The 144,179-nt window shown below is 41.0% G+C and overlaps 2 protein-coding genes and 1 long non-coding RNA gene across 4 annotated transcripts; 1 reads left to right on the top strand and 2 right to left on the bottom strand.

Moving 5' to 3' along the window:
* The first annotated feature begins 47,575 nt into the window (after positions 1-47,575).
* Positions 47,576-93,444, top strand: LOC129700960 (uncharacterized). Of its 2 annotated transcripts, XR_008724130.1 has the most exons (5): positions 47,576-47,909; positions 48,014-48,056; positions 54,908-55,025; positions 65,873-66,067; positions 92,913-93,444. It is a non-coding gene; the product is annotated as an uncharacterized LOC129700960 (long non-coding RNA). The 2 variants fall into 2 exon arrangements; XR_008724129.1 differs by lacking the exon at positions 65,873-66,067.
* Positions 93,445-100,946: 7,502 nt separating this feature from the next.
* On the bottom strand, positions 100,947-102,956 carry foxd2 (forkhead box D2). The gene has a single exon (XM_055641818.1). It carries the CDS (start codon positions 102,536-102,538, stop codon positions 101,480-101,482), a length of 1,059 nt encoding a protein of 352 aa, XP_055497793.1. The 5' UTR covers positions 102,539-102,956; the 3' UTR covers positions 100,947-101,479.
* A 31,053-nt stretch (positions 102,957-134,009) lies between these two features.
* On the bottom strand, positions 134,010-138,019 carry foxe3 (forkhead box E3). The gene has a single exon (XM_055641820.1). The coding sequence runs from the start codon at positions 137,761-137,763 to the stop codon at positions 136,528-136,530; it is 1,236 nt and encodes a 411-aa protein (XP_055497795.1). The 5' UTR covers positions 137,764-138,019; the 3' UTR covers positions 134,010-136,527.
* Between the last annotated feature and the right edge of the window lie 6,160 nt (positions 138,020-144,179).

Raw genomic sequence — 144,179 nt, forward strand, 5'->3', positions numbered from 1 at the left:
CATTAAGTACACCAGACAATATGGGATTCATGCAGGAATATGGAGAGCAGCCAGGAGAGGCTAAATATCTATGTTTGCTATGTTTCTAGAGCAGTTAAGGCTTGTTCAAGGTGGGCAAGTAGTACCTCATAAATGCTAGGTTCAACGATCCCTCCCAAGGATGTTATGTTGTGAGCTAATTTTCAACTAATTTAACAGAGGATTACATACCAGGGAAAATAAGATACACAGAAATGTAGAGGAAGTATACATTACCAGACTAAAGAACAGGTAGAATCAAATGAATGGCAAAAGTGAGGCAGTCTAAATGGGCCTGGAATGATGTGTAAAGTCAAATGAAATAAACAGATAAATGCCAAACAAAATTCAACACTAAAAGTGTAACATTAAGCATTTTATTATGAATAATGACGAGAAGCAAAATCATTTATATGCACTTTTAAAGGAACGCAATTTCAGAGAGTATAGGAAGGATACTTATGGGGTAAGAATGTGAGTGTGAAAGATACTTCTAGATACGCTGGGACGCATCCTCAGTGATGTGATCTGTGGTCATTGGGTGTTTCTGGTTTCACAACATCAGACACCCTCTCCCAGGCGACCCAGCCGGGGTTGATCAAGCCCCAACTTGCGTCCCAGCAGCAACTGCCCACGGATCAGCCCTCGTAATCCAAAGCCACCTTGTGGCTTTCTCTGCAGCTTCGCTTGCGGATTGAATGGCACTCTTCTTTGCCAGCCCCGTAATGCCCAACTGTTGAGGACTTTGCAGAGTGAGCGTCCTGCAAAGCTTCTACAGCCCACCTCTATGGGCTCCTAGTATGTTTTCCAGCCGCTGTCCTGGCACATCTCGACCAGTTCCTGGTACTTTGCGCGTTTCCTCTCATTAGCCTCTTCAATACACTGTTCCCAGGGCACTGTCAGCTCCAGAATGATCAGCTGTTTTGTCACTTCGGAGGTGGTGACCTTGTCTGGCCAGAGTGATGTTGCTGTGATGTGTTGTGGAAATTTCGGCTGTTTGCCCAGATCGACGTGCAGCTGCCAGTCAGTGGCTGTTTAGAGGAGGCCCGTCCGTGTTTTTGGTTGTGGTCGGGGCTTCTCTCTAGCTTTGACAAAAGTGATTGATTTCTTTGAGGCTTGGTGGTGTTTGTCCGAGTACCGAGTACCGACGAGCGGCCATTACCGTAAATCTCCGAGTTCGAATCAGGGCAAACTCGGGAGAGCTCTTGGAATTAACTTGTACCGTGGGACAGGGCCATAAGATATTGGTTAAGACACATTTGGAGTTTTGCATGCAGTTCCGGTCTTGCCATTACACAAATGTGTGGTGGCCTTGGAGATGGTGCAGAAGAGGTTTACCAAAATGCTGCCTGCATTAGATGGTGTTAGCTATGAGAAGAGATTGGACAAAATTAGCTATGAGAAGAGGTTGGACAAAGCTATCCTACAGGAACACTAATTTCTTTCAAATACAGTTTTTCAAAGTACTACTCGTACAATAACAAAACAAAATTGTTGCTGAATAACTTTTTTTAGGTCGATTGTACTTCAACCTCTGGTGCTTTGTCCCAGCCACTTTTCTTTCCTTTAACAATAGCACAGGAAGACAGTATAACAGTATCACTTTATTGCTCCTGAGAAAATGTGTCTGTGTAAATGTTTTGCTTCTTTTGGCTGCATAATAATGATTTTACTTCGGAGTCACGTGAGTGACTACGTGAAGACCCCGTCCAGCACGCATGCGCGACATAGCGTCTCATGCAGTGCACAGCGACGGACGGGCGTACGAGCTTTCCCGCAACAATTTGAAAATGGACCTTCAGGTAAGCAAATCTTACTCTGAGGACATGGTGTTTTCGAGACCCTGTTCTGCTTTAATTTTAAATAGGAATGGAACAGGGAAAACACCTAGGAAGGTCGTTCCCGTTGGGCTGCAATGGACCAGGAGGGTTCCAGCAGTGGGGGGGCGACTGGCGGCACCTGGACCGCACTACACTGCGGTCCACAGTCACCGACAGCATACCGAGCCGAGCCCAGCGACGCTAGCACAGCTCAAGGGAATGTTGGCGACCAACCCAAAGTGGGCTGGATGAAAGGCACTACGGAAGTCGGACCGGCCGGTTCACTCGGGAAAAGCCCGGCACTATAGACTCCCGCACGAGAGTGGCTAAAGGTGACCATTTACAGCCTTATGGAAAGGCTCATGGAGCAAAAGCTCCAGCGAGACTTGCTCCGGAAGATGGGGCAAGCTCGCCAAGAGAGCACAAACACTCCCGCTCCAGTGCACTAACAGCACTGGCCATCGCATCTCCCTCAACAGAGGGGAGCGTTGGCGACCAGGGCTGGGCTGGTCAAGAAGAGGGGTTCACTGGCTGAACAAAATCGGTAGTATGCTTGAGGTACAGGACCAGGAAGAGCTGCTAGGTGTGGTGAACCGCTACGTGGCCACATCACGAGCGGGACGGCTGTTACAGCCTAAACTGGCGGCCAACTTACTTACTGTCCTTTAAACCTCTCCAAGACAAGTAGTCATTGAGGCGTTGGACTTTATCACGCCTCCCCAAAATTGCATTTGCTCAATGTGCCTGCCATTACTGGGGGTACATTGAGCAGGGTATTTAAACCAAAAACTCAAATTGCAAAAAATGTTGATACCCCTGACGTCGGATATCACTTCATATGCTCATTCCATGGACAGGGTTGACATGCCAAATCACCCTGGCTCTACTGTGCAACACAGTATGTGATTAACAACCTCCGGAAGGAGGTCATAAGACCTGCCCTCAACCTCAAAAATTCGCAGGACTGTGTAGAACGCCGACCTCAGAACCACAGATCCTGCTATTTGGCAAAGAATTACCAAATCAAGCCTAAAATCTGGACAAAGAATCCAAGCCATTTGAGGGCAGGACCTGAGGCTCATGAGGGCAGGACCTGGAATGAGCAAACCACGCAAACCCAGACGGCAGTACCTCTACGGATCGACCAGTAGGCGTCTACTTCATGGTACTGGTGTAAGCTCGGGGCCCGCATACCATCCCCGCAAATCTTTCGGGACAGGACCCAGAGCGGGCTCCATGGAAAATGTGCCACCCCCCAACAACACCACCTTGACAGACAAGGAACCAGAAACTGAAGAAATGAACACACCACCAAACAACAGTGGAGGTAGATGGGTCTGGTTCCTACCATCACATAAAAGGTGGGGATTATGCTAACAGGGGGAGAAACGATACCTGTTGTTGGAAGCATGAAGAACTATCACACTTGGTAGCTATATACCAAAAAGTATTCAAGGATAAAAATTGAATTCAAGAAAAACTTGCCACCAGTTCAGCATGCACCCCAAAGGGGTTTTACCCTCTCACTAAAAAGAAAACATGAGGGACAAGCTGAACTGGAGAAGTTACATACAAAGGGGTCATAGAGAAGTCTAAATATGAACCTTTGGAATTTGTATTAAATTTACTAAAACCAAAAAGGATGGTGAATGTCGCACCATCATTGACTTAACCACATTGAATACTTTCGTCAGGTATACACACTTTAATGGAAAACATTTGTAACTGCCAAACAATGGATTTCCTAAGGATACTTTATGGCAGGCATCGACTTAAAAGATGCATACTATTCAGTACCCATTCATAAAGATCATCGGAGATACCTAACAATTTACCTGGATGGGGTAACTATGGCAGTACAAATTATTGACTAATGGCCTAATATGAGCCAAAACTGTTTTCAAGATATTGAAACTAGCCCTGACACCATTAAGGAAACATATTGTCATGGCATATCTCGATGATATTTAATAATAGACAAAACCATGGAATTAGCTAATTCAGCAGCATTAGCTACTAAAAACTTATTTAACCTTGGGCTTGTCATACATCCAGATAAATCTACGTTGGCACCATCCACAACTATGGACTCTCTGGTATTCAATTAACTCAGTCCACATGTCTATAACATTGCCAAAGAATAGTCAGCAGAATTGGCACAAACCTGCAACAAATTAATGGTTAACAATCAACCAACCTTTTGACAAAGTGGCAGGAGTAATTGGGAAATTAGTAGCAGCATTACCAGCTACCTAGCTTGGACCTTTGCATTAAAACAAAGGTGCTAGCGTTTTAAACAACATGCAGCTCACTTTGACTGAACCATGAAATTGCCTATTTTCAGACTTATAATGATGGAAAGAGAACATTTGGCATAGTTCCAGTCCCATCATTTATCAATAACCCATATCCAGAACAGGTGGTAGATGGACTAATCTAGAGTCATCACTGCTACAGACACTGGACATAAAACCTAGTTGGAAATGTTGGGTGCGTTCTATGGGTAAAAAACATATTGTTCAAAAGTGCACCATTTTGCATGTTCGTTTACAATTTGACAATATCACAGTGGTGGCCTATACTAACCACATGGGCGGGATAAAATCGATATCATGTGATAATTTGATCAACACAATCTGGTAATGGTGTGTCGACAAACATATTTGACTATCAGCAACTTACCTACCAGGTAAGCTAAGTACTGTGGCAGACATGTTAAACCCCAAAGTATTGCTGAAATTACAAAGCAATATGGAACACCAGATATCGATTTCTTTGCATCCCGACTGAATCACCACGTACCAATGTATGTCGCTTGGGAACCAGACCTTGAGGCAGCGGCAATGGATACATTCTCGCTGAACTGCTGAACTGGGGGGAACTAATCTCTATGTTTCTCCCCCCCCCCTTTCTGCCTCATCAGTCAGGTACTACCCAAAATTCAGATAAACTCTACTTCGGACTTTTTGGTAGTACCCAACTGGCCTACACAGCCATGGTTCCCAGTGGTCCTCCACAGGGTCATTGAAACCCATGACCATTCCCAGCGGACCAGATCTACTGATCCACCCCGTATCAGGTGAAAGTCACCCATGCCATGACAGAATAAGCCTACTGGGTTGCAGATTCCAAAAAGACCTTTTGATGGACCTGGGATTGTCAAATAGGACCATGAACATGATGACAGCATCTCACCGACTTCCACCAAGAAACAATATCTCTCCAGTATAAGAAAATGGGAAACATCCTGCTCGAGAACAGAGACAACCTACCAATCAACCACCATATCTATGTACCGGGGTTCCTGGCCAGCCTTCACCACGATGAAGGTCTGAACTATAGCACTATCAAATGTGCTAGAAGTGCACTGTCAGCCTATCTAAGACAGGCACCAAGGGAAACAGGCCATAAGGTCTCATCCACTGGTGGCCAAATTAATGAGAGGTACCTTTTATTCAAAACCCCCTAGACCTAGATATACCAAGATCTGGGATGTCAGCGTTGTCCTGACATACCTAAGGGATGGCCACCAACCAGATCCCTTACTCTGAAAACAGCTACCCTGTATACGGCCATGCTGATGGCTTAGTCTCAGCATAAGGGTCCAGTCCTTTTACCTACTCAGACTGGACAATATGGTCGTAACATCAGACCAAATAACATTCACCATTCAGGAGCTGGCAAAACAGAGTGGACCAGGAACTTCAGGACTCATTATGGAATTCCGGGCGTACCCACCTGACCCCCGTTATATGTCATGACTCACCTTCTACAATATATCAACACAACCTAAAATTCCTGAGGGAGACAAAAAGCGATGGGTCAGCCACAAAAAAATGGGTCAGCCACCACTGGGTCAGGGTACCGAGTCAAACCATCTCTAGATGGCTCAAACAGGTATTGGGAGCTGCTGGAGTGGATACCGATATTTACACATCTCACTCCACCAGGGCAGCATCCACGTCTGCGGCTAACAGTATGGATGTGCCATTGGACCTACCCTGGTAACAGCGGGGTGGTCCATGGAAAGATCTTTTCAAACATTCTACAACAAGCCATTATAAAACCTGTTTCACTTGCAGAGAGAATTTTAGACGCTGCAAAAAATATATAATTTAAGCCCGGGGGAGCATTAATTTCTTTGTTATTATTTTCAAATAATACCATTATTGTTTTACAAACAGATTCATGTTTGATTACGATAACATACTTCCTCCCTTGGATGACTTCAGCAGCGAGTGAAGTATGGACTGTTACACGGTTTTAAATCACAGAGCTTTAAAATCTTCACGTAGTCACTCACGTGACTCCGAAGTAAAATAGTAAGATTAAACGAGAACTTACCAGTTTGAAGTTTGATCTGTATTTTATGAGGAGTTACGATGAGGGATTACGTGCCCTCCGCTCTCACCCTCAATTATAGAGATCAACTGGTATCTTAATTATCCTTATCTTTACTATGTTTATTTCAATTATTGTGTTTTTCTGTGATTCCACACCGCTGCTTTGAAGTATGTCGCGCATGCGTGCTGGACAGGGTCTTCACGTAATCCCTCATCGTAACTACTCATAAAATACAGATCAAACTTCAAACTGGTAAGTTCTCGTTTAATCTTACTATTATACTTTGCTTGTAATATATTTATTGCGAAATACATTAGATTCTACTGGCGCTGTGTGAATATATTTTGTTTCTTCCATCTGCTGAACTTTTGTGCGAGTTGGCATTAAAGTATTCCATCTGTACACTCCATTGCAAACCAGATAGTAATCACTAGTAACACAGCTGTATGAAGCATGCACTAAAATCTCATTTGCTTGCCTTTCATCAATATTTTTGTTTTAAAATACAAAACAACAATGTAATCTAAAGTACACTGTTATTTTTTGTTAAGTAAATTTACTATAAGATTATCCAAATTACAAATTTAGCCTATTTTAGGATGCCCTGGATGTCCTGGTATGTGAAAATGCAACACATATACAACAGTTAAAGAGGGCATTTAATGGAATGTAAAGCTAAGCAAAGCTAGTAGAATTGAACAGGATTCTATAGAGATAGGCTTTTGAATACTGAAGAGTGGTATCAGAATAATTACAAGTTCACCAGTTTTCAAGTAAAAGGAGAAAAATTAGGCCATTTGGCCGAATGAGCCTACTCCACCATTCAATCATGGCTGATCTGTCTCCTAATCCCATTTTCCTGCCTTATCCCCATAACACTTGACCCCCATTCTAATCAAGAATTTGTCTATCTCTGCCTTAAAAATATCTACTAGGGGCTATATCCACTATATTACTAGGGGCAAACACAGGGTTCACCATTGAAGACAGTGGCATTATTGTCAAATAGGAAGAATAGACAGGAAAATAGGGAAATAAAATCAATGTATTGTTGAGCAGGTAGAACATGTTAGTTTATTGCTTGGAGACATTTAAAAATGTTGTGTTGGGAGATAGAATTAGTGGAGACTAGGAAAAGGAGAAGTTGGAAATTGATAGGTGTGATGTTGTGGACATTACAGTGTCATGTCTGAAAGAGGCCCGGAGCTGAATATCCACAGATACACATCTTATTGAAACGAGAAGCAGTTGAGGGTAGGGTGCCTCTGTTGGTAAGGAATAAAAACCAATCCTTGTGAAGAAACAACATTGGTTCAGATGATGTTGAAACGTTGTGGGGAGAGTTAAGAAACTGCAAGAGTAAAAATACCCTGTGGGCGTTATATACAGGCTTCCGAATAGTAGTCAGAATGTAGGGCACAAATGACATCAATAAATATAAAGGAAATGTAAGAAAGACAATGTTTTCAGTGGTCATGGGGGATTTCAATATGCAAGAAGATTGAGACAATCAGGTTGGTACTGGGTCCCAAAGGATTTGTAGAGTGCCCATGAGATGGCTTCTTAGAGCAGCTCATGGTTGAGCCCACTAGGGAAAAGGCAATTCTGAAGCTGGTATCGTGCAATAAACCAGACTTGATTAGGGAAGTTAAGGTGAAGGATCCGCTAGGAGGCAGTGATCATAACATGATATAATTCAACCTGCAGTTTGAGCAGAAGAAGCTGAAATTGGATGTATCAGTATTACTGTTGAGTAAAGCTGAGAGGAGCTGCCACAGTTGATTGGAAGGGGAACCTAGCAGGAATGACGGTAGAGCGGCAATAGCAGGAGTTTCTGGGAATAATTGGGAAGGCGCTGGATCTTTTCATACTAAAGAGGAAGAAATATACTAAGGAGAGAATGAATACCCCAAAAATGTTTTAAATACCATAACAGTTTTCCTCCACAGCCATTTGTGGAAATTAATTCCATAGATTCACCACTCTCTGGCTAAAGATATTCTTCCTCATCTCCTTTCTAAAGGTATGTAGGTTTATGCCAAGGCATAAACCTACATACCTACCGTCTGGTCCTAGACTCTTCCACTAGTGGGAACATTCTCTCCACATCCGCTCCATCCAGGCCTTTCATTATTAAGATTGCTCATCCTAAACTCCAGTGAGTACAGGCCCAGAGTCGTCAATCGCTCATCATATGTTAACCCAATCATACAATACAATACAATATGGGTTTATTCGTCACATTGCACATAAAGTGCAAGTGAAATGAATATGTCAGCAGCGATACAATGAGAAAGAACACACAATCTATATTACTAAAACTCTGTTCTTGACCGGTTTCGGCTTTCTGTGCTGCGGTTTCCGAGAGTACGCCGCCACCTACAGCCGTCATTTTTGGCCACCCCGCTCAGAGCCCCCCTCCGCCGCATATGTGCCGAGGATTTTTCCCGTCGGTGAAAATTGACAGAGATATTAATGTTTTTACAACATTCCCCATTCTCTCTGCTGCCCCTGCTGGAGGGAGGGGGAGCGACTATAAAACCAGGAAGTGGTGTGCCTCAATCAGTCTCTGCAAGTGGAGTGCCTCAATCAGTCTCTGCAAGTGGTGTGCCTCAATCAGAACTTTGAATGACACTGACAAATGTCTACAGCACTGTGAGTACCCTTAATTTGGTTTGAAAATGAAAATATGGTTAGAGCACTGCCTGCAAATAGTTGTTTGGGCTTGGGTTGAAGTAAAAAGGCACTCTCTCCCTCTTTCCCCCCCATTCTCGTAAACCTGGGGGATCATTCTCGTAAACCTCCTCTGGAATCTCTTCAATGCCAGCACATCCTTCCTCAGATATGGGGCCCAAAACTGCTCATAATACTCCAAATGCGGTCTGATCAGTTCCCCATAAAGCCATGGCTTTACATCCCTGCTTTTTCAGTATAATCTAGTCCTCTCGAAATGAATGCGAGCATTGCATTCACCTTCCTTACTACCGATTCAACCTGCAAATTAATCTTTTGAGAATCCTGCAACAGCACTCCCAAATCCCTTTGTACCTCCAATTTCTGAATCTGCTTCCTATTTAGAAAATAGTCTACACCTTTATTCCTACCACCGAAGTACATGACTGAGCACTTTGCAACACTGTATATCATCTGCCACTTCTTTGCCTACTCTCCCAACGTGTCCAAGTCCTTCTGCAGGCTCCCTGCTTCCTCGACAATATCTGCCCCTTCACTTATCTTCATGTCATCCTCAAACTTAACCACAGAGCCAACAATTCCATCATCAAAATTATTAATGTACAATGTAAGTAATAGCGGACCCAGAACCAACCCCTGAGGAACACTACTAGTCACTGGTTTCCAACTGGAGAAAGCCCCACCTATTCCCATTCTTTGCCTTCTGCCATTCGGCCAATCTTCCATATTAGTATCTTCGCTTGAATACCATGGGCTTTCATCGTGTTTAGAAGCCTCAAGTGTGGCACTTTATCAAAGGTCTTCAAAAAATCCAAGGGCCTGAACTGTAGCGGGCTAGAGTATTCCTTGGAGCACCGGAGGATGAGGGGTCATATTGTAGAGGTGTACAAAATCATGAGAGGAATAGATTGAGTAAACACACAGTCTCTTGCCCAGTAGGAGAATCAAGAACCAGAGGCGATAGGTTTGAGGTGAGGGGGAAAAGATTTAATGGGAACCTGAGGGATAACTTGTTTACACAAAGAGTGGTGGGTATATGGAACGAGCTACCAGAGGAGGTAGTTGAGGCAGGTGCTATCACAATGCTCAAGAAACATTTAGATGGGTACATGGATAGGATAGGTTTAGAACGATATGGGCCAAAAGTAGGCAAATGGGACTAGTGTAGATGGGACATGGTGATCAGTGTGGGTAAGTTGGGCTGAAAGGCCTGTTTCCACGCTGTGTGTGACTCTATGACTCTAAGACTCTAAACAACATCCACTGAATCTCCTTTGTCTATCCTGCTATTTACTTCCTCAAAGAATTCCAACAGATTTGTCCCCTTCACAAAACTATGCTGACATTGGCCTATTTTATCATATGCTTCTAAGTACTTGGAAACCTCATCCTTAATAATGGACTTTAAAATCTCACCATCAACTGAAGTCAGACTAACCTTTTGATATCATGATGTATGAGATAAACTGCAGTTTGAGTATGATATAGATATATGTTGGACAGAGCTCGAGAGGCTAATGAAAAGGCAAGGTATGTTGGAGATGCTGAGAAAGATTCCACTGGATGATAGCAATTTTTGCCATGGTAAAACTGGGCAGGCTTGCAAATGGACAGGATTTGGAACTGAAGTTCAAAAACTGTGTCACACATTTTTCAGCAAAAACAACAAACTGTTGGAGGACCTCAGAAGGTCAAACAACATCTGTGGAGGTAAAAAGACTTAATATTTCAGGTCAAGATACTGCATCAGGACCTTTTGCCTCCACAGATGCTGAATTTCTCCAGCAGTTTGTTTATCTTTTGCTCCAAAATATATATTTTTCAGCAACTGCAGTCTCTTGTGTGTCCTGTGTAAACATGATTAGTTTTAGCTTGGATGAGCAGTTGGGGAGGAAGTGGTGGAATGAAACAAACGGGGCACAGTTTCGAGTGGGGCCTGAACAGTCCAGCCTCAACAAGTTGGAAAAAGTCAGCACATAACAGTCATAATGTGGGCGAGAGAATGGAGGCAGAAACGTTGTCTCAATGCATATGAAAGTGACATGAGTTCAAATATGATATGTTAACAGTCGTGAAAACTATGATTGGTGATTTTATTTGTACGGTTTTAGTGCTACACAGCAGATAAACCCTGACTAAAATATTTTAGTGGAGACAGATGGGAAAGATGACTTTAAAACTGTGTGACAATGTTGAAGTCAAGACCTTTAGGGAGATAAGATCAATTAGACATTAGGTGGCAAATGGAGAGAACAGAGAGTGTTTGGAAGGCCATTTGAGGATTGAGTAAGAATGCAGAATGAAGAAGAAATATCAACAGCTGTAAAACAGCTATTTGTGATGCTTGTGGGGCACCAAGGAATGTTAGTTGAGCAATGAATGTTGAAGAGCTTTAAATTAGAAACAATTCTGAAGGACCACAAATGACTAGGAAACATCAGGAGCTGAACAGGAGGTACATTAAGATGTTGGTGTATTTGGATTTTAAATGCCTGCAGAGGAACTATAGAAATTGAGTTTAGGAAAGGTCAGAGTTTCAGCATGTGTAGTGGATAAAACAAATTTGAAAATAAAATGAAAATTAAAATCTAACAGTTATATTAGGAAATTCCAATATCTCAACCTTTCTTTTCAAGATCTAGTCTATTTGTGCAAGAAGATCCTTCCTCATCATATGGAGTGATCTGGTGCTTATTCACTGAGGCACAGCACAAGATTCCAAACTAAATCCAGATGGTTGCTGTAAAATTGCATAAGGAATCATCAATTCCAGCCACTAGAAAACTTTTACACAGAAGCATCTGTTGTATATCCAACAAGTACAAGTAACTTAAGTACTTCCTTTGTTATTTCTTAGTTGCTTCTTTTGATTGGATTTAATTATTTTTGTTTATGCTGAGCTCATTAATATGAGATAATCGAGTGCTGGAGTTCCCTTTCGATGTCCATCAATCATTCTCAGCCTTGGGTGCTCTTCAATTTCCCAGAGCAATCATTCCATGGGTGTCTTAAACTGAAATTGCCAGTTGCCTGTCAAATTATGGATAGATCATGTTTTGCAGTTGACTAAAGCTGCCCAAATTCATATCACCGTTAGCAGAGAGGATAATTATTAACATCCTAACTAATACACACCTGGAAATGACCCTGGGATTAAGTTCTGCCCTTAATCTGGCACCAATATACATTGGTGAAGAGATGCTGCATTTACAGAGTCAATCTGAAATTGTAATTCTCCAAATGAAAGACATTGGATCTTTAGAAAGAGCCAAGAAAAGGTTTGTTTTGACATCTATCCAGTGAATTGGAGAAAGAACTGCTGCTGGAGTTGCTTTGGGGATATTTGCCTTCTCATGAGCATTCCTGTTGTGGTTAAGCAAGTTTTCTCTTCCAAAATAAATACCCAGACCCCTCCAAGTTCTAATGTACACAATTCAATCTCTTGTTTCCTGAGCAGAAAATTAATAGAATGGGAACAGTTTAGATTATTCATTCAGGCTGATGTTATTGATTCAATAATTACTGTGAAAACCAATGAATATTACACCGGTATGATAACTCTAGTACACAAACCACAGTTATGCACATTATTAAAACGGCCTAATATTTATACTCCTTTGGATGTCTTATCTATTTCTGATGTCAATTATTCATTATGTACTCAGAATTTTAATTATAAGCAAATTTCACTTCATAAGTTTGTAAATATATAAATATAATTTTATAAATATAAATGCAATATATTTCATTAAAATCAAAGTAAAGATTCATAATGTAGCATTCAGCTTTTAAATGACTACTGTACACAATTCATGATACAGTGAAAAGTACCTCACAGTAAAACACAGTAGCTCTGTTAGTGACAATCGTATTTGAATCTCCATGCTGAGGTTATTGATCAGTTAAGCATCAATGGGAAGGCTATAATTGTCACCAACAACCCTTGGGATCAAGGAGAAGAGTTCAGTGAAGTTAATTCTGGATTTTTATTTTCCGATGACTAGCCATACCTTCCCTTAACCAAGTTAAGCCACCTTCATGACTGTCTGATGCTCAAAGCATATTGTTTGGAATGCTGAGAATATTGATTGCAGTCATGTTTGGAATTTTGTTCATCAGAAACCAGTACAGCGGATCAGAAATTTTGACTTTATCGTAGCCAAACAAGTAACCCTGTCATTTGCGAAAGACTTATTGTTTAGAATTTTCTTGCAACGTTAATGATCCAATAACAATGGAAATCCATTGAACTATTTCTGTGAAAATCATGATAGGAAAAGGTAGTGTTTGTGTCCCATATGACTAAAATGGCCTTCAACTCACTCTATAGATTAATTCAGACACATAGACATTGTGACAAGAATTGAGAACATTAGAGCACAATAACGGGAAAATGAGACTTTGCTCTTGGCGACAAATATTAGCTCTGCATCCAATTGAGCAAAACTATTGGCAGCAGGCACTACAAATGCAACAGAATACAACATATCAAAGGGAATGAAGTGTATTATTATGCAAATGTAACACAATTACATTCATCCAGACTTGCATAAAAGAAAATGAGGTTATGTAACCTCATTTAAAGGTTGCACATTTAAAAATAAACACATGCAAATAGAAGAGTTTGAATCAGATTGCTCGTAGTCTTTGCCATGAAACCAGACTGATGTAAATGTTAACATGTTTTTTATGGAATTCTTTTGTCTCCTACTTTAACTGAGTTAGTCATAACTAATAATTGTTAGTTTCAATATATAGATTTTCTCAACAGATGGAAATTATTGTGGTTTTCCAAAGAGGCCATAAGAGTACAAGTGTAAAAAGTTATCATAGCTTTGATGGCAATGGTTATTCAAAAGTATCATCTGTAATTTAAGGTAGCTCTTTATAGAAAGGACATGAAAACCATTGAATACGAGTAGTATTAAATGAGCAGAGTGATATCTGGTTGAGGACAAATGTTGAGAAGAGTATAAAGCTGCTTACTTTCCATTAAATTAGAGGCGGTAAAGAGGAAATTTACGAATTTATTAATCATTTGTTTTACATAAAAGAGACATTCTAATAGTGTGAAAGGAGAAAAAAATGCTTCTGTCAGTTCCATTTCAACAATTTAAAAGAATAAGTAAGAGAATAAGGAGGGAGGCTGAAAGAAATTTAATGACGATACTTCATCAAAGAAACATCTGTGGCAATGGTCTTTACATCCCCTTAAGGGAAAGTGCTGGAACCAAAATATCTTTAAAATGTTGGTTTTGTATACATTATTTCCTACACCCCCAAAGACGTGAACAATGTTTGACTAAGGTTATACAAGCAATGATAGTTTTTTTTTTACTCAAACCACTATTTCACTCAAATGCATGAGTATAGGCAGTGAATGCTGACAAGCTTGGGCATTATAAAAGGCATGGTAACTGTCTGAGAGAGTCACAAAATGCTGCAGTAACTCAGTGAGTCAGGCAGCATCTCTTGAGGAAAGGAATATGTAACATTTTGGGTCACGGCCTTTCCTCCTGATGTATAGTTCCTGCAGAGGGGCGAGTGAAGTTCCCATAGCGCGTTCGGCCGAACGCACTACTCTCTGCAGAGCCTTCTTGTCCTGGGCAGAGCAATTCCCAAACCAGATTGTAATGTTCCCGGACAAGATGCTTTCCACAGCCGCTGACTAGAAGCACTGGAGGATCCTCGGAGACACTCTGAATTTCCACAATTGCCTGAGGTGGTAAAGGCGCTGCCTTGCCTTACTCACAAGTGCTGCGGCGTGTGATGTCCATGTCATATCCTCAGAGATGTGGACTCCCAGGTATTTAAAACAGCTCACCCTATCCACAGTGTCCCCATTTATCCTCAATGGTGTGTACATCCTCGGATGATGTGCCCTCCTAAAGATCACGATCAGCTCCTTAGTTTTTTTGATGTTCAAGAGGAGGCTGTTGTCCTGACAGCAGAGTGCCAGATCAGCCACCTCCTCCTGGTAGGCCTTCTCATCGTTGTCTGAGTCTCTGAGATCAGGCCCACCACCACAGTGCCATCAGCAAACTTGATTATTGAGTTGGAGCTGAACCTTGCCACACAGTCATGTGTGTTCAGGGAGTACAATAGGGGGCTGAGGACGCAACCCTGGGGGGATCCAACACACTACCGCCAATACCATGTGCTCTAATTATAGTCACCAGTCTCCCGTGCGGGACCTTATCAAAGGCTTTCTGAAAGTCTAGATACACTAGTGAGTACACTAGATCCACCTGTCCCCCCGGATCCTGACCAACTTTTACCGCTGTACCATAGAGAGTATCCTGACCACCTCCTTCACGGTATGGTACAGCAGTTGCACCGTAGCGGACAGGAAGGCACTACAACGGGTGGTGAAAACCGCGCAGCACATCATCGGTGCCCCGCTCCCTGCCATGGATGCCCTCCACCGAAAACGGTGTCTGAGATGGGCTGGGAGGATCATCAAAGACCCCTCACACCCCAACCATGGACTGTTTGCCCTCCTCCCATCAGGGAGGCGGTACAGGAGCCTCACGTCACGTACTAGTAGGATGAGGAACAGCTTCTACAATAATACAATTACACTACTGAACTCGGAGTCCCGCCGATAGATTTCTCTGGTCCCTCCATCCCCATTGGAGTTATTCTGTATCTTCTCCTTTCTATTTTTTTATTTCTTTATGCACAACTACTACGGACGGACTGACGCAAAACTGCATTTCGTTGTACTCATACTTGTATTTGTGCGATGACATTAAAGTTGAATTGAATTGAATTGAATTGAATTGAACTACATCCACTGGCTCCCCTTCATCCATTTTACTTGTCACATCCTCAAAAAATTCCAAAAGATTAGTCAAGCATGATTTTCTTTTCATAGATTCATTCATGGAAGAAGGGGGCGCTGCAGTGGCATTTTTTTATTATTCTGTATCTTCTTTTTAAATCTTTCTATTTTTTTTTGGGGGGTGGTTTATGCACAACTACTACGGACTGACGCAAAAGACTGCATTTCGTTGTCGGCGCGGAGCGGGTGAGCCCTACTGGGGCTGTATTTGTGCGATGGCACATTAAAGTTCTACAGCCCGCGATCCCTCGTGGGGGACCCGGGGGAATTGAATTGAATGGACCATCACCCCTGGAGGGGAGCTTCGACCATCGCTCCCCTTCTGCGGATCCATTTTACTTGTCACCTGATCCTCAGAAAATTCCCTTAAACGAGCAACGGCTGCGGAGGTGGAGTCCCGACCACGGGGGAAAATGATTTCTCTTTGCCTTCATATGTTTGAAAATGTTTATTGTGGTTGTGTGTGTTCTTTATTACTGTGCTGAACCCAATTACCACCACCGACCCTGGTTGTGTGGCAAATAAAATTCTATCTATCTATCTATCTATCTGACTTGGACTAATCCTTTTACTGCTATCCAAATTCCCCATTATTACCTCTTTAATAATTGACTCCAGCATCTTTCCCACCACTGAAGTCGGGCTAACTGGTCTGTAATTCCCCATTTTCTCTCTCGCTCCTTTCTTGAAAAGTGGGATAACATTAGCTATCCTCCAATCCATAGGAACTGATCCTGAATATGTTGAACATTGGAGATGATCACCAATGCGTCCACTATTTCTAGAGCCACCTCGCTGAGGACCCTGGGATGCAGACCATCAGGCCCAAGGGATTTATCATTCTTCAGTCCCATTAGCCTACCCAATACTATTTCTCGCCATGAAAATTTATTTCATTTCTTCTACCCCCTTAGATCCCCTGTCCTCCAGTACTTCTGGGAGATGTTTGTGTCTTCCTTAGTGAAGACAGATCCGAAGTACTTGTTGAACTCTTCTGCCATTTCCTTGTTCCCCATAATAATTTCACCCGTGTCTGCCTTCAAAGCACCCACATTTGACTTTGCTATTCTTTTTCCCTTAACATATCTAAAGGCGCTTTTACTGTCCTTTATATTCCTGGCCAGCTTCCCCACGTACTTCATCTTTTCAGCTCATATTGCCCATTTTGTTTCCTTCTATTGTCCTATGAACATTTCCCAATCATCTGGCTTCTGGCTACTCTTTGCTGTGTTATACATCTTTACTTTTAGTTTTATTCTCTCCCTAACTTCTCTTGTCAGCCACAGCTGCCTCCTACTCCCTTTAGACATCACCTATTCCTTTTCTCCAGAGATGCTGCCTGCCCGCTGAGTTAATCCAGCTTTTTGTATCTATCTTTAGTATAAACCAGCATCTGCAGTTCCTTCCACACATAACCAAAATAGTTATTGTTCTCATCCAAATTCTTTTTGTCTACTCTCCAGTATGGATCCGTGCATACCAGTCCCAAACAGAGCTGAAATTAACTTTTGCATAGAATTGCTTGCAACATAGCCAATTGAAATAACACATCCCTTGATTGAGACTGAGGGTTGGATTTTCCAGGTCTCTATAGTTCTGCATCAAAGTTAGCAGTGCAAGAACATGGTATATAAAGGGGCCTGGGCTTTAACAAGAACTGCGAACTACAATCAGTTATATGGTGCAATAATGTTAAATATTTTATATCTGCTGGAAGTAGTTATTTGGTAGAAATCTCAAACTTCATATCTTACCTACATGTACAACACTGCTGGTGAGTAATGTTTGCAAGTGGAGATTTTACACCAGAGAAAACAGAGAAAGTAAAATTTCTTCTCAAACTTCCTTACTGGGACAGTTTAGAGTTCCTGGGAAGACTGTGTTTCTTTGTTTAACTTGGATCTTCCATCCAAGACAAATATTATAGTTACAGGCAAGGGCACTTTCATTTTTGCATGTATGGAATTCAATAAAAATGTTAACTTACAGTACTCACCATAATATAACTGAATGACATTGACTGTTCTATTTATATTATTGAATATTAGCAAACTTAACTTCAGATTCAAATTTAATTTATGATATTTCAACTATGATCATTGACAAAATCAAGTTTCCATGAAATCCCTTTCAAGTTTCCATGACATTTTGCTGCATTAATTGCACCAACTGAATTGAATTGAATAAGGAGATGTTTAGTTCACTATTGAAATAAATATTGTTATTGCACTTTATTTTTGCTGTACTTTGACATGATTTATATAGTGGAAGAGTGATAAATCTTTTTGCCTGTGTCCGATGATTTGAGTTTAATCCAGAAAGCTTTCAAAATCCAGAGTACCATCCATAAATTTCTATTGTTATTGTAATATGTTTTTTTTCTTCAAGTAAAGCACCAGAAAGCCTGTCTCGAATTGAACCTAAATTCCCATTGGTTGGGAAAGAAGGATATTATCCCTTAAAGTGCTATAACGCTGTGTTTACACCATATTTCTCTTGGGTTTCAATTTCATTTGGATCATCATGCTCTGAACTAAAAGAACTCTCTGTGGGGATATACTGAAGGCAGGCCTGGTTTTGTTCTTGGGGAGGATAATATTAAGTTATCAGTCAAATGCATGCACCAAATGCTTCTTCCCCACTGGAAAATGAATTAAAAATTTGTAACAGGTTAAGTTGCTCTAAGTTTCCTACTACATTTTCTGAGCCAATTTTGCTGTCAAGAGGAAGGAAACTGTCGTTACCTGAGCTCCCATCATAGTAAATAACACAGCACCACTTATGCATCAGATTCACAATCACTGTGAATTGGCAGCTGCAGGATAAAGCAAGTGTAATCTTATACTGATGGATGTGTTGGTTCAAATCCAGCCTAAGAAAGGAATGGGCACACTCTTCCTATCATTATAAGTTAACAGAACAAAATTGATCTCATTTAAAACTTCATTCAGCGATATCGTTCACAGAGATTTCATGGTCCAGGACTTTTAATTGCATGTTAGAGATTATTAGCTACAGTTCACAACATCTCTGAGGTCCAAGAACAGATGCAGATAAAGAGAGGGATTAAAAACAATGATTGCGAAAGAATATTGTAAAAATTAAAATTCAACAGATTATAAAAAGCCTGAAGACACATGGTAGTTTTTTTTTATGGTTTCTTCATTTATCAGTTTATATACTTTCCTTTTTTATTCCTTTCCAAACATATGTTGGGCTCCTTGCCATAAAATGTCAAGACATTTTTCCTGGAGTTTATTAACACTGGCACTACAATACTCAAAGAATTTTTAAAATATTCTTTTAAAATTGCTAAATTTGGCAATGAAGGTACAAATGGCTCAGATGAAACCTGAAATAAAAATAAATGGTTTATGATCTGGCTAAAGCATGGTTTGAAAATCACTTGGTAGTAGAAACTACCTGGTGTACTCAGTACTTAATGCTAGAACTGAGGCAAATAAATATATGCACACGTTTCAGAATGCAGCGAATGCCTAAATATTCCCAAAATTCAATTTGTGAGTAAATAAAATGAATTTGTTAAGGAAAATAACATAAGGTCTATAAAATTATGAGAGGTATAGGGAGGGTAGAGTCAGAACCTTCTACTCAGGGTAGAAGTCACAGCTTTAAGATGAGAGGGGTAAAGTTTAAAGGCGATGTACAGGGCAAGTTTTTACACAGAGTGGTGAGTGGCTAGAACACACTGCCTGTGATGATGGTGGAGGCAGACAAAATAGGGGCATTTAAGAAACTTTTGGATCGACACATAGAAATGCAGGGAATGGGGGGGGGGGGGGGGGGGGGATATGATTCGCATGCAGACAGAGGAGATAAGTTTAATTTAGCAGAGACAAGGAACTGCAAATGCTGGATTACAAAAAAAAGACACAAAATGTTTTAGTCAGCAGGCAGGCAGCATCTCCGGAAGACATGGATTGGCAATGTTTCAGGTTGGAACCCTTCTTCAAACTACTATGGGGGAAGGGGAAAGGGGGGCAGGTCAGTGAAAAAAAGTGGCGAGCATCTGGTTTAGGCACAGAGAACAGAGGGGGGAAAAGGGGTGGAAGGTTTGTAATTGGGGAATTGTTACCTAGAATTGGAGAATTCAATGTTTACATTGTTGGTTTGTTTTATTCTCCCTCTCTTCTCTGTGACCCACCCAGATATCAGAAACAGAATCAGAATCAGAATTGCACTTTATTTGCCAAGTATGTTTTGCAACATATGAGGAATTTCATTTGCCAGGTCAGTTATACAATTAAAAGCAACAGATCACCCCAAAACACATTTTAACATGAACATCCACCACAGTGACTCCTACACATTCCTCACTGTGATGGAAGGCGAAATAAAGTTCAAGTCCCTTCCCTTAGTTCTTCCTCGATCCTGGGCCTCGAGCCCCATTGACGGGACGATCTTGACTCCCATAGCCGACAGCGATTTGGCCCTCCGCGTCGAGGCGATCAGCTCCTTTCTCCCACTATCCCACTTTCCTCCTTACCTCCTCGACTTCCACCTACATCAGTTCCTCTGACCTCACAATTTACTCCTCTTCTGTCCTTATCAGCCTTTTCTCTTTCTTTTCATATCTGGCCTTGTCCACTCATCTGCCAATAATCTAACACGCATCTACGTATCACTTCCAGGGCCTTGTCCCACCTCGACCTCTTTTCTCAGCTTTCTCACCGCTATTACTATTAGTATAAAGAAGGATCCTGACTGGGAACATCACCTATCCATGTCTTCCAGAAATACTACCTGACCTGCTGAGTTCCCCAGCATTTCATGACTTCTTTAGTTTAACTTATGTTAAGCATTGACATGTGTAGGAAGGAACTGCAGGTGCTGGTTTAAACCAAAGATAGACACAAAAAGCTGGAGTAACTCAGTGGGACAGGCTCTATCTCTGGAGAAAAGGAATGGGCGACATTTTGGGTTGAGACCCTTCAGCTGAAGAAGGGTCTTGACCCAAAACATCACCCATTCCTTCTCTCCAGAGATGCTGCCTGTCCCACTGAGTTACTCCAGCATTTTGTGTCTATCTTAAGCATTGCCATTGTGGGGCAAGGGACCAGTTCCTGTGCTCTACTGTTCCATGTTTTGAAATGGACCGGACCTATCTGCCCATAAAGGATTGGACAGGCTAGATGCAATTTTAAGGGATTGGACAGGCTCGATGCATGAACAATTTTCCCAATGTGGAGGGTGTCCAGAACCAGGGGTCAGTTTAAGAAAAAGGGGTAGGCTATTTAGGACTGAGATGATGAAAAACATTTTCACCCAGAGAGTTGTGAATCTGTGGAATTCTCAGTCACAGGAGGCCAATTGACTGGATGTTTTCAAGAGACAGTTAGATATAGCTCTTAGGGCTAAAGGAATCAAGGGATATTGGGAGAAAACAGAAACAGGATACTGATTTTGGATGATTAGCCATGATCATATTGAATGGCGGTGCTGGCTCGAAGGGCCGAATGGCCTACTCCTGCACTTATTGTCCATGTTTCCATGTAATGTACCACCAGCTGGAATCATGACCGTGGGTACCAGGCCAGGGCTGGAGATCCATTTCACCTTTTCAAGGTGTTCAGGTGCAATCGGGGCACAGCCATCACAATCCCAATGGATTATTAATGGTTTTCAAATGTCTCTGATATTCAAGGGCATGTAAAAACAATAAATCTTGACATTAATGTTTTAATATATGTATAAAAATACTAAAAACACCTGAAACCATTTATAGGTGATGAAAAGCATTACATTAAAATAACTTTGAAACAGGACGTTCATTTCCCTCTGCCTCCCAAACCACAGAACAACTATAATCCCTACTAAAATCATTGGGATCTCAAGTCCCGCACCAGGCCTAAACCTGCACATTGTCAAGCGGCAGCTTTGGTGGGGAACTCTGCCAGCCTGAGCCGACAGATTCAGCAGTCCACATCTATCCAGAGGTCCGGAATGCATGCCTGACTCCCGGATTTACTGTTGTTTTAATTGTTAAATCCTGCTGATTCGGAACAAGTGGCATCAGTTTGCGACATTTGGCCCTAACACACGTCAGTCCACATGAAGAACATACATAAATTGCAGGAACAGAGTAAAGTAGGATGGGCAAAACAAATCCATAAAAGGAGTTGAAAAGGTTGTAAAATGTTTTTAATATGCATGAGTAAGTAAATGGGGAACAGAAACCAAGAAATAAAGCTGAATGTTTCTAAATCTCTAGTTACCCCCATGTGGAGTTTTGCTGTTCTCCCTGGATTTGTGAAGGATGCTAAGACCATTGTAAAGGACATGGAGATGGTTTCCTAGGCTATGTGGAGGTAATGGATGAACCTGGTGATTCCCCATGGAACAGAAATATTTCAGGGGTACTTAACAGAGATGTTTAAAATCAATGTGTAGAAAGGAACGCAGATGCTGGTATATACTGAAGATAGGCACAAAGTGATGGAGTAACTCAGTGGGTAAGGCAGCATCTCTGGAGAAAAAGAATGAGTGACGTTTTGGATTGGGACCCTTCTGCAGACTCATATGACTGAGTCTGAAGAATGGTCCCGATCTGAAACATCACCCATCCTTTATCTCCAGAGATGCTGCCTGGCCCGCTGAGTTACTCCAGCACTTGGTGTCTATGTTTAAAATCAAACCGGTTCTGAGAGAGCAACCAGGGGTAAGTATATCCATGGCAGGGAGATCAGTGATTAGCTGACACTAATTTAGGTGATCAGCAAAATAAGCAGAAGGAGCTTAAGATAATGTTTCTTTTTCACCGGGTTGTTTGTTATGACATGGTAAACATGGCCTGAGAAGATACTGGAAGCAAATTCTGTAATAACCAATAATGAATTGGACCAATACTGAAGGGGCACTTTCAGGGTCTTTGGAAGGAGACTGGGTTAGTGAAATTTACTGAAACTAATTAGCCAGCTCTCAAAACCCATTTACAGTACAGGTAGCCTGTGTCAGGCAAATGCTCTATCATTAGACCATTTTCTGAAGCTTCTCAGTAATTTAACTTTGATTCCCAACCTCTCCCTATGTTCTTATAGACTAGTATATTGAAGATAGAAATACAATTATTTTAACATGAACTGTTTGTCACCAAGGACCCAAGAACCTGGCTTCATCGATGGGCTGGCAAAGGAGGGAGACAACAACTTTAAGGTCCTGCAAAGCATAAGTATGCTAGGCCCAGCACTCTGATGCAATCCTAAAGATTGAGGAGATTCAATATGTTGACACATACTCTCTTGAACTTCTATAGTTGTGGTGTAGAGAGCATATTGACTGGTTGCATCATGGCCTGGTTCCGCAACTTGAATAACCAGGAATGAAGGATATGATAAAATGCACACTGCCCGGTCCATCAAGATCTCACGACTGAAGGGAATTATAGGAACCGCTGCCTCAAAAAGGCAGCCAGTACCATCAAAGACCCACACCACCCTGGCCACAGTCTCATTTCACACCTACCATTAAGAAGAAGACATAGGAGTCTAAGAACCATGACCATCAGGTTCAAGAATAATTTCTTCTCAATGGCCATCAGACAACATCACACCAAGCTCAACTATGAACAATAGACGGCCTTTTGTTGCACTAAGGACTTAGGTATTTATGGACTAGTATTGGGATTATTAATTTATTGATTTTTTGGTTTTTTATATTATTTACAGTATGTGTACTTTGTTTATAAGCCTGTTATGCTGCTGTATGTAAGCATTTAATTGTTCCGAATTATATTTAAACACTCTTGACTAAGGTATCCAAATATTAGTCAGAAATTGCAATTGGCAAAGCACTTTTATGTTCTTTATTGTGCCATAGAATATTGCCATCTATAATGCTGGCAAATCTTGAATATCTTCACCACTTGCAAAGGGTATAGACACTAGGACCCCTTTATTGCTAGAGTGAAGCCACAGAAACTGGAGGGAGAGCACCTCATATTCCACTCGGGTAGCTTATAACCCAATGGTATGAACATTGAATACTCTGACTTTAAGTAATACCCCCTCTCTCTTTCCTCTGCCCCCTCCCACAGTGCATGCCTATTTCTCTCATTATTCTCTCCCTCTTAACCCTCAGATGCCCTTCCACCTACAATCCTCTCTCTGGCTTTACATTTCACTTCTCACCTTATGTGACACGATTTTGTCTCCTTTTCACCTCCAGCCTTTGTACTTTGAGAAATTGAATGAAACAGGCCCTACAACCTAAAGTGCCCATGCCGACCAAGGTGCCCCTTCTACACTAGTTTCACCTGCCCATGTTTGGCCCATGTCTGGTAGATCATTCCATATCCCCACCACCCTCTGTGGAAAAAGTTACCCCTCAGATTACTCCTATTATATCTATCCCCTCTCAACATTTACCTCTGTTCCCTGGTTCTTGATTCACCCACTCTGGGTAAAGGACTCGGTGCATTCACCCTATCTATTCCCCTCTTAAACTTATACAATTCCATTAGATCATCCCACAGCCTCCTGCATTCTATGGAATAAAATCTGAGCCTGCAATGCCCCTCCCCATAGCTCAGGCCCTCAAGTCCTGGCAACTTCCTTGTTTAACTTCTCTGCAGTCTGTCCAGCTTAACAACATCCTTCCTATAGCAGGGTGATGAAAACTGAATACAATACTCCACATGTGGCTTCAGCAAAGCTTGGCTAACTGTAAAATAACATCCTGACTTCTATGCTCAAAACCCTGACTGATGAAGGCCAATGTACCAATAGAGTTCTTGAAACCCCTATCTACCAGTGATGCCACTTTCAATGAACTATTTAACTATACTCCTCTGGTCTTCAGCATTCCCAAGGGCCCTGCCATCACTGTGAAGGGGCTGGTGTAGTTTGACCGCCCAAAATGCACTTATCTGCATTAAACTCCATTAACCATTCCTCAGCCCACATGCCCAACTGACCAAAATCCTGCTATAAATGTTGATAACCAAATGCTGTTAACAATTTCACCCACTTTATTGTCATCTGCAAACTTACTAATCTTGCATACTCTATTCTCATTCAAATCATCAATATAAATCACAAACGGAAATGGGCCCAGCACTGATCCCTGCCACTCATCACAGGCCTTCAATCTGAAAAACAACCTTCCACCATCATCCTCTGCTTCCTTCCTTGAAGGCAATTCTCTATCCAATCAGCAAGGCCACCCTAGATCCCATGCGATCTAACATTCCAAATCAGCCTACCATATGGAACTTTATCAAATGCCTTTCTAAAGTCCATATAGACAATGTTTACAGTTTTGCCTTCATCAACATTTTTGGTTACTTTTTTAAAAAACTCATTTGGATTCATAAGACACAATCTCCCATGTACAAAACCATGCTGAATGTCCCTAAGCTCCCCTATCTATCCAAATCCATCTATATCTAATCCCTCAGAATCCACTCCAGTAACTTGTCTACCACATATGTTAGGCTCCCTGGTCTATATTTCTCTTCTTTTCTATTCAGCCCTTCTTAAATAGAGACACAACATTAGCCACCTCCACTCTTCCGGTGCCTCATGCATATTGAATAATGATTCATATATCTCAGCCAGGTCTCCTGTAATTTCTTCTCTCGCATCTCACAGTGTCCTTTGATATATCAGATTAATCTACCTTCACATACCTTAGGTCATCCAGTACCTTCTTGACTGTAATAGTGACTGTCCTCAAGACTTCTCCATTGACTGTCCCAAATTCCCCAGTCTTCATCCTCTCAATATTAATTGAGGAACTTGCCCATATTCTATGACTCTGCACAACGATAACCACTTTGGTTTATCGGGGCCCTACATTCTCTAGTTGTACTCTTTCCCTTAACATACGTAAAATGTTTTTGGATTTTCCTTAATATTACCTGCCAGAGTTATCTCCTGCCCCCTTTTGCCATCCCTTTTTCCTTATAAGTATGCTCTTTAATTCCACAAACTCCTCTGCTGCCTATACTTTTCCCATGCCTCCTTCTTATGCCTGACCAGAGTCTCAATTCCTCTCGTTATCCAAGCTTCCTTATTCCCACCTGCCTTGCCCTTCAGTCGAACAGGAACATCCATGCCCTGAACTCTTGTCATTATACTTTTAAAAGCATTCTACTTTCTGGACCTTTCTTTGCACGCAAGCAACCTACTACAATAAACTTTTGTAAGGTTCTGTCTAATATCATCAAAGTTGGCCTTGCCCCTTTTCAGAATTTTAATATTCGAGTCCGTCCTCTCTTTAACCATAACTATTTTAAAGCTAATAGAACTGTGGTTGCTTGTCCCAAAAGGCTTGCCCATGAACACTTAGTCACTTGCCCTTTCCAATTTTCTAAGAGTAGATCAAGCTTTCCCTTTCCTCTTGTGGGGCCTTTACATATTGCCTGAGGAAACTTTCCTGAACACATTTAACAAATTCAATACCGACTTTACACCCTTGGCACTATGACAACCCTAGTATTTATTGGGAAAGGTAAAATCCCCTGCAATGACAATTTAATTAGTCTAATAGCTATCCTAATCCAAATTCCTGGCATACTTTTTCTTCTAATTCCTGTTGACTATTTGGGGGCCTATAATTCACTAGCAACAAGGTGATCACCACCCTTTTGTTTCACAGGTTCACCCATACTGCCGTGCCATTCTACTTCATCATAATGCCATTCCCCCTCCCCCCCATTCTCTTTTATCCCCACATCCATCACATCCAGTTACATGTACCTATCCACTCACTGGATTCATCTGCTTTACCCACCAGTCCTCTCGCATTAAAATAAAAATAATTCAATCCTCAGTCCTTCCTCACTCCCTGCTGTAGTCCTGCCTGTTCTGTCTACTAAACTTGTTTTCGTCATCTTCTAAACGAGCATCCAACCGCTCACCAGTCTCATTCCTCCATTGGATCCCACCCCTCCCTGCTAATCTACTTTAACCCCCCCCCCCCGTGTTGCACAAGCACTACCTGCCAGGATATTGTTGCACCTGAACTGGAGGTTCCACCTTCTACAGGTCATCTCTGCCCCAGAAGAGATACTAATGATCCAGCAATCTAAATCCCTGCCCCCTGCACCAGCTCCTCAGCCACACATTTACCTGCCCTATCTTCCTGTTCCTACACTGCACATGGCAATGGCAATGCAGAGATCACTACCCTGGAGCTCCTGCTTTTTAACCTTTTGCCAAACTCTCTTTATTCATTTTGCAGGACATTACCTTTCCTACCTATGTCACTTGTGCCAACATACGCAATGATTTCTGGCTGCTACCCCTCCCCTTGCGAATTTCACACCCATGGACGGTAGACGGTGGAACCAGGGAGGCAACACACCATCCTGGAGTCTCTATTGCTGCCACAGAATCTCCAGTCTGCTCACTATGGCTCTGCTTAACATTACCCTTGCGGCCATACCTCAGAGCCAGTATCTGTAGCTCCTGTCTACATTTTACTGTTTTTATCTCCCTATTCGCACCCATTGAAAAGAAAACCGAACAGATTAAATTTAAATATTGTCTGTAGATCTGGTTTTGTACGGTAAAAAGTGATATTGACATAAATGAAGGCAGATTCTGGAATCTTGAGCAATAAACAGGCCGTTGGAAGAACCCAGTGAGTCAGCCAGAGTTTGTGGAATGAAATAGATAGATGAAATTTCAGGCCTGGACCTTGCTCTGCTCTACAGAGTGAATGGTCATCAGATTGATTCTTGGAGTGAGTTTCTCACCTGAATGGAGATTAAGCAACCTGGGTCTACATTTGTTTGAGTTTAGAAGAATGTGAAGTAAACTTCTAATTAGAAGCACAGATGATGTTTCTCTTGCTGGGCTGTCTAAGAGCAGGGATTGCAATCACAAAAGTAAAATTCAGCCATTCAGGTCTCTTGGTTCAGTCCCCAATGGGCAGAAGGTCGCTTCCCGACAGGTGGCGGCAGTGTCCATGCCTAACAATAGGCCTGGCTCACTGCCTGGCAAAGAGAATCAGCCCGGAGAGGTTGCCACTGAGCCCGGCCTCTGATCGCCCCGTGGACTGGAGAGGAGCAAGTCGGACTGAGGGCCAGTAAGAGGAGTGGTGGCGGGAAGCAGTGCCGGGCCTTGACGGCGGAGAGGACCGGTGGAGGCCCTGCAGCAGCCATAGACTCAGCCCAGGAGCCCTGCAACCCACGACTGCATCCCAACTGCAGGCTCGGCTCGCTCAGGAAGTGAAGGCCGCTGAGCCCGGCCCTTACTCACACCATAGATCGGACATTAGAGAGGAGGTAGAGGGAGAGGGAGATGGCGACAGAGGCAGGTGCTGGACAAAGGACCCAGTAAGAGGAACCAGGGGGGTCTTACCTTCCACCCACTCGTGGTCGGCTGCGGGAAACAAAGGCTGTAGAGGGCCAGGTGTGGAGAGGAACATCGGATCGCAGGACGACCGGAATTGAGGTGACAGTAAAACAGTGCCAAAATGGTACCTCTTGCATATGGACTCAGTGTCTGTTCTGTACATACTGTACTGACCAAGGAGATTGTGCTTATATACTGGGATAGTCTAGCTGAGCTGTATGCAAAAAATGTTTTTTGCTGTACCTGGTACATGTGACAATAAAGAAATCATTGAAACATTGAACCATTGAGATGTGCAGAGGTGTCAACGCCCAGAGGGTTGAGAGCCATTAGAGTACATTCTCCCCGCATACACATGGAATTCCTTCACTTGCTCTCGTTTCCTCACACATCACAAAGGTGTGCAGGTTGGTTGGTTAATTGGCTGCTGTACATTGCTCCTTGTGTGTAAGTTTATGATATACCTAGAGGAACATGGGGAGAATAAAATGGGATTCATGTACGATTAATGTCAATGGGTGTTTGATAGTCAGCACAGACTAAATAGGCAGTTGGGTCTGTTTTTATACTGTATTGTTCTATGTTTCTTAAAGGTTTCAAGGTCAGTTTATTGTCATATCTACCAATTAAGGTACAGTGAAATTCGATTTTCCATACAGCCTTACTAAAAAATTAAAAAAAAAAACCAAGACACACAACTACATAAAAATTAACATAAACATCCACCACAGCGGATTCCCCATGTTCCTCACTGTGATGGAAGGCAATAAAGTCCAATCTAGTTCCTCTTTTTATTCTCCCATGGGTCAGGGCAGTTGAACCATCTGCAGTCCGGGTGATCGGAGCTCCCGCGTCGGGGAAATCTAAGCTCCGATTCAGGGCAGTCGAGGCTCCTGCAGTTTGGAGTTTCCGAAGTCGGTCTCTAACCAGAGACCGCGAACTCCACGATGTTAAAGTCTGCAGACACCTGCAGTTGGAGATCCAAAGCCGACCCCCGACAGGGATCTCTGTGATGTTAAAGTTCGCAGGCACCCGTGGTGGAGCTCCCGAAGTCGATCTCCAGCAAAGGCCACCAACTCCTCGATGTTAGGCAGCAGTGCGGACGGAGATACGATGCGGAAAAATATTGCATCTCCGTCGAGGTAAGGGATTAGGAAAAGTTTCCCCCAACTCCCCTCCCCACCACCCATATAAAACAAGCTAAAGAACGTTAAAAACATACATTTAACACATACAAACAAACAACAAAAGAAGGAAGGGGCAGACAGACTGTTGGCAGGGCAGCCATTGCTGGCACCACCTGTGGGTCTTGTTCCTTACACAAGAAGATTGTGAAGGTTCACTCACCGATTATATTGCAGAAAATAACTTTTTAGAAATGAAGGGGATCAAGGAATATTGAGTTAGTGCTGGAAAGTGACGCTACAATAGAAGGTCAGCATTGAGCTATTTAAATGGCAGTGCAGAATTGATCAGCTGAAGCTCTGATAATAATTGATTATATATTGTACATATTCAACATATTGTAATGCTTTCAAATCTAAGGTGCGAGGAAATATCTACAGTGTGATCGTTAACTACCAAATCTATTCTATCCTCAACAATTTCTAATGAAGTTCTCGGAGCTTGTCCTGAAAATCATTAGCTTAGGTTAGTTTTGAATTATTGCTTTTCTTTCGTTAAGTACTCTGACATTCCTTCTCCAAGAATAAACACCTATATTTAATGTTTTATAAATGTCAGTCTATGAGACTGATATTTTGTCAGGATTATATTCCTAATATTGTGTTTAAATGGAAAGCTATTTTTCACCCTTCTGGTGTGAATAATGAGTTCTAAAACAATTGACCAGGTTCCCAGAACTTCTCCCTGTGTTATCTTAAAAAAATTATATGCACAAACCTTATCATTCTCATTGCTGAAAAAGGCATTTCCAGAAGTTATTAAAAGCAAGTTTTGAACTTCCATCATATTCTTTCCTTCCATCATTCTGTTTCATGATTCAGCTTTGCAAATGACAATAAGCCTGAATGAACTTCCAATCAACTATTCTATTCAGCTATTATTAAGGTTAAACTGATTACACTTAAAATATTCTATTCAGCATATCAATGGAATAAAATTTTCAGCTAATACTAAATGGATGCTATAAGGTAGAAGACCACACAACGACCGCCGCACCACATGTGCCCTTGTCCTTGACGCCTCAGTCTGAAGAAGGGGCTCGATCCGAAATGTTACCTATTCCCTTTCTCCAGAGATGCTGCCTAGCCCGCTGAGTTACTCCAGCATTTTGTTTCTATCTTTTTTACTGGAAAATAATACTGATACATCTGATTTCAGCTGCTTCCTCTCATACTGCAGGATGAATTCTATCGTATTAGGATCACTGCCTCCCAGTGGTTCCTTCACTTTAAGCTTCTAATCAAGTCTGGTTCATTGCATAACGCCAAATCCACAATTGCCTTTTTCCTAGTGGGCTCAACCATGAAGCTCGAAGAATCCATCTTGTAGGTGTACCAACCTGGTGGTGTATCCAGTACCAACCTGATTTTCCCAGTCTACTTGAAATCCCCCATGACTACTCAAACTTTTGTATTTTTCACATGCTTTTTCTATTTCCTGATGTAATTTGTGCCTTACATCCTGACTGCTATTTGGAGGCTTGTATATCCTGTAATTCCCATTATGGTCATTTAACCCTTGAAGTTTTTTAACTCTACCTACAAGAATTCTCCATCCCCTGATCCTATGTTGTTTCTTGCTAAGGATTGGATTACATTCCTTACCAACAGAGCCAACTCACCGTCTCCGGCCACCTGCCTGCCTTTTCATGAGACCATGTCTGCGATCTGCACATTTGGGACCAAGCACAGAATAGTCCGACTCCAGTGCACTGGCAATGAATTCAGTGGTAGTCTGGAGCAGAAAAAAAGTTCAAGAAGGAAATGCAGATGCTGGAAAATTGAAGGTAGATAAAGATGCTGGAGAAACTCAGCGGGTGCGGCAGCATCTATGGAGCGAAGGAAGTAGGCAACGTTTCGGGCCGAAACCCTTCTTCAGACTGCAGAAAAAAAGTTGCAGGATGAACTCAATGGGTCAGGCAGCATCAATGGAGGGAAATGGATAGTAGACATTTTGGATCAAGACCCTACATCTGGACTGGATTTGACATTTGGGACTCAGTTAGGGATAGCGTAAATCTGAGTGCAGGTACTTGGGATTACTGGGAATGCCTGGGTCTGAGTTTATGACCCTTAACACTACATCTGTAATAGATTAGGTCTGTGCCCAGGTATGGTTGACTAAGCATTGTACAGCCGGCTTCTAAGACCAGTTACCCGGGACAAAACTAGGGTAACTGTGGTCACTCAGAATTAGACCCAAATTAGACCCATATTAGCCCAGGTTTGATCCCAGAACAGCAGGAAGAACTTGGACCTAGTGAACATTGCTTATCTCACGGGCTTTCCGTTCCCAAAAGTCAAGAGATTCCACTGAGCTGCTGAGTTCCATGACAAGCTCAATATCATAACAATGACCCCAAGAGAATGAAAACTGGAGAAACTCCAGGAGTGCCATCATAAAATATGCCCAGTGAAAGATTGTGGAGATATTAAAAACAATGCATTCTTTGAATGTGTCAGAAGATTGGGGTGGGAGATTGCAACCTTCACGTGGTCCGCCCTGCTTCAACGAATGCAATCAACCTGGCGTGGTCAATCAAATAAGATCAAACCAGAACTAGGTGTCACAGTTTAAGGATAAGAGGGAAGTATTTTAGGACCGAGATGAGAAAATCATTTTTTACACAGAGAGTGGTGAATCTGTGGAATTCTCTTAGATGTGGCCCTTGTAGCTATAGGGATCAGGGGGTATGGAGAGAAGGCAGGGTTGGGATACTGAGTTGGATGATCAGCCATGATCATATCGAATGGCGGTGCCGGCTCGAAGGGCCGAATGGCATACTCCTGCACCTATTTTCTATGTTTCTATGTTTCAAAGAGAACAAGTTGTCCTACAATTTTAGGAGGAGGAGGAGAAGAAGAAGAAAGAAGAAGAAGAAGAAGAAGAAGAAGAAGAAGAAGAAGAAGAAGAAGAAGAAGAAGAAGAAGAAGAAGAAGAAGAAGAAGAAGAAAGAAGAAGAAGAAGAAGAAGAAGAAGAAAAAGAAGAAGATGAAGAAGGTAAGCTAAATTGACAGGGCTCAAGATGGCTAGCAGTTTCTCAATGTGCTAGGAAAGTATGTCTGTGAGAGAGTCAGCATTAATTTGTGATATAAACTCATCTATGAAAATGTACATAATTTACATCTATTTCCAAAAGTTATATAGGTTTACAAACAAAAAAAGATTAAGAAAGATAAAGCCCCACAGAATTTGAGATTAGCATGTGATATAGATTGTTGACAACTTGGATTGTTCCACTCACATATTAATCAATTGGATCAATGAGTGAATAGAGAGTTGACAATCCAAGGTTGCAGATGAGATTAAGTTATAAACCCCAATAAATATGTGTTAGGAACAGAAATTTTTGGATCTATGAAACATGAATTGAAATATTTTCTGACTGGAGAGGGCCTTCATGAAAACAAATAATTAAAACCCTATGCAAGGAATCCAAAGGCTGATCGAGAATCAGCCATAGGCCAAGTGCCGACCATTCTCCCTCTGAGGAAGATTTCCATCGTGATCCTGACCACAGTAAACATCCTTCTTCAAGTAGACGTCAAGCTAGCACTTGAGGATTTGGACACTGTTTAACACAACGTATACCAATGCCTTTTACATCACCACTGGGTACTCCATCTATGTGCCTATGTGCCTGTGTGCTGCTGCAAGCAAGATTTTCCATTGTACCTGTACGTCATCATACTCAGGCATATGATAATAAATTTGAATGAACTCAAACTATTTTATGAGAGCTGACATACCAAAGGTAGGAAGCAGAGTTTCAATTTTTGCCTGATGCCCTCAGAATTTTGCCTTCAGTTTGGTCATTGCAGAGGTCCTTCAGCCAGTTCAGTACAAACTCTATTATAAAAGCTGGACCTAAATTAAATTATGAAGACAAATTGCATAAACTTGTCTTCATTTCCCTTAAAATGTAGGAGATGTAGGAGTGATTTAATTTAATTGTTTGCAGTTTAACTGAAAAGCGTTTCCGCAGGATAAATGTAGAAAACCTGTTTCCGATGGTTAAAATATCCAAAACAAAGAGGCAATGGTCTAGAAATCAAACCACACAGTGCAAGGTTTTCATGCACGAGGCAATGGAATTTTATCTCAAGCCCAATCGTCACTGTGCATGAAATTGTAGTAGACAAATCAGCCCTCAAGCTTAAGTAATCAATCACATCATAAATGATCTGTACCACAACTCCACTCACCAACCTTTCTTCCATGTCCTTTGATATTTGCATCTAACAGAAGTCCATTGATCTCCACTATGGATTCATACTACCAGAAATTGCATGTAATACATTTATGTAGGGTAAATGTTGGCATACAATATATTTATCTCAATTTTCTAATGTGAATGTTCGCTTTATGAAAGGATCTGGCTTTGATCCAGGAGGAATTATCTTGCAATCATTGAAGGCCCATTTCTACCTGGCCATTGTTGAGGAAACCGACAATTTTACATTTAAACTTTATTCAAAGGCAGTCCTTAAGTTGCTTTTCTTCAAGGTAAGTTCATTTTTCTGTGGTGGCGCTCTGTGATGGGTGCCCATGTGTTCATGCCCAATTGACATTTACTCCCAAAAGTATATTCTCTTCAACATGTAGGCTTTTAAGCCCATGTATCTGCCATCTCTCAGAGAAATCCCATTGTTGTGAGGCGAATGAAAAATTCTAATTTACTTAAACTTTATTTAAGCTTTAAGCAACTAATTTCTATAATACACAATTTCAAAGCGCCTGGAAATTATCGCTGATTCCGTATGCCTCGCTGGCCTGAGCCCCGCACATGCGCACACTTTATTCTCCCCTCCAATTTATAAGTTGAGGGGGTCAGGAGGTTTAGTATGTCTTGATGACCGTTGCAGCACTGGAGCATCAGGAGATAATGGTGTTTCAATAGCTGGTGGTACATATATTGCTTGGTCATCAACTTCACTCATGTTGTTATTTATATTTTCAATTTTAAAATTACTTATAGATGTTTTCATACGGGATGATGGGAGTGTTGAAGGAAGTTCTCGATTAATATTAGCAAGGATTGATGGAGCTGATGGAGACGACGGACATGGTGCAAGGTCACGAAGTGAGACAGTTGACGGACGCCCATCCTGATACTTGATAGTTGCATAAGAAGGGTTGACATCAGTCAGTTCAACTTCATCAACAAAGGGCTCATTCTTATTTGATCGGACATACCGACGAAGCAACACAGACCCAGGGTTAGTCAACCATGATGGCAGAGAAGTACCACTTGAAGAACGCCATTTGAAGTTAAAGAACCGTTCATGTGGAGTAGTATTGGTAGCAGTTGACAGTAGAGATCTGATGGAGTGTAATGCATCTGGTAGCACACATTCCCACTGATGATCTGATATGTCATTTGACTTTAAAGCCAGTTTCACTGCTTTCCAAATGATTCTGTTATACTTCTCAACCTGACCATTTCCAATAGGATGATATGGTGTTGCTTTACTTGTTACAATTCCTCTATTAGAAAGGTAGTCTTTTAAATCTTTTGACATGAATGAGGTGCCCCTATCAGAATGTATGTAACTTGGAAATCCACAGAATGAAAACAGTTGATCTAAACATTTGATAACCGTAGCAGCTGACATACTTGGACAAGGAAAGGCAAATGGAAACCTTGAATATTCATCAACTATGGTAAGTATATAAACATTTTGAGAGGAGGATGGTAAAGGCCCTTTGAATTCAATACTCAAATGTTCCATAGGTTGTGTGGCTTTGATCAATTTTCAGGATGGATGAACCTTGGTTTTAATTCAGCACAGATTCTACATGAAGCACACGTCATCTTCACATCATCTGTAAAGAAAGGTAAGTTTTTGGAATGTACATAGTGTAACATACGAGTGACTCCAGGATGACACAGCCCATTGTGAAGATCAGTGAGTGCAGAAGAATGAACAGAGGCACAAAATGCTTGAGTTAATGTATCCGGAGCAACATTATCCTTACCTTTTAAGCAACTCAATCTCAGAAGTTAAGCAGTGTGACATTGAGATGGAGTAACTATTGAAACCACAATGCTTGGATCTGAATCCCAACTCACCTACTGCTGCAAAGGAATAGAAGCACTGGCTTCGTACACTAAATAACTTATTTGATGAGTGTGGCAACAATGCACTAGACAAATTCAGGACTATTCGTCAAGACACCCAATGTAATATTTGCTCGACAACTCCTTGCTACTCGTAAACAAAAACCTGGTGAGTCACTTGATTAATTTTTACAAGAACTTCAAAGACTTAGTAAAGACTGTGCCTTCAAAGCAGTTACAGCTGGTCAATATCAACAGGAACTTATTCAAGACTCTTTTATCAGCGGTTTGGCATGGCCTTTAATACGACAGAGACTATTAGAAAACAAAACCTTGGATCTACAGTCAGCTTACAATCAACCTTACTCATTAGACTTGACTCAGAAAAATTCAGATGCTTATGGCTCATCTAATGTGTATTCTGCTGCAACTACTACAAAAGAATCTTACCCCTACTAATATGGAGCAAACTGAAATAATTTCTACTGATAAATGTGCCCTTACTGCAGCATATACTTATTCAAAAAGGAAGTGTTACTTTTGCGGGGGGTAATATTCATAATAGAGATATGTCCTGCTCAAGAGGCAACTTGTAATAGTTGTGGCAAGAAGGGTCATTATTCAAGAGTATGCAAGTCCAAAGCAACTATTAAAAGTGTGACTGCTGCCATGTATATGCCTTCTTTATGTGCAATTACAGCTGCATTTCCTCAGAGCTTGTCTCATGCAGTTACAACGGTATCAATTAATGGCCATACACTTAATGTACTGCTTGATTCTGACAGTTCAGAAAGTTTTATGTGAACAAGTTGTGTCTCGACTAAATCTAACTATAATTCTTTCAAATAGAGAAATCTCGATGGCTCTGACAACTCTCAATACTCAAATTATTGGATCTTGTGTTGTAGACTTTATTTTGTACAAAACGAGCTAACCATGACGGTGACCGGTAAATTCCACCACGGTAAATTCCACCATAGGTAAATTCCACCATCACGTGACTCGATTGTTGAATTTTGATTTTAACTGTTTAATACACACTTTAACTGAATACACGGACCATGGCTGCAACATTTATCACATCCGACAAGAACAAACGTAAGCTTTGCGATGAAAAGAATCATATATACGAAAAGCATGGAGATAACAGTAGCAAAATCAAGACATATTGGCGTTGCGAGCGTTTTTATAATGGTTGCCGAGCTAGACTACATACAACTTACAACTGCAGTGAACCAGAAGTAATTTTTTCATCGGGCTCCCATAATCACTCAGCAAGCAGTGCACACGTTAATGCCTAAAAGGCAGTTTATTCAATGAAGAATGAAGTAATGAAAACGGGCACAGTATCTTCATGGGAAGTAATAGCTACTGCTGTACAAAATCTCGATGAGGAAGCACAATTATTGATGCACGACTGAAGAAGCTAGTTCAAGATTATCAAAATGAAAATCCTCTGCAATTTTTAAGAAGTGTTGCATGCAAGTTGTCTTAAGAGAATTTTCTTTAAATAAATTGAACTTTTTTTTTCATAACTGCTTTTTTACTTGGTGGAATTTACCGTGGTGGAATTTTTATCCTAATGTCAGAATAAAATGTGAGCTAAAATGTATTATTTTTCCTTATTTAGCCCAAATTATATTATATTAAAAATTTTGCGGTGAGAGTTCCTTTTTTTAATTTACTCTGGTGGAATTTACCGTGGTGGAATATACCGTGGTGGAATTTACCTATGGTGGAATTTACCTGGTGGGATTTACCGTGGTGGAATTTACCTAGAATTTACCTAGAACCCATCTTTGCTACGGTGTACTTCTTTGCTTTAATTTTTATACTGTCCCTGACGTCCCTTGTCAGCCATGGTCGTCCCTTTCTCCCCTTGGAATCTTTCTTCTAGGAATAAACTGATCCTGCACCTTCTGTATTATTCCTAGAAATACCTGCCATTTTTGTTCCACTGTCATTTATGGTTCTAGGTAAATTAATTAAATTAAAGCAAAGAAGTACACCGTAGCAAAGATGAGCAGGAAGCAAGAGGATTGGGTAATGTTTAAAGAACAACAGAAGATAACCAAAAAGACAATACATGGAGAAAAGATGAGGTATGAAGGTAAGCTAGCCAAGAATATAAAGCAGGATAGTAAAAGTTTATTTAGGTATGTGAAGAGGAAAAAATTAGTTAAGACCAAAGTTGGACCCTTGAAGACCGAAAAAGGTGAATTTATTATGGGGAACAAGGAAAGGCAGTTGAACAGGTACTTTGGGTCTGTCTTCACAAAGGAGGACACAAACAATCTTCCTGATATAGTAGTGGCCAGAAGATCTGGGGTGACAGAGGAACTGAAAGAAATCCACATTAGGCAGGAAATGGTGTTGGATAGACTGATGGGACTGAAGGCTGATAAATCCCCAGGGCCTGATGGTCTGCATCCCAGGGTACTTAAGGAAGTGGCTCTGGAAATTGTGGATGCATTGGTAATAATTTTCCTATGTTCTATAGACTCAGGATCAGTTCCTGTGGATTGGAGGCTACCTAATGTTATCCCACTTTTTAAGAAAGGCGGGAGAGAGAAAACAGGGAATTATAGACCAGTTAGCCTGACATCGGTGGTAGGGAAGATGCTGGAGTCAATTATAAAAGATGAGATAGCTGAACATTTGGATAGCAGTAACAGGATCGGTCCGAGTCAGCATGGATTTACGAAGGGGAAATCATGCTTGACTAATCTTCTGGAATTTTTTGAAGATGTAACTAGGAAAATGAACAAGGGGGAGCCAGTGGATGTAGTGTACCTGGACTTTCAGAAGGCATTTGATAAGGTCCCACATAGGAGATTAATGGGCAAAGTTAGGGAACATGGTATTGGGGGTAGAGTGCTGATATGGATAAAGAAGTGGTTGGCAGACAGGAAACAAAGAGTGGGGGTTAATGGGTCCCTTTCAGAATGGCAGGCAGTGACTAATGGGGTATCGCAAGGCTCGGTGCTGGGACCACAGCTATTTACAATATACATCAATGATTTGGATGAAGGGATTCAAAGTAACATTAGCAAATTTGCAGATGACACAAAGCTGGGTGGCAGTGTGAACTGTGAGGAGGATGCTATGTGGGTGCAGGGTGGCTTGGACAAGTTGGGGGAGTGAGCAGATGCATGGCAGATGCAGTTTAATGCGGATAAATGTGAGGTTATCCACTTTGGTAGCAAAAACAGGAAGGGAAATTACTATCTAAATGACGTCAAGCTGGGAAAAGGGGAAGTATAACGGGATCTGGGAGTCCTTGTACATCAGTCTATGAAAGTAAGCATGCAGGTACAGCAGGCAGTGAAGAAAGCGAATGGCATGTTGGCCTTTATAACAGGAGGAGTCGAATGTAGCAGCAAAGAGGTCCTTCTGCAGTTGTACAGAGACCACACCTGGAGTATTGTGTGCAAATTTGGTCCCCCAATTTGACGAAGGACATTCTTGCTATTGAGGGAGTGCAGCGTAGGTCTACAAAGTTAATTCCTGGGATGGCAGGACTGTCATATGCTGAGAAAATGGAGCAGCTGGGCTTGTATACTCTGGAGTTTAGAAGGATGAGAGTGAATCTCATTGAAACATATAAGATTGTTAAGGGCTTGGTTCTTCTTGGTTCTTGGTTTCTTGGTCCTCTAAAATATTCCAAATGGAATTTAAACTGGAGGTGGTGAAGGGACGGCTTAAGCCAGAAAGGGATATTGGGAAGAAAGAGCTCCTTTAAATTTAGTTGCATCTGGTTGGGTAACTATAGAAGGGTGGAGATTATTCCATGCTTTAATTATGCGGGGGAAGAACGAATTGCTGTACACATCTGTCTTTGTAGCTGGGATCACAAATTGGATCGAACGCCCTCGTCTGCTCCTAATTGGTTTGGGTTTGGTGTAGGTCTTGTAGTCTATGTCGAGCTGACCATTTAACATTTTGTAAAAATAGGTCAAACGGTGAGCTTCACGTCTGTCTTGGAGAGGGTTCCACCCCAGTGAATTCAGAAGTTTGGTGACACTCGCTTCTCTCTCATAGGCGTTAGTAACAAATCGAGCTGCCTGTCCTTGGACACGTTTGATGGAAGAAATGTTTTTATTTGTGTAGGGGTCCCATGCTGCAACTGGACACACCAGATTCAGGAAACATGTTCCCGATGTTGGGGGAGTCCAGAAACAGGGGCCACAGTTTAAGAATAAGGAGTAAGCCATTTAGAACGGACACGAGGAAACACTTTTTCTCACAGAGAGTGATGAGTCTGTGGAATTCTCTGCCTCAGTGGGCAGTGGAGGCAGGTTCTCCGGATGCTTTCAAGAGAGAGCTAGATAGGGCTCTTAAAAATAGCGGAGTCAGGGGATATGGGGAGGAGGCAGGAACGGGGTACTGATTGGGGATGATCAGCCATGATCAAATTGAATGGCGGTGCTGGCTCGAAGGGCCGAATGGCCTACTCCTGCATCTATTGTCTATTGTCTATTGTCTATTGTCTATTGTCTATTGTCTAAATCTGTATGTCGTGGTATTTTGAAAATTTTGTGTAGTCATATAATTCTAGGTCAGGATTTTCAGAAACAGCGCAGGTCACTTCAAATAATGTATGAAGGAACTATCCCTGATCTTGTACTGATCTTGTATTGTCAAAGCCACCAGTATTGTGTTTTTTTACTGCTGCATCTGTTGAATGCCCTTCATTATTCACTAATTTATCCTCTAAGTGCAAGCCAATTGCTACAAAATCAAGCCATTTTAGTAAAAATGACAAAACTTTATCAACACAGAAGTAGCTAATCTTTTGCGAGAAGGTATCATAGAACCCAGCTCTTCCCCTTGGAGGGCACAAGTTGTCGTGGTTAAGGACCCCTTGGAGAGACATAGAAAGAGACTCTGCATTGATTACTCTCAAACCATAAACCAGTTCACGGAACTTGATGCATATCCATTACCTCGTATAGAAGAGATTTTCAATACATTAGCTAAGTAAAAGATATTCTGTCATTTTGATTTAAAAATTGCTTACTACCAAATTCCTTTGAAAGAATCAGAAAAGAAATACACTGCGTTTGAAGCAAATGGGAAATTATACCACTACTGCAGAGTTCCTTTTGGGGTAACTAATGGTGTGGCTTTTCAGAGAGAGATGGACAAACTTGTTGAACAGGAAAACCTTAAAGATGCTTTCCCTTATCTTGATAATATAACTATTGCTGGAAAAGACCAAGCTGAACATGACGGAAATGTACAATGGTTTTTAGAAGTTGCACATTCTAAAAATCTAACATTAAATGAGGCTAAGTCAATAGCATCAGTGTCATCAATTAATATTCTTGGTTATTGCGTTTGAAATGATATAATCAAGCCTGATCCAGAAAGACTCCGCTCACTCCAAGAGATACCTGTTCCAGCTACATTAAACTCTCTATGAAGGGTTCTTGGTATGTTTGCATATTATGCTAAATGGATACCAAATTTTTCTGACAAAATTCAACCTTTGATTAGAGCAAAATCTTTCCCCCTTGACTCTACAACAATTGGTGACTTTACTTCTTTAAAGAAACAATTGGAATCTGCGACATTACACGCCATCGATGAGGATCTCCCCTTTGTTGAATGTGATGCCTCTGATTTAGCAGTATCAGCAACATTAAATCAAGGAGGACGACCAATGGCTTTCATGTCTCGTACTCTCCAAGGTAGTGTATTGCACTATCCACCCGTCGAAAAGGAAGCTACGACAATTATTGAAGCAGTGAGAAAATGGAGTCATTTCTTTGCTTGCCAGCACTTCACTTTGATAACAGATCAGTGTTCAGTAGCTTTTATGGTAGATAATCAGAAACGAACAAAGATTAAAAACAGTAAAATTCATGAATGGAGGATTGAATTATCTGCATATAGTTATTCAATTGAGTTGCTTAAATTGTTGTGAGGCAAACAAACAACTCTAATTTACTTAAATTTTATTTAAGCTTTAAGCAACTAATTTATGTAATACACAACTTCAAAGCGCCTGGAAATTATCGCTGATTCCGCAGGCCTCACGGCCATTGCCCGCACATGCGCACACTTCACCCATCAACCTCAGTTCCCCTATTTATTTTCTGTAACCTATTTCCTCTCACCAACTCAACAACTCCACCCAAATTCTCTCATCTTTCACTTACACTGGGGATCATTAACAATAACTGTTCCATTCACCATTGGCAGGGTTTGGTACAGATACAAAACATCTATTCATCGGTCAAATATACATGTCTCAAAAATCTTCAAATAAGACTTCCCATTTGGAACCTATCAAGGCCTCTAACTATGCAGTGATCACAAAGTTATGTTTGCTCTTCTCAATTGACTTATGACTTACCATCTATCTAATACAGAACCAAACACAAGACCGTGGGTTTGTGAATCTAAAACATATATGGCATTGCCAGTTAAACATATTGGAGAATCAATCACCTACATTCACAGTTAAAATTGGCATGGAACACCAGCTAACCAGGCCTGAGTGGCTGAGCTGCCAGCCTACCAGGCCTGAGTGACTGAGCTGCCAGCCTACCAGGCCTGAGTGATTGAGTTTGCCAGCTAACCAGGCCTGAGTGATTGAGATGCCAGCCCAAGAATCCATTCGGCCCACAATGTCCATACTAGCCCTCTGGAAACCAGTCCCTTCGGCCCACAACATCCATACTAGCGCTCCAGGAAGCCCCCCCCCCTCCCCCCCCCCCCCCCCCACTGGGAGGTGAGGAGGGATAGTGGGGGGGATAGGGGGAGGTGAGGAGTCAGGGACGTGGGGGATAGAGGGATAGGAGGAGGGTAGGGAGAGGAGTTATTGAGAGTGACTGAGGGTAGGGGAAAGGGACAGAGGAGAGGTGAGGGAGGGATTGGGGGAGGGGGTGGAGGAGAGGAGAAACATCCTGGGGAGCTGAGGAGGGAGAATGGGGAGATTGAGGGAGAGGAGGGGTTGGGAGGGAGGGGGGACAGTGGAGGAAGTGAGGAGGGAGAGTGGGGAGGAGGGGGTTTAGAGGGTGAGGAGGGGGAAGTGGGGGAGATAGGGGAAGGTGAGGAGTGGGGGATAGAGGGATAGGAGGTGGTAGGGAGGGGAGAGGAGTTATGGAGGGAGCAAGGGAGTGGCTGAGAGCAGGGGAAAGGAGAGGGCGAGATTGGGGGAGTGGGGGAGGAGAGGGGAAAGAAGAGGGAGGGTGTAGAAGAGGGAGAGGGGTACTGGGGGATGAGGGGAAATGAGCCGCACCTGCACAGTTGGGAGCTATGCATGAGTGGTGGAATATTGCGTTGGGGGAACGGGTTGAGAGGTGGAATATTGCGTTGGGGAGCAGACTTAGTCTAGTCTAGTAGAACGTGTTTCTAGCGTCAGGTTCCTGGGTGTTAACATCTCCGATGACCTCTCTTGGACCTACAATACCTCAACTCTGATCAAGAAGGCTCACCAGCGTCTCTTCTTCCTGAGGAGACTGAAGAAGGTCCATCTGTCTCCTCAGATCCTGGTGAACTTCTACCGCTGCACCATCGAGAGCATCCTTACCAACTGTATCACAATATGGTATGGCAATTGCTCTGTCTCCGACCGGAAGGCCTTGCAGAGGGTGGTGAAAATTGCCCAACGCATCACCGGTTCCTCGCTCCCCTCCATTGAGTCTGTCCAAAGCAAGCGTTGTCTGCGGAGGGCGCTCAGCATCGCCAAGGACTGCTCTCACCCCAACCATGGACTGCTTACCCTCCTACCATCCGGGAGGCGCTACAGGTCTCTCCGTTGCCGGACCAGCAGGTCCAGGAACAGCTTCTTCCCGGCGGCTGTCACTCTACTCAACAACGTACCTCGGTGACTGCCAATCACCACCCCCCCCCCCCCCCCCGGACACTCCTCCCACAGGAAAAACGCTATGTCTGTATATATGCTAATGTAAATATTTATTCAAATCATATGCTATGTCGCTCTTCCAGGGAGATGCTAAATGCATTTTGTTGTCTCTGTACTGTACACTGACAATGACAATTAAAGTTGAATCTGAATCTGAATCTGAATCTTAGTCTGCACTTAGTCTAGTTAGAATTAAGGGTGTAATAGACAGAAACTTGAAATGCATATTTAATGAAACTAATCCCACATTTCAAATAGAATGATGGATGGTTTACTCCTGTACTATTTCCATCTGAGATCCATTTATGATCACACAGCAACCAAATATTGTTTAGCTATTTCCATCAATCTCCAATGGCTACTTGTTATTTTATATGATCGTTATGTGCTTCAGTTGACCATCTGCAGAGTTGACTATGATAATATAGTACCACTTAAGTTACATGGATCACTATGAGGCGACAATTCTCTGCTGATGTGTCATTCTATATTAAGGCTGATACTGAAAAGCAGAAGTGATACAGCTTTCCAGACCATGTCAAAACTGCCTCACAGAATCACAGCATAGATAACTTTTGAAAGCAGAAAGAGTTATAATTATTTATTCACATTCAGAGCAACTCTATAAACTAACTAACATTACATATTGAGGATGTGAAATGTCTTTGTTGTAATATCTTGTTTGTTCTAATGAATTGTCCATTCTAGCACTCGTTGACACCTGGGCGCAGAGAACAGTGGGAAACCCAGCAGGGAGGGGGATGGGGACACCGAGAATGAAGGGGGACCCGGCGAGAGGCTTCTGCCACATGCAGCGGCAGGCAGTAGATAGGAATGTTCAATAAACTTTTGTAACTTTATCGGCGGCAAAACGTGGCGACACTTGCATTCTGCCTTGGTGAGCAGTGGCGGACTGGGTCTAAAAATATTGGTTGCCAGGAGACAAAGGGGACCCACTTCATCAGGGGCCCACTTGCCATCGAGCAAGCTGACACCCTAGCCATTGTGCCACTGTTGGTGAGGTCTGCTATACGATTTTACCAGGTTGTATGCAAAACAAGGCATTTCACTGCACCTCGGTACATGCGACAATAAAGCATCATTGAATCATTGAGTTCAGAGCTTGCAGCATGGTGATACAGTGGAAAATGGTGCTGCCTCATGTCTCTGGGTTATATCCTGACTTCCTGTGCTGTGTGCAGGATTTGTTCCTTCTCCCAGTGACTACATGAGTGCTCCAGTTACATCCAGCATCTCAATGAGAGCTTGTTATCAGGTTTATTAGCTATTGTAAACTACCCCTGATGCAGGTGGGTGGTAAAAGAAATAGAGGGGAGTTAATGGGCCTCTGAGAGGGAATAGATTCCAGAGAAATTAATGGGGAATGGGTTTGATCTGTTAATCTTTGCACTGTATATTCTATATTGGAAGGAAATATGAAATATTAATGAAATGTTATATATTTTCCAAGCAGACAATTTATTTGTTATTTCAACGAGTGTTGATCTTTAATTTTGCATATCATTCAATGATCTCATGCCTATTTGTTCCTTTGAGCGGCAAATTAAGTTTTGGAAACTATTATTGTTATCTTCCATAACCTCACTGGATGTGATGTTCAGAAGGGCACAGCACATATATATTACCATATTGAATATCAGCAGATGCTGCCATGGATGAACATCCCCCATTCTGTAATCACTGTCTGAGTTCAGGTCTTTATGAGCTGTTCTTAGTGTGAAATACCTGAAAATTCCAGATGAGACAAATTGAGTTAGATGGGAAGGTCTTCATAGAACCAGTTAAACCATTCAGTAAGGAAGTTACTGTGAGTTTAGATTTTTTGCTGAAAGACATTGAGTTGCAGAGGATCCCAGAGGAGCTCCATTCCGCTAATAGTCCACAGTTCAGGCAAATATTCTGGTAGCTTTGCATGGATACATGTTGTTAACTATTCCATTGATGCCCCATGTGTGTTAGACCATTAAATCAATCCTTGAAGGTGATGTGTTTCTTATTTATTTTGGATGTTGTTGGCATTCATCATCCATTTCTCCCATGCCTTGAAGTGACAAATCAAACACATTGGTGGGTCTGGTGTTACAACTGGACTAGTGGATGAAGCTTGGTAAATTTAATTCCCTGAAGGACATTGTTCAGCCAAATGATTTCTCGATAACCTGTTGTCACCATTATTGAGGCATGTTTTTATAAATTACAGATTTTTATTTTTTTTTATTTTTAATTCTTACAATGATTTAGCAAAGAAGATTCAAGGATAGATTTCTGAATGTGTGGACCCCGGTGAGCATCCTCCAGATGTTATTAGCATACGTGTGTAACTGTCTTTTAAATTTATTGATGAATGCAGCTTTGACAATCTTTTTGGATGGCAAAACCCAGGCTCTGAAAATTCTCTCTTTGATTAAAGGTTGGTAGTGAAATAAAGAGCAGAGTAAAGGAAACTGTTATGGAGAGGGGTATGATGATAGCAAAGGTGAATGCGTGATGGTCTTGTGGAAAATCAACTTTATCTTGTGGCTCAGAGAGCGAGAGAGTTGATAGAATTGGATTTGTGCTAAAGCTGAAATCCACCAAAAAGATGGTGGTGAGCCTTGTCACAATACTGACAGCAAAAACATATCAGCTTTGTTGTGCTTTCACTATGAAATTGATAACAACTTCTAGAGAACTTACATGCTTAGTTATATGTGGATATTCAGACACTGTTATCAATGATTATGTTCTCCTCATCACTTTGTGTTATTTTGAAGCCTTCTCCAATGAAATCCCCAGAAATCAGTAATTGATGAGTTATGAACTAATCTCAGTGTAAAGTGCCCGAAACGTGACTGACAATTTATTGCTAGCATGTGTGTTTTAATGCACACTAAACCATAGCTGCTCAATTACATTTAGGGCTGCAAAAACATTTTTGTGTATAAATTGTAACTCTTTTGCATAAATATTTCAAACCATAATGGGTTTTAAAGTAAAGGGCAATTAAGAAGTTTCTTTATGGTGCTTTAGCTTCTACCTTAATTTCATGTGCAAATTTTTATTTCTGAAAAAAAATTAAGTTAATTAAAAATTGCACTATTTTACTTCTTCACATGCTCTGGATGAAAAATATTCAATGTTATTGTTTGTTGAGCCAGGCTGATCACATCACTTTTGTTGAACTCCAAGGATCCTCTTGAACTACTGTTGGTGAGGAATGTTGCATGTCACTGAGGTCACTTGCTCTATGTGGCGGCACTTTTCATAATCAGTGGTGGACACCATCGTATTGCTGCTGATCATAACTGCAGCGTTGATGGAATGACAGAACATTCAGCATTGTTACTGTTACACAGTTGCATCTCATAATAATGTATTAATTAATTGATACAATAAGAAGGTAAACGAGAAAATATTATAGACACTCAATAGGCCCAGGCGACATCCAAGGAAAGAAAAACAAAGTCAATATTTCTGAACAAACTTCCAACAAAGGATCTGTGGCTTGAGGCATGGATTATATTTCCCATGGATGCTGCCTGACCTCCTAACTGTTTCCAGCATTTTACTGTTTTCCTTCAGATTTGCAGCATCAGGAATTGCATTCATGTAATAAATTGCATTTATCGATTTCTTATAAAACTTCAAATATATCTTTTAGAATTTTTGGCAAGACAGATAATATATAGAGATGTAATTGTGATGTGACTAAAAACTTAGCAGCGGCGTCATATGGTTTTATTTTTTTAAATTATATTATTTTACATTAGTACAATCAAATACAGTGTAATTATATAATTATAAAAATTTCAATATACTTTCAATACTCTTAGATTTTGTGCAAGAACTTTAATCCACTGCATATTTACTCTGTTATTTCTGCCAACACTTGCTAAGTGGTTAATGTCACTGACAGTATATATAAAATAACGCAGAATGCACAAAGACAACTGGATGAATTGCTTTCCATTTCTTGTTGGTCATCTCATATATATTTAAAGTTTGTCTTTCACTGTCTGACTGGTTGCATACCAATAATATTTGCTCTAAATCATCGAAACTGTTACGGCTCAATGAATTTCAGGAGCGATATATATGTTAGCTGATGACAAATTAATGTTAGTAGAGGACAAGCCACTTGTCCATGACAATATTTTCCCATGGCATTATGGCAGCATTTCCCCAAAGAGGGCAGAGGTCTGACACTTCTCAAACTAGCTGAGGGGATCAGACTATGGCTTAACGTGACTGATTGGGGTTCAGCTGGTCACTGTGGGGAGAAGGGAGGAACAAGCAGTGCCCTTGCACTCTAATTGGCTTTTTTGTTTGTTCACAGTTGCTTCTAATGTGGACAAATCTCCATGAGAAAACAAAAATTAGCACCTGTTAGGACAACTTAACCTTCAGGAAAGGGTAAATATACTTATGGTGCTGGGCTGTGAGCAAGGATAAAGTCTTATGTGGATTTTTGCATGCAGTGCATTTTACTGGAGGCCAGTAGCCACAGGATTCGGCATACACTGAATCTCTCATTAAGAAATGTGAGGAATGAATAGTACACATTGTCCCACAGCTTTGATACATCATTCAGTTCCCTCACTGACAGACTTGTTAATCTTTCAGTGTTGCCTTTCGAAAAGACAAACACAGCAGATAAATTTAGAGATTGGCCACATCCCCTCCCATAGGAAGTCTCACCACATGGGCAATTCTTTTGGTCAAAGAAAACAGCAAGCTAATTTATAGGGTAAATCATTTTGACTTATTTTAAAGGGTAGTATGATGTCTATTGACAGCCTCACCAAAGCACAAATAGAAATGGTTTTAAATGTTTTCTTTCTCACTTTGTAGAAACAACTAATCGGAAGGACATGTGTGGCTGAGTTTTAATTTTGTAAGTACATTTTAATGATCTCACAGCTGACAGTTTATGTTGGTGTTGAAACGTCTGAAGTGCAGCTTTAAGCAACTGCAGTCGGAGTTGCAGTCTATCTACGGATTTGCTAATTATGCTTACTCAGAAACACGTCGACAGTATGCAATGTGTGTTAAGCTTCTTGGCATTAAATGGTTCAAATGTTCCGAGGTGGAGAATTTGCCAGGCTATTGATGAGATTGAGCATGGATGAGTATAGGACTGGAATAAGGTAAAGAATAGTCAGAGATACAGACTAATAGAGTGAAATGAAGTAAATGCAAGATAGTATACACTGAAGGAAGCATTGAAGTAATTAAAGCCTGTATTTTGTCTATCTGAAAAAAATGATGAAAAAATTAAAATAGAGAAATAATCAGATCTGCCAATCGATGATGGCTTGATAAAAAAAACTGATGGCTTTGTCTAAATTTGACAGTTGCAAAATCATTAATACAGTTAAATGAGCGTTACAATTCCGCTAACATATCAAATGCAGAAAATCTTCATAAGTATTTTGATGTTGCATGAGTGAGAGGCACAGGCTAAGAAATCTGGGGATAACACTGCTTTCAAGTTATCATGCTTATTAATCGGTTGTTTTGTGCAGTTTTTTCTAACAGGGCAACAACGTAAGAATGTTTTTCATCTTTTAAAAACTTTGCTGTGTTGGCTTTCACCTGCACTCCATCTCCAACTATTGTTAGCAATGGAAAAGACAGAGAGTGGCAAAGGAAAATGAATATGAGAAGATGATACAGTAAAGGAAAGGGTTCTTTTTGGTGGTGTAAAAGAATGAATAAATATGGGAATAGTTAAAATAAAGGGAGTGGAACGGGGCAGTGAGCTTATCAATCAAACTCCAATTCTACTAAATAGATCATGCAAGCTTGATAGGGAGAAGGGGTTAGTAGAATGTCAGGGAAAAAGTGAAGATAATAAAATCACTCAGATTTATTTGTCTAAATTGGAAACTTCATGCTTACACCTGACTAAATCATCAAACTGAAACTTTAGATTGCCTCCCACAGCAAATGTATGAAATCTAATCCCATCTTTGTTTAACAGGGGGCAATCAAACAACTAATGCATTCTGCAGATGTTGTCAGGATCACTAATTTCTACACTGAAAAATCCTTACATATATATTTTTACAGCCCTGCCTCTCATTTAATCATTCTACTGTCTAGTTCTTTAATGACTCTTCACTGAATTTAAGAATTTGTTGAAAAATTGAAAGGATTATGTCTGACTCTAAGTGACCATATCTGAAATGGCCTCGAGCCAGGGTTGCTTAATCTGGAACACACATGTTATTATTCCACATTAGCTATGGTCTTCATAAATTTGACAAATATTAAACAAACATTGCAGGTGGTCAACAACTGGACTCAGCAGTTGGTTAAAACGTTCCGAAGCCTGTGTGGTCACAGTGAGCTCCACTTTCCCTTGGTTATGCTTGTAAGGATATGCTGTCATCTTACTGTGTGAGTGCATGCACACTCTCACATCAAAATGCAAGTGCGGGGGTGGGGGTTCTATCTTCGTCTGCCATAAGTATCTGATTAAAAGTTAATAAATCCTCTGTGAAATATTGTTAACAACATTATCAGTAAAATCAAATATGAGCTGTGTCTTTTAGGTAACCCAATGTCAAGCCAGCAGAGGCCTAGCTGCTAAATTCAGGTTTCACAGACCTCAGCAGTTCCTCTCCGGTGTCAGCTTAAAGCTGTTGAGTAGGAGAATCAATAAAGCAACAACCATTTTTTTCTCTCCTTGTGCTGTGACCTGGACATGACATCGAACGTTGGTCACAAACATCCTCAATTCAATATGTGCAAAAAATTGGTTTGGAACAATATTCCCTGACAGGTAAAATCAAATCAGGAGATGAATGGCTCATGAAGCATGTGGAGACTGGGGGAGTTGGGGTTACCGGGGGTATTGCACACCAGCAGGAAATGCCTGAAGGGAAACCATCTGGTGCATGAGGTGCTATGGATTAATTTATTAAATCACACTTTCTTTCATTATAAAAAATTTTTTAAGTAGTTCCAGTTTTTTTTCTTCTGCAATCACAATTCATTTTTTATTATTTAGTCAGTTCGCACTCAACGAGATGCAACAGGTCACCTCTGGTCTTCACCATGCCATTTTTAAATTAGGTGATTAAAATTTAGGAATTCCTCCAGACCCCTCAGGACTGTATTTAACATCTGTAAATCTGCCACTTCTCCTTGCCAAGGTAAACAGCTTCGCATAAAGTTCAGAGGTGAGAAGGCCTGCCTGTTTTCCCCCAGGTTGGAAGGAATCTGTCTGGGGACCCGACAGTTCAGGCTAAGGAGAGGCACTGAGTGCTTCAGACCCCAGCATGGTGGCCCACGCTGCATCTGTGTACACAATCTTCACATCTCCCACACAAATACAAAAAAAAATCTCATTAAAAATTATTGCTGTGTCAATATGTGGAGCTGCTGTCCCTGATCTGCAAAAAAAAAGCAATACTTTCAAGGGTGTTACTGAAAGGAAAGGCAATGCTGGTCTTGTTTCTTATTGTGAAGTTCTGATCTCCCTTTCACACACACATTCTCTCTTTCTCTCTCTCTCTCTCGCTTTCTCTTTCCCCCTCTTTCTTTCTCTTTCCCCTCTCCTTTTCTCCCCCTTATCTCTCCCTCCGCTATGCTCTCCTCTCCGTCTCCCCCCCCTCCCCCTCCTCCCTTTCCACTTCCTCCTCCCTCCCCCATCCCCCCTCTCCCCCTCCCTCCCTCCCCTCCCCCCCCCTCCCTCCCCTCCCCCTCCCTCCCCTCCCTCCCCTCCTTCCCCTCATCCCCCCCCTTCCCCCCTCCTCCTCCCCCTCCTTCTCCCTCTCCCCTCTCCTCCCACCCTCTCGTCCCTCTCCTTCTGCTCCCTCTCCCCCTCCTCCCCCTCTCCCTCTCCCTCTCCTCCCTCTCTTTCCTCTCTTCTCTCTTCTCCCCTCTCTCTCCCCTCTTCCCTCTCTCCCTTCTCTCCCCTCGCCTCCTTCCTCTCTATCCTCTCTCACCGCTCTCTGGTTTCTCCGCGCTCTCTGTTTTCTCCGCTCTCTCTCTTTCTCTCATTTCCCCCCTGTTAGGGTCAGGCTCTGATTTCCACACTGCCTGGCTTCCTCTACCCTAGTCACTCACATTACCATTCACTCATTTTCTCTGTTGCATACTGCTAGTCAGCACATACGCTGAGAGCTGGCAAGATTTAGCTCTGTGGACTGCTTGGATTTCTGCCACAGAAACAATTTAAAGCACTTGTCATTGCCTGATAAATGTTACCTAACTCCTTCGAAGCAAATTTCAAGTTTGTCCACGATGAAAAGTGGAACAAAAGTAGAAATTATTGATGACATCAGAAATGTAGATGCATCAATATTGAGTGGCATAAAGAATAAATAATAACTGTAGTAAAAAGCATAATTTCAGTAAATATGTTAAATTATCAGCTGTTTCTTTTCCTTCAGATTATAAATATTCAATATTCATACTATTACATCACTTATGTTTTTGGTTTCATGACTAAGTCATTTTACTTCAACTTTCAATGTATAATTAACTATTTGATAGCTAAAACTCAAACTATTTCACTTAGTATTTTTTAATATTTTCTTCACATCTTTGTTGCAATAACATGTAAATTGAGAGATAACTTGGAAATATACAATATGAGCTGCTGATTTCACCCAGGGTTTTAAGGAAGTGGAAAATATGTGCCCGAAGTACTTCAGAGTAGTTTCCCAAGGTTAATGTGGTGGGTAATTATATTAGAAATTGTGGCACTGAGTGATGCATATTGTGCAGACTGAAGGTTTAAGCCCTGATGTGTACTAACTTAGCATTAGTTAAGTTTCATAGAGAAGATGCAGCCTTCATTCGTATTCTGAGAGCTGATTCACAGCTATGGATGACAAGTTGCAGATTCCAGCAGTGATATGTATAGAGTGGAAAGGGCAATTGTTCAGAATGTGATGATTTTCTGAATTTCTTCTCTGTGTCGACCAGTTCTGTTTATGCCTCATCCTATTGTATTTGAAAGCAACCCATTGCCTTTGCTGGAGAGAGAAGCCTAGGAACCCAATCACTGGATCTCGCAGCAAAAAGCTGGAGTAATACAGCGGGACAGGCAGCATCTCTGGAGAGAAGGAATGGTTGATGTTTCAGGTCGAGGCCCTTCTTCAGACTCTCAGCAATTATGTGTTTGAGGTAAAGCTCTATGGCTATTGCCTCCTTTATTTCTGTTAAGCTATGAATACCAACTGGCAAATTTTGAGCTGATTTCAATCTGGGCCAGTAAGAGTGAAAAATAGTTATTTTGGTTTCATTTAGGACAAGTTATTCTTCCAATGAATTTTACCTACCTGTAATATTCTCAGTAAGATAAAGACAGAATCAAATTGATGATGGTTATTGCTCTTGGTCCAAATAAAGTATCCAGTCAGACACAAAAAACTGGAGTAACTCAGCAGGACAGGCAGCATCTCTGGAGAGAAGGAAGGAGTGACGTTTTGGGTCGAGACCCTTCTTCAGATTGATGTCAGGGAGATACATAGATAAGGAAGTGTAAGGTGTGAAAATAGGACCGAGGGAATGTAGTTTGAGGAAAATGTAGAATAGATCATTGTTAACTGAGGGAAGGTAACAACAAAGCAGAGATAAAATGTAGTCGGAGACAGTAAGACTGGTCAGAGAACTGGGAAGGGGGAAGGATGGATAGAGAGGGAAAGCAAGGGTTACTTGAAGTTAGAGAAGTCACCGCTGGGGTGTAAGCTGCCCAAGCAAAATATGAGGTGCTGTTCCTCCAATTTGCGCTGGGCCTCACACTGACAATGGAGGAGGTCCAGGACAGAAAGGTCAGTGTGGGAATGAGAGGGAGAGGAAGTATTTACTAATTCTCTCTTGTTGTTTGGTGGGTTAATTTGCTACTATAAATTACCCCGAGGTGTCTGTATGTGGCAGAATAATTAGGAGATAAAAGAAGGCAGCTGAGAATGGGACACATAATATAATATGTGCAGAAATGAGATTACTTGGATAACTTGTGTAGACTTCATGCAGGGAATCCTGTGTCGCAAAAACAATATGATAATCAATTGTGACAATGCATATAACCCATGTAACTGTTAGGGAATTAGCCTGAGTTACCTGCTTCTGATAATCATCCCTTGTTTCCGGGTCTGATTTTGAAGCTACAGCCCATATCTTGACCTGTTGTGACATCCCAGTATGTACATGTTCAATGTTCTCTTTCAAATTTCCTGCAACTGATGTGTTCTGCTGTTCCAGCATGTTGTTCCTTTGTCTCTCACTCACTATATCAACCTAATTCATCTTCCTCTATATATATTTCTCCATTCAGATCAGCAATGATTAACAAGTAGTAGATGATATCATAAGCAAAGTAGGTTTACTTTAGCAGGAGAGCTGCTGCCACAGACCTGAATACAATCCTGACTACGGGGTCCTGTCTGTGCAAAGTTTATGCATTCTCCCTGTGACCGCGTGGGTTTACTCTGGGTGCTCCGGTTTCTTCCCACATTCCAAAGACGTGCAGGCTTGTATGTTAATTGGCTTCTGAAAATTACCCCGAGACAGTGTGTAGGATGCAAAATTGTGATAACATAGGATTTTTGTTCAGGTGATCAATGGTCGGCATGGACTCGATGGGCCGAAGTGCATGTTTCCACCTTGTATCTTTAAACTAAACTAAACTAAACAATCCTTCACCGTTTATTGTAACTCCAAGGCCTCTTGTCATCGACCTCTTCACCAATGCAAATATGTCTTCACACAAACTGTTACAGGTCTCTTATAATTTAATACAACTCAATGTTCTCTCAAACCTCTAATGTTGTATCAAAAATAACCCCAATCTCCTCATAAATCAAATTCTCCTGATATGGAAACATCCTTGTGAAACAACACCTTCTCTAACGCCATCTCCCAAAAGTAAATTAGTGGAGAAAACTGTCAATATGATAGTCACCAAGAAATGGGAAATAAATAAGAGACATCTTTATTCAAGAGAATAGAGAGCGTTCGAGATGGATAGACATATGAATTTAATTTATTGTGTGAAGGAGAATGGATTAGAGGGTTATGCTGTAAGAAAATGGTGAAAATAGATGAGAGGAAGGTCATCAAAGATAAACACTTGAGTGGTCTTTTAGCTTTGTTTGAGCAATCTCTGCTGTATATGCCACACTGTTATGGGCCACCCCCTCCCTTCTCAAAATGTTTTTCAGAAATGACAACTCCTTGGGAGTCAAAGATCCGTGCAGCTCTTTTTGCCTTCTCCGTTACATTAGAGCACCGTGGAGCTATTTTGGTGTTCCAAATGCCACCTGTCTGCTGCCAATAATACTGATAAGCCCTCCCTTCCATTTTGGGATAAGCATAACATCCCAAGTGACAAGTGACTATTCTGAAGGTTGAGCAAGGATCTCATAGTACTCTCCCATAGTATAGATGAGCTTCTTATCAGCTTAATGCTATGGAATTACAAATTATTTTAACGTAAGCATTGTTTAGTTGCATCTTAGCTGCGTTTGAAAAATATTTTTAAAGAATGGGCCCATCGTATACTGATGTTTAAGAAGGAACTGCAGATGCTGAAAAATCGAAGGTAGACAAAAATGCTGGAGAAACTCAGCGGGTGAGGCAGCATCTATGGAGCGAAGGAGATAGGCGCCGTTTTGAGTCGAAACCGAACTTTAGGCCCGAAACGTTGCCTATTTCCTTTGCTCCATAGGAAAAGGAAAACATCAGGAACTCTGCTTTTACTACCAAACATCTGCACTCTATTTTCAGAAACCCGGGTTCGATCCTGATGACGGATGCTGTCTGTACAGTTTATACGTTCTTCCCATGATTTCTGTGGGTTTTCTCTGGGTGTTCCAGTTTCTTCCCATACCCCAATGACGTACAGGTATGTAGGCTGATGAGCTTGGTAAAAAGGGGTAAAATTGTCCCTAGTGCGTGTGGGATAGTGTTAGTGTGCGGGGATCGGTGGGTCGAAGGGCCTGTTTCCACGCTGTAGCTCTAAACTAAACTAAACTAATCACTCTCCAATCTGTACGAACACAAATACATGCTGAAGCATTACTTTTTATATATTGCAAATATCAAAAAATATATTTTTTAAATCATTTGAAAGTGATCAAACTGATAGACGATATCTGATAACTGTTGTAAGTTTGGCAGGTTCAAGATAGTTTCTACAATTAATTAAATCATTGAAGTATCTGATTTTCAAGAAGTGGTTTCATTGCCATCTATTGTCTGCCATAAGGCTCAATGTATAGAGGATTGACAAAGGAATATAGCAGTTTATCTTTCATGTAAGTATTACAGTTATCCATGGGACTAAAGCTTAAAATAAGAGGTTTGTTATTTATTTCCTCATTTGCTTTAACGCAGTTAAAATAATAAATCTAACAATAATTCCTGAACATATACCTTCTAACTTCTTTGTTAGGGTATAATTCTTCATTGCTTGTATTCATTTATTTTAATAAATGTAACATAATATAGGTTATGTTACATGTGGATTGTGCAATGTCACTTAAAGAATGTCTGCAGATGCCTAATTTGGGAGATTTTTAATTAAATGAGGTTCTCCATTTAGAGCATTTGAAACACACTAACTTCTCTACAACTTCCCTAAACAATTCAGAACAGTGGATTGGCACAGTTCAGAGGGGAACAAAGGATAGACAATAATCCATTGTATGTACTATAAATTATGCTCTATTATTTAAACTTTCTTTGGTTGACATTCAACTGCAAGAATTAGCAGATGATAATTTAAAGTTTCAAGATGAAAAGAATATAACAATTTTGATACATGAGGAATACATGACAAAAGTATGTGAACATGGGTAACAGTGGAGGAATTTACTTAATACTGATTTACATAGAGTAGGTTGCCCTCGTGCATCTGAATAGTGTATTTGCTGCCAAAGTTATGTTTTCTCAAACTTCTAAGGAGACTGAAATATAGACATCATACCTGTGCCCCTTCAGCTATTAAGTGAATATAAATGATTTGTTTCTCTTTAAATAGAACTTCAGCTATTCACAGACCTCCACCCCCCCCAAAAAAAACATTCTCACATTCTGATATCCTAAAATCATTTTTTTTGGAGAATGCACAAAACTATGAATACATTTAAATTTATTATTTACGGTGGCTGGTTTCCATTCTCTCAATAAAAGCGGAGTACATCTGGGCTGATGTGAAGAAGAACAGAGATAGAACTTCAATCTAAAAAGTTGCATGAAATGCGGTTTTGTTGAGACTAACACGACTCTAGGAAGAATTGGATGTTAAACTACTTTCCCAAACTGGACATTCCAGAAATGGATAACTGGATCTCAGATAATGGTTCGGCTTATGAGGGTTAAGATGCAGGAAAACCTCTTCATACAGATGGTAGCAAATCATTGCATTTAGGTGGGAATTCTTTACTCCAGATGCTGCAGATACCCAATCATTTGACATATTAAAGAGCTTGATCAATAGAGGTGTGGACCAAACGATTAATTCGGAAGATAGAATTGAAGTGATTTTTTTCTGCTACACAGTTGTAAATAGATAGCAATGTTTGTATTATTTCCTGCACACTATAATTTCATATTCATCTTAGATGTCACCAAAGGTCAGTAACAAAACATGTTTGCATTGAGGTATGTTGAATCCATTTACATCTATACTCAAGGGGACACATCAGAGCTCAATATCTATTGTTGTATAGTCAACCAGCCATCACTTTCACATAGCTGCGGATTCAGGCACAAATATACTTGTTTCCCATAAGGACTTCATATATTGAAGCAAGGATGTGCTTATTAATGGTTGGTAAAGATACTATTTTTGAAGTTGAGCTGGAGATATGAGATTGAGGACAGCATGTTCCCTCTTTCATCTCATGAATACGAACCATTGTGAATTCCTTGTGAAATCTCATATATCTGAAACTGTAAAACAGTCTTTGGCTGCCATACTTACAACTGAAGCACAGGGGGTGGACTAATGAACAATTATAATGGGATATTGAAAAGAAAATGAGAATAATCCATTAAATATTGTTATTTCAGGCGAATAAACAAGCTAATTCCTGCTTTACGAATGGAGACATTCTTCATTCGCCAAGAGCAGTTATTCCTCTTGGTCCAAACTTTGCATTCACTGCCCAATATCATTGTGACTGCTTATACCTGGTTAGAAGAAGATGGGATTTGAGTCTTCCTCGCTGCTTCTGCATTGTGCTCCATCTGGTGCTCCTCCTAAATTATTCTTACACAAATCATCTATAGTTTTTAATTTGGATTTGTGTAATTGCACAGGAGTTGAAATCATTGCCTTCTCACTCAGCAAGAGCAGATCCAGTCTGCTAGCTGTAACAAACTCTGGTCTGCACTCCTCCTCTAAACTCAAGTGTAATCTAAATGGAACAAAAGTTGAGGTAAATGTTGTTTCTGATCATTACACTTGGAAATACTTATCTACATTTGGTTCACTCAATTCCATTAAAATCCCAATTCCATTAATCTATGCTTCTTTCACAGCTGTTCCTTTCCATTGAAATGAAGAGAGTCGCTGAACTGAAGCAGGCTTGACCTGACACTAGCCGAGCCAGCAGATTTCCCAGTATACAGTAACTGCTGGGGAGCTGCAGGAAGTAGAACATTTTCCCAGGAAATCTTTAACCCATGTAGAACTTGTCTCGTTTTCAATACAACATTTAATGAGGTAGAGCAAATACAGTATAAGACAGAATGCCCATAATGGTGAACCCTAAAAATGTTATAGGATTAACAGGAACAATAATAACTGATGAAATAAGAAGTAACAATTAAGTAAGAGTGAGAAGGAAGAGCAGTGAAGTAGAGCTAAAGGAAACAGAGGGGCAAATATTGCATTATATTAGGATTAATGTTAACCTTTTCTAGAATGTTCAATGTAGTCACCAAGGAACAGTTGTAAGAATGACTTTTACTTTCCAAACAGAAACTAAAAGATTCAAAGCACATATTATAACTGACCTAGTTACAGAATGTTAAATTACTTTCAGCACAATTCAAAGGAAATTAAAGAAGAAAATGTTCACACTTTTGAAATGTTTACAATTGTGAGCAACCACAAACCAGTAGAGACTGACATCTGTACACTGGTTGGAACCAGAAAGTGACCAACCCTATCCTTACTGAGGCAGTGCAGATGTACAAACCACCATTCCCATAGTTGGAAGGAAGGCATTTCTTGCATCATTAGCAAATGAGCTGTGGTAGGAAGAGGCTGAGACAGTGGTTACTGCTTTCAAGACTAGTGTCCAGTAACAACAAATGTTATGGTAAAAACCAGCACCTTCATCATGTAGTCCATTAGGAAAAATGAATCTGACCTGCAGTATTCTCTCTGTGGTGGTAATACAGCTTTTATATTAAAAATAATACATGTGTTTGGGTTTCAGCATTGGGTCTATCAAAGGGCAGAGAAGAATTGCCTGAGACAGTTGTGGCTAAGAAGCAAATGGCACTCTAGTGAAACAGGCCCAAGCAGATTGTACATACTACTGGGGATTGAATATTTAGGGAGCAGAGGTCACATTTACAAAAGACTGATGTAAGAAAAAATTGTTCATTGCACAAATGTTTTAACTCAAGTGTTGGAGATGGGATTTGACAAGCTGGCTTTTAACATCTTCCTCTGCTCCTACTGGAGTGGAAGTATTACAATAAAAAAATTGAAAAATTGCTATTTCTGTGTACTGAAGACCTATTCATAATTCACTGGGTCAATATTTGTATATATTTCACAAATAGATTTCTAAAGGGCCTGTCACACGCGTCTTCATGCGTCAGCACCATCGACTGGAGCCCGTGACGTCATTTGAATACCCAGTTTATGATATTTACCCGGTTTATGATATTTATGGTGATTTTCTAAAATGTTCCAGTTTCTTGAATGGTGCTAACAATTGGAAAACTGCAGATGTAATGCCCCTATTCAAAAAAAGAGGTGAATGAAAAGTAGCAAGCTGCAGACCAAATTAATCTGTAAGAAGGAACTGCAGATGCTGGTTTAAATTGAAGATAGACACAAAATGCAGGAGTAACTTGGCGGGACAGGCAGCATCTCTGGAGAGAAGGAATGGATGATGTTTCGGGTTGTGACTCTTCTTCAGTGTGAAGAAGGGTATGGACCCAAAACGTCACCCATTTCTTCTCTCCAGAGATGCTGCCAGTCCCGCTGAATTACTACAGCATTTTGTATCACTTATCTGGTTTGCTCTTCCATTTCTACCAACTGTACCCATTCTCATGTCATTCGTTCATCCAGCTGTAGGAGATACTACATTTGCCTTTTTAACCTCTTCCTTACCCACAATCCAGGGACCCAAGTGGTCATTGCAAGTGAAGCATCAATTTACTTTTGCACTTTCCGGTTTAGTGTATTTTGGTGTTCACCACATAGTTTTTTCTATGAAACTGTGCACATTTTTAAATCGCGCGCGCTTATATCCATAACGCGTAAAAGGCGGACCGACTGCGTATGGGCGGCACATGGTTGCGCACGGTGACATAATCATGCGTCACCACGCGCTACACGTACGAGGTCAGGACGCCTGCGTATGACCACAATATGCCCGCGTGCGTACACGCTACGTCACGCCGGAGGCACGCGAAGATTTTGTGCCCTACAAAATCCTGGAGCGCCGCACGATATCGCGCACAACTCCATACCCCTCTGTGCTTCTCCAAGCGACCGTCCCGCGCAGCACACACGCTACCCGTGCATCTCAGCGCGACGACAAGGTCGCGTAAATGGCGCGCAAATGACGGCCAAGTGGGACAGGCCCTTAAGTGGTTGGACAGTTCAGACAGGGATAAAATATGTATTTTATAGATTGACATAAGATTGTTAGCTTAACATATTTTTTCTCTTCATGTCTGATTTAAAGAGTGATGGAATATATTTAGCTCCGTTTTTTTTACAATGCAGAATTCTACAAATGCAATTGGTTATATTTTTAGTTGTATCATCTCTGCACTCTGTGTGTGGTCATATGTTTATTGAATGGCATGGCTGCAATGCATACATTCATTTGTCTTAGCCATCACATTTTGATTTGGACACCTATTGATTATTTAGCTTTTCACTTTTCACACAATATCACAAGATGGTCTTTCACACAAGATGGCCTACATAAAAGACTACCACACTTCTCAGCATCCAACAAAACTGTCCAAAGATATGATATAAATATTGGAAAACAGGTTCTGTGACGATTGCACCAGCCATCACTGGTATATTCTGGTGCTTATGGATTTGGAATATAGTTATTTGCAGTCAAGACTGTTTAATTGTTATAGGTATCAACAACAGAACAATGAAATCTTTACTTGCAGCAGCACAACATGCCTGCAAACTCAATATACTCAGATAATGTATAATATATGAAAAAAATATTCATAACCATAATACCCGTGTAAAAAAAAACCATAGTCCTTAGTGCAGCCAAAGACAGTCTAGATATGTTAATTGTTGATGTTAGTGTTGTGTGGTGTTCAATAGTTTGATGGTTGTTAGGAAGAAGCTATTCTTGAACCTCGTGGTCACTTTATTATGTTGATAGTATTCCTTCCCTCCTGTGTACTTCCTGGTGCCTGAAATTCCTGGAGCACTTGAATTAACCAGTAAAGCACCAGGACCAGTGAGGGTTAAGTGTACGTGTGTATTTAAGGGGAGGTGCATGTGTGAGGGGCAGTGCAGTTTAAGCAATGCAAGCCAAGTAAAAGAAAGCATGGATATTGGAAGGGAAAGTAAGCACTAACTGTAATAAAAATGTGAAATGGTTGAAAGAGGTCTGAAAGGACAAGACATTAAAGGAAAGCAGGATGTGACATAGAAATAAAAGTGCCAAGCCATTGTCTGAATAATACACATATAATTACTGCTAGTTCACTGACCAACCCTCATTATTAATTTAAATCATTGCTAATTTGTTATACAATACTGTACTTATAAGCTGGTTATAGTCCAGTGAGAAAGGAAATCCCCCAGGCTCTTCCAATGTGCACATCCTGTTTCTGTCAGTGTGGCTTGGCAACATTGTGAGACTATTGTAGGCTATCATCTGCAGCTTGCTAGTCACATAGGCCGAAGCAAAATGAAAGGTGCCCCAGTGTGTGAAAGCATATCTGATCCAGCTGCTCTGCTGATGACTGTATTCTGTCATTTCAAGCCTATTTTACTCTGTCAAAATCGAATGAGATAGTCTCTGTCCTGGCAATAAACAGGCCCTGAAATGTCTGTTACGCTCTGCTTATTGGATATTTTATTTTATAAGTAACTTCTGCACAGCAGGTATTTTTGACATTTCATCTATTTTAAAAAAATTTTTAAAGATAGTTTGAAATACTGTTGCTGGTTGGCTGCTTAGAATAACATGGCTTTAAGAGTTGTAATATTACTTCAAAATTAGTCAGGACAAATATTGTTCACATTTTGATTTATAATTCCATGTTCTGCCAACTATTCTAATTTTGCTGGAATTTGCCTGCATGGATATATTTTTCTCACTCATGTGTGTCTAGACTCTAAATATTAAGATGCAACTAAATAAAGAAAAGCATCGAGGAGAATCCAATTCTGACCCAAAGTCCATGTAATTCTATATAAGTACAGGAGTCATTGCATAACAATCGCAGTCAGGAACCCTACCTGACTATTTCCTGCCTAGCCCCTGGGCGCTGAGGCTAACTGTGGAGATTTAATCAAAATCAGCTAACTCAACATAAGCTAAGAACTGAACTCAGGATCTTTTGATCTACTTGTGCCACCTCTGTTTATACTTTTAACTACAAAATCTTAAGGAGAGTCCTATTTAAACACGATGTGAACATGAGCTGATGGGTATGAAATCTAATTTTCAAGCTTTCTTTTTTTTTTTTGCCTGTTTTTAGTGAGAGCTCTATTCCCAGCCAGACATAACTGGTGTTTAACAATGTCAATCTAGACAGTGACTGGATTGTTGTAAGTGCCCGAGATTGATTTTATGCATATCATTTGCCCTTCTTCCACCCACTGCATTTTGAAATAACACTACTTTTATGGTTGGTGTAGTTTGTGTCACGAGCTCCGCTTGTGTCCGCTGTTCTTTAAATAGATGGTTTTCTACGTAAATTAACTTTGCTGTACATTGTTTGCAACAAACCCATATACGCACTATGATCTGCCTTGAAACTATGGGCCAGCAATCTCTTGGAAGAAATGTCATTGCTATCCTCTAATTTCCTGCAATCAATGTTGTGTAAGGTTAACAACTCTAGAAAGACACAGAACATTGTATAGTAATAAAATGCATAATTTATTGTGATAAGTTGTATTGGACTGTTATGTAGGAAAGAGTTCCTCCATTTTAAAATCTATTTGATTAAATTATAGGAGTATCAAAAGGGAGACATCTCACATACCTAACTCTAGTGATTGCTGAGAATAAAGAGAAAGCTGGCAAAATTGTATATGCCAGGTCACTGATTTCCCATAGACGCAGAGATACCCAGTAACTGATGGTTAGCTCCAGCTGCTTTTGCACAGATGCAGTCAGAATCTGGAGAGCAACTCCTGGGGTTTGCATCACTAAATCTGGCTTCTTTATTTCATCGCCAGAATTTTTGACTGACTACAAAGTGAAAGATTTATCACTGGTATTCAGTGCATCATTTTGTGAAATGGTACATAACAACATTGATAAGTGACTGTCAATGAGTTGCCAAAAACCAACAGCATTCTTCCTGCAATTATGGCAAATGAAACTGGAATGTTTCTCACTAAACTTTCTGATGGGTTTCTTGTTATAATCTTAAAGGCTCTGATCCCAGTTTTAGCTTTCAGAAAATATGTCATGGCAGGGCATAAGCCATCCAACCTTTCCATAGTAGCCTAATCTCAGACGCTGCATATTCCAAGAATAAGATAATTATTGTATCAATATCAAACAAGGCTACTTTTTTTTCATTTCTTGTCAGGTACATGCATTGTAATATAAGAAGATACTGGTGGTGACAGGGAATATGGATAGGCAAATAAACTACAGCATATTCTGACACAGAAAACAAATTGACCTGATGGGACCTTAAAATACAATACAAATGGTTGTATTTATGTTGTAAGAATTAGTGAAGGAACGGTGGAGATTGTAATTGACAAACTACAGTGAGGTGCTCTCAACTTTCCCCTCCTCCTCAGTGCATTGCAAGGGCATCAAGTCCTCTGTCTTGTGGGATGAGAGCATTCCTTCCAGCATCATGTCCACCTGCATTTGATTGTACCACTGGAATTTGGCTCTCTTGTTTTCAGCTGCTTCCAGCTGTTATTTTGAAATCATTTTGCATCAGCCACAGTTTCCACACTCATCAACAACACTATTGCACTAATCTTGTCAAACTGGAGACACCTTTACTTTCCTACCTGTTAATTGCCATCCAATTATGCCAAAAAAGCTAATTCTATTCCACAATTATAATCGTCTGAAGCAGGGTCTCGATCCGAAATTTCACCTATTCCTTTTCTCCAGAGATGCTGTCTGACTCGCTGAGTTGCTGCAGCTTTTTGTGTCTATCTTTTGTTTAAACCCGCATCTGCAGTTCCTTCCTACACATACTCGTTATTTGATACAGGGAAAGGATTTATAACTTAGCTTTTGGGTAGCAACAATTTTATGACCTTTATTTATTTTTATTTTTATTTATTTTATTTATTCCGAACAAGTAAAGACATTAAAGACATTAATAGTAACAAAATCGAAATTATCAAACAATTGGACATTGCAATCAATATTTACAAGCAATGAAAAGAACAAAAAGCAAATTTCCAATGTCCAACTCTGTGTCTGTACAAGCTCGAAAAGGAGTGAGAAGAAGAATAACTTATTAAATCTCACCCCTTTTCCCCAACACTTCTACCATATTTAAAAATCAATTAATTAATAATAATAATACTACCCCAGGCAATTTCCCATAATACCTACAGACATATATATACATACAACTATTATACACATACAAACTTCATATATGAAGTAACGAAACATAAGTAAACAATTGTAAAGCAATAGATAAACAACAAAATAACAATTGCCTTCTTGAAAGAACCTAAAGATGATTAAAGAGCAATATTCATCTATACAGCTTCTTTAACATACAGAGACATACCAAAAGATTGCACAAAGTTGTCAACAAATACATATCGAATGCTTGGGAGGTTAAGTGTGGCTAATTAAAATTAAGAAATTAACTGGTATCAGTAATGGTGTCCGTGGAACTTTCAATTATTGTAAAATCCATCTGGTTCAGAGAAGGAAATCTGCCACATTTTTAAAACTTTTCTTATGATTCCAGACGTACAACATTATAGCCAACTCCTAATTGTTTTCTCAATTACAATTTAGCAAGCCATTCAGTTCTATTAACTGCACTGCTTTGAAACATAGAATAAATTCACTTTGGATACCCAGCATTAATCCCTACACCAATTTCAAACACAATAAAGTTGCATCCAGCCCAGTCAAACTTCCAAATTATATATACTCATATATTTGTGAGTATATAACTCACAAATATTTGGAAATTGAAAAATCTGCAGATACTGAAAATCCAAAAATAAAGCCAAAAAATGCTGGAAAACTTAGCAGAGCAGGCAGCATTGGTGGGGAGAAAAGGAGAGTTAACATTTCAGGAATACGCTGAACTTCCTGTTGCCTGCAAATTTAATTCTGCATTTCACTCCCACTCTGACCTATCTGTGGTTTCCTCCACTGTTATAATGTGGGCCAAAGTATGCTTTGGAACAATGCCTCATCATCCATCTGGGCACATTGCAGCCATCTGCATGAATATTGAATTTGTCAACATCAGCTGCTTAGTTTCTCTATCTGTGAGATTAGTTTTTTTTTCTCTTTTCATTTCCATCTGACTTCTGGACACATAGAAAATAGGTGCAGGAGTAGGCCATTCGGCCCTTTGAGCCTGCACCGCCATTCAATATGATCATGGCTGATCATCCAACTCAGTATCCCGTACCTGCCTTCTCTCCATACCCCCTGATCCCCTTAGCCACAAGGGCCACATCTAACTCCCTCTTACATATAGCCAATGAACTGGCCTCAACTACCTTCTGTGGCAGAGAATTCCAGAGATTCACGACTCTCTGTGTGTTCCAGAGATTCACCACTCTCTGTGTGAAACCCAGGGCAGCATTGATCTCACCCTGTTAGAGATATCTACCTTGTCCAACGCATCCATCACCTGGCCACCCTGTAGATTGACACCAACATGTTTTTTCTCCCCAGTTCTGAAAAGGGGGTTTTGACCTGAAACCTTAACTTTGCTTCCTCACAGGCTGTACGACCTGCTGCGCTTTCCATTATTTTTTGTTTTTATTTTAGAAACATTATGGAACGTGTCCAAATTGTGACCCACCAGCTAGTCAGAAAACATCTCGGAGGGTACTTGAAAAAGTAGAGGCAAAAAGATATTCCCCTTCATGAGAAAATCTAAAATTCAGGGCATAATTTTGGAATGTAGGGTAATTCAGTGAAGATTGAGATGAGGATGAACTTCTTTCCTCAGAGGCTCATGTCATAGCAGAAGCGTCCATGTCACGGGGCTGGAAACTGGAAGTATCTTGAGCTAATTCTGCTACCACCATCATCTATTGCAATGTGATGGTTCCCACTGATTGTCGCCGGAACCTTGTGTCCTTTTCAGGAAGGACGATGATAGCGATGTCAACATTCGGGCGGCAAGTTGGCACAGCGGTGGAGTTGCTGCCTTACCGCGCTTGCAGCGCCAGAGACCCAGGTTTGATCCCGACTATGGGTGCTGTCTGTATGGAATTTGTACGTTCTCCTTGTGACCTCCTCCGAGATCTTCGGTTTCCTCCCACACTCCATAGACGTACAGGTATGTAGGTTAATTGGCATGGTATAAATGTAAAATTGTCCCCAGTGTATGTCGGGTAGGGTTAATGTGTGGGGATTGCTGGTTGACGTAGACTTGGTGGGCCGAAGGGCCTGTTTCCGCACTGTATCTCTAAACATTTGAAACATGGAAGATGGACGCAAAAGCAGAAGAGGCTCATGAAACTTTGGATTTCTCTGCCCCAGTTAATAAGTGTCGCTCTCACCTCTGAAGTTACATAATGCACACTTAGTCAGTGGTTGGGAGGATATAACTGCAGTTAAAGGATCCGGAAAGGGATCCAACTTTCTGCTTTTCCGACAATGTGTATGCAGGAATGTGAGTAGGACCACGGCTGGTCTTCTACCTCAGTACTATCAATTCTACCTCATAACCCTGCACTATCCCCGTATCTCTGGATTCCCTTAATATCCAGAAACCCATCAAACTCTGTTTTTAAGTTAGCCATTGTGGAGAACTAAAAGACATTTTCTCAGAATAAGTGGTTGCACATTTACGATTGGGGCGAGGAGGACTTTTTTTCAGTGAAAATTGTAAATGTTTGGAATTCCTTTCCCTGGAGACATTTGAATGCTGTGTTATTAAATATATACAATGTTGAGCCATAGATATTCAGATTTTAAGCAAATCAAGAACCCAGGACCAAGCAATAAAGTGGAGTAGCATCGACAAACCTGCAAAAGCTTGTTGATCGCCCAACCAGACTAAGCGGAGGTTGGGCGATCGTTTCGCCGAACACCTCTGCTCAGTCCGCAATAACCTACCTGAACTCCCGGTGGCTCAGCACTTCAACTCCCCCTCCCATTCCCAATCCGACCTCTCTGTCCTGAGTCTCCTCCATTGCCAGAGTGAGCAACACCAGAAATTGGAGGAACAGCACCTCATATTCCGCCTGGGTTGCTTGCGTCTGGATGGCATGAACGTTGAATTCTCCCAATTTTGCTAGCCCTTGCTGTCTCCTCCCCTTCCTTAACCCTCGAGCTGTCTCCTCCCCCCCCCCCCCCCCCCCCCCCCCCCCCCCCTCTTCCCTTCTTCCCCCCCCCCCCCCCCCCCCCCCATCAGTCTGAAGAAGGGCTTTGGCCCGAAACGTCGCCTATTTCCTTCGCTCCATAGATGCTGCTGCACCTGCTGAGTTTCTCCAGCATTTTTGTGTACCTTCGATCTTCCAGCATCTGCAATTCCTTCTTGAAAAGCTTGTTGAATGGTGAACAGATTCAACGGGTCATTTAGTCACTCCTGCTTCTCTTTCTTATGTTCTTATGATGTACCAAAAACAGTTTACATTTATATAGTGACTTCCATATGGGAGTGCTTTACCGAAATGAGAAATATGGATGCTGAACTTAAAGGAAGGGCATTAACTGTGGTGAACTTCATCAGATTTTAAAGAACCTTTTGAAAGTGGTGAAAAAAGGTGGAAGAAGGGTAGCAAATGTGAAAGTGCTGCAGCAGTTTATAGAATATTTTTTACAGAAGCAAGGCAAATTAAATTAGTTTTTTAATTAATTAATTCAATTAGTTAATTATATAAGTTCAAAGTAAAGGTCCAGAGGTGAGCTGATAAGCAAATTGGTGGCGTCTATCAGTCTCTTTGCTTTACCAAGCCCTTCTCCTCCGTATGACTGAGACTTTTCTACCAACCAAAAATCTTCGTCAGTGATTTTTCTTTAGGACTTCCTATGTTGTTCTTTGTGAGAACGTTCTTATCATGACTCTGAGTGAGAGTGCCTTTCTCCTTTTCTTCAACCAGCATTTTCTTCATTGTTTCCAACTAAGTTTCATTCATCATCTCCACTGACAATACTCAGTAACAGAACAATATTAACTTCTGAGGGGAAGAAAATCACCTCCAATATAAATGTTTTCTTTCCTTAGAATAATTCCATTTAAAGCTGTTGCTTGACAAACACTGTTGTAATTGTAAAGCTAAATTTCCATTACTTAAACAAATGCCCCAATGAGGAAATCTTCCTAATCTTTCATGAAGCCAGCTTTAAGTTAAGAGCCAACAAGTAAATGTTTTTCTTCTTTGGGAAGAGACTTTTCAGTTTTAAAGGAACATGAGTCTACACTATTTTGTTAGTGTTCTACCAAAATAAATATAGCAATTAAAATATTTATTAATTGAACAGACAAATTGAGCATGGGCATTATGGTTAAGAAATAAATCTTTATTCAAATATGTACAGAGAATCAAACACAGCATATTACCGGAAAAATACATATTTTATCTTGTATTTATGTATATCAAGGCACTTAGGCAAAATATGCAGTTTATCGAAATCCAAATGCCATCAGAGTATTGATGGATACTATCACAGTGCTACATATGTGCAACAGAAATGACTTGGGGGGGGGGGGGGGGGGAAAGCTCAATCCTAATTAAAATGCAACTTTATTTGTGTGGGGCTGTTTAATGATATTGGCACCAGAAACTGTATGGGGACCACCAGGGATTTGGAAAGCTGTAGTGTAGCCACATTGGCTTCTTCATGTGTGGTAAAGTAATTATTGTGGACAGGAATTTCCTGCTGGAAACACGTCCTCTGTTGTTCATACACTGTGCGTGTGCCATAAATAATTGTAGGTGTGTTGAAAGAGACCCAATGTACATCAGATGTGATATGATCAAAAGTTTCAGTCCCCTTGTCAAAAAAAAATCTCAAATTTTAATTTTTGCCAAGTTGTGTTTACAAGAAAAATCGCAGTGAATTTGTAATCTCAGAAACCAATGAAGGGAAATATTTGGGGGTTAAAGACCTGCACAGAAAATATAGTGCATACAAGCCAATTATAACATATAAGAGTATTAAATGAACTCTATTAGCAATATACATTACGTACTACGTTGAATCAAGCTAGTCATGTTGGTGTGCAACAGGCTATAAATGAACTTAAAATTGGTCCAATTAAAAAAATAGCAATGTTTGTGCCATTTAAGTTTCAAGCAATGATAAAACACCATGTACTGGAAAGACACCAATTGTCTATCAAGTGCATCATCCATCATTGATTGTAAATGCTTACTACACGCAACTCTGATAACTAAAGCACAGGATGGGATGTCGAACATGGAGATTTCATTGTTTCCCCTCAAAACGTTCCATCTTCCCTCAAAGATTAACCAAACTTCCTCAAAGATTTGCCTTTCCGTTCAAAGTCTTGTTTGGTTCTCTCAAACCCAAGCACTAAGCACCCATAGGAGCAAACATATTAGCCTAATGTATTATGAAAGATGCACATCAACAATTCATACTTTGACAGAATCGTGCAACAATTAAATGATTATCACTGTGGAGACAACAACATCAGGTGAATAGCATGGCTTCGTAGTCTCCTATAAATCGCAAAACTAACCTTATTTAAATCCTTATATATCTAATCTTTCATTGTTCTGGAGTCAAAATCCCAGGTTTCTCCATCGGGTTCAATAATTACAGTGGAAGAAGAAACCCCACTGGTAACATCTCAGGGCCAATATATAATATATAATATATAAAAGCTTTATTTCAGACACAGGTCCATATAACACATCATACAGTATAAGGAGATACAAAAAATACATTAAAAATTGCATATTAGCCTATAAGATATACAAGCTATTGCACCAATGCCATCTTAGCCTAGAAGTGAATCTATAGCAGCTTTTCAGAGGGCTGACTAGGGCTTCAATTATGTGGTTCTCTGACTTGTCCAGGCGACACATAAAACTAAACATCAGCTGTCTTAAGAGTGCCTCACAGGTTGGCACTCTAGTGGACACAAACAATTGACTGGCACTATGCCACCTAGGGACACGAAGCAGCAACCTCATTGCATCATTGTATGCCACCTTGAGCCTCTGCATACTGTTTTTCTTATAGTTAGACCACAATTGAGCAGTACATAACGGTGTGATATAGGTTCTGAACAAGGAACACTTCACAGAGTCAGAGCACATAGAAAACTTCCTTATAAGTATGTTAGCTTGAAAATAAATTTTACAGTGCTGTCGGTAGAGGTCTTTGTCATCCGTCCAGTCATCGGATATGACATGACCTAGGTATTTAATTTCCTCACACACAGTTAGAGGACTGTCTGACAAATAAAAGTTCGGAAAAGTTGATTTCCTGTCCTCAGCGCTTCTAACTATCATTATGCGGCTTTTCTTAGCGTTATACTTTATGTCGTAATCAAGGCCATACTGAGAGCACACCTTCAACATCTGCTGCAGCCCAGCACTATATGGACAGAGCAGGACCAGGTCGTCTGCATACATAAGATGATTAACAATAGTGTTGCCCACAAGACAGCCTGTTTTTAACCTATTTAACTGATTTGATAATTCATCCATATAAACATTAAAAAAATAGGAGACAAAATTCCTCCTTGCCGCACTCCGTTACTAACACAGAATGGAGCAGATACAACATTGTCCCATTTAACCAGAAACGTTTGATGGGCATACCAAAACACTAAAATTCTCACTAAAAAGTTAGGGACACCTCTATCTAGCAATTTTACAAGCAATTGTTCATGAGTAATTCTATCAAATGCCTTGGACGCATCAATAAAACATAGGAATACAGATGAATTCAGGCTTACGCCTTCAATGTCAGACGGTAGGGGTGTTTCATTGTTATTCATTACTTTGACCTCTTTCCAGAAGCTAGTAAGGTTGTTGTTCTGTAGCTTTCTGGCAAGCCAATAGAGAGATGATGAATATACTCATGACAGGGTTGCTAGACCACTGAATAATAAGGAAATAAGGAGAATGAATAGAATGCTCAATACATGATCAATATATGAAATGAATAAGTGAAATGTATAGAACATAAAATTAAAAGTGAATGAAAAGAATGTAGAATATATGATTGTAAATGTGAAATTTGGCAGATTTGTTTTTTTTGGTTAATATATTGTTTTGGAGATTATCATCTCAGATAGATCAGTACCTTCTAAAAATGCTTTTGTTTCTGTTGACAATAAATCAGGATGTAAATCCTGAGTAAATTTATTCAAACCAATCCCATGGAAATGGTAAGAAGGAACTGCAGATGCAGATGCTGATTTAAACTGAAGATAGACACAAAGAGCTGGAGTAACTCAGCAGGACAGGCAGCATCTTTGCAGAGAAGGAATGTATGATGTTTTGGATCGAGACCCTTCTTCAGACAGCACGACTTGAAACATCACCCATTCCTTCTCTCCTGAGATGCTCCCTGGCCCGCTGAGTTATTCCAGCTTTTTGTGTCATTCGTCCATTGAAATGGTAGTTGAATTTTCATGATTTTCCCTTCCTCAATCTAACACAATTCAGTCATCTACTGGTAGCAAATACTGAAACAAAATTAGTCAGGATGTGCTGTGTTAATGAAGGTAACTAATTATTCCATGTACAGAATTAAGCCGAGCAATACCATGCTACATTTTTGTCCAAAATTAATCATTCTCATTACCTCATTCTAGTAAGAGAATCTCAACTTCTTGCCTTGGAGAATATTTGTTTGATATTCCAAAATATTAGGTCAATTCAAATATTCTTTCTGCTTTATTATTTGTCATGATGTCTTTGAGATTGGAGGGTGGCAACGTAAAGTTGTAATTAAACTTTGATAGACTTTAACCACTAGATATGATTTGATGCAAAGGGACTAACAAAGGGACCCTGCCTGACCTGTTCAGTATCCCTCACAGTCAAAATATAAGGGATTAGACATTTACTTCAGAGAAATTTAGGGTCAGCATCGTGCCGCAGCAGTGGAGCTGCTGCCTTGCATTGCCGGAGACTGGTTCGATCCTTATTATTGGTGCTGTCTGGATGGAGTTTATACATTCTCCCCGTGACCAAGTTGGTTTTCTCTGGGTGGTCTGGTTTCCTCGCACATTCCAAAGGTGTACAGGTTTGTTGGTTAATTGGCTTTGGTAAAATTATAAATTGTCCCTAGTGTGTAGGATAGTGCTAGTGTACAGGGATCGCTCGCCAGCACAGACTCGGTGGGCCAAAGGGCCTGTTTCTGCACTGTATCTCTAAACTAAACTAAACTACATTTCTTCACCAAAGGGATTTTTGGAGTTCACTACCCAGGGGGCTGTGAAAATCAACACTGATTGATAGATGTTTGGATATTAAAAGAGTTAACAAATAGGTATGGAAAGACAGTGCCAAGATATTTAATGCTGGAGTGGGTTGAAGAGACCAGATCGTCCACCCCTGCATTGATTTTGTTATTTTCTCAGATTCCTATGTTTTCCAGCATTTTCTGTTTTATGCCCAGCATCTGTTATATTTTGCTTCTGGACTTTACAGCAGTTGGTTTTGCTTCTCTGTCTGAAAATAATAAGAAAATAACACATAATTAGGGCTGATACATTGAACTATATTGAACATAACATTCTTGTCTGTAATTGTTTTTCCCCATTATCTGCATAAAATCTTTGCACTGACGTATTCTCCAAAGACTTCGATGAACTCTTTAATTTGAACCAGATAAGATAAGAATTTTTTTTTTTGAAAAAATAAGTTTCCTGAAACAGACCCAATTTAATAAATATTCTGAACCAGCCTATAAAATGAGTTGACTGGATTTGGCTTGTTTCTCAAAAGCTTGGCTCAGGGCAAGGGCTGATGTAATTATAATAAGGAAAATCTAGAAAGAGGTCCATGAACGAATGAGACTGGATCACAATCTGTCGTGCGCAAAGACAGAGAGGAAAAGATCCAATATCATGCTCTACCTTAAGCAATAATGTTCACTTTTGTCCCTATATTTCACCCTTTTGACTAGCCTCTAGTGAGTGCAGAGGACACTCAGCAATATTTGTGGAAATTAAATCCTGTTATATTTTGGGGGGGGGAAACGTGGCCTAGTCTTTTCCTTTTATCTCAATACTGCATTTTATTTCTAACACAATTCAAATGTAATCAGATTAATTGTGGTCAGAGCAGACTAAAATATAGTCCCAGACAAACACAATTGTAAATCAGGCAGCATCCAGATGACATTTAAACTTCGCTTTTCATCTGCTGAATAATTATGGCAGTAGTTTTCAACAAAGCCAAAGCCAACAGGGATTTTCAATAACTTTCCACTTAACAAAAACATTTTCAAAATAAATGGACCAAGGCAATTGACTGGAATTTGGCAACTGCATCAGTTAATGGAAAAGCTATAGTGCTATAGTTATGGATAATTATTCTATCTCAAGGGCTGTCCATGTCTTTTTCTTGGTCGGTAGGTGGACCCTCAGTGTGATTCCTGCCATCGAGGCCTTGTCAGTGGTCAGGAAATGCAAATAGTGGCTATTAATACCAGGGCAAAAAAACTGCAGATGTTGGAAATCTGAAGATAATGCAGACCAGAACATGTCAGTGGAGAGAGAAACCAAGTCAATGCTTCAGATCATTTCATCAAAATTGGAAATAGAAAAGAAACAAGTTTTAAGATGTCAAGAAAATGTGAAGTAGGAAAAGGGAGCAAATGGGAAGAACTATTGATAGGGGAAGGGTCAGGAGAAACTAAATGACAAAAGAGCTGAAAGTGCAAGTGTGTGGCAACAAGATACAAAATTTACAGCTGTAAATGTCAAATAATTTCACAAAATTTCCAAAAAATATGCAGATGTTACAATTGGAATTAAAATGTCAGAAGTGCTCATGATCTTAAAATAGTTAAATGCAAAGATGCTTCCAAAAGTTATAATGAATCATGTCGAAAAGTTAGATTTTAAAACAATTTTTAAACTAAAATAAACAACATTTAGCACATTTAGGAGATTAAATATAATTTCATGTCTAATTTTACATCCTCACCATCCAAAGGCTTCATAGAAACATAGAAACATAGAAATTAGGTGCAGGAGTAGGCCATTCGGCCCTTCGAGCCTGCACCGCCATTCAATATGATCATGGCTGATCATCCAACTCAGTATCCCGTACCTGCCTTCTCTCCATACCCTCTGATCCCCTTGGCCACAAGGGCCACATCTAACTCCCTCTTAAATATAGCCAATGAACTGGCCTCAACTACCCTCTGTGGCAGAGAGTTCCAGAGATTCACCACTCTCTGTGTGAAAAAAGTTCTCCTCATCTCGGTTTTAAAGGATTTCCCCCTTATCCTTAAGCTGTGACCCCTTGTCCTGGACTTCCCCAACATCGGGAACAATCTTCCTGCATCTAGCCTGTCCAACCCCTTAAGAATTTTGTAAGTTTCTATAAGATCCCCTCTCAATCACCTAAATTCTAGAGAGTATATTTTTCAAAAAAAAATCTTCATGTAAATAAATGAATTACCTGCACTTCTTCACATAGAATATTGTATTTGCTGCTCACATCATGTTCTCCATGAAATTACAGATCACTGCTTTGTGGAATTCTTCCATTCAGTCCCCAGTTGAGACGCCGAGTTTCCAATCACTGGAAAAAAGACAAAATTAACAGAAATAGATGATTTTGCCATTAGCGCCTGTTCCGCCATTTAACACCATCAAGGCTACGCATGTGTCATTATTCCTGTTCCCATTCTCCTTGATTCGCATGTAGAAATATATTTCTTAAATATATTCATTGGCTTGGCTTCTAGAGCCCACTTACATCCTGATTTCTAATCATTCATCCTTCTTTGTGTGAAGACATTTCTCCTCACTTCAGTCCTGAATCTCTTATCGTGTCCACTCAACTGTGACCCATCATTCTAGATACTGGCACCAAGGGAAGCATCCTTCCTATGACCAGTCTGATCAGTCCTGATAGAATTCATGCATTAGAACCCATCTCATTCTTCCAAACTCTTGCGACTACAAATGTAACATTTCTGAAATATTATTTGCATTTTCATCTTTGAAAGCAACAAAGTATTTGGATAATTGTTCATTCATTTCTCCATTCTCCCTGATGAAGTATCTCTCTTGTGACTGTAGTTGTCCTGATCTACACTAATCATTTTTTTTTTTCATTTTCCGCAGAAGCATTAGCAGTCCTTTTTATATTCCCAACAATGTTACTTTATTTGCTCAAGTTTACTCTCACGTTCTTTCTTACTCTTTTACCTAGTGTTTTGTCCTATGTTGAAATCTAAACTGCTCCCGATTGTGAGGTTTCCAATGTTGCACAGCCATTTTATGTAACTCCTCTATGGATCTAACCGTATCCGTAACTTATTTTAAAGACCAGGGCAACATCACTTTCCCTTTTGTGTTTAACATTGGTCCAGTATGTATTGCAGTTCATATACTTGTTCCTTAAACATAAGCCAATTGTCACTTTATTTTAGCAACTTTGGAACTCTTCAAAGAACGAAACTCCAGGATGTGTTATTAATGACAGTGTACATCATGCCTTCTCCAACAAATATGGTTTTGTACAATACAGTATAATTGCGGGTATAATATTGGACTAGTCTCCTGAGACAAGGACTATTCATTCACTGGAATGGGATGTATCCCCCCCCATGGCACTCACCAAGTTTAAATTCAAGTAATTATCATCACAAATAGAAAGCTGGTATCAGTGACTATGACAACAAAACTGCTGGGTTGTTATTAGGACCCACCTGATTCACGAATGTCCACACACAGAGATGTGACTTCCTTACCCTGTTTGATCTACTGGTAATGCCAGAACCATCAATGTGGTTGATTGTTGACTGGTCTCCAAAATGGCCCAGCTGCTGATTAGTCATTGCCAATAGATGCTGGACTTTCTGAACACACACAAGATCCTGTTACTAAATAAATAAGAATAACTAATATGGTCAATATGTTAATCTTTCTTGTTTTACCATTGAATTGAGTTAGTAATTAAGTACCACAGATTTTTACTTTTATCTCTACATTCATGTAGGCACCACTGAAAAGCAAAAATGTGGTGGAAGGATTTCTATTATATTTAATCCAGTGTTCCATTGTAGTCCTAAAAATGTGCTGCATAGTTAGAGGAACCATCTGATAAATTAGTTATAAATTAGTTATACATTTCACCGACAACTGCCTGCCTGCCCAGGTAAATGTACAATCCTGTCCCGTCTGCGCTGTATATTGATTTTAGAAAAAATGCTACCCTGTATCACTGATTTTTGGCCATCTTACTCACAGTCCTCCTCCGCTGAGCCAGCCCTGAGGATTTTTCCCATCGATGAAAAATGAAAAAGTTATGAGTGTTTAAAAAACCTTGAGATCAGCTGATTGGTCCTCTCGCCTGTCAATCACCGCAATTAAGTTTGTCCCCGGGGTGTGAGGGGGGGGGGGGGCAGGACTATAAAGCCTGTGCCTGTGTGTGTGTGTGTGTGTGTGTGTGTGTGTGTGTGTGTGTCTGTGTGTGTGTGTGTGTGTGTGTGTGTGTGTGTGTGTGTGTGTATGTGTGTGTGTGTGTGTGTGTGAGTGTGAGTGTATGTGTATGTGTGTGAGTGTGTGTGTGTGTGTGTGTGTGTGAGTCTGTGTGTGTGTGTGGGTGTGTGTTAGTGTGTATATGTGTGTGTATGTGTGTATGTGTGTGTGTGAGTGAGTGTATGTGCGTGCGTGTGTGTATGTGTATATGTGTGTGGCTGTGTGTGTGTGTGAGTGTTTGTGTGAGTGTGTGAGTGAGTGTATGTGTGTGAGTGTATGTGTGTGTAATAATAATAATAATGCATTTTATTTGCTGGTGCCTTTCTGGACACCCAAGGACACCTTACAGGACATAAAATCGCAATACATTTATCAATATTAAAATCAAGTTGATTAAAAACAAAAAACAAAAAAAACAAAAAATACACAAAACATTTTAAGTCATTAAAATCAGGGTGAACATGGTGGAAGTTATGTCGGGTATGCTAATCTAAACAGGTGTGTTTTGAGTTGTGATTTGAATTGATCGATAGTGTCCAGGTGACGGATGGGAGGTGGGAGAGTATTCCAGAGACGTGGGGCAGAGCAGCTGAAGGCTCTGGCACCCATGGTGCTGAGTCTAAACGTGGGGACAGTTAAAATTGCAGCTGAGGAGGAACAAAGTGACCGGGAAGGAGTGTATGGTAGCAGCAGGTCAGAGAGGTATTGGGGAGCAAGGTGGTGTAGGGCTTTGAAGGTCAGCAGTAAAATCTTGTAGTTAATCCGAGCTGAGTGAGGATGGGGGTGTGATGTGGTCCGATGATCTGGTGCAGGTGATGATCCCGGCTGCAGAGTTCTGAATGCATTGGAGGCGATGAAGAAGTTTATTGGAGGTGCAAGTGAGGAGGGCGTTGCAGTAATCGATGCGGGATGTGACCAGAGCGTGGATGAGGACTTTTGTATTGTCTTTGGCGAGGGAGGGGCGGAGTCTGGAGATTTTGCGGAGATGAAAGTATGCAGAGCGTGTGATATTGCTGATGTGGGGGCCAAAGGAAAGTGTACTGTCCAGAATGATGCCGAGACTTTTGACATGGGAGGAGGTGGGTATGGGTGAGCCATCAACTGAAATGGTGAACGGGTGGATTTTGGAGAGTGTGAGTGTGAGTGTGAGTGTGAGTGTGAGTGTGTGTGTGTGTGTATGAGTGTGTGTGTGTGTGTGTGTGTGTGTGTGTGTGTGTGTGTGTGTGTGTGTGTGTGTGTGTGTGTGTGTGTGTGTGTGTGTGTGTGTGTGTGTGTGTGTGTGTGTGTGTGTGTGTGTGTGTGTGTGTGTGTGTGTGTGTGTGTGTGTGAGTGTGTGTGTGTGTGTGTGGGTGTGTGTGTGTGTGTGTGTGTGTGTGTGTGCGTGCCTGTACGTGCCTGTGTGAGCCTGTGTGAGCCTGTGTGTGTATTGGAATTGGCGGAGAGGTGGAACATTGCATTGGGGAACCAGCCCTCCCGTGTGAAAAGCTGGGACCCAACGAGTCCCACTTAATCTAATATCCTATAAAAAGAAGAGTACGGAATCTGAATCAGTCAATACTTAACCTGTATCATGGTCAATACTTAACCTTCCACCCACATCTGACATATCATATTGTTGTTTATGTTATCACTATAACATGTGAATTAGCTGCCATGTTTACTATATTATATGAGTAGCACTTCAAGTGTAGTTCAGAGATACACCATGGAAACTGGCCCTGAGTCCGTGCCGATCCTATGTTTATGTATCCTTGTATGTGTTTCTATCCTACACACTAGGGGCAATTGGCAGAAGCCAATTAACCTGCAAACATGCACATCTTTGGGATGTGGGAGGGAACCAGAGCACCTGGAAAAAGCCCACGTGGTCACAGGAAGTACATACAGAGAGCACATGTAGTCCGGATCAGACCTAGGTCTCTGGCGCTGTAAGGCAGCAGCCCTACTGCTGCGCCACTGTACAGCCTACAGTCAACTTTAAGTATAAGCCTCCATGGGATGCCCCAGATTGAGAATGATGCATTCTTTTACTTATTCATTTATATAATGTGAATATCATTACAAACCATCATTGATGGTTCAACCATATTTGCCCTTCTTGAACTGCTACAGTCCTTCTAGTGAAGGCTTTCCTATCTGATGCAATTGCAAGGGAATCCCAGGGACTGTAGACCCAGCAATGATAAATAGACTACAATATATTTTCAGGATGGGAAGTATGTCTTAGTTCTTCTATTTGGAGGAAATGGAAATATACAATAATTTGTATGTGTTACTAAGTACATCAACTGCTGAGTTAATTAGACAGTTGTACAGGTGGCAATAATCAGATTTTATTTAGCATATGCTGTACAAAACCATAACATAAGTAGAGTATTGCAACCAGGAAAAAGGACTGGCTTTATTTGCAAAAGGAAGCATTGGAAATGCACAGCAGGTAATGATTTTTTTAATTACGTTTTTCATGTTTTCTGAAGAAATCAAGCCACCCAGCGTTTCTGCTGTCAATGAACTATGTCAGTGTTGGAGCATTATTCATTTTACTGGACGTGTTCTTGTGTGGTCTACTTCTTGGCAAATGTTTGCAGTTAAATGATACTAAAATTATTACTAAACCGTCTTCTTTTTTAGTCTTCTCTCAAACTAAAATGTTCTAACTTGTAAACTGACTGTAACTTAACGGGCAAGTTAACGCTATTACTTTACAACAATGCATACTATTAATGCTGCAATTTTGCCAATGCCAATAGAATTCATGTCACTTTTTCTTATATTCTAATCCTCATGTCTCAAAATTCAAAGGTCAGTTGTGACATGGTTGTTTCAGTTCCATAGCTTTTTTAGTCCAAAGTTATCTTTACTTTTTACACAATGTAAACTTTCTCCTCACTCTGGGAGAACAGAACACCTAGGGCTTACTAAATCCTCCATCCATAAATGTACTTTAAGCTTTGCAATTTCATATGTTAGCTAAAATCAAAGCTGGCTTTATTGAAGCCATAGGCTTCCCGAACAGAAGCCTTTGTAGGATGGTGCAAGGATCTGGTAAAAAACTACAAAATTATCTTCTCAACATTATTTACCTTCATTTGACCCCCAATCTTCATCTGCTCAATCTTCATTTCTACTAATTCCAGGAGAAATTAAAATCAGTTTATTTTAGAATGGGCAAATGATCCACAATACCAGTGTTACATTGCATGGCAAGTTGATAAAATATCCCTTTAGAATTATTATCGTTGTTTCCTGAGCTATTCATTCAACTGCTAGAGGATACATCAAAAGATTAACAGGGTTGAATTAATTATGATAATTTATTGGTGTCTGCAACATTTGAGTTGTTTTTGCAAATCGAAATTACAGCCAAATCTACTGAAAATAACATCAAATGTATGTCAACTACTTGAGAAAAGAAAGTGAATGGAATTTAACATGTGGATGACACGTAAGTTTGTGTTGTGTTTAGAGAGAAAGGTTTTCTAAATCTACAGCTGGATATATAGATAGAAAATTGAGCGATGCTGACAGATAGAATATAATCCTAACAAGTATGGGGTGATACATTTTGATAAATTCAACAGGGGTTGGACAAATACAAAAACTGTGAGAATGCTAAGAAAAGGAGAAGACCAGAGAGACCCTGGGTTTAAATCCGCAGTTAGACAGTTGTGGAAAAGTCCTATAGCATATATATGTTCATATCACGCACATAATATAAAGAACCCACAGTGCTGGTCAGGCAGCATCTCATGAGAACAAGGATATGCAATGTTTCCAGTCGAGACCCTTCAGACTTATTTTAGAGGGGGTGGGGAGCTAGAAAAGAGGAGGCACTAAAGGCTAAGACAGATGAGGAGGATTATTGGATAGGCAGATGGCTGGACGGAGATGAAAAGACAGAAGGTAGAGGATGAAAGGATTGAAGAGTTGCAAATTGTGAAGCTAGAGGATGGAATGTAGGTGGAAAGGGAGGGGAGCGGGGAAATATGTGGGAGTCCAGGTGGAGCACAGGTGGGTCACAGGGGAGTGGAACAGGGGGAAAGAAGGCGGGGTGTACACAGGAGAACATAGGGGTATACCTTCTGTCTTTTCATCTCCGTCCAATAATCCTCCTCACCTGTACATAGGAGAAGAAGGGAGATGGGGAGAGTTAAGTAGTTACCACAAATTGGAGAATTCAATATTGATACAGTTGGGTTGAACCACCCCATCCTTTCTACCCTGTGTCCCACTTGTGCAATGCTCCCCCATGGTTCTTCACAGAAAAGTTTTCAAGCACAAAGCCGACCCACAGTTATGTAAAAAAATATTAGGGCAGAAAACCAAAGGCTTGATTTATGGGACTTCTTAAAGAAGTAAAGAGACGTAGAGAGGTTGTTGACATCAAGACAAGACTTGACAACGTGTACTACCAAGGAACCTTATTAAAACTCAGCAACGGGCATTGAGGAAAACTATCCCATTGTTGGAGTTATATCTTGCACAAAGGAAGATATTTTGTGTATGTTGGTGCTAATTATCTGGCAACAGAATATCAATGCAGGAATTCATTAAGGCACTAACCTTGCCTCAATCATCTACAGCCTCTTTATTAATGTCCTTCCTTCCCTCATGAAGACAGAGGTGGGGTATTCACTAATGATTCCAGAATGTTAAATTTAACTTGCAGCTCCTCATAAAATTAATCAATTCATGCCTACATGTCAACAGATCTTGCATGAAGGCAATGGTTGTTCTGTGGTCAGTTAATAATAATTAGTCATGTCCATCTCCAACAAGAGTAAATCTAACCATGCACCTTTGACAGCCAATGACATTAGTATCACCAAGTGTACCACACCGACATCTGAACACACTGAACAGAAACTCAAATGGACCAACACATATAATAGTGTGAATATTGATTTCTCTAACTTCAAGTAACCTCTGAATTCCCTCTCTCTCCATCCCCACCCCACCCAAGTCACACCAGCTTCTTGTTCTCACCTAGCAAACACTTATAATGGCCAGTTTCCTTTATCATCATTACTTTTTGGCATATCTTTCATTCATCTGTTCTATATCTGTCTACATCACCGTTTATATCTCTCGTTTCACTTTCCCGTGACCCACAGTCTGAAGAAGCGTTACCCGTTCCTTCTCTGCAGAGATGCTGCCTGTCCCGCTGAGTTGCTCCAGCATTTTGTACCTATCTTTGGTTTAAACCAGCACCTGTAGTTCCTTCCAACATATATATATATATATTGTGGCTACAGGAGCAGATGCCAGTCCTCTGGTATCTTACAACATATTACCCACCTCCTGATTCCCCCAAGGCATTGCACCATCTTTAAGGCACAAACTAGACTGTAATTGAATGTTCCCAGTTGTCCAGATGAGTAAAACATCAACAATACTCAAGAACCACAATATCATCCATGACAAAACAAGAGGGCATAATTGGCATACATTCCACCACCCTCAATAATCAATCTATCCACCATTTGCACAACCTGGTTGTGGAATGTGCATCATCCATAAAGTGTACTGCAATTATATGCTTTGCAACTCCATCATCTACGACCTCAACCAGCAGGATGAACAGGAGAAGCAAGCATATAGGAAGGCTACAACTATGCAGGTTCCCCTTTAATTTGCACGCCACCCTGAATAAGAAATAAATCATAACCCCTTCATCTTCACAGAATCTAAATCCAATGTGCTACCCAACAACAGTGGATTGCAGTTGTTGAAAAAGATAGTTCATCAAGAAGCCATCTTGTTGAATGGCTACAGTTCTTCTGGTGAAAGTGTTCCCACTGTTGTTGGCAGAGAGCAGAGCCAAGTCCTCTGAGCAGATATACACCCAACATTGGGGGAATACTTTCACCAGGGGTTTCACCAGGGAACTGAAGCCATTCTCTTGATTGAGCCACCTTCTAGAAATGGTCCAATGTTGTTGGATAAATGCTTGCAGGATTTGACCCTGCATTGTTGAAGATGTGTTAATTTATTTCCAAAGGAAGTTAGAGATAGGTATTAAATCATTGGCTTCCCAGCCTATGGTCACATCTTAAGAACATTAATTAAAACAAAGCAATGCATTTTTGACAGATTAATAAATGGCCATTAAATTTGGTGAACTCAAAAGCATAAAAGTTAAGGACAGTAATTTACCCTGACATGGAACTAGAGGAATAAACCAGGGAGAGATTCAAAAACAAGAGGAATAGGATTTAGAGGTCTGTTCTACGAATGTTGAGGTGGAATGTAGGGACTTCCAGAAATCTATACTGAAGCCTTAACTTTTAGATGGGTATATTAAGTGGGATAACAGAGGTCTAATGTTCAGGTGATCGAGGGACAGCGTAGACTCGGTGGGCCAAAAGGCCAGTTTCCACTCTGTATCTCCAAAGCTAAAACTGAAACCAAAACTAAAACTAAACTTCTTTATACTTGCAAATTTGTTTTTATAAAACTCATAATGAAAACACAGCGAAACGTAGTGATTATTTCAATTAAAAACTTTTTACAAAGGGAAATCTCGGATAATTTTTTGGACAATTAATGTTTGTACCACAAAGCCCAGCTAGTTCAAAAACAGAAATAAAAAAGCTGGGGGCAGATTCTGGAAATCTGGAATAAAAGCTGGAATGTTGGAAACATTCAGCAGGTCAGGCTGTCTCTTCAGAAAGAGAAACAGGGTTTGAGGTTTCAGTACCAGCGCCTTTCATCAAAAGTTGCGATGAAGGGTTCCAGGTTTGAAGTGATAATTGTTATCTTTCCACACAGTAATGAGTGAAGGTGAAAGCAAAGTGAAAATTATTAGACAATAGACCAATAGACAATAGGTGCAGGAGTAGGTGATTCGGCCCTTCGAGCCAGCACCACCATTCACAGTGATCATGGCTGATCATCCACAATCAGCACCCCGTTCCTGCCTTCTCCCCATATCCTTTGACCCCACTATCTTTAACTCTCTCTTGAAAGTATCCAGAGAAATGACAGTCCCGCCATCCAGGGAATTAACTCAATAGCAAGAATATCCTTCCTCAAATTCTGAGCCCAAACCTGCACACAATACTCCAGGTGTGGTCTCACTAGAGCCCTGTACAACTGCAGAAGGACCTCTTTGCTCCTATACTTAACTCCTCTTGTTATGAATGCCAACATGCCATTCATTAGCTTTCTTCACTGCCTGCTGTGAGCTGCATGCTTACTTTCAGAAATGTTTTATGTCCACATATTTGTCCTTTTTTGCACAATATCAAAGTGAACTCTGGTGTAAGGCAAATTGCTTTGGATTGAGGAATCAACAACATTTTAAGGCTATTGATTTATATATTTTATTTTATACAGTGTATTCCAGTTTCCATAACCTTTCTAACCTGGGATTTTACCTCTGTAATTTTTTAAGCACTTCAAAGGTACAAAGGAGAGTGTTTTATATATACTAGATTGAATGTTTTATTTGACTGATTAGTCTTCGGTGTGTAATTATAGTCTGAAATCCTGCAGATTTCACACGTTTCAGATATAATGTGGAGACTCATGTGCTATTAGGCTAATAATGCACAGCAGCTCTGTCTAGCATGCGTTGTCCCAATTCAGATTTTCAATTACTTCACCCTGTTATTAACTACAAAATAAAAGAACCTGTACTTGAATAGTTCCTATAGGTCCTTAAATCTGCCGAATTTCAAGAGGTTGTATCATTGGCGGAGCAAACTAAATTCAAATTGTGCAGCCCGGGTTCCCTCACATTATACTCTTTAAATGTTCTCAGACAAAAGAAAGCTTAAGCCTTCTCATCAAGTACCATACAATGCATCGTGCCAATCATTGTGGGATAAGCGGATCTTTAGAGTTTCATTTTATTCAAAGTTCAAACATAGTCTTGCAGAAGAACATTTCACTGCCATTTACTTGAACGTGGAATACGATCAAGGTAAAAAGAAAAGGATTTTCAATATTAATTGTTGGGCTTCTATTGATTTGTTTATATTTAAACAGAGCATAAGGCAGGATACCTTGCCCCTTTTCTTGGGCAAAATCTATATCCAAGAGAAGATTAGATCATCTCAGCATTAATCGCCAACATTTCCTAAAATATTCCTAAATATCAAATCTAGTCAAATATTTCTTCAGAAGCCATTGTAGTACCTAAAGGTGTTTCTATGTTGATTAACTACAGATGATAATTACTGTTCCTTTTCTTTAACCAATGATAAGACAAAATCAAAATGAGAACATTGTATTTCTGTTTCAGTTTACTTTGAAGAGAATGTACATGATATGTGTATATACAACTGTGGGAAGTTACCTATTTAATAATGTTACATGCTGTCTCTTTTTGTGCATACATGGAAGAGAAATTTGTTCTACAAAAAAAACACCAGCTAAACAATTTGAACACTTGTACTCTTTACAATAGACAAAATAGTGTGCTGTTTCCCAGTTAATATTCCCAGTGTGGCTTTTGTAAAGAGCTGATAAATTACCAATAAGATGAAAGGCTGAACTAGATGCTAAGTGAAATTGTACTGATGAATATGCTTTAATAGGACAGATGCCTGGTCAGGTTGTTAGGTTATATAAATTGTAATATAAGATGAATATAAGTAATATATATTTTAACTGTAGTGAAATTTTGTTTTTGTTAACCTCATTCAGAAATATTGATGGAGGTTTCAAAGTTGCTGCTGCATAAATAATTATATGAGTTAACTGTTCATTTTGCTCATCACCCAAATTTTCCATTGATTAAATGAAAAGAGCAAATTGGGCAACTGTTCTAATTTCACAAATTTTTACACTAAGTGTGGGGTCATTATTAACTATTTGAGACCTTCCTACAGACCATTCAAAAAGATCAAACATCGACATCATAATCCCCAGAAACTCCCTTTGCAACTGGATCATTGACTTCCTGATCCATGGGTCATAATCAATAAGAGAAAGTGACAAAACATCCCCTGTGATAATTCTCAACACTTTTCTACACTCCCTATATACTCATGACCATGCGGCCAAATTCTGCATGGTCTCCATTTACAAATTTGCAGAGGTGGATCATGAGTTAGATCTCGAACAATGACGGGATGAAGTACAAGTAGGAGATGGAAAGTTAGTAAAATGATGTCAAGCCAACAACCCTTCCCTCAAAGTTAGTAAGATTAAGTATTTCTACCTCTTCTTCTTCCATTTCCTCATCCTTCTCCTTTTCTTTTTCTTCTTCTTTTCTTCTTTTCATCTTCTTTTTGTCTTATTTTCTTCTTTTTCAGCAGGGGCTGATGATGCCTTGTCTCCAGTGGATCCTGAGGAGTTAAATGAGATCAATGTAGGAACCACAGATTCTACCACAGTTCGGGCAGAAGGAGCTTACTAGGGTGAAGGTTTTGGTAGTTTGGAAGGTGATGGGCTCTTTCTGTCATTCATGCTGGGGTTCTATGTGTTCTTGACATTCAGACTAAAGATCTTTCTGCAATCTTGAATGCTCATTCACTATTTTAAGAAGTAATATGAATTGGTAGGGATGTTACACTTTTGAAATCAGGCTTTGAGAAGATCCTGGAAATATTTCCTCTGTTCTTCTAGTACTCTTATGTTTTGATAAAGTTTAGAACAAAATGCTTATTTAGGGATATTGGTGTCATATAATGTGACCTGCCCAACAGGGCTAGCTGAGTGTACTGAGAGACTCAATGCCGGGAAAGGATACTGATGTTAGTTCACTTAGTCTGCAATTTTTGTAAATGATTTGGTGCTATCTTCCTTGTACTTTGAGGTACCTGTTGCAGGTAGTGCTTTCTTTGACGCTTACAAGAAGCTGATCGTCAATGCCATCAGAAAGAATGTGAGCTTTGTACCAGGTACTGTCTTGACCTAAGGCACTGTTTTGTCCAGACAGCCAGATGCTGTGCTGATGCACTTAAGATGAAGATGAATTTCATGATAGTTCACTAAGACGTGCCTCTCAAGATATAAAAAATGGCCCATATTTTCCAACGTCTCATGAAGGACCTTTATTGTCAATGTCAGTGTTGCACAGTGGCGAGAGATTTATAGAGGATCTTTGCTTTGCAGATTTGGTATTCCCTTAGACATTAGTGAATGGTTTCATTATGAATGATTCTGAACAAGTGCTTAATGAAGTTGTGTCAACCTACAACCACTTATTTCCTGAGCAGCATGGAGTCACCTGAGTGGAACTCCACTGTCCCTTCCTACTCCAGGTCACCTTTTTTTCCTTCCACCTCTCCCCCATTCCCTGCTCTCCACCATCTTGTTCTTCATTTCACTTTCCACCTACCTTTCCTTTCAGATCCCATCATTTGCATCCTTTTATATTCTCCACTTATCACCTCCAGTCCTGGATATTATCTCCATACTCCTCTCCCCCATTTGACTCACCTGCCAAGCAACTCATCCTTGCCTGGATCCAGGTATCACCTGCCAGCTCTTGCGCCACACTCCTTTCCTTCACTTCGTTCTACCAGCTTTCGAGCCTCTGCTCTAACAGTCAAAAGAAGGTCCCAGCCCAATTCTTACCTCCAAAGATGCTGTCTGACCTGCTTAGCTCCTCCAGCAGAAGAATGTGCTCAAGATTCCGGCATCGGCATTGTTGTGTGTCTCCTTTGAAAAGTTTCTCTTATTGATTATTCCACTCCACCAGGAACCAGAGGCAGTTGTGGTGATGGACTACTGGATGGAGGGGACGGCTGCAATGGGCCCTTGTGGCCAGCTGCAGGTGGGACTGTAAAATGGTGCCAACTGGCACCGTTTGCATATGGACTCATTGGACTGTTCTGTGCATTATGTACTGACCAGGGGATTGTGCTTATGTACGGGGATAGTCTTGCTGAGCTGTCTGCAAAAAAATGTAATTCACTGTACCTGGTACACATGACAACAAATAAACCATTAAACCATTGAACCTCATTGGAGATGTTCTGTGAAAGGTTAAATAATGGGGGAATAACTCAGCCTTGCTTGTCTACATTGTGATTGGGTTAGTGGTACACCTGCAGGTTAATATCATGGCTTGCAGGCCACCATTGCAGTTTCAGAGGACCTGGCAACATTAACTAGCTGAGGAGAACATACCACCATTGCCATCCATTGATAAGACTCACCTTCCAATGTTTTTTATTTGCATATTTAAAGGACTGAAAATCCTTGGTGCTTGCATTACCCGGCAGTTTGGTTGTTCTTTAAAGTGGCAGCGAGCCAAGTGTTGCTCTTGGTGGAGATTTAACTCCACACGCCCGATCTCTGGGCCACGAACCAGCTGTGTAAACGTAGCTTTAGAAAAGATCCGCTGCCTGTTTACCTTTTTATTTAAAATGTCGACTTCAAATCGTTTGAATAAATTAAAACCAACACGTTCAAAGCATCTTGAAACAAACTTGTGTCCATTGTGACTGTTTCGTGAACGCTTTGACCTTATTTATTTAGGAGAATGTTGCAATGTTATTTCCCATGAAAGGAAAACAACCCAAGCCATCAGACTCATGATGTAATATTTTTGTTACGAAGAATTACCTCCAGCAAACGTTTAATTGAATGAAAATCATTTGACCCACAGCAACACGCTTATTTTTTTCCAGTCTAGTACCGAATGGGGATTTTTTATCGTGACATTTAAACTGTGGTATAGGCGGGCAATCTCTAGCCGAGGGAGGTCGCCAGCGGAGCGTGAACCCGAAAGATTGCAGTCTTCCCTTGTGGGGGACCCCACAAACATCGGCCTAACGTTTATATTTTCAGCGAGTTCTCATTCTCGGTCCACAAAAGAATGAAACCGCAGAAAGGTAATGGGCGGTTTGTGTTTTTTTTTGTTAGAAAAAGTGATTGTAAATCGTTACTAAGTTAAAGAGAACTGGACACCCTCGACCCCGTGGTCATTTTTTTTTCCTAAGACGAGAAAGATTCTGATGGTTTTTCCAGTTGTACAAACAAAAATAAATGTCTCCACCAGGAATTATGTAGAAACAAAACATCGAACGAAAATGTACTTGGGCCGCCGGCGCAGAATGACAGAGGAGAAATGAATCATTGGATCTACCCGAATCGAGCAGCCGTCCTGGATTGAAAGCGCGGCTAATGGAGAGGGGGAAGACTGCAAATCTCAGCATGGGCATTTAAAAATAAAGCACAGCCGGTTGTCATCTGGGAGAAAAGGGGGGAAAAAGAAAAGCATTTAGGAACATACCATGATATGAAAATAATCGGAAAGTATATATGCTTAATAAGTCGGTGATACTTTACACAATATTTGAATGACATGACTTATTAGTTTACATTGAACTTTCCCCTGTCGAAGCACCAGGAGTCCTTTTCACTTAATAAGAAGCGACGTTTTTTACAGGCGGTAATGGCGATTTATGTTCCTCGAGCTTTATATTCAACAAAATTTGCAAGCTTGGGTTAGAAGCAGTTCTATTTGTTTTATTTCGGCAGAAAAAATGAATTTGACCTCGGTGTTGCCCGGCAATTCTGCGGGCCTTTCTTTGATATACCCTTGCCAATACGTTGTTTTAATACCTTATAATTTTCAGGCAAGAATAAATCTGGGGGGGGAATCAAACAGTAAATTACAGATATCGGATGTTTTCTTTTTAAGAAATCGCTCCGTTGTTTTCTCCGCAAGGAACTTAATCTCAACTGCTGTTTCTTTGGGAGGGGAGTCGGGAGCAGAATGATACATGCGTTTTTGAGTGCTACAACTGGTTAGTGATAGATATTGATAGGAGTTTACTCTGGCCCTTGGCAGACCGTGCTGTTGCATTGGCTGTTGCGAGTCCATCTGGAAAAGTTATTAGAATCCAGGCACAGGGGCACAAGTAAAACGAGGCAGACACCAATCACTCTTCTAAATAAACATTAGTCTTAAAAAGTTTGCACTCTTGACCTCAACCATTGGATTGCGTTTATTTCTGTAAAACCGCGTCTTTTTTCCCCTGCGCAGCCTAAATATTTTTCGTTGGCAGTGAAACTAATTTTTCGGAATATTTATTTAACTCTTTTGGGTCTGCTCCCCACCTTCTCTTTCCCCCAGCCACCCCCACCCCTCCGCCCCTCTCCCGTCCCACGCCGGGGTCTTTGCAACAAAAATGTTGACTTTGTAAAGTTAACGATATAACCGCAGTCCCTCTGCCATTCTCAACTATACAGTCATTTTTTTTAACACATTAAACACCGGCGTGTATATATGAACTGGAATAACAGTAAATCAAAATACATGGGCTGGATGTGCAGCGAGTTCGAGCGACGTTCATTTGCCCGAACGTGTTGTGAATTACGGCCCCGGCCTGTGGAAAATGACCATTAAGGGTGTTGGAGCGAGATAACAACTCCACTCTTCAACAAAACAACACAGGGAACATTTGGCGTTTGTCAGTTGTTGAACCTCGCCCTGATGAGAACGCGTGAAGGTGGCTGTTGAGGGATTTGAGTTGTTCGGTACTATTAGCTTTCGTAACCCGAGAAAGCATTTCATTTAACTGGTATTGCGGTTATTAAAAGAAACTGCGCCGATATATCCCCGATAGATAGAACGATTAATATCGGCGAAGAGGCAGATTTGAACCTGTGATGTAACTTAATGATGCAAGTAGCATCTGTTTAAGTCCGCACCGAGTGAAGATGAAACAAAATGACTCGTTACTTAAAGATGAGGTTTGTTTCCAAGTACCTGCATCGTGCTTTAAGAAAAACTAAGGTGGTGAACTGTGTTCGGGGTCCAAAGATTATTAATCTAGGAAGGGAAAATACACCGTGTGCCAATATATATCCATATACACATAGAAACATATATAGAAAATAGGTGCAGGAGTAGGCAATTCGGCCCTTCGTGCCAGCACCGCCATTCAATATGATCATGGCTGATCATGAAAATTATCCCCTTATCCCTTAATTCCGTTAGCCCTAAGAATAGCTCTCTTGAAAATATCCAGTGAATTGGCCTCCATTGACTTCTAAGGAAGAGAATTCCACAGATTCACAACGTTCTGGGTGCATTTCTTTCTCGTGTTAGTCTTAAATGGCCAACAGCTTATTCTTAAACTGTGACCCCCTGATTATGCACTCCCTCAACATCGGGAATTTTTTTCTTGCATCTAGCCTGTCCAATCCCCTAAGAATTATATAGAAATAACAAATAAATATATATGTATTGCAAGGTTCTGGGCCTGAAACAACTCAAAACTCATCCCACTGCTCTTTTTAACACAGCAACAACGAGAGCTTTGGATGTGGCACCAGTCCCGCAAAAATAATCACAAGTGGGCCACGTGTTCGTTCTAGCTGTCCAGAATATCTTCAGTGATATTTGATTTACTGGTACTGTGGTTCTGCTAATGTGTGCAAGTACTTCAGGCGAAAAAGCGAAATATTACATATTTAACTGATTCCCGTGGCGTTCAAATAGGAGTTATGTACGCTTGATTCTCGTTCTTTTATATGGGTCATACCTAGACTTTTGAAATGAAATGAAATGATTCAATTTATTGTCATTGTCAGTGTACAGTACAGAGACAACGAAATGCATTTTTAGCATCTCCCTTGAAAGGGAGACACAGGGCGTCGCGGTGTGCCCGCGCCTGCCGCCGTAATTACATTCCATTACAGGCAAAGGTGGGTGAAGTGTCTTGCCCAAGGACACAACGACAGTATGCACTCCAAGCGGGATTTGAACCGGCTACCTTCCGGTCGCCAGCCGAACTCTTAGCCCATTGTGCTATCTGTCGCCTGTTATCCAAGGGCTCTTGTAAATTTCTGGTCAGTGTCTTACCGAATTACCAAAAAAGCACATTATATTTTGTTCGAACGAATATCTTAGAAACGTGTTAGGTGAGTGGATGGTTTTATTGATAAGTAAAAACCCAGATGAAATGATTTTAGAGATTGCAGAGGGAAGGATGGGATCGATAATTTGAATTATCGTTTCTTCATTTAAGTAAACTCGCTGAATAGCAGAATCCGTTCCGCACTGCAGCAAATCTAAAGTATTTGACTGATTTGCTTTGGAAGACTTCAAAACTAACAGCCACGATAGTAGTTTAGTGAAGGAAAACGCGGAAGCACAGATGATCAGTTAAGATCACATCTGTTCGCAGTTTAATCACCAACGCGTTTTTTGTCTGATGTCAAAACGCGAAAGGCAAATAGTCGGAAAATTCTCTTGTTCACTGAAAAGAAAATCGTCTCACTGTGTATCCAAAGTTTATTGCCACGCTTGGTGGTTGGTCCGTTCGTTCCAACTAATGGTCTGGCTGACTTAAACTGTCGAGCAGTTTGGTAAAACACGGTAGTGCCGCTTTAATACGTGAAACGTATCTATTCTATTTGAGCAAGATTTTGTCTTGAGATCACTACAGCTACTCAAAGAGAAGATCTCAGCTAAGATCAGGTTGAATTGCCGTAATTGCAGAAGGTCACGTGTTAAACCTTTCAGTCATTTAGTTAATATCTCTGCCCTCACACTGCACATTTGGTGACTTTTTCCCAAGCAGGAACCACACGCACACAGTCAACCGTTTCATTCGAGAAAGCATGGTTTAATCCATTCCTCGGGTTCGTGGCACTGCTACTAAAATACAAGGGTCTAACCCTCAGATACTGTTCCCGATTGGGATCATTCCTACTTCGCATCGGAAGGAAACCAGTTGATGGAAGTGTGGACATATACAAACGATACATAGAGTTGCCCTATGAATCACTCCACAGAAGGCAGTTCTTTTTAATGGTCTTTCGTGGAAAAAAAAGCCTCGAAATGGGATAAACAAAGAGGACAGAAAAAACAGAAGAGACACTCCAGGGACACACTGGTGCAGTGGTTTACACGTACTGATAGGCACACGATACGCCCAATTACACATACGGATAAGCGCAACGGCACACATTTACAAACGGCGAGTAGCTACAGACATTTCACATTTTTGTATCCACTTTTACGAAGGAAAAGTGCTGGAACCATTCACTCGCCCAGTGGTTTTTGCGAAGGTAAAGTCGATGTTTCATTTTGACGACAATCTGTTCGCAACAGAATGCCACCAGCTGTTTTTTCATCTTTCCACAGATGCTGCCTGATCACCCGAGGATATTCCCTGGCAGTATTTCAGAATTCCAACATCCTTGTTTGTACTTTATATGCACTGGTGTTAGTGTTGATTTTAGGTACATACATACAGAGATTAACGCACACCCAGATAAAAATAGAAACACATCTTCTACGCTGATACACGTACGGGTTCGTCGATGTAAGGAAGTCCATAGAACCGTTGGTCTTTGCGAGCCATCATAATCGCACATAACATCCTATACTTCCACTTTAACATGACTACTACATTAAGCTGCGCGGCCTGGGCAGAGATAGTTTAAAATAAAAACAGAACCGAGCAAGGAGAATGCCGTTGATACTGGAAATCTGGGGGGAAACAAAACAGAGAGTGCCAGAAAAGTACAGCAAATCATACAACATCGGTGAAGAAAGAAACAGCGTTGTCGCTTCAATTCTGACCCGAAATGTCTTTCTTCTCCACAGACACTGACGGACTTACTGAACACTTGCAGCATTTTCTCGACATATTGACTAAAACGGAATTTGGCTGTAATCCTCAAGCAGGCCTGGAAACCTTTGGGGAGAGGAGTAATTAAGGTTTCAAGTCGACGATGGGTTATCTGTCGTTTTAATATTGCTGATGGACTCTACATTCGCTAAAATCCCCGATAATTAATTAATGGAAAATTAAATATTAGTCTTGTAATTCCAACAATTTATTTAGTCCTACGGCTTTTGGTTGAAAAGGGTAGATAGATTTTCCAGTTCCACAAAATATAATAACGTGCAGATTACTACGTGGTCTGGTCAATTTTCCTGTAACCACTTCATCCAAGGCATTGGGCTGAGGAATGTATTATTCGATGTTATATGTGCTTACATTTGAAGTGATTTTGTTCCATTGTCCTGGTGTATGTATGTAAAAGCGGGCTTTAAAAGATCATCTTTTCCTGACTTTTGCCTGTTCAGAAGTGCTGTATGACCATATGACCAATAAAATATCTTTGATGTTCAATCGTGGTGGACCATTTGGTTGGCGCCAGCCAATTTGCACGCAGCATCCTTCCAGGTGCCCAGTTGTGTGGTAAAAGTAAGATAATCATATTTAGCTATGTTTATTGAAATATATGTTTTTTTTAAATTAACTTCACAGGTGAAGGCGGACCGATTTTGGTTTCACGTCGCACCAGAAAGTTGACACTTTGGTCAGTGCAGCAGATGCAACGCAAAGCGCTAGGGTGACAGCTTCTATTTCTGAGCGAAATGGAATCATCAGAGTAAATATTTAGATGAATAAACTAACTCTTGGCCCCAAAGCTCAAAATGCTGGAGCAGTTATTAAACGGCCACAGAATCTTCAGATTTTTTTGTATTTATATACCTATTATCCCTGTAATTAAATCTAATTAAAGAGCATCCGCGTGTGAAATGAGAAATAAGAGCTGGATACATGCCACGCGAGACCTTCATCAGAAATGATGAACATGTTATATTTCCGTTGGTCAGATACATTATCGATAGACAATAGTGAGTGCATTGGGGTTAAAAAATAAACATGATTAAAGATAGTAGGGGTGGGGAGCGGTGTAATGGAACAGCATTGCAGGTCAGTAAACTGGATTAAGTTAAAACCCAAAAGAGTTAACATCACAGGTGGTTAACTTGTCCCCAGTGGCCGAGTTGCTTTATTTTCTTTGTGACAGTGTCTATACATTGGACCCACTGTACTACAAAGGCCTGTCCATTTGCTGATCAACTTTCAGAAAATGCCATATGTTGCTACAAAACTAGTATATCGCAGTGCAATTCATAATACAGGAAGGTACGCAATTAGAGACCCGATTGAATAAGGCCCTGAAAATCCAGTTTCTACAAACTTGACGGGGTAGATGGCAAGTTTTTGAAGAAAGTATAAATGTTGCAGAAAATATAAATATTAAATATAAATATAAATTATCCTCGCTGGGCAAGCAGAAAATATAACGTTTTATTCGTGGCTTTTGGTAGGCACTCGGGGAAAGTCAAGTAGGAAAGAAAGTCAGTAAGAATGCATTTCCCCTTAACACTGTTAATTGTATAGGGACGCCTGTTGGAATTATGTGCCATTTATCGCTTATTAAGAAATGGTAAATTGGTGGTGGGGTTGAAGTATACTGTCGAAAAATAACTACCACGTGCGAAAATAAAGAATTCTTAAAATTAGATGGGTAAGGGCTGGTGATTTGTTTATGTGAACTCCTGTGTATGAGTACGTGAGTATAAATAATGATAGAGTGTTTACATGACCACAACCGCGGTTGCGATATTTCTGTATCATCTTAATAATCCCTGTTATACTGAGTACTTTTTTGTCAAAACAATGGTAGAAGCTTAAATGTATTCCAAAATTAGGTCCAAAAGACCAGCAATCCAAGAAGATTCCTCTTGGATGAGGTGATGCGGACCGATGCACTTCATTTGCTCGAACAATTAAGATGAAACTTGCAATAATTTCAGAATCAAGTTTTTTCCGAAAGTAATTTTCTCAATAAAGTCAACACATATCACGTATTTGTATAGCAGCCGCAGTATAGAGACCCTGCGATTTGGGCGGTAGAATTCTTCCTCCCACCTCCTTTTAACTGTAGAAGTTTTTACTTAAACTATACACTTGGGTGCGGTGTTGCTGTATAAACACCATCGTTACATTTAGAAGAGTTCTACGAACGTGTGTTGCCTCAGTTGGCACAAAACGTAAAGTCATCTTTAACTTTATCTTTATTCTTACCATATTTTCAACTAACATTTTATTTTTAAATATATGTGCTCCAAAATCGTATATATTCATGTTTCCTCGTTTTGCACAGGGGTAAACTATGGAAGCTAGAGAGTGCCATGGACAAGAAGGGTAGATACCTGATTCCCTGCAATTTTGCTGCTAATTGGCTTATGCTTATTGTGCAGGTGAAGCTACTTTGTCGAACCAGATAATACCAGGGGATATTGTCCAGAGGATTGAAATGAGTTAGTCCTTTAGAAAAATTTAGAATAATCTCTTCGGGGTTGTAAGATAAAGTCAATCTTAGACAACTGAAAGGCCAGTGAGGTTCTAGATATCCCAGACCAGGGCGGCATATGTGGTGCATTTAGTGGAACTGTTTATTGCTTTTCTAGCGACTGCAGTTCTAGCGACGCGGCTTCAATCCTGACCTCTGGTGCTCCTTGTGTGAAGTTTGCACGTTCTCTCCCTGACTGCGTGGATTTCCTCTGGTGCTCAGACAGAAGACCTGCAAGTTGGCCACTACAAATTGTCCACCATGTGTTTATGTGAGTGGTAGAATCTGGGGAATGATGATGGGAATGTGGGAAATAAAGATTCATCAAATGGATGCTGGGTGGTCGGAGCAGACTCGGTGGGCTGAACCGGAGGTGAATTCAAGGAGGAAAACTCAGGACTTCTTTATTCTCAACAATCAATTGGTGACTACTTTACAATATTCTGTATATAGTAGGAACAATATTTTATTCATACTTTTTTATCCCCCAAAAGAACTCATAAACCATAAAATTGTGTGCAATTTAGCATCATTCGAAAAGGCTTTCACACCGACTAATAAACTAATAATTGAATAGTTTGGTAATTGAATTATGGCAAGCGATAGTTAGTTGCTTATAATCATCAAACGTTGCCCAAACTCCCGCATATTTTGATGTAATTTGGAGATACTTGGATCTCATTTTGCTGTTCGTTTTTTTTTTGGTAATCCTGACGAACAACTCGGTGGCTGTTCACTGCGACCCCTTGCAGTTGTGTAACACATCTTCGACGAGATCAAATCATTCATTCTCATTTCGAAAGTAACGGCATTCTACCAAAAGGACGTGGGACACCTAATCGCGACAGGTTTTTGTAATGATAGGTTGCACTGCTAATGGATTTTTAAATATATATAAACGTAATCATCAATTTTCATCCGAAGTGAATTTGAAACAAAAATAGCGGTTGAATTATGAATTATATGTATATATATATTACAGCACAAATTATTGTGGCGGCATCATGTGATAATAGAATGATTTGCCATTCTTAAGAATATTGGCCATTTTACAGATGAACAAGATCCAAACTATTTGGCAAGCAACGTCTGTCGGAAAGGTAAAAAAAAATGCAGCACCGCATTTCTGAGGTATGTCAGGTCAATGCCCATTCTATGTGATTAGCAAACTTGGGCAGGTGTCTCTTAGTTAAACAAGTTGAAAACATATTTAAAAACAACCTGGTTGGATTCCTTGCATGCCTTGACATGCACCATCAATTTATTGAAGAAAAATTAAAGCCCGTGGGGTTGGAAGCAATAGTGTGAATTGGAATTCTGAAGCGCTTGAATATTAGCACATTTGTGAGATGGATCACTACTTCCTAACATAAATACTTGATATTGAGACTACCCTGATTTGTAAACAAAAGGACTTCAAGATATTTTGACAAGATGCGCTTTGGTTCTTCTGAAAATCATAATATCATCTTATTTGCATGAAAGTTAGCATCTCCAATGCTGACAATTTTCATTTTCCGATCGCAGGTTTATACGTGGAAAGAATCATCAGAGAAAACAGATAATGACTTTTGCCATGGTAATAATAATAAATTATTCAGCCAATGGATATCCCACAATATTCCACTCCGTACTAATCAACAATCGGGTTATATTATTTTAAACACTAAAATAAAAAATAAGCACAAACATTAAAAAATATAGATAGACGATTGAAACACTTCCCAACTGACTGATGCTCTGCTCGTTTTTCTCAGGATAACTTTCTCCTCGACACACTTTCTCTTTTCCTTTAACCACCCTACTCTTTTGCTGACATTCATTGCGAGGATCCAATGACATATAACCCATTAGAGTAACTGCGTTTACGCACCACAAGCTCTAACCCAACAACAATCGGCGTACTTGGACCACTCTGTTCATCTGAGCAGGAATCGACACCATGCGATCTGTTTTCAATTCGCAGAGACGACACCAGCAATCTCAGGATTAAAGAAAGCCATCTTGTTTGGAGTAAACTCGACACCTGTTGCAGAATTACTGATTTTTATGTTTTATCGGGTTATGGGAAGTTAATTGTCACCTAAATCCAACGCAACTACCTCGCTGTGGGATTTGTTTGCCAAATATTTAACAATGAAGTTTAAATAATGCAATTTTATCCTTTCTTGTAGTACTGCACGCGGTTTTGAGACCGATCACTGATCAGTACTTTTGCTCCCTATCAATTAACATGATTTGCAATTCTTAAGAATATTGGCAATTTTTACGGATGAACAAGATCCAAACTATTTGGCAAGCAACGTCTGTCGGAAGGATTCCCTGCCCCATCCTTCGATTTATTGTAATGAAAAGCAAACTCACATTCAATCAAAATAAACCATATATTTTTTAAAAAAGTGTTTTCTTGCTGCAATGTTAACGCTATTCCGAGATATGTGGATGCAAAACGTCAGCGCCTGTATGACTTATCGCTGTACTCTAAATGGTTAGGTGTTATGGCTTGGTGATAGTAATGATGGCGATATGATTACACACAGTAATATCAGAGTAATGCTATTTCATGAAAACCGTCTATTAGTAGGTTGTTAATTAATCCACATTATACATTTGGTATCCATTTTCATGTTGTACATTTTATTTAGATAACTATGAACGTGGGACACTTTATTTTGATTTTGTATGCAATAAACATATTCACGAAATTTAATTTGACATTAATTTTATTTTTAAAGATGGTTAACATCTCCAAACACAGTTCTGTTTACTAATAACTCCAGAAAATATTGATCAGAATTGGAAAGAACACTGATGACATTTCCTCACATTTCGACCAAAATATTCCGTCTAAAAACAAATTTAGACAGTGTTATTCTATTCCTTAAATTTAATCGTTACTCTCAACTGCATTCGAAACTTAACGCTGCATCGAAGAAGCTGACACGTATGCATTATAGGTCTCACTAAGATGTAGGTTAATATGTTTGGTCTCTGCTCATTGTCCTGGCGTGGGCAGTAAACCTCACTAAATGACAACCTAATTGAACACACCATTCACTTCGAATACGCGTCCGCTGTTTTATGCATCAGTATAACATCAGTTGTTCATAATTTTTTTTTAAATGCCGACTCATTTGAAGAATCGATTCCCTTTTAAAGAACGAGTTCAAAATAGAATGGCGAGGTTATGAATCTCCAAATTCTATTAAGCAGATGATAATATGTACATTTACTGGCATTTAGTTGGGTTAAAACAGTGCAACATTCAGCTCCCGTGGCGACCCATTGAATATCTTGAGACTTAAAATAACCCATTACAAACAAGTAGTGGTTCTAGGCGGATTTATTGCTGTTGGTGCAAATAATCCCATATTAACATGGCCCTAAAAGAGTTACACTGAAGATGAAAGCTCCCAGTTCAAGTGTGAGATTTCTTGCTGTGCAAACCGCAAATATCCCATGTGCCCGCATTAGTCCAGTTGTTATGCAAATGTATAATGACAACTCTTGATGCGGATTATTTGTGGGCACTACTCACATATAAACAAAAGAAGACAGACCGCAGTATAATACATGTGAGGGGCGACAGAGTTTCATAACGGTCGATGTCTATTTTAAGTAACTACCTTCGAATAAGGCAAACTATCTATCGCTTTGGCTCCAAATATAAAAAAAATAAAATAGTGTAGATGTTGGAAATCTGAAATAAAATGGAAAATCGGTTCCGTGCCATTGTTATCGTTTTCGTTATATTTTCACTCCATAAAATGTCATGTCAGGTCAGTTTCGCTATCCAGCAAAAGTACAATCGATCGTTGTTTTGACAAGGAAATCTGCACTACCAGAACCACCTAAATAAACTCTTCGCTCAAAAGGGAAGCTTTAATTAAAAAATCCAAAATTATTTTTTATACTGACTTGGTTATTTTGTTATTTTGGTGTCCTGTATTTGCCTTTTAAAAACAATACGATGACAATGACAACAGAAAAACTAAATAAATATGAACCATTAAAAAATATATATAAATTAGATTTCAATTTTGAATTCCGGCCTAGGCAGGTCTAACAGACGGGCAGAGCATTTCCATTAGGCGTGTCCTTTTAATCCTGTGGTTGATCCTTGTAGACTGTCTTCATTCCTTTGCCAATTAGTCCAAATTATGCGGCCTCAATGTACAGGTTTACGCCAATAATTAAAGACTGTCCCACTGACATCTTGAGAACTGAACCACATTTTACCATCATCAAATGCTTCAAAAAGGTCTAGCTTCGGGTAATGAGCGTGTCAGAAAACCTCCATGCAGTAAAATAGCAACTAGTACGCAGCTCCAGCAAATGAAAGAGTTTTACTATGCTAAGTAAAACATGGTAGTTGGCAAAGCTTTAAAATAGATTCATTGCCCGTCTATTTTATCCCGTGGAGCGGATCTTCGAGTCTTAAACAACCTTTGTACAGGCGAAGAAACACAAAGATAAAAGACAACCAACTGTCTGAGAGAAGATCGCTTTTCAAAAGCGAATGTGTGAGCTGGGCCTGAGACCGCTCACTGGGAGTCATTTATTCAGGACGAAGCATTATCAGCAACATAAACAAACTAGACGGCCTTGATGTGGATTTCAGCAGATACAACGCTTCTGCAAATTAGCGGTGTCCAGAAAATTGCATCCAAGGGGAGAGCTACCAACAAAACCATTTATGAGGAGCTGGGAAGAAGCTGTTCCAAACAATACCGTCAGATTAACAAGTACCAGTAAGACATCAAAACTATTTCCAGCTTCGAAGAGCATAATAATCAACGCACAGGTGAATTGATGAAGGCTATTTCCAATTAAACTTAGTGTTTGGAGAGAATAAAGTGTTTTACAAAATGTATGAAACTTTTCACTTGCGCTCTATGGCTCATTTACTTAAAAAAAAACGTTCCAACCATTTGCTGCTCTGCACAAATATTTTCTGAGACGTGTTCAGCACATCTGATTCAACAAACTGGCAAGAAGAAAATAACCGGAACACTCCATTATCAGTGGACACCCTGTTTGTTCGTTTGGTTTCACTTCTAAATTGGAATATAGGATTTAAAAATCGAGCAAATACCAGTGTAATCAATTGAAGTTTTTTTTTCTCTAAATCTTTACCTTTTGCACAATTCGCTCTCTGGTTTTTACAATACCAAAACCCCATAGAACTAAATTGAGGCCTGAATTTTCACCAGACGCTGTTAACCATAACAGTGCTATTTACATGACAAAAAATATGTAATATTCGAATAAACCAGGATACATTAACTTTGTTAGAATGAAATATTACCCGAATGTGATCGCATTTGATTTGGAAGAATATATGTAAAAGAGTAACAGAATGGCATTACCGACATGTTTTAGTCATGTGGCATTGTTACAGATAATAGGCTGCAAATAGTTACAATAAATACGTTTTAAGTTTTAAGAGCAAATATTATGCACAAATAGATGGGAAGGCATGTTTTCAGTGTTAAAAACATTTATTAATTTACACCAAACGACCTGGTGGGTATTTTAAACATATAGCACTGTATTGTTCACAGATTTTCCTCGTAAAATAAATCGATGTACAACCAACGAGACAGCAGGCAGGAAGTGTGAAAGTTGTACATCTTTCCTATACCTATATACAAATAATTACCCAAAAACCCATAAAACCAGACAGTTAGGGATTAAAGGCAACAAAAATATTAGACGATTCGTTTAATTCCCCATTCATCGGTTTCATCCTAATTCGCGAATTTTACATCAAAATTATTTCAACAATCCTGAGGGTCCCTAATCGTCCTTCAACAGTGCTCACACAGCATAGTGGATCATATGACATTCAGTACAGACAGCACTAGGAAGTATGACAATGATAATTCAATATTCCCCAGGTATCTTTACATATATACATACGATAAATATATCTTGTCTTCCACAGCAGAAGCATACTTTTGTGGTTCCAAATATTCAAAAGGTATAATTCCTACCTTACACGGGACGAGAAATTTAATAGTGACAGGTGTTAAGATTTGTGAGTTTACTTGAAAAGGTCTGTCCAGACTGTAGAACATTCTCGTGCGTTAAGTTTAGAGGGTTCTGGGACTGCGTGAGTGCCGGAGTCAACATTGCCAGGACCTGGGCTTGGCTTCCAGGCGGAGCTGAGTAAGGTGACCCGGGGCCATTTGACGGAGCAGCCCCAATGATGTTGTCTATAGAGAAGGAAGGCCTGGACTGGCTGGGGTCTGCTTTCAATCCTTGCAGGTTTGGTAGAGTGGGACTCAGCTGCGGGTAGAAGGATTTCCTGGTTAGGTCGTTGCTGTGTAAAAGCGAAGGGATGGCTGAAGTCGGGAACATTGACGCTGGAGATGGTACCGTACAGTGTGGAGGCTGGAATGGGAAGGTGCTCGGTGAGGCATGGTGATGGGGGTGGTGGAAATTTTGTAGCTGGATGCCGTAACCGCAGCCATAAGGTCCATATCCAAAACTTGGCATGAAACTGCCGTGATCTCTCAAGATCTCGGACGGTTGCTGCCTTTTGAACCGTTTCCTCCTCCGAAGAAAGCTGCCGTTGTCAAACATATCTGCAGAATCTGGGTCGAGGGTCCAGTAGTTGCCCTTGCCGGGATTCCCGGGCTCCCGAGGTATTTTCACAAAGCAGTCGTTGAGAGACAGATTGTGTCGGATGGAGTTCTGCCAGGCGGGAAACTTTTCCCTGTAGTAAGGGAAACGATTACTGATAAACTCGCAGATTTCACTCAGTGTCAGCCTCTTCTTGGGACTCTGGAGAATGGCCATAGTGATCAGAGCGATGTAAGAATAAGGAGGTTTGACCAGGGTACTCTTACACGGTTTGTCATTTGCCCTGTTTGTACTTGGGTCAGACACGCCGGACATGTCCGGCGATTCAACGTTCTCCGACACGTTTCTGGTTAAGTTTTCATCTGAATCGTTGTCAGAATGAAAGTGACCATATTTCCCTTCCTTGCCGTTCATATCACCGACCACATCTATATCCGTATCCTCGGAGAGCAGTGAGTGATCAGACATGTCGGCACCTAGAGTCATTGTTGAAGTGATTGGCCCAGTGTCTTCAATCTCTCTGTCGGTAGCAACGCTCCAGTCTCTCAGACCCCCTAGTGGAGCGGCTCAGAATGGCCAAGGGGAGCAGAAGTCGGTACCAGAGAGCCCGCACTCCTTGCTAAGGGGGTCCCTCCTTCTCTTTTATCCTCATCGACAACTTTGCAGATCCACTTTGCAGACTCGTCCCAGTTTTGTTCTCGCCGCTCCCTGATGCGGACTGGTGCACGCGGACTCGTAGATCGTTGCCCGACCGGTTGACGCTGGGTGCAAAGTTTCTTTATATATATATAAATGTGAAAAAAGAAGTAAAGTTGGCAGAGCCGAGGCAGACTGCGGAAGCCTTTTCTGCTCCTCAATCTGCTGCCAATAGACATTTATCCGACAGGGGGCGTCACGTGGCTGTGACGTAAGGGGGAGCTGGGTGATCAGCTGCGGGCTCTTCTTAAAGCGAGAGCGGACAGGGTCAGCGGCGAGACGCACTGGGATGTCTGAACGCCCCCTACAATGCGCCAGCAACCACCAGCTCCGCCCTTTGCTGCTTTACCCACAACTCAGCCCGAAACCCGTGGTCACTTTAACATTAACATTTTAAGATCTACAATTTCTGCGCTTGTATCTTTTTTTTAAACTCTGGGTGTGTTAATATCACGCTTTCCACAACGCACTTGTGCCATGACCATTGATAGACACAAAATGCTGGAGTAACTCAGGTGGACAGGCAGCATCTATGGGGCGAAGGAATGGGTGACGTTCTTTTCTTCTATCCAGAGATGCTGCCAAGTCTCGCTGAGTTACTCCAGCATTTTGTGTCTATCTTCGGTTTGAACCAGCATCTGCAGTTCCTTCCCACATTGTCCCACGACCATTCCTCCTTTCACATTGTGACGTCCTATTCAGCATCTGGGTGGTCGTGACTCATCAGGCATATTTGTTGAGTCAAGCCGTCAAAACGTTTAAAAGCTCCTCCCTTGCCCTCGGAATGAGTGCTATGTGGTAAAAGATGCTTGCATTTTTTTTTCAACCTACACAGACAATCCGACAACACACCTTTCACTCACTGGAGAATTTATTAAACGATGCTCTTGACATTAGAAAGTAGCTCCAGTAATGTGTCCTCAACTCATGTTTACGCCAAAAATAAGACACAAAATCCTCTAGTAACTCAGCGGGCAGGCAGCATCCCTGGAGAACACGGATAGGTGTCGTTTTGGGCCGACACCATTCTTCAGATTGATTGTCCGCAATGGATGCTGCCTGGCCCGCTGAGTTACTACACCGCTATGTGACATCTTTTTGTGACCCAGCATCTGCAGTTCCTTGTTTCTAATGTATACGCTGGTTCTTTCGTCAAATTATTCGCCCTATTAACAGAAGAAAATGTGTATTAGTCATGTATTAACAAATACATAATAATTCGTGGATCGAAGCCGGTACCCGTGGTAACTCGGTTTGACAGTAGAGAAAGGTGAGTAGAAATGAGTCTGCACGGACGCAGTGGGCCGAAAAACTTATATGTGTACTGTATCTGAGATTCTATGATCACATTCTATGATCACTTCAAACCTGCCGAGCCCCAGAGCAGCAGGAGACAATAGGAGCAGGATAGTAACTTCAATGCGAAAGAGCACGAAACGAGAAAGAGACCCAGAGGACATTATCCGTTCACTTCGAACTTTTCATCGCAACTGTTCTTGCGAGTTCTCACAAAATACATTAACTTTAGGATTATATTTTGGGGAAGGCAGAGAGAGGGGGAGATAGGGAGAAACATTAGTAAGCTGTGCTTCGCCGGGTGCTTCCTCTTGAGAACCCATCCATCGATTGAATCGCGCAAACACAGATTTGCTTGTGTGGATTACTTGTGAGACACATATTACCCGCACAATAATTAACCGCAGATAGAAATATATAAATCATTATTTTAATTTTCTTCATTCCAAAAGTAATTAAAAAAATAATACCCAATTTCAAATATTTTAATTATAAAGGTCACTTTGAAGCGTGTATTTAGAACAGCTATCTATAACTGTTATTATGAGTCTTTGAATCCTTCCCTCATCCAAATCTTGATGGTAGATTTTATAATGTCACGTAAGCACTCTTTTTATCTGACCAAATTCCCGACGCCGCTTTGAACACTAAACACGAAAGGGAATAACTATTTCCTTTGCCACCACGAATACCGAACCTGCTGATTTTTGGTGCTCTCCTTCGTCTTGATTGTGCGGTCACGGTGGCGCAGCGGTAGAGTTGCTGCCTTACAAGCGAATGCAGTGCCGGAAACCCGGGTCGATCCCGACTGCGGGTGCTGTGTGTAGGTAGTTTGTACGTTCTCCCCATGGCCTGCGTTGGTTTTCTCCGAGATCATCGGTTTCCTCCCGCACTCCAAAGACGTACAGGTTTGTAGGTTGTTTTTTTTTTGTAAATGTAAAAATTGTCCCTTGTGGGTAGTGTTAGCGGGGATCGCTGGTCGGCGCGGACCCGCTGAGCCGAAGGGCCTGTTTCCACGCTGTATCTCTAAACTAAACTAAACCAAACTAAAAATAAACAACGTGAGAGGGAAAAAAACATAGTTACAAACTTTATTAGATATTGGATATAGTCACAATTTATCCACCACACACCCGAGTTATTGTATTGTAAGGAGTTACTAATGTGTAGGAAGGAACTGCAGATGCCGTAGATACCGAAGATCGACATAAAATGCTAGAGTAACTCAGTGGGCCAGGCAGTCTCCCCAGTAAACTCCCGCTGTGTTACTCCAGCAAGTAGCTACTAATGGTTGCTTAATATCTGCGGTTGTTTATTAATGGATGTGCATCATTCAAATATATCTTGTTATCCAAAATAATCCACAATTAAGGCAACGTGCTCTGTATTCAGACTACTCATTCTTTTATTTGACTGGCGAATTAGTTCTGATCGTTAGCTACACATGCTGACTATATTCAAGATACACTTATTGCTTGTACTTTCAGCTGTGTAAGGGTATCAGGCTTATAAATCATAATTGAGCAGATATATTCCATGCGTTTATTGAATTTAGAATGTGTACAATTTTGAATGATTTGTTAAAACGACTAGCTTCATTTCATCGCTGATTACTCTTGAGGGGAAAAAATGTTCAAATTCACTGTTTCAAGCAAAAACATTTGTTGCAAGTAAAAATAGCCCGGTAGGCCCCGGATTTCAGAATGTAAGAGAGGGAGGGTATGGGCTGAGCACAAATGGGCAGCTCAGCGCTTTAATCGTCGTCTCGACGTACTGCTACTCCGCAACAGGTGCCGCGACGACTTTCTCTCCATGGTTTTCCTGTAAGACGGTAGTCAACATAGTCAAGCAGCTGCCAGTTCCACATGCCACACGGCCTTCAAATGCCAAACAGTTCGTACTTTCTAAATGGTTATCTCGTGATCAAAGCGTTCCAATAAACACATTGAATCACATACAAGTTGATTTAAACTTAATAGAGCCAACACACGCCCTATTAAAGGAATGGAGATCTACTAAACAAAGATTAAGGATTAGGACAGTGCAGTGAACAACATTAGCTGTAATCTCCCCGTATCTAATGATATATCCACAGACCAGCCCTTCCTTCAATACTTGCAAGCAAGGAACCCTTAGTGTTCAATTAAATGTTCTTAAAATATGATTTAATTTATTGGGAACGTGATACAATGTTAATTTCCATGTTTATTTGAATTTATTTTTTATTTCTTAATCTATTAAATGTGGACCTGTTGAACTCAGCGACCTTTAAACCATACCGGAAACCACACTAATCCTGGTCTTTTCATTTAACTAGTTAATGTGGAATCAGATCTGGGTGTGATTCTGGGCAGATTTTCACGAACTGTTCCGGTGTTCGATCACATCAAAGGAGCAAAGGTCATTCCTAAAACTGGGAACAACAGCCCTCGCATCAGCGTTTATTATTTTTAGAACGAAATGCGTTTACATTCTCTGCTAAAGTAATTTTGATTTGCATTATTAAGGAATCAAAAACATTTTACCTGGATCTATTTCGCCAAGTTTAGGTGGCACTATTCCAACGACACCGCGATCTCTTTCCATTGTCACATGCAGCAGGGACTCCCCGTTGTTTGAGAATCCTGGTCATTTTCTGCTTCTTGCTTCTCTTTGTTGCTGCAGACCACGCTCTGCGGCTTGGAACACAAACACGACAAATCTGCTGCAATCTCGCCTCCAAATTCAAGGTTCTGGTCGTAATTTTCCAATCGCCGTGTCAATTCATTCAGGGAGCCTGGTTACATTAATAGGCGAGTGTCAAATGCGCCACCTGCTGTCTATTGTGGAGACGGAAAATTGACCATCATAAAGTCATGGAATCACACAGCACGGAAACAGACCATTCAGCCCACCGAATCCATGCTGACTAAAATACCCCATCTAAATTAATCTCATGTACCGCATTAGCCCATCCCCCCATAAGTCTCTCCTAACCAAGTACCCGCCCAAGTGTCTTAAATGTTGTTATTGTACTTCCCTTAACTCCACCCTCCAGCAGCTCATTCCATAAATCCACCAACCTCTGAGTGAAAAAGCCGCCACTCTTAAACCTAAGTCTCCTTGATTCCCCTACTTCCACCTTAATAATAACCTTCCTAAAGCAGGGTGACCAAAATGAAACATGATACTTCAAATGTGGCCTCACCAACCTGTTGCAAAGTTGTAACATAACATTGCAACCTCTATACTCAATATCCGGACTGATGAAGTCTAACGTATTTAAAGCTCTTTTTGACCACCCTATCAATCTGTGGTTCTACTTGCGAGGAACTGTTTTCTTGCACTACTAGATCCCTCTGATGCACAACACTCCCCAGAACCCTATCATTCACTGTGAAGGTCCAGCCTATGGTTCACTTTGCAAAAATCTAGCACCTCACACTTACCTACATATAATTCCATCATCATTTGCTCAGTGCATTTGGCCAGCTGATCAAGATCCTGCTGCAGTTTTTGATAACCACTGTCTATAATATCACCTACTTTTGTGTCATCTTCAAACGTACTCATCATGTCTTGTACATTTTCATCTAAATCATTAATATAAACTACAAATAACAATGGACCCAGCACTGATCACTGAGGCACATTGCTAGTCACAGGCCTACAGTTGGAAAACCAAACTTCCGCCACTACTCTCAGCTCCTTTTATTGACGTCTATTCTACATCCAGGCAGTTATAGAAAAAAAGGAAGCGTAGATGCTGGTTTACACAGAAGATCACAGAGTAACTCAGCAGGTCAGGCAGCATCCCTGCAGAACATGGTTAGGCTACATTTCAGGTCAGGATGCTTCTTCAGACTGGAGGAGAACCTCCTCAAAGTGGACGTTACGTTCCTTGCGGATATCTTGCAGTGGAGGAGTCAAAATGTAGTAACAGAGAACTGCAGAAGCTGGTTGTCTGTATCCAGGCAGTCAGCTCTCCCTGAATGCCATGTCTTCCAGAGCGTACCTCCATGTGGAACCTTATCAAAAACCTTGTTGACGTCCATATTGATAAATTCTATAGACTTGCCTTCGTCAACCTTCTCAGTTACTTCTTCAAATATCTTCATTTTCAACATCATGAAAGAACAGTGAGAATAGTCCGCGTTCTAACCCACCAATTAGTCGTTCACTGTAGTTAGGAAAGGTTGCCAACCAACATGATTAACTTAATCATGTCCCAATTTATTCTGCAAGCTGAGAAAAGAACACAAGGTTGTAGATATTTAAGGTCTCAGTGAAAATTGTCTATTGTTCCCAATGCAGACAAATACAAAATCATAAACCAGCTTCATTTACTTTAATGATATACTTCACCGGTTCAGTAAATTAAAGGCAGACATGGTCACTGAGGGCCACTCGTCTATTTGTATTTGACCAACTTTAGTCAAACCTCAGGGCCTTGTTGAATTCTAAATCTGGGTGCCTGCCACAATATTTGTTATATCAACATGATGTGATTTATTAAAGTAGTCGCAGTCATAAACATACAAATAGAGTAACATAGAAAAATCAAAACTGGGAGCAGAAATTAGCCCGAATCATGAGCTTGGGCCTTTTCCACCCTTTCACATGCTCATGACTAACCATCTACATCAGTATCTTACCCCTGCTGCCTCGTCTTATTCCTGATCCCCTTGGCATTATGTAACATCTACCTCTTTGCTGAATATACTGTATTTATTAATTTGGGCTCTACACCTTTCCATAGAATAGAATACTACCGATTCACCATTCTCGAGATAAAGCCATTTCTGCTGATATTGGTTCTTAATCCCATGGATTGTGGTGTAATATTTCACATAGGAATTTTGAAAATACAAGAATTTTACTTTACTGGGGTGTTCTTATCTACTCTTGTTTGTCTGCTATGAATTCAGTAATGCTGAATAAGTGATAACCAATTATTATCATTTTTGGATTCATTCGTTTTGGATTTTGGATTTTGGATTCCCACTCTCTCTTATCATTGAAGGTGCTGAATTCTTGCTCCACTGTGGATGTTTTCTAATTGTGCTTTGCACTAATATCCTGCTTTTGCAGTATTTTTCTTTTCACTGTCTTGTAGAACCTAAGTTAATTATCAATAATTTATATTTTCATGTGCTGGTTGAATCTATGTGCCTGTGTTGCTACTGCAAACAAGATTTTCATTGCATGTGTACCTCAGCATTTATGTATAGAAGATAATATATTTGGCTTGACCTGAGGATATGACCCCCGATTCTAGTGACCAGCCACCGTAAATATACATCCTGCATCTATTTTGTCTAATCCTGTCAGAATTTTATACCTTTCGATGACCCTCTTATTCTTTCATACTCCAGCGGAGAAAGGCCGAACCAACCCAATGTCTCCTTGTAATCAGTACTGACATTGTACAAATATGTCAAGTTAACCTTTATTATGTTCTCGCCACAGAAAGAACATTCTTCCTCAGATAAGGATCCAAAACTGCACCTGATGTGATCTTACCAAGGCTCTGCAAAGTGCAGCAAGACATCTTTGCTCATGTATTGAATTCTTCTTGCAATCAAGGCCAACATACCAGGTTTTTTTGTTACTGCTTGCTGCACCAATTTGCTACCACATTTCATACTTATAAGATGTGTATTTGTGTGTGTGTGTGTGTGATGTCCGTGTGCGTTTCACATCTCCTCAAAAACATGACGCGCCAATGGTGAAATTTGTACATATTCCCATAGAGATTTACGCCATGATGTCAAAATCGCCTTATCTGAAAATTTCATGCATTATTTCTCGAGTTATTTATGAAAATGTTCAAAAATTTCAAATAACTTGGAAAAAACAAGCTGGTCTCGCTGATGATGTCACAATCTCCGCCCTCTCTCCACAATTCCCTGGTTAACTCATCCCTTCCACCAAAACACCTCCTCAGGTATTTTCCCCTGCAATCGCAGGAGATGTAACACCTGTCCTTATACCTCATCCCTCGACTCTTTCCAGGGACCCTGACAGTCCTTTCAGGTGAGGCAGATGTTAACGTCATCCAACCTCATCTACTGTATCCACTGCTCCAGGTGTGGACTCCTATATATCGGTGAGACCAAGCGCAGATTGATCGATTGCATCACTGAACACTTCCGCTCAATCCACCTTGGCCTACATGATCTCCTTGTTGCCAAACACTTTCACTCCCCTACCCATTCCCATATTGACCTTTCTGTCTTGGGGCTCCTCCATTGTCAGAGTGAGACTAAATGCAAATTGGAGGAACAACACTTCATATTTTGCTTGGGCGGCTTACAACCCAGTTGATTTTGATTACAACCCAGAATATTGATTTTGTTAACTTCAAATAACCTTTGCAACCCTCTCCACTCCTCTCTCTCCATCCCTCCCACACCCTAGTCATTGTACTAGTTTCACTGTTGTCCTGCTGAGTTCCCTGCTTAGATCACTTGTTATCACCTTCCCAAGAGCCAATAATGGACCATTATGGGATTCTTTGATCATCGTTATGTTTTGTTTATCTTTCAGTCATTTGTTCTATGTACCTTCAATATCTCTCATTTCCCTTTCCCTTAACTCTCAGTCTGAAGAAGAATCTCAAAACAAAATGTCACCTATTCCTTTTATCCAGCGATGTTACCTGACCAACTGAGTTACTCCAGCTTTTTGTGTTTATCTTCATTTACATGGTTTTGTTAAAGCTGACACATACTGTACTTTGATTAACTGATCTCTGTTTGTGTTGGATGAGGGGTTGGGGTGGAGGTGGAGTGCCTCTATTAATATAAATAGAGGCAGAGGTGGAAGTGAAGTGCCTCTATTAATATAAAATTGATAACTTTCACAATTTATCAAATTATAAACCGTTCTGCTCCCAATCAAATGTTATCTTTATTTACGCACTTTAGAGATTGAAATTTTTTCAAATTTAAACCTCTGTCTGTGCAAGGCCAGCACAGAATCAAATAGAACATCATGGCTTTGGGATACTTATTCTGAATTTGAGAGGTTCAGTTCAGATTAGTTTATTGTCAAGTGTATGGAGGTACAGTGAAAAGCTTTAGTTGCATGCGAACAATTAGCAAAAGACAATACATGATTACAATTGAGCCATTTACAGCTTACAGATACATGATACGGGAATAACGTTAGTGCAAAGTAAAGCCGATCAAAGATGGTCCGAGGGTCACCAATGAGATAGATAGTAATTCAGGACTGCTCCCTAGTTGTGGTCGGATGATTCAGTTGCCTGATAACAGCTGGGATGAAACTGTCCCTGAATCGGGAGGTGTGCAGTTTCACACTTCTATAGCTTTTGCCTGATGGGGAGGAAAAAAGAGGGAGTGGCCAGGGTACGACTCATCCTTGATTATGGTGCTGGCCTTGCCGAGGCAGCATGAGGTATAAATGGAGTCAATGGAATGGAGGTTGGTTTGTGTGATGGTCTGGGCTGCGTCCACAATTCGCTGCAATTTCCACTATAATCTGCTGCCCGTGCCTTCACTTCTGTGGTGGTCTATTGGTTTTTGAATCTATGTTACATGATGACAATGTGCATGTTGTCATCTATTGTGGTTTAGCTGATTTATATATTATGCTGGCACATGTTCTAGCCATTGGGACCAATAGTGGTGCTGACCTACTCTTTGGTGATCTAATAGCATCACAGAGCCATATCATTACCATGTTAAAGATACTTGAAAACTGCACTCACCAAAAGATACCGCCTCAGTTTATAAAATATCAATGGTATCTGAAAATTAATTTATATTTGATTACCTCTAGTGAAGAAGTTGCCAGCCTTCATTATTTCATTCATAATTCTAACAATGTTCATTCTTCTTCTCAAAATATTGTAGCTGAATAATACTTGGCAAATACAGGAGGTTTGGGCGTAGGTTTAGGTTCATTATTGTCGCATGCGCCAAAGTACAGTGAAAGATTTGTTTTGCATGATATCCAATCAAATCAGATAATACTATACATAAATACAATTAAGCCAAACTCAAGTATTATAGTTAGAGTGAAGGGAAAGCTGTAGAGTGCAGAATATAGTTCTTAGCACTATATCGCTGTAATTCCAGAGACAAAGCCCGATGTTCGCAATGAGATAGTAGAGAATCAGACTCTTGTAGTGCGTGGGGGCTGCGAGGAAGTCCGTTACTTCTTCAACCGCATCCTGGTCGATCCCACCGGTAATAGAAGCGGGTGGCATAATTCCCCCGAGGTTGAACTGGGCCTCCGCCTGTTTGCAATGAGCGGCCGTAGTCCAGAATCAATGGCACTCTATAGAGCCGGACCGGGCTGGCGTGGAGAGAACCATTCATCCATTATGACGCAAATGGAGCGTCGGGGTCACCAATGTAGTGCGTGGGCCTCAAAAGGAGGCACGAAGTCCAGTATTTGAGAAGCACCTTTATTTTATTCCTCCCGGTTGAAGGGAGGACGAAACCAGAGAAAGATGGCACCCAAACCCTGCCTTTTAAAACCCTCCGGCTGAGGGCCGCCTCCGGACTGCACCACTCCTGTGCCGAGGGGTTCGGCAGTATAATGGCACGACCCTTAGGAGCCGCCACACTCTATCCTAGTTCATGGAAGAACCGTTCAGAAGCCTGATAGCATAGGGGAAGAAGCTGTTCCTGAGTCTGAAGGTGCACACTTTCAAGCTTCTGTATCTTCTGTCTGATGGGAGAGGGGAGAGGAACAAATGACCAGGGTGGGAAAGGTCTTTGATTATATTGGCTGTTTTCATGAAGAAGCGTGCCGTGTAGATGGAGTTGGAGTGTGTGGGAGGTCTGGTCTATTTAAGGGACTGGGCTACTTCCACAACTCTCCACAATTTCTTGCAGTGTTGGGCAGAGTTGTTCCCAGGCTATGGTGTGATGCAACTCGACAGTATGCTTTCTATGGTGCATCTGTAGAGGTTTGTAAGAGTCATTGGAGACGTGCTGAATTTCTTATTTCCTAACAAAGTCAAGGCTTTGGTGTGCCTTCTGGGCTGTCGCCTCAATGTGTTTGGTCCACAACAGATCATTGGTAATATTACACCAAGGAACTTGAAACTCTTAACTATTTCCATTTCAGCACCATTGATGCTGATTAGAGCATGTACTGCAACACAATTCCTAAAATTAATAACTAGCTCCTTCATTTTGTAGCCTGTTATCGCATGAAAGTCTTGCCTAAATCTCTGGGGCATCCATGTTGTTGCCTCAGGACTCCAGCTTGGTCCAGAATTCCCTCAGCATCAAATGGCTTTGCTAAGGTTGTAGATTGATTTCTTGTACCACTCGGGATCATTTGACTTGAATACTACAGTCTTTGACTTGACTTGGGAGTGATGTTTGCAGTTTATTCATGAATTCCAGTTAGGGAACATCTTTTTGATAAGCATTTTTGGTAAGCATTACTCTACACATTAGCTGAAGTCTGTGACAGTAGCTGCATAGTCATCTTGATTAGCTGCAGTGTCCTTGAATATGGGCCATTCCATTGAATCAGAGCAGATTTCCTCCAAACAGAAATATAAGAACTCATTAGTTTTTCATAAATTCTTCAGATCTGTGATGTAGAGAGTTTCAATCACTTTTCCTCATTTGCATTAGAAAAATTGGTCAAGTGCCACGATCGGGAACTTCCAACCCAGCACTCAAGGGTGAAAACTTAATTCCCACTACCGAGGAACACAGTGGAGCACTAATGCACTTGCAATGTAAACCATTTGTCTGACGATTTACAAATTAATCTTTCCAAATACATTTTACATAACTTCAAATTATTTTCACAGGCACAATCAAAATGTGGTTGTTTTTCAGACAATAATAAGGAATTGAGAAATGGAATCGTTGTATGTGACTGATAATGTGCACAAAGGAAATCATAAAAGAACAAATGAGTTTCAGGGAATGATTAAGTAACTTCTGATGGCAACAGATAAATGATGATTGTATCAAAAGAGAAATGCTTCAAGTGTTCAGCAGATGCTCTATGACTTCATTAAATAATAACACATTTATTTGTTATTTAACTTCATTAAATAATTGGCACATTTTGGGATTAGAATATTTGATGCTTAATATAAGGTGTGCCTCTAGAACATCATCATCAGCGGCCACTCGAAACGAGTATGACTGTCCTCCTCTCCATAGAGTCGTCAACTTGTGGATCTGCAGATGTCTGTAGAGGTCGATTCATGATCCACACACTTTGGTGCAACATGGGTAGTGGAGACTGGAGGTGGTTGGTAGTCGTCGAGCCCCCTTCTCTCTCTCCTTACGGTGCCGTTGCTTTGTCTGTGCGACACGGCGTAGTTCCATTTCATGAAGTGCAGCTCCTTCCTGCACGTGTTTCCTCTAGGAGTGCCTGTCCATTGCAATGTGCTCCCAGTTTGCTTGATGTGATGTGGAATTTCTTCAGACTGTTCTTGATGTTGGCCTTGAAGCGTTTTTTTGGCCCGCCGGGGGCTCACCAACCTTCCTTCAATTGAGAGTACAGGATTTGTTTAGGGAGACCTGTGTTGGACATGCGGATGACATGGCCGGCCCATCGAAGTTGATGCTGCATTATTGTGGTGGTGAAAGCTGGTCATGTTGGCTTCCTCCAAAACGCTGATGTTGGTGCCTTTGTCCTCCCAGCTGATCCTCAGAATATTTCGTAAGGATCTTTGATGTTATTGTTCCAGGGCTCTCAGGTGCCTGCTGTAGGTGGTCCATGACTCGGCTCCATACAACAGGGTAGCAAGGACAACGGCTCTGTAGACCTGTCATCTCTAGAACAAACTCTCTTCAACAATAACATTGCATGTTTGGAATATTATATTTATAATGCAGAGGGCGAGACTGATAATGCAAAATTAGCTATTCAGCTATAATAGCTCTCAGCTATTGTATATTTCTGCATGGTCAACTTTAGGGCCGCATTGGCATTAATGAAGCAGCAGGTATTGGAAAGTTAAGATGAAAGATTATTAATTAAAAACATTAACTCTGTTCATCTTCCACAGATGCTGCCTTACCCACCGCATGATTCCAGTGTTTTCAGTTTTTATCATAAAAGTATGCATTAAGCTTCCAAAAGTCAGCAATATATTTGGAAGATTAAATCCAAAAAGTAGGAAGAAAAAAATAAAATAAATGTGTGGTTGTCATAAAACAGAAAGCAATGTCTTACTTTATTTTGAGTAAAGCATATTAGTCATAGTCATAGAGCTATACAGCACATAAACAGGCTCTTCCCCCCCTGCCCTACCCTTGTCCATGCTTACCAAATTGGCGCATGGGGCTAAGTCCCATTTGCCTGCATTTGCCCCATAGCCCTCTAAACAGTTCCATCCATATATCTGTCCAAAGGCTTTTAAAATCCGTAATTGTATCTGCTTCTTAGTTTCCTCAGGCAACTCCAGGTGTGGTCCCACCAACAATTTGTACAGCTGCATCATGATATCACACCTTTTGTACATTACTCTTCCCATTGAAGGTAAGCATGCCAAGTGCTTACTTCACTACACTGTCCACGTGACTCGCCATTTCAGGGATCCATGCAACCATCTCACTGTTCTGTAACAATCTTTCAGGATTCTACCATTTACTACGTAAGTCTTGCTTTGAGGATTGGTGCAGAAATGGCTTCACCAATAAGGGAAGAGATTTGGTAGCAACACTGACAGCTGGATTTTCCTACGTGCTTAATCTAACATGTAAATCATGTAGTTATCAATCACCGAGTGGTCATCAAAAGGTTGTTTGCTATGAAGATTCACACAGCAAATATTTAATTTTCCAGGATGTTTTATTTTTCAATAACATGTACATCTTGTACTTACCACCCAGATTTTCCATTTCCTCTAATTTATCTTCTCCAGATCAGAAAGACCAATCCAACTGGTCTGGAATGACCCAGCAAGGTCCCAGATAACATTATAACATGGTCTTGGTGAGACCACACCTGGAGTATTGCGTACAGTTTTGGTCTCCAAATCTGAGGAAGGACATTATTGCCATAGAGGGAGTGCAGAGACAGTTCACCAGACTGATTCCTGGGATGTCAGGACTGTCTTATGAAGAAAGACTGGATAGACTTGGTTTATACTCTCTAGAATTTAAGAGATTGAGAGGGGATCTTATAGAAACCTACAAAATTCTTAAGGGGTTGGACAGGCTAGATGCAGGAAGATTGTTCCCGATGTTAGGGAAGTCCAGGACAAGGGGTCACAGCTTAAGGATAAGGGGGGAATCCTTTAAAACCGAGATGAGAAGAACTTTTTTCACACAGAGAGTGGCGAATCTCTGGAACTCTCTGCCACAGAGGGTAGTTGAGGCCAGTTCATTGGCTATATTTAAGAGGGAGTTAGATGTGGCCCTTGTGGTCTGGGGATCAGGGGGTACCCAGGTAAGGTACCAGATAATCAGCCATGATCATAATGAATGGCTGTGCAGGCTCGAAGGGCCGAATGGCCACCTGACTATGTTTCTATAAGCAATAATGTTATCTGGGTGGGAGGCACGACTCACGTCGCAGCGGCCTCTGCAGTCCATCAGTCTTTTTTTATTTTTTGTCTCGTTTAAATGTAGTTATAGTGGTTTTTTTTTAAACTGAGTATGTGTGTGGGGGGCGGGGGAACTTTTAAATCTTTTCCCTGTACGGAGAACTCGACCTTTTCTTTGTCGGGTCTCCGTTGTCGTTGGGGCCTAGCACCGTGGAGCGGCCTCCAACCGGAACGACCTGGGGCTCCAGTCGCAGAGCCTGCAGACTTACCCACCATCGCGGAGCTGGCCAAGTTCGGAGCGGGAGGAGCTGTGGTGGCGCGCTGCTGCAGCCCAACCCTGGAGGTTGGGAGGCTCCAACCGCCGGTCTGGTGGACAGTAACACTGGGAGCCCGCGGGTCCCTGGTGGGAGACCGCTTTTCGGGGCTTCCGCAACGGCGACTTTTCCCGCCCGAGTTGTGGGGTTGAAAAGTACCTGGAGCAGGGCCTTACATCGCCTGGTGCGGCTTTAACGGCCGTGGGACTTGCTAACGCCCGTTGGGGGCTCCAACACCAAGACCCGGAGCGCGGCATTGCATCGCCCGGCGCGGCTTTGATGGCCGCTGGACACTTACCATCGCCCGCCGGGGACTTTGACTCTGACATCGGGAGGAGTGCAGGGGAGAGATAAGACTTTGCCTTTCATCACAGTGAGGAGTAGATTCACTGTGATGGATGTTTGTGTAAATTGTGTTGTGTCTTGGTTCTTTTTCTTGTGTGTATGACTGCAGAAACCAAATTTTGTTTGAACCTCAAGAGGTTCAAATGATAACAAATAAATTGTATTGTATTGTATTGTATTGATAAACTGGAAAAAGTCCTGCCCATCAAGCTCCTACATCTGTTAAAGCTATCAGGGTTTTACAATGTTTTTGATACCTCTGACGTTCAAATCCATCTAAAAACTGTTCAAAATGCAATAAATAACTTTAATATGTACTATGTAAATAAAAAAATCTTTAAAACACTAACTTTAAAATACTTTAAAAATCCTTTTTTTTAGAGACAGTGTGGAAACAGGCCACAGTGCCCACAGAAGTCCATGCTGACCATCGATCACCTATTAACACTAGTTCCTGGTTATTCCACTTTCACTACCTACACAATTTTACAGAGGTCAGTTAACTTACAGCTCACATGTCTTTGGATTGTGGGAGGAAACCAAAGCACCCAACAGTCATAGGAAGAATATGCAAACTCCACACAGACAGCACCCGAGGTCAGGCTCAAATCCCGGTCTCTGGCACCGTGAGGCAGCGGGACTACCCACTGCACCACTATGCTGCCCAAACAATTCTTCTAAATAATTAATCTATACTATTACTAAAACTCTTCATCGTGTTTGTGGCTGTCTGTGTGTATGTGTGTGTGTGCCAATTTCTATTTTCCTATTTTCTTCCAAACGCTAGGCCACTGCATTTCCATTTTCACACATTCTACTCACATTTTCCCATCGATCCGATAAACATCTTCTCTCCACATTCCAACAGACAATAGACAAGAGACAATAGGTGCAGGAGTACGCCTTTCAGCCCTTCGAGCCAGCACCACCATTCAATGTGATCATGGCTGATCATCCCCAATCAGTACCCTGTTCCTGCCTTCTCCCCATATCCCCTGACTCCGCTATCTTTAAGAGCTCTCTCTAGGTCTCTCTTGAAAGTACCCAGAGAACCGGCCTCCACCGCCCTCTGAGGCAGAGAATTCCACAGATTCACAACTCTGTGAGATAAAGTGTTTCCTCGTCTCCGTTCTAAATGGCTTACCACTTATTCTTAAACTGTGGCCCCTGGTTCTGGACTACCCCAACATCGGGAACATTGAAATTAAACTGCAGAGTGCACAAACACATGGCACTACACAATCTGATTTCTGGTCCCTGTTCCCACTTAACCTGTAGCATTGAGTGATGCATGCTACTGCAACAAAGGTACATCAGCAACAGCCTGAAATCCACTGTATACCTCACAAAATAAAATATGTGTGGTCCGCAGTTGGAAATTAGTGCACAGTTAAAAATCGCAGCATGTCAATAATCAAACACAGTTCAGCATTCAAAACCTCCACTTACAAAAATTAGATTTGACTAAAAATTGTGTTTTTTCTAACAGGCATAATGCTTGTGTGCTTTTATCTGAGATCTGAACACATATTTCAGGCTTGTCCCTTACCTATCTGGGGTTGTGCATGATATAGGGAAGCTCAAATAAGAGTAATCAAGAGTAACTTGTCCCACCCATTCATTCCCTCTTTTCCCTGCTCCCTTCCAGAAGAAGGTACAGAAGCATGAAAGTGCATACCACTGGACTTAGGAACAGCTTCTTCCCCTCTGTTATTAGGCCCCTGATGGTCTGAACATAATCTAGGGTACTGTCCAATTCGCCTCTACCCCATTGAAGACATTGGACTTTGTCTATGGAACTGTTGAGCTAGAATGCACTACAATGCTGAGAGCCATATTCTGCACTATGTATCTTCCCTTTTTCTCTACTTCAGTCTGACATGATTGCATTTTTGTATGGTATATCTGATGTTTGGATAGCATGCAAAACAAAGCTTTTCAGTGCACCTCGGTACACGTGACAATATAAAGCTAAACCTATTCCTGAAATATTGGAATTTACACAATATATGTCAATGAGCTTAAAATGTTAATACATTGGTTGCTTTTCTCATCTCTGTTATGCAAAAGAAGATATCTTTCAATGATAGGAATAAGACAAATTGTTGGGGCTAATTACAGAATATGTGCGTAATTGTTCAATTAACAAGCTCGGATTCATCCCACATGTCACCAAGTGCCAAAAATGGGGAGCAATAATTGGTTTGTAACCAAGAAGTCCACTCAAAAATAACTTGCTTCAGCAGTTCTGATATCTTAATGCCATAACTGACATGCCATCGGGTTGAAGATACATCCTCAGGCACCACTGAGTCTGAGCTGTACCATCCAGAGGAAATACTCTTTAATTGATACTAAATTACCAAGATCATATCTTGGATGCTAATTGTTTGAATTTACAGCTTAACATCAAGATAGATCATGACTAGAGATGTCAGGTAACCACTGAATATTTAACTAAAATGTTGAGCCTTCTGTTTACAGCTTATTTGCTAGTCCCTCGGAGGCATTGCTTTTCACAGTTCACCGGCACCCTGTTCACCTGAATTTGTAGCTAATTCAGATTGACTGAATGATTTGCTTATTTTTCTATTTGTCTGAAGTATTGTTGAAAAATGTAACACAAGAAAAACATATTGCATTTTACAACGTTGATAACAACTGTTCAAGAATATTGTTCACTACCTCCTTCTAAGGGCAGTTGGAAATGAACACTGAATGCTGGCCTCTCCAAGGACAGCAACATTCAGCAAAGTAATTGTAAATGTCAAACAACTTTTCAAAGACTCAATGGATTTCATAGCATTGTCAGGAAGGAAACTGATATAGAAGTCTTCCATTCCCCAAATTAATTCCCATACCTAATGATTTTTTGTTTTAAGGAGTTAAAATGTCACTTTAGAATAAATCCCCTGAATGCAGGCTCTGAAAACAAATTACTCTCAAATTCCCCAATCCGTTTCCCACCAAGCCATTCTTAGGTTAAGTACAGTATTGTATATACTCTCTGTTTCCTAGATATACTGGTTCTAGCTGCTGGAATACATTCCACTCATCTGGTTTGCAGTCTAATATCTGGCCTTATTATTCTAGGAGAATTAAAGACTCTCTGGGATAATGTAAAATAAGTTACTCTGTAACAAATTTGACATCGGAGGTCAAAGGATCCAGATATTGTGATATCTCAACAAGGGCAACTGTCTCATGTTCTGCTGTGTGCAGTATGACTTCCTGCTTCTCAGACTGTAGCCCACTCCAGTGAGCCATCAAGCTATAAATAAGGAGGAGGATTGCACTCTTGGGATAATATACCAAACATGTGCAGTTTTAAAGTTGCTACATGGTAGCAATAAAGGATAATTCAGCTGAGATGATTAAATTCAATGGATTGTCCACAAGGGAGAGCATTTCTAAACCAGGTCACATGAGTAACGTAGGTCTGTTATAGAAACATAGAAACATAGAAACATAGAAAATAGGTGCAGGAGTAGGCCATTCGGCCCTTCGAGCCTGCACCGCCATTCGATATGATCATGGCTGATCATCCAACTCAGTATCCCATCCCTGCCTTCGCTCCATACCCCCTGATCCCTTTAGCCACAAGGGCCACATCTAACTCCCTCTTAAATATAGCCAATGAACTGGCCTCAACTACCTTCTGTGGCAGAGAATTCCACAGATTCACCACTCTCTGTGTAAAAAATGATTTTCTCATCTCGGTCCTAAAAGACTTCCCTCTTATCCTTAAACTGTGACCTCTAGTTCTGGACTTCCCCAACATCGGGAATACTCTTCCTGCATCTAGCCTGTCCAACCCCTTAAGAATTTTGTAAGTTTCTATAAGATCCCCCCTCAATCTTCTAAATTCTAGCGTGTACAAGCCAAGTCTATCCAGTCTTTCTTCATATGAAATTCCTGCCATCCCAGGAATCAGTCTGGTGAACCTTCTCTGTGCTCCCTCTATGGCAAGAATGTCTTTCCTCAGATTAGGAGACCAAAACTGTATGCAATACTCCAGGTGTGGTCTCACCAAGACCCTGTACAACTGCAATAGAACCTCCCTGCTCTTATACTCAAATCCTTTTGCTATGAATGCTAACATACCATTTGCTTTCTTCACTGCCTGCTGCACCTGCATTCCTACTTTCAATGACTGGTGTACTATGACACCCAGGTCTGTGACTGAACTAAGGTTATAGTCAGTATTTTAGATTGTCGGTTGTTGCTTGTTGATGTGAGCAACTTGTAAAATCGAGATATAGCTGCAAAATGATAGAACTGGTGCAGTTCCAGTTCCATTCCAATTCCAGTTCCAGTTCCATACACATTACTGCATAGGGTACTGTGGAGGAGTATTTGCTTGCTGAGACAAAACAAATCCTGTACATTTAGCATGCTCCGCTCACTAATGTGGAGACAATGGTTAAGAGAGAGTGTCAAGAGTGTTTAATTATTTATGACCAAAACAATAACATTTCTTTTAGCTGCAGTTTTACAGGCAAATTGATGTAACAAAACAACAAACAATTATACAATAATATACTGAATTATTAGTTTTACTAGGGACCACCTTGTTGCAAACCAAAGTGCATAATGCAGCCTTATACAAAGTCCAGTTTGGTGCTGAGGTAGGATGTGATTAGGATTATACATTGCAGATGGTTGATGGGAAAAAGCCGTTCTTGAACCTGAAGGTGACAGCTCTCAGAAGGGCACAAAGTGCTGGAGCAACTCAACGAGTTAGGCAACATCCCTGGAGAACGTGGATAGATGACGATTCGGGTTGAGACTCTTCTCAGGCTCTTGTACCTTCTTTCTGATGGTTACAATGAGATGAGATCGTGGCCAGGGTGGCATGGTTCTTTATTATCTGCCTTCTTGAGGCAGCGCTTCCTATAGATCCATTCAATGATGGGGAGGCTAATACCCCATTCAATGATGGGGAGGTCAACACCCCATTCAATTTATGCAGTCGCCTTTGATCTTGAGCATTCAAGCTACCCAACCTGCGTGTGATACAACCAGGGTGTCACCACCTGTAGAATCTCTGAGGAAGTAGAGGCATTGACAAGCTTTCTTTGTGATTTGGGCCGAAGATAGATCTTCAAAGATATGCTTGGCCAGGAACTAAAAACCATTGACTATCTCCACCACCATCCCATATATGAAGACAGGTGCATGGACCCTTGGCTTTCCCCTTCTGAAGTCAGCAATCAGCTCCATGTTCTTGTTATAATTCTGAGTGCAGGATTGTTTTTCTGGCACCATTCAACAAGATCACCCAGTCTCCCTCCTGTACTCTGTCAGCATTACCCATTATTTACAGAACAACGGTGATAACATTGAGAAATTTAAAGATGACATTGGAGCTATGTCTGCCTATGCAGCCATAGTAATAGATAGAGTAGAATAGAACATAGTGCATGCACCCCTGAGATTTCCCAGTCCTGTTGTTGACGAACAGCAGATTGGAGTAGGCATTCGTGTTGTCCAAGTGGTCCAGCATTAAGTGGAGAGCCAGTGAGATGAATCTGGCATTTTTGTATACTCCACACCGATCTCACTATCCTCCATGCCCATGAATGAATATTGATGCAAGATGCTTGCTTAGTACCTCGCCTACATCCTCTAACTCTAAGCAGAAATTATCTTTATCGTTCAGTAGTCCTCCCTTTCCCCTGGTTAGCCTTTTGTTTTTAATGAACATATCATAACATTACAATAATATTTCCAGTGCACCCAGTAAGTTTAATGGGAGTGTAGGAAACAGCATTTTACCAGTATATAAAATCAGCTGGTGAACTATGCACCCCACCTTAGCCTCACTAAAGCTGCTCAATGATGTTCACCTGTCAGGCATAGTGAGGATCAATCATCTCCTGTGCGACTTAAGCCAGGAGAATGCTGTTATGTTCATGAGCGATGAGTTTGGAAAGGGTTACAGTTCTCTGTAGGGGGCTCAGTATTGGCAGCAACACATTGATGAGATGACTATCTTAAAGTTCTGTTTCCTGGGCTTGGTTTTCACAGCAGATGGGCTTCAGCAACAGCTATTTTCAGGATCATATGGGAGTCAGCCTCTGTACAATGAGGGTAAGCACTTTGTACACAAACTGTACAAGCTCATATCAAAATGTTTGATTTCAAGTCTTCCAACTGGACTCTGCTCTGTATTTTCTAAAAGGACCTAACACCCAATTTTAGGTAGATATATAAGAAATTACAAATGCTGGCATCACGAGTAAAACATAAAGTGCTGGAGGAACCTAAACAGTCAGGCAGCATTTCTGGGGGATATAACCAGACAATGTTTCAGCTTGGGATCTTTCGTCAGACTCCTGTTCCTGTTTCTGCTCGATACTTTGAACAAGCAGAAGTCAATGCTGCACACTTCCATCATAGCTTGAGCATAATAAATCATAACTTGATGCTGGGAGCTCTGACATTAATATAACACCTGAGAAATGGACAGACTGGAGGTGAATTAACCTACCAGCGTCTGAAAAAAAATCTTGTTTAAACAAACTTCCCTGCACATGATCTCTATTAGTTTCAGTGACAAATGTACATGGATATATTTGTCAGACTGTGACTGGAGGTTCCAGACTACAGATGTAAGGGATTGCCCCTTACTGACGTGTTTCCCTGCAACACAATGCCTTCAATTTTTGACTGTGCTCATCATGTCTTTAGATACTTCAGGAAATGTGTTTAGAGAGATGTTCACCTTTTTGTCCAGAGATGATTGTTTTATTTTCAGAAATATAGCTTGTACACTTCTGTACCTTATATTTAATTTACTGAAGCTCCCACCCTACTTCATTTCATCTGCTGCTGAAGCTTTCCTCAGTGGCACTGTCACCTCCAGACTTGGCAATTCCAGCAGATTCATGGCGGGCAGGCCTCCCTTTCCCATTCCCATTTATTTCGAGGTTGTGCAAAGATCTTTTGCCTAATTATATCATCTTGTTCATCCATCAACTTCCGGCTTGTTCAGCAGTAGCTCAAATTTGGACATTCGTATCCTCAGCTTTCATATCACTCATTTGCAACAACTCTCTCTGTCTCTGTAATCTTTTGGCCACATAACCTTTTCATTTACCCTCTTACTCTCAGTGTTCTCTCAAAACTGAATGAATTTTTTCCTTCATTGATGCCCTGCCTTCAGCTATTAACGCTCCAAGCATAGGAATTATTTCCTTAAACCTTTCTCCTCCTTTAAGAAAATGCTTGCACACTTCACCTTTGACCAATCTTTTGGTCAGTATTCTTTCAGTGTAATGTCACCTTCTTGGCTTGTTGTAAAACACCCTGAGCAGTAACTTGGAGCATTATTGCTATGTTATAAGCATTACTCACAGTAGTTGACAAAAATGGTGGAGAAACTCAGCGGGTGAGGCAGCATTATGCAGAGAAGGAATAGGCGACGTTTCGGGCCGAGGCCCTTTTTCAGACTGAAGTAGTGATTGTTTTGTTTATTTTGTTACAGGGAAGAGAGGATCAACATTTATTGACATTGCAATCCCGCATTATTCTATCATCAAATGCAATTTAAAGTGGAAAATGTTTGTATTCATTTAAGATAAATAACACTAGTCTCAGAAACAATATATTAGCAGCAACTTAAAGAGACAAACTCAATTACTGTAACAGTGTTTGCTTATTGTTGGTGCTGTGAGCAGTACTTTGAATTGCCACATGGTGGCACACATAGCTTGTTACACATCAACCCGTCAGGCAGGGTTAAGGAAACCATACTGGGCAATTTTAATTCACTTCTCAGCCTGGAAACTGGGAAGAACAGAAGTTGAAATCAAACCTTTTGCAGCTTTCTGATAAGTGTATCCTTTCTGCTTTTGCTGGGGAGGGGGGGGAGCACCTGCTTATTTTAATCAAACATCATGTCAAATGATCCTCATGTACAAAGGACTCCAATAAGAAAAATCTATTTTGGTCTCTCCCTTGAGATGAAAGAAGCTGTAATTGAAGGAGTAACCTTGGCTGATATAAACTAGTTGTTTAATGGATCAGATTCAATAAACACGCATGCTTTTATATGTGTACTAGTGAGCATCAAACACCTACTCACATTAATCTAATTACATTCTTCTCAATTCTCCCTCTCCCTTGATTCTACTGGTTCATCATCAGCAGTTTTACTGTTAGGTCCCTATCTTTTCCCTTTCAAAATTGGAACTATAAACAACCTTCTAAACATAAGTATAGTATAGTGTCCTAGAGTCATAGAGTGATACAGTATGGAAACAGGCCCTTCAGCCCAACTTGCCCACACCGGCCAACAATGTCCCAGCTACCCTAGTTTCACTTGCCTGCGCTTGGGCCCTATCCCTCCAAGCCTGTCCTAGCCATGTACCTGTCCAACTGTTTCTTAAACGATGGAATAGTCCCAGCCTCAACTTCCTCCTCTGGCAGCTTGTTCCATACACCTACCACCCTGTGAAAAGGTTATCCCTCGGAATCCTATTCAATCTTTTCTCCTTCACCTTGAACCTGTGACCTCTGGTCCTCGATTTTCCTACTCTGGGCAAAAGACTATGTGCATCGTACCCGATCTATTCCTCTCATGTTTTTGAGTACCTCGATAAGATCTCCCCTCATCCTCCAGCGCTCCATGGAATAGAGACCCAGCCTACTCAACATCTCCCTACAGCTCACACCCGCTAATCCTGGCAACATCCTTGTATATGTTTTTTGGACCCTTTCAAGCTTACAATATGGACCCTTTAACATTCTTGACAATATCTTTCCTATAACACAAGTGCGCACAACGAACACAGTATTGCTCAATGCAGTAGTAGTCACCAACGTCTTATACAAGAAAAAATGACCTCCCAACTTCTATACTCAATACTCAACTGATAAACAGAATGATTAAAAAAGGGGGACGGAGGGACCAGAGAAATCTATCGTCGGGACTCCGAGTTCAGCAGTGTGATTGTGTTGTTGTAGAAGCTGTTCCTCATCCTACTCTTACGTGACCTGAGGCTCCTGTACCGCCTCCCTATGGGACTTGGGCTTCAAGGGGGTCTTTGATGATGTCTCAGACACTTGTACTCCTGGCGATCCCCGATGATGTGCTACAACACTACCCGCTTTCCTGTCCGCAGCAGTGGCCCGTACCATTTACTGTGATACTCTCTAGGTCCTGCCATTGTTCGATGTCCCTAATGCACAGTCTCACCAACGTCTTATACAACTGCAACATGACCTCCCAACTTCTATGCTCAATACTCTAACTGATAAAAGCCAAAATGCCAAAAGCCTTTTTGACCACCTTATCTACCTATGACTCGACCTTCAAGGAACCATGCACCTGTACTCCTCGATTCCTCTGCTCTACAACACTACCCGGAGGCTTACCATTTACTGTGTAGGTCCTGCCGTTGTTCGATGTCCCTAAATGCAGCACCTCACACTAAATTCCATCAACCATTCCTCCAGCCACATGGCCAACCGATACAGATCCTTCACAACCGTTCACAACCATCTTCACTATCTGCAAAACCACTAACTTTTGTATCGTCAGCAAACTTGCTAATCTTGCCCTGTATGTTCTCATCCAAATCATTGATGTAGATGACAAACAGTAACGGGCTCAGTACCGAACCCTGAGGCACACCACTAGTCACATGCCTCCAGTCTGAGAAGCAACCTTCCACCATCACCCTCTGCTTCCTTCCATGGAGCCAATTTGCTATCCATTCAGCTATCTCTCCTTGGATCCCATGCAATCTAACCTTCCAGGGCAGCCTACCATGTTGAATGCCTTACTGAAGTCCATGTACACAACATCTACAGCTCTGCCCTCATCAACCTTTTTGGTCACATCTTCAAAAAAATCAACCATATTTGTGAGACACGACCTCCCACATACAAAACCATGCTGACTGTCCCTAATCAGCCCTTGCCCATCCAAATGCCTGTATTTCCTATCCCTCAGAATATTCCCCAGTAACTTAGCAACTACAGATGTTAAGCTCACCGGCCTATAGTTCCCAGCATTTTCCCTGCAGCCCTTCTTGAAAAGAGGCACAACATTTGCCACCCTCCAGTCATCCGGCACCTCTCCTGTATTTAAGGACGACTCAAGCAGGGCTCCGGCAATTTCCTCTCTAGTTTCCCACAATGTCCTTGGCTATATCAGAGAAGGCCCAGATTTGTCTACCTTCAAACACCTTCAAATACCTTCAGTACTTCTTCGACAGTTACCCTGACTGCTCTCAAGACACTTCCAGTGACTGCTCCAATTTCCTCCTTCCTACTGTCTTTCTCCTCGGTAAATACAGAGGATTTCCTTTTTTTATTTTACTCCTTTGTTCTCGAAACTCCTCCAGGGATGCACTTGATCCCAGCTGCCTATACCTGTCCCATGCATCCTTCTTGTTTTTGACTAACGTCTCAATTTTCCTCATCAGCCAAGCTTCCTTACGTTTGCCTGCTTTGCCCTTCACGGGTACGTACACATCCTGAGCTTACTTCAGTACACTTTTAAAAACATCGCACTTGGCCGATGTTCCTTTCCCCTCAAATAACCTGCTCCAGTCAACTTAAGCGAGATCTTCTCTCATACTCTCAAAGTTGCCCTTACCCCAGTTGAGCATTTTAACACGTGGACCCTCTCTGTCTCTATCCATAACTATCTTAAACCTAATCGAGCTGTGGTCACTGGTCCCAAAAGGCTCCTCCACAAACAGTTCATTAACTTGCTCTTCCCAATGTCCCAATACTAGATCAAGTGTTGCCCTCTCATGTGTGGTGGCCTCCACATAGTGCTAAAGAAAACTCTCCTGAACACTTTTGAGGAATTGCACCCCATCTAAACCCTTCACGCTATGATTTTCCCAGTCTATATTGGGAAAGTTAAAATCCCCTACTACAGCAACTTATTTGACCTGCAGCTGCCTGCAATCTCCCGACACATTTGTTCTTCTAATTCCCGTTGACTATGCAGGAGCCTGTAGTACACCCTCAACGAGGTGATTGTCCATTTCTTGTTCCTCAGCTCCACCCATATAGCCTCACTAGACAAACCATCCATAATGTTACCTCTGAACACAGCCGTGACATCCTCCAAAACGAACAATACAACCCCCCTTCCTCTCTTTCCCTCACAGTTGTCTCTCCTGAAGCTCATGTACCCCGGAACACTGAGCTGTCAGTCCTGCCCGTCCCTTAACCAGGTTTCAATCATGGCTACAAAGTCCCAGTCGCTCGTACCTATCCATGCCCTAAGCTCATCTGCCTTACCCATCAGGCCCCTTACATTAAAATACGTGCAGTTTAAACCAACCCGCCTTCCTCGCTCTCTGCCTTTCACCTGCCTATTCTGACTGTTAACCTTTCCCACACCACCCTCCATGTCAACTTCTAGCCTCTCACGTGCCTCTGTCCTGCATGAGTATCTTACATATATAGAGTGCAGGAGATGGCCATTGTGCCATTGAGTTCATGCAGGCTGAAAAAGATCTGTTTCTCCAATCTCATTTCCTGGGTCTCGATCCTTTGCTTTACAGATTGCCTTACATCAAGTATTCAAGGATTTTTGAATGCATTGAGAGTTTCTGCCTCCACTATCCAGTGATGTAGCTAATGATGTTGCTGTGTCACATTTCAAGCAATCCAGAATCAGTCCTGCACTACGATGTTATCAGCACAGTTCGCAGCTGGTACAGCTACTGCCTTACATCACCAGAGACATGAGTTTGATCCTGACTTTGGGTGGTGTCTGTGTAGCGTTTGCATGTTCTCCTGTGACCACATACCCGTGGGGTTCCTCCGAGTCCTCTAAATTCCTCCCACATCCCAAACACTTGCAGGTTTTGAGGTTAATTGACTTCTGTAAATTGCCCCCAAGTGCAGGGAGTGGATGCAAAACTGGGATAATAACATAAAACAAGTGTGGACGGGTGATTGTTAGCTGGCATGCAGTCAGTGGGCCAAAGGGCCTTTTTCCATGCTGCATATTTCAATCAATCAATTTGATCCATCCCTGTGACTGTCTTGGTTAACTCCATTTGCTCTGGCTTCTTCTCTCATCCCAAAGGCAGAATGCAGAATTAGATATCCATTGCTCATTGTGTATTGCTCTGGGTGTGTACGTGACTGATGTTTGATGCATACTCAGAAGGGCTTGTTTTTGTGACAATAACTCACCTTTACAGACAGTGAGTTCCAAATTGTCAACATACACCCAGGGTAAGAAAACAAAACATTCTTAACTCATCCTTAATCCTTTTGCCAATTATCTGAAAGTTCTGCCTGCTCATTATTGACTTCACCGCTTCGGGAAGTAAATCCTTCCAATCATTCCATTTAATTCTCTCTTCATTTTCAACACCTCAGTTAAATATTTGCTCAACTCCTGTTCAAAGAAAATAAACCTTACCTAGCTAACCCGCTTAACAAAAAAAATTTCCAGGCTTGACAATGCTCTGGTAAATCTTCACTGGGCTTTTGCCAGTGCAATTACATCTTTCCTTTAATGTGATGGATAGAACTATATGCTAGACTCCAACCTGCAGCCCACGCGCGCCTGTACATCTTCTGTCCTGCCTATTATCGAGACCAATATAAACCACTGGTAAAAGACCAGGAATATTAAGGTGCAGATTGCTGTTGTACTATATTTAGGTTTCTTCTTTATCTAAGCTAAATAAATCAGGATCTGATTATTATTTTGACCCTGCTAATATAGGCTTGCATTTCCATATATACTGTAGTTGATGCATGATACTTTGATTTTTTCAATTATTAAAACATGACAAGCGATAATTTATTCTGTCTTATTTCAATAAGCTCCACATATAAACCTGTTCTCCTTTGACCATCAAAAATGATGCTGTGTGTTACTGACAGAACACATATTCCCGATGTTTTATGTTTTACTTTCCAAGTTAATTTACCTGTCATGAGTTTGCAAGTTACAAATACAGGCCTTGGATTCCTCTCCCCACTATTCCACCCTCCCCCCCCTTGTGTGTTTGGGGGGAGGTTTGTGTGTGTGGCGCTCTCTCTCTCTCTCTCTGCCACTCTCTGCCGCCCTCTCTCTCTCTCTGCCACTCTCTCTCTCTCTGCCCCTCTCTCTCTCTCTCTCTCTCTCTGCCTCTCTCTCTGCCCCCTCTCTCTGTGCCCCCTGTGTCTCTCTCTCTCTCTGCCTCCTCTCTCTTTCTGCCCTCTCTCTCTCTCTCTCTCTGCCCCTCTCTCTCTCTCTGCTCTGCCCTCTCTCTCTGTGTGTCTGGCCCTCTCTCTCTCTCTCTCTCTCTCTCTCTCTCTCTCTCTCTTTTTCCCCACAACCTTGTGTTGAGGGGACGGCATCTGACAGGTCCCACTTGCTATAGTACCTATTAAAGTCTGATCTTGGGTGTGTGTGTGAGTGTTCATTTGTTGGTGTGTTATCACATTTTCTCGAAAAAAAGACTCGCTAACATTAACATTTTTACATATTCCAGTAGAGATTTTCCCCCGGGAATCCAAAATCGCCATATCTCAAAACCTCATTCTTTATTTCTCTATATTAATGAAAATGGTGAAAAATCTGAAAAAACATTGAAAAAAAAAGGCTGTAATTTTGCTTGGCGAGAGACATCACCTCCGCCCCCTCGACCACTCCCCCCTGGACTCGGGCGCTGCCTGGAGCTTGGAGCTGGGAGTGAGGGAGTATTGCGTTCGGGAACCAGCCCTCCCCTGTGATGACGCATCCTCCCCCACCTCTCATACTCTATCCCGCTCCCTCTCTGACCACCCTCCCACTCTCTCTGTGACCTCCATGCCTCCCGTCGGGGCTACGGGTAGGGAACGGGTGTGTTGGGGGAGCAGACCCAATGGGTCTGCACTTGGTCTAGTTAATAATAAAAATAACAAGATGTCACTTCAGAAATACACCTGAAGGTGAAGCAAAGCATTTGAAATTAAATTTATGAAAATAACTAACTACCTTATAAGAAGTGTTGTGTTTCAGCAATATACACAGTAATCAAAAATAAATACACAGCCGATATTCAAAATGTAACTGAGGCTTAAATCGGGGAGATTGTGTATGAGACAAATGAGCTTCAATGGGGCTGACAACTTTGTAGATCCCAAACCGCTCAAAGCTGGAGGATGGGGCGGATGTTCGGCAACTGTGGCAGGGTCTGAATGTCATCGCCTCCTACAAGGTGAAACCAGGAGGCGGCTCAAGCGACAGTGAAGCATCAGTCCATTACGAGCTCAATGCATTCTACGCATGCTTTGATAGGGAGAACACTGATGTGCCTTCCCAAGCCCCCACACGGCCTGATGGTGTTACAGTCGCAGTCACAGAGGCCAACGTCTGAAGATCCTTCAGTGGGGTGAACCCTCGGAAAGCCCCTGGACCTGATGGTATACCCAGTCGAGTTCTCAAAACCTGTGCAGAACAACTGGCTGGAGTTATCGTGGACATTTTCAACCTCTCACTTCTGAGGCCTGAGGTTTCCACCTGCTTTAAGAGAGCATCAATAAAATCAGTGCCCAAGAAGAGTAAGGAGACGTGCTTCAATGACTATCGACCAGTGGCACGAACGTCTGTGGTGATGAAGTGCTTTGAGAGGTTGGTTATGGTGGATATCAACTCAACAAGAACCTCAACCCTACAGTTTGACTACCATCACAACAGGTCAATGAAGGATACAATCTCACTGGCTCTCCACTCTGCACTGGACCACTTGGACAATAAAAACACTTACTGGCTGTTGTTTATAGACTACAGCTTGGCGTTCAATACCATCATCCCCTCCAAACTGTTTACCAAACCCACAACCCTTGTCTTTGGACCTACCATCCTCATATTTTAACCCACCATCCTCATAATTGGACCCACCTTCCTCAACTTTGGACACCCTGTGCGTAGGGGAGATGGTAGAACCGAAGATGTCCTGGTTGGGTTGCTCCTGGGCCTGGCCATGCTGGCCATCCGCGAGTCACAGCGCCAGGTGGAAGAGGGCTCTGCCTGAGCCAGCTGCCTGCCCCTTTTCCGGGGTTATGTCCGTGCCCGGATGGTGTTAGAGAGGGACTATGCGCTGCCCACGGGTGCCCTGGTGGATTTCCGGGACCGCTGGGGGTTGAATGCATTCTTGAGAAGGATTGTAAGATAGTTGTAAAATAGTTTATCGTTTGTCGTGTATTATGGTGGTGGGTGCTGTTTGGTTTTTACTGTACTGTAAATATTATTTTAATATAAGAATAAATATTTTTGATTAAAAAAAATATATATTAAAGCTGGTTACCAAGCTCACGGAAGTGGGTCTCCGCATCCCTCTGCAATTGGATTCTCGATTTCCTCATCTACAGACCACAGTCTGTTCGAATTGGAAGAAATACGTCTTCCACATAAACAATCAGTACGGGAGCACCTCAAGGCTGCGTGCTCAGCCCCCAGCTCTACTCACTCTATACTCATGACTGTGTAGCCGGACATAGTGCAAACTCCCTCCTCAAGTTCGCCGACGACACCACCGTTGTATGACAAATTACAGATGGTGATGAGTCAGAGTATAGAAGTGAGATCGACCGATTGACCAAATGGTGCCAGCACAACAACCTGGCTCTCAATATCAGTAAAATCAATGAACTGATTGTGGGCTTTGGACGAGGAAAGGTGAGGATCAACAATCCTGTTTATATCAACGGGACAATGGTGGAGAGAGTCAAAAACATCAAATTCCTGGGCGTGCATATTTCCAAAGATCTTTCCTGGACCCAGCACACTGATGCAATTATAAATAAAGTACATCAACGCCTCTACTTCCTGAGAAGATTACGGCAGTTTGGTACGTCAAAGAGGATTCTCTTGCACATCTACAGGTGTACAGTAGAGAGCATATTGACTGGTTGCTTCATGGCGTGGTTCGGCAACTTGAATGACCACGGAACAGGCTGCAAAAAGTTGTGAACACTGCCCAGTCCATCACCGGCTCTGACCTCACCAACATCAAAGGGATTTATTGGAGTCGCTGCCTCAAAAAGGCCACCAGTATCATTAGAGACCCACACCACATCATTAGAGGCCACACACTCATTTCACCACTGCCATCGGGAAGAAGGTGCAACAGCCAGTTGTTACTAAGTGCCGGGAGTCTTCCTGCAGGTGGTGGGTTCGAGCCGGACTAGGGCATCAATGTTGCTCCTACAACTGCAACCTGCGTGTGCAGCCAAATTACCCCCCACACTATCAAGGGACTGATGGTGCGGATAAAGGAAAGGTCATCGATCAACTACCTAAACCTAAGATGGACAAAAAGAGCTGAAGTAACTCAGCGGATCAGACAGAATCTAGCTACCCGTCGCTTCTCCAGAGATGCGACCTGACTCGCTGAGTTTTTCACGCACTTTGTTTCTATTTGGTATAAACCAGCATCTGCAGTTCTTTGATTCTACCTGGACCTGTTAGCGTTACATTGATGCCGCCAATGAAGGGACCCGGCCCGTCCGTCCACTCCCCTCCGCAGATGCTGCCTGGCCCGCTGAGTTCCTCCTGCAGCTTTTCTTTTGTACTCCAAATTCCAGCAGGTGCAGTCCGTGTTGTCTCCTGACACGGGTACCTTTCTTAATTATCCTCGTTTATCTGTAATATTTACACCTTCACGAGAAAACAATGATCGTTGCTTTTTATAAAATATCGTTGATAATATTCCGTTGAAAGTGTATACAGACCAACAAAAATCAGCCATTCAAAAATTCTTAAACACTTCAGGTTTTTTTTAATACAAGTTATGGGGTTTGAGGGCGTAATGAGGTGAAGAAGTATTTCAAAGTGACCAGTTACATGTATCTGAGTGTACAGCGCGGCCAGTAATGCCACTGGAGATGCTGGTCGGTGATACCGGAGCCCCAGTCAGACACTCTGAGCGGCCTTGTCTCCACAACCACTTGAGGTGAAACCAGAACTAAGAGCTGTTACCTCAGTAAAACCTTCAGTAATGCACGCACTTTCTGTCTCTTCGCTGAGTGCACTGAATAAGCGGTCGGATTGTAAACGTGCATATCTAATAATAGACAAACAATAAATGAAATAGATGGCTAAGATAGATTTATGCAAAGCAGGTCACAGTTTTGGCAAACTTCTAATCATATTGCATACCTCGTCTGATTTGTATAGCTAACCGAATAAAGTAACTTTAAATTCAAGAGCATCTAACTTAATAATATTAATATCTGCAACTTTTATTTGAATGTTATACTGATCGAGGTCCACGGGTTATTGCCAAGTTTATCTGTTGCCAGATTGATCGGCAGTTTGAGAATTTGAAAACAAGGACGAAAATTTTGATATACGTCACGTTTTTCTAGCGCCGATCATATTCGAGAAAATAATGAACAATTGGCGTGCCAGGCAATCGTGTGGTTACAGTATTTCGCCTCCTTCTTTTATCTAAAGATACTCATTACACAATGTTTTCCCAGGATCATCAAACTCCCTTCCTGCAGCTTTGGAAATCCCAACAACGAGAGAGTAAAATAAGTTCCTGTTCAGGTTGTGTCCATTTCAAAGCCATACTGTTAAAGTAATAAAATGTACATCATCAAATGCTCTCTTTTGATAGACTGCGTGTTTTTGTTTTTACTCTGGTGCTCGGATGTTACCAGATACCATTTTTTATTTAATTTTGAGGAGCTTTGATATAACCCTTGACACTGCAGCTCGACGTGATAAGTTACTGTCAGTCACCAGATAGTCTTTAGCTTCCTCGAGAGTCTTCTGAGCGTTTCACAGTATTCACCCTCGAGGCAATCTGGGAACATTTTAAACTATTTCAGATTCGTTTTAGTTAGGTGTTATCAAGTAAATGCATAATGATATGATTGAAAGTACACCATTTCATAGATTTTCGACCTGGACCTAATTGGATCACTGGGCTAAAGCTGTCCAAACTTTCCCAATTATTTGTTGGAGCTAGACACAAAATGCTGGAGCAACTCAGCGTGTCAGGGGGCAACTCTGGTGAAAAGGAATATGTGCGTTTCGGGTCGAGACCATTCTTCGTCTCACCACAAATGCCTCCACAATTCCTGAAGCGAGTCTAAAGAAGAGTCTCCACCCGAAATATCAGCTCTGGAAATGCTGCCTGACTCGCTAGGTTACTCCAACGTTTTGAGTCTATCTTCGGTGTAAATCAGCACCTGCAGTTCCTCCTCGCGCACTTTTGAAGCTGATTCCATGGTCGCAATTTGACAACAATGTTAAACTTTCTCAAATAGTTACCTCATAAAACGAACACGAGTCTACATCAGAGATACATTAAATTGCAGAATCTGGAACGTTGAGCAAAGCTCAAAATGTTGGCGGAACTCACCGGGTCAGGCAGCATCTGTGGAGGGAAAAGAGAGATAGCGTTTCGCACCGGGACCCATCAGACGGGACCAATTATTTCTGGTGTAAATTGTTTCCTTTTACTTATTATATCATTTATTTTGTTATATTCTGTTATTCTACGTTCTAGTCATAAATACACACGGACTGACATTTAAAGCACAGATAGACCCGAAATGCTGGAGTAACTGAATGGGTCAGACAGCATCTCTGGAGAAAATGCCAGGCAACAAAATATTTTCACTGTACCTCAGTACATGTGACAACAAACTAAAACTAAACTGGATAGGTGACCTTTCGGGTCGGGACTCTTAAGGTCAGATTTGTTGTATTTAATGCGTAATGTTGCTAATTAAGTTTGGGCTTTCAAAAATACAGTCCCGTTACAAAAGGCAGATATTACAGCGAGCCTTTCGTTTTCTTTCATTTCAGTGCAATTTTGATGTTTAATATGCATGGTTCACAAAACTGCACGTTCCGCGTATAGTTTATATTTGGACACGTTTTCCAAACAAAAGAAACGACAATTTCTTTGCAAGTAAAAAAAGTCATTATTTATTGTTTTATTTTCGTTTCCGGTAAGAACAAATCCGGTATTTTCCATCTAAAGCAACTATGGTACAAATTACACGATTTACACTTTCCCCCGAAATACAAACGTACCGCAAGGTGCACGGTTAACCTGCCTCGTTTCAACTCCGAGGCAGAGGGACATATTGATCATTTTAAACGCGAGCCCGCTGTTTGTCGTAGAGGACTCTCTTCCGTTCATAGACAAAATACAAATTGAATTGAAACTTACATTCTTACAACGATAACTAGAAATGCAGAAGTGTATTAAAATACATAATTGTACAAATATTTACATAAGAGTTGGGGAATATGAGCGTTGGCGGTGTTGCTTAATATAAATATGTAAAAGAGCTAACCTTGATTGCTTTGTAGCACAGCAGTAACATGGGTTTGCTGCTTTACTCCTTTAAAACGCCGTCTACATGAATCTGTCAAGACCGGGCGCATAGTTTGTTTGTCGCATGTACGAATTATTGCCATTGAACTGTGCAAATCCGTTCATCTGATGGTTGGGTAAACCCAAAAGCTGGTCAGTGTGATCGTTGCATGAGTTGGGCCTCATGGACGGTATGGCAAGACGATTCGAGGGGCAGTACATCTGGGTATTATTGGGAGAGTAGTTGGCTTGGGGCATAGATAGATGGGGAGGGGATGTGGAATACGAATAGGTTGCATTAGAAGTCATGCTGTTAGAAGACCTGTTTAACCCGGCTCCCATCCCAGTGGGGCTTGTAGACTGTGACTGGAAACTCGACACATCCGCCCCGCCAATGGAACAACTGACCATTGGCCCCAGTTCTCCGGTTAAGTGTGAGTTTAAGTCGATCGCAGACGAGGCCTGCAAAACGGACTGCTGGCTGATGAGATTGTCAATGCTGAACATCCTGTGCTGGGCCTGAGTAACTGCCGAGCTCTGGTAGTGATGCAGCATGGCCGGGTGGTGGTTGCTGCCGTGGGCTTGAGGGCTGTAGGCCGATCCCACGCTGGGGTAGAGTGCATTGGGGTAGGTTGGCCTCCCAACTGGAGTCGGGGTGAAGGCACTGGAGTTCTGCATGTAGCCTGGGTACGTGGTGATGTCTGATCGTTTGAAGCGTTTTCTCCGACGCAAAAAGCTCCCGTTGTCGAACATGTCCTCAGCTGCCGGGTCTAGCGTCCAATAGTTGCCTTTCCCAGGGCGTCCAGGTTCACGGGGGATCTTGACAAAACAATCATTGAGCGTGAGGTTGTGCCTGATGGAGTTTTGCCACTTTTTCGAGTTTTCCCTGTAGAATGGGAAACGGTCCATTATAAACTTATAAATCCCTCCGAGGGTCAGCTTCCTTTCTGGCGAGTTGGCGATGGCCATGGCGATCAGAGCTATGTAACTGTATGGGGGCTTACCACGCTGGATCGGACGCTTCCGCCTTCGCCCTCCAGAAGTCGGCATCTGTCCCTCGATATCCCCAGCCTCCTCCTCATCCCTGTCCGCGACCGGCGTGCCGCCTCTCGGCTCCGATTTGACCATCACCACTTCGTCTTTCTCCGGGGACTCCAATGACAGATCCGCAGAGCTCTCCAGGGGCTCCGAGGCGGAGGAGGCTTCGGTGGGCGACTGCTGGGACTCGGCAGTCATGGTGCACACGCCAGTGAAGTACGAAATGTCGGTGAGATTCATAAACCTCAGCCTGAGGTCTGCCCTGGGCAGTCCGCTGAAGATCTGCTATTGGGAAGGCCGGGATCAGGTGCTGAACTGACGCCACCTGGCTTATATGTCAGAGCGAGAGGAGTCTGGCGCCACCCTATTTGCCCTCATTGTGTCAATGTTTTTAATTAGCATGCCCACCCACCTTCTCAAAGAGTCTCTCCAGATAGGTGCACAATGCAACGACAAACCCGCCTTTTCTCAGGATTCCGATGCACAATTTAGAGGAAGTACTCGAAAAGGAGAAGGTGGAGGCAGTTTAGAAAGTTCGCAAGGATGCCATAATACTATAGAGTGTTATTCCGCACCATGGACTATCCGCGATCCGCTCTGCTTGGTAATCACCGTCTATTGTGGCGACATGGGGTTCCAAATCACAGAGCGTATATTATGATAATTTGATGAAATATGTACATTAGAGTTCACTGCAGATCAAATATATACCCTTGGAGTTTCGGACCATTTGGTCAGAGAGCTAACATTTGCACAGGAAATCTAATCACTTTATAGCATTTTATAGCATTTTACCATTCATATTAAAATCTCCACAGGAAGTTATATTTACCCAGAGAGTTGTGAATATGTGGAATTCTCCTCCACAGAAGTCAATGAAGACCAATTCACTGGATGTTTTCAAGGAAGAGTCAGATTTAGCTCTTCGGGCTAAAGGAATCAACGGATATGGAGAAATAGCAGGAACGGGGGGTACTGATTTTAGATGATCAGCCATGATCATATTGAATGGCGGTGCTGGCTCGAAGGGCTGAATGGCCTACTCCTACACCTATTTTTCTATGTTTCTATATCAACAGTTATAGACAATCAATTGAACCATTTGAATTCGGATAATATCTGAAAATGTTTACATTAACAACATACATATAATAATATATTTATATCATATGATATATGTATATAATATTATTGTATAATGCAAACGTGCATGCATTAAATACACCAATAGACAACTGGAGAATATGGGAATACTTTGTGAGCATAATTTCTCCGACGAACAAGCATAACTATTTGAGTGCTTATTAGATTATCATAACTAATGAGATAAGGCTGCGATATGAAAGATTCTCCAGTCAGCTCGCGGTTACGTTTTATGTTTTTATCAATTTTGCTGACATTTTAAAATAATGTTAATGTTTGGCTTTAGAGTCCCAGTTTTCCAACCCTCTTCCGAGTTAATATTATGGCAGGTATGTTTTATAATGAGGAATAAATATGATTCAGAAGTTGACAATTAATCAGTCGAAGTAGTTACTATTAATAGATATTGCCTCACCCGCTGAGTTTCGCCAGCATTTTTGTCTCCCTTCGATTGTTCCACCATCTGCAGTTCCTTCTTAAACTATTAATAATAAATGTATCTTTCTGCAGTACCGATGCAGTTACCAGTCCATGTATCAAAATCTAACAGGTTGAAAGGGAAGAATCGGAAAGAAGGGGACTGAGATGGAAATAATCGCAGGTTAAGTACGAATTACATAAAATATATGGTGAAATTAAACGGCTCCCGTTGCAAATTACATGCCAGGGATTGTAAGTGGAGTTGTTGGCTGCTGCACAGGAGTTTTTGGCTGTGTTGGCGCCCAGCGTGGTGGCCTGCAGCTTGGTCTTGGTGTGTCCGGAATTATCTTATTCCAGGTAAAAGTTGTAAGTTTGCCCGACCCAGGTCCCCAGTCAAGCACAAAGCACCTTCCTCTGCAAGAATGAGTGCGAACCTCGCCTCTCCCGAAAAAAGGCAGCTGCGGGTTCAGAACTAAACCTTTGAATTTCAAAATAAAATTTCTAAGTTGTATTATATTATTAAAGTTTCATTAATTCATTGTGTAAATGAAACTTTGTATAAATAATGAAACTCTGTATCAATAATGAAACTTTACTAATAAGTTGCAATCCAAAAACTTTTTCTTGAATTCTAAACGTTTAGTTAGCAAAGCGCAGCTGCCTTTCTCAGGAGAGGCAAGAGTCGCCGTCGTTCATCCACTAGGAGCGTATAAACGAGATGTACATTACGAGACGTTTAATCTGGCTGGCTCCTATTCTAAATTGCGTCTAAATAGCGATGTTGGAACCTCATCACGTTAAACACACGTTTTCCCATGTATATTTATGATTGCATTTATTTTTCAGATTTCAAACGTTTACATTATATTGTCTTTTATTTGGTGTGGGGGGGGGGGCAGTCATTCCATTTGGTTGCTGGATAAAATGTATTCATTCTGTTTAAGGAACTGGTTAAGGAATCACACTTGCAGGCAATTGAGAATAAACACGACTATCTATTTGAAATGCACTGGATGCCAGTCAATGCACGTTGCGAGATAATTTGATAATATAAAAAATACATTAAGGCAATAAAATAAATATATTAAGGGTCTTCATTCGGTGCAACTTGATTTCAATTAGATCCATGACAAGGAAAATGAAAATGTTCCTCAAAAAGGTGCTCTTGGAATATAGTCATAATTCAGTTGTCTTTTTGTGATGTTGAGTTTTACTCCCATGGGCCACAAGTTCATGCATCGCACTGACAGAGGAATGTAGAAAAAATGAGAGCGCAGTGTCATTCTGAGTACAATTAAAATTATGCAAAATAATATAAAATATTTTAAATGTTACTCTTATGATGTTATGTCACATGAAATAATAAGAAAGTGATTTTGGAGCTGCTTATTTTCAATTAATTTGTTGATTGATATTACTTTGTATTGTACTAAAATATGTATGCAGACATGAATCCTGTCAAATACTTTCCATATGTGCAATTGGAGCTGAAATGATCAAATTAGGGTCTCAGTGAATATTAATGACAGAACCAACATTAAATTGTTGTGTTTAAGTTACAAATTTGCACAAGTATTTCCTAAATTCAGCCCTGAAAGGCTTGACACTAATGCTTAGATTATGTCTCTCTCTCGCCCCCTAGTTCATGGGTTTCCCAGCCCACAGAAAGGGATTCAGTCAATTTATTCGGTATATTCCCCGTAATAGCATCCCCTTAATGAATCTTCTACATATAGCCTCTCCTTTTAATTTAACCCTTAGAGTTCAGGTAGATTTCTCAAGTAAGGTGTTCAAAACCAAACATGGTATTATAGGCTTGTATCTCTATAGCAGAACTTATAACTGCTAGTATTGCCAATCTTGTGCTTTATGAAAGAACCATCCTTTTACATTATTTTCTCAGGATGTCCAAGGGATTTTAAATATCCTATAAAGCCCTTTGAACTAATCCAGAAATCTACTGTCTATATCTTCTCACAACAAATCCCATTTTTCGATAGCCATGTACTAGCTGAATCTTAATTAAGAGGACTAATCACCATTCTCCTATTCCATACCATCCATACAACCCAGGAACAAAGGAAATTACTAGAGAAGTGCTAACTTAAATGGGTACTGATCTCCCCACCATCAAAGGAAACTATAGGAAGTGCTAACTTAAAAATGCAGCAAGCATCATCAAAGACTCACCCAGGCCATGCTCTCATTTCACTCCTATCATCAGGAAGAAGGTATAGGAGTCTGAAAACCATACCCACCAGGTTCAAGAATAGCTTACTCCCAACAATGACCAAAACAACAACAGACTGAACAGCAACATCAGACTCTACAACACTACATAACATGAATCTCAACTATGAACTATGTACTATCTTTGATTGCACTGAAGACTTAGGGCTTTTTTACGCGAATTCTGGGAAATTGATTTATTGAAATCTGGTTTATTTATTACCCATGGGCTGTTAATGCTGCTGCACGTAGGAATTTCAGTGTTCCATTGTCAATGCATATGCCAATTAAACACCTTATGGACGTTTTATCGACATCCTTTGTATTTCTGCAAGGTTGCTGATCAGAAGCCTCGTGTTCGAACTGGAAAGTTTGAAGGGGTGAATGTCCACAGGTCTTTTAACTGACTGAAGTAATGATGCCAGAAAGAGAGCAAAATAATGAGAATGAAGTTTATGCCTTTTTTTTGGAACGAATCAAGGACCAATTGGTAGTAGATGGTAATTTTCTTGGAAATTCACTCGCTGAAAATTTGTTTCCTTCAATCAAAAATTGATTATCATATTTTGTCTTTTAGCTATTGAGCTGGATAGGTTTTAATCATGTAGTTTAACATGTATGATCTAGCTTTAAAATCATTAACGTGTGATAAGATCATTGCAAAAGCGCAAGTGCTACTCTTAATTACATGGGCTCAGTGACTGGCAATGTGAGAGTGGAAGACAGATGGAAGACAGGTGTTCCTGTATTGCCCTTTTCTCCATTCATTCAGCCACTGGACTGGCAGAAAAAACAGCATGGCAGAGGCTGTCATTGTTACTGTGGTGCTTCCATGATCATGTTTTCAATTTAAGGTCAATGAAACTAATTTATCTTTGGAAATGTGGATGCTTGATACCCACCTTAGTCAACATTTTAAATGATGAGCATTTGTTTGTAGCTTAAATCAAAATGTATTTTAATTAAACTTACAATGCACATAATGGATAAATTGTTAATTGTATGTAAAGTATCATAAACTTCCTTTCTTAGTGTTTTGCACTTCTAAGATTCACGAAGGAGTGATTCAGTGTAAAACAACACTGAAGTGAGATTCAGCTTGGGATAACTCTGGCAGATCGCAATATGGCAACATTGTCATCCTCACCAAAGATAGACACACAATGTTGGAGTAACTCAATGTAACAGGCATCATCTCTGGAGAAAAGGAATAGGTGACATTTTGGGTCGAAACCATTCATCAGACTTGATCTTATTTATTCTCTTGCAATATATTTCTAAGTTTCTTTGCTTGCCATTTCTTTTCTCCCATCCTTTCTATTTGCCTATTTTGTTTTTTTTATTGTTTTTTGAACTTTTTCCCTCCTCCCAACCTTTTGGGTGAATCAGCTTTGCACCCCAGGAGAGGGGCAAAGAACTGCAGGAGAAAATTAAGGGCCCCTGAGAAAATATCATGATCTCTCCAAAATTGCAATTATATAAGGTAAAATAACAAATTTTCAGAATGTTGGTATAGTTTGGGTGGACTAATATGGAGTCAGCATCCATGAGCAACACAATGCTTACTATGGATCTAGAGTTAAAAGGCAATGTAAGGAAAATTATAATGTGAAAGGTTAGTTTCCTGTTATGGTGAATGACAGTGGTAAACTGTGGTACAAAACAGTCTTTATGAAAAGGGGGCATTACATTTTTATTTTACAAAGTATAGTTAGCTAATATACATTACATTAAGATGCTAATGTGAGTTTCTCATCTCCAATCTAATTTGGCTGAGCTAATCGTCTCATGCCTCATGAACAATTTATTCGGGCAGAACCATATCAACTACATTCATGCCAACTACATTCGCCCCCAAAGTACTCAGAGCAAAATGTGTTCACCTTGTCCATAAATGAAGTTTATATCCACATCATAAATACAGCCTCAAAGTAGGAATTTTACAATTTTATTAAAATTCAATTTATTTTGGTCAGTGATTCTGGGCATCGAGCTGGGAGATGATTTATGGCTTTCTTTCAGGAAATATGAGAAAGCATAAATTTAATTCTGTGCCTTAATACATTCACAAAATATTTTACATTTTGATGCATTTTTTCAAAAGATTGCCAAGTTTTTATACATGCAAACAAATCAAAACACTGCACAGCAAGCAGTTAAATGCAATAAATAAGAGAAATAACCAGTCAGTCTACTGTTAGCGATCGAGTACAAGGACAGAATATTGCCCACCAAGCTTCCATTTCTCCAAATGGGACCACTTGGCTTTACCTCTGCAATTTGAGAGATATGATCAGGAGCAGGAGTCAGCCATTCCTGGTGTTCTGCCATTCAATGAGATCTTAGTTGATCTGACCACAACCTCAATATTCCCATCCATTCCTGATAATCTCTCACCCTTTGCTTATCAAGAATCTATCCACCTCCATTAAAAAAAAATAATCAAATACTCTGTTTTCACTACTCTTTGAGGAAGGACGTTTCAAATGCTCAAAACAATAATCTCATCTCTGTCTCAATTGGATGACCGCTGATTAAGAAACAGTTATCCCTGGTTATAGAGTCTCCCACAAATGGAAACATCCTCTCCAAATCCAGAGTTCTGTGATAAGTGGCTTAATTGAGATGTCAAGACCCCTCAGCATTTTATATTTTTCTATCAAATCACAAAATTTCTGGGTTAACAGTCGAGCCAGTCTAATCCTTTTTTTTCCAAGGCAGCTCACTCATTCAAGTTTAATAAAACTAGTCATAATTTAGTCATCATTTCTAGTCTGGTCATAGTCTGGTAAATGTGTCATGCAAAAGGAGCACATATCACAATGTAGTACTTCCTCAATCCTTCACAGACTGCTTAGATTTAA

Source organism: Leucoraja erinacea, chromosome 10 (assembly GCF_028641065.1).
Source record: "Leucoraja erinacea ecotype New England chromosome 10, Leri_hhj_1, whole genome shotgun sequence".
In the NCBI taxonomy this organism is placed as follows: domain Eukaryota; kingdom Metazoa; phylum Chordata; class Chondrichthyes; order Rajiformes; family Rajidae; genus Leucoraja; species Leucoraja erinaceus.

Coding starts and splice junctions, on each gene's coding strand:
- foxd2 (XM_055641818.1), bottom strand. CDS start 102,538: ATGACTCTAGGTGCCGACATGTCTGATCACTCACTGCTCTCCGAGGAT.
- foxe3 (XM_055641820.1), bottom strand. CDS start 137,763: ATGAATCTCACCGACATTTCGTACTTCACTGGCGTGTGCACCATGACT.